Here is a 144179-nt window from a genome sequence, read left to right as displayed (position 1 = left end):
TCCAGATCTTATCAAATATGTAAATCTTCAATTTAACTCTGGAAACTGAGGTTCACATTTGAATGTTTCACAGAAATATGCACTTTGAACCATGGCTGCAGGCTAGTGTTCCCTTGTGTAAGTCATCCATTTTTAGAACTAACTGTACAATTAGGCAGTTCAAGTCATGCAGAAGATCCATGGAATTTGTGCATATTGCTCATACAAGGGTTTTTTAAAATGCTTTTTGTTTTTAAATCATTTATTTTTTCATAAATAGATCTGAAATGCAGATAAATAGCTGTGTTGAAATGATCAAGGATGGCAAGGGAGGCCATGTCAAAGGACATTTTCCTTGGGTGACTGAAAGTCAGCACGGTACATAAAGCTAAATTACAGAAGGCTTTTATTAATCAGTAAATTGCAGTATTTCTTTGGTTACCACAGCATTTGGCAAACATTTCTCACATTAGGCAGTTAAAAAGGCAATAGCACTGTTGTCAGGCAACTTTGGAAGCACATAAGTTCAAAATTACAAATAAAAACAAAGAATAGAAATAAAATAATTATGTTTTGTTGCTCTTGACTTCTAGTCTCACAATCAGAAATCAGGGATGCACAGTGCATCAAGGCTGCCTGGGGGTCACTAAGCTAAGTGATTTCAATTAACAATTGCATATGAGCAACTTCTATAAATGAAAAAGGATGCCAGAGCATTTGTTTATGAAATTGGAGGATTTAAACTGTTTAATAAATATTACAGTGTCAGGTCCTCTTTAATGATGTTTGAAGGAGCAAAGCTGTGCTGTAACCCCATGTAGAGCCCTGAAAATATTCAAACCAAATCAAATTTTCAAATGCAATGTGGACTATTCGAATATCAGTAAGAGGAGTAATCCTGTGTTAATCCTGTGTTAACCTTTGTTAATTATTGATGTCAAGTATATTCTAAATATAAATAGAGATATAAATGCACGAAAATAACTCTCTTTTTTTATACAACCTCTAACCTGAAGAGCTTTTGAAGTTCTGGCATGTCCTTCTTCCCTAAAAAGACCTTTGAAAGTCCTTGGCTTTGACAACTTTGTTTACAGAGCCCCTCATACAATAAAAAATTAATTCAATTTGGATGATACCTAGGGGTTTCTGAAATGTGTTTGAATTCCTGTAAATTATGGCAGTGTAGTTTCAGATAACTTGGAAAATTGTTTAGGATAATTGCCCTCAAGAAGCCAGACATTCAATTCAGTCTCCAAAATGGGCTTTCTTTGTTGATTTTATATGGCAACCTAATGCTAGACTCAAATTTGATTATTCAGATAATTTAATTTTAAAATCTACTCATCACTGCGACAGTACCTGGTGCTTACTTGTTTTGAAAGTAAGGACACTAGAATGCAAAAATTTAGCTTCCTGTTTTTTGCACTTAAGCCTAAAATTTATGGCACATCTCTCCTAAGAATGAGCTTTCTTGCATTTGTACTAATGTCTTCTCCTTCCTTCTGGCCTAAAAAACAAGAACAGTCACCACTCTTTGTAACTAGTACTTTTATCTATTTATTGTAAACTGAAAAATAAAAAAAACCCAACAAAACAAAACAGGAAAAAGCATCAAAAATGTTTCCATCATTCCTCTTACCTTGCTCCTAATAGCAAAACCATTCTAGGTCAAAGCTTGGGTCAAGAGTGCTGTTTCATCCAACCCAGGTTATCTTTTTTGCAAGCCAACTGAAAAAGGTGACATGCTTTGTGGTCCAGGCCACCAGAAACTCCCAGAACACATTATCATTTATGAAACAGTTGGAGAGGGCCTGATGGGGGAGTCAACCATGTCCCTGAGTCTTGTCTGCTGAACAGTGACCGAGGTTGTCACATCAAAAATCTCTCCCCTCCTGGAGCCCTTGTCTGGTTCAGGGAACACACGAGGATGGGCAGGCTTGGCAGCAAATGAGCTCAGCTCAAGCAATGCATGTAACTTATTCCACTTTTCCTCACAGCCCCTGGAGTTCTGCAGCAGCGGCAGACGCTCTTAAGAGACTCTTGAAGGATCCTCTTGAAAGATTTCAGTTTTCACTACCATATTTTCTCTGTCCTGCAATCCACAATACTTTATTTGCTTCCTATTCACACTGAGAACTCAAATTCTCTTACTCCCAATTTTTAACCTTTTTCCAGCAGGAGACTCCTGTGGATGTCTTTTCCCTGCCTAAGTGCCTCCTTCTCTTTTATTGGTTAACTCAAAGTCTGAACCTCAAGGTGAGGTTTTTTCCCTTCCATTTGCTTTTAGCCTGTGTAATCCCAACACAAGTCTAATAGGAAAATGTAAAACCGGATCTGAGCTGTTTTTAATACAGTGTTGAGAGGTAGAGTTGGCTGGAGTTCAATTTTGCGCTGAACAGCTCACTGTAGCTCAATAGACTTGTGTCTGTGTTTCTGTTTATATGGCTGGAGCAGAGCACAGAGTATGCTTTTTCATTTATAATCATATGGACACAAGACAAACACCTCTTAGCTTGCAGAAAGACAGGTCATAAAATGAACTCCCAGGAGACTAGAAACATACATTATCAGCCCTTTTACTACTGGAAGCAACCCAATCCAATGGAAGTATTGTTCATGCAAGTTTAGTTTGATATCTTAGTAGAGTCTAGGTGACCTGGGGCATACTCAGCATCATGTTTACTCAATGCAACTATTTTACACAGGAATCAGCCATGGAACATGGAAGAAAAAAAAAAAAAAAGAAAAAAAAAAGAAAAAAAGAAAAAAAGAAAAAAAGAAAAAAAGAAAAAAAGAAAAAAAGAAAAAAAGAAAAAAAACCCACAAAAACCCATAAATCAGGGGTTCTACCTTACTCCACAGCAGTGTTTTCTACACATATGCAGGGGAGGAAGGATGATTGGGACTTATAAATTCAGGCCAGCATCTATTTGAGAACCAGATTGTCATGCTTAATGCATAAGGCCCTGCATATTGCTGTGCTCAACAAACACAAAAGAACTTTTAAAGCACTTTCCATGCCTGGTTTCAATACATAACACAGAGGAGTAAGAGACACACGTAACTACATTGTAGCCTCATTTATTATGGCCCAGTGCGATCTCATGCTACCCTGCCCTATAAAAACACCTGCCCCATTCCCACTCTGAGTTGTGCCAGTCAGAGTCACTCAGAGTCACCCCTGCTGCCACAGCCAGACTGTGGCCCTGGGCAGATATTGCACCAGGAATGGGAGTGGCCTTAACAGCAGGGACAAATATGCACATTTGAGTGTATGCATACATACATATATGTATTCCATAGATTACTTATTAATATATATTTAAAACATTGTAATATATGGATTATTTTATTTTTTATTATTAATAGGCATTTTCTTCAAATCCTTCTTAAATTTTGAGCAGAAACACTGAGAAATGGTGCAATATGGCAAAATGGTTTTGCTGATTATACTTTAGGATGTTCTCCCAAAGACATGCTGGGCTGGCAGGAAAAACTGTGCCACACCTACAGAGGATTACCCAGGTCATGCCAGGCAACAAGCCCACTCAACACTTCTCAATTTGTCTTTGAAGCAGGTTTTGCAGCCCAGCCCTCTCTGCTCTCATCCATGTTAAACTCAGACTCCACTAAGAATTCCTGACACATACATATCTGTCCTGAAACTACCCACAATAGGGATTAAAGAGATGTACAATTTAACCTCAATTCATAATCCTGCTTAAATCAGGAGCAAAATAAATCACTAAGAGCAATGACAGCACTGTTCTCAGTGCTCTGTATGTGACCAGGCAGATCCCTTTGGAAGCACTGGAAAGGCCTCTTCATCCACCAAAGGAGCATGCTGAGTGTCCACAGAGCCCTGTGTGCTTTCTGTGGATCCAGGATGCAAACCATGGTATGAACGGACAGCTATCGCAGATGCATTTGACTTTCTCAAAGAAATAAAAAACTTACTAGACCAAGCTGACTTGGTATATCCCAGATATATTCCATATGCTAGATAAAGCAGGTCTCTCTGGAGATACCCTCAACTGTTTCTTACTCACAGAGCCTACCCCTCTCTCTGCTTTTTCATTATCAGTGTTAGCAGTTGTTTATTTGCAACTGATCCCCTGACTCTGGGTGCCAGCTGTGTCAGGATGCTCTACAATCAGGATGCTCCATTTACTGGGAAAATTTACAAATAGAGTGTGGCAGTCATTTTACAGCTGAGATCACTGAAAAGCTGAACTACAGGAATTCCATCCTTCTGGGAACATCTTAACACTTGCAGTTTACTGGGCATTTGTGGTCAGTTCATGTCCTTATTCAGGTCAGAGCTGACAAAGCATAGGACTTCTTTTAACAGTGAATTCCTTTTCTTCTTTTACTGAGGAGATGGGATTTCTGTAGCATTCATCCAGGCCAATACTAAGCCACAAAAGTATTCCAGCAACAGTGTTTGCCTCTAAACAAAATGAGGACCATCCTGTTGTGGAAGGCAGACACTGTGCACCACTTCCCACCATGCTGAAATGCGTTCACACTCAGATTCAGTCCTTATAGGTGCCCCCTCTTTGCTTTTATATTAAAGTGCACCGTCTCTTTGGGAGAGATAACTGGAATACAGAAAATATATGCTGCCAGAAATATATGGCTCTGAAAAAAAAAAAAAAAAAGATTTTATGGAAAAGCCTAATCCCATTACAAGGTCTGATGCAGCTGCAGGAGAGATAAACTGGACAGACATTTAAAAAATTTAGGTTGGTTATAATAGCCCAAGCTAATCTATTTCTTACTCACTGTATTTTCTAATTCCTTTCCTAACACATTGCCTACAGAATTTCATGGCAAATTATTATTTTTGAAGCAACATTGTATGTTAGCAATAACTAGGATGCTCAGATCTGCACTTTCAGAACATTTGAAGGCATGTTCAGAGATGAGGTTTTGCACCATGTGTGTTGGATGGGTATAAAGTTTATATTGATCAGATTAATTAATAAAAATAATTTCTCAGAAATTTGATACATAAGCTGATTTCTATAGTTTTTAGAAATTATTATTAAAATAAACCAAACTCACAAAATCTCTCTCATTCCCTTTCATCCACACTCAGCTGGTCTAGCCAGTAGGCTGATCCAGCCATGCTCTATTTTTACACTGAGGGGCAGTAAATGGAAAGGAGCATCTCGGCGTGCTGGCTGTGATCACACAACTGCCACTGCTTTGGCTCTCACAGGACCAGAACCAGGCTCCTCCTGGAGCACAGGGAGTGAAGAAAGGCTTTTCCAGGAGTGGTCTCAGACAGCTGTGAGGACAGCACTGGCCATCGCCCCTCGGGCTCAGCACAGCTTTGTGCCACTGGGGGAGCTCTGCTTCTGCTGGGGGTGAAGCACAGCTCTGGCTCTATCCTGCCTTTGCTGTACAGGGATCAGGGAAAAGGCCATTGAATAAGAAGTTACTTTTTCAGTGTCATCTGTAAAAGCAGGGAAAGACTTATTTTTCTTCTTTAATTCCACAATACCTCATTTTGGATTTATAAAACATTGTAGGAAAAGACAGAAAATGCAACTCCTTCTCCTGCCCAAAAATGGGAGTATTTTAAAATTTTTTTTCTAAGGAAATTTTTGGTTAATTTTGACCTAGCCTTTTAATATTTCATTTCCAAGCAGAAACAGAAGAAAATTCACAATTAAAAGAAAATTCTCATCTAAAAAAACCCATTAATTACTACTTCTACCAGACAAAACTTCTGGTTTTGATTTAAACTCCAACTTTTCTTGGCACAAGTTTTCCAGGCAAGACATTCCAGACAGCTTGAAATTTGAAGATGATTTGAGAATTATAAACATGACCACCTACCACATCTGTAAAAGCTACTTATTTAAAACTTTTAAAATGTGAATATCAATCCATGCAAGTAAATGCCCATGGGGAAGTCTTCTTTTTGTCTGACATAACGTTGAAAACAGCTTCTTAACCAAGAAATTTTGGGCTCTCAATAGTCCCACAGGGAATGCAGAGGGAGCACTTTGTGTAGGGAAGCTGGAGTCAGCCTTGCCATGCCAAGGTTTCAGAACCTCCACTGAACGGCATGGACATACCACAAACAGCCTGGAATAACACAGAGCCCCTGCCCCTTGGCACTAGGGCTGTCCTCATTTCCATGCTCAGCTCTTCCTTTTAAGCAGTCTACATACCAAGGGTTAGCAGACCAATCTTCTTTAAATATCCCTTCTACCATGCAACTTTCGGTGTTATATTTTAAATCAAAACGTATTTTCATCCAGATGTAGAACACAATTTAATGAAAACCTAAGAGTCTTCCATTTTAGTAGATGCATTTTAGTCTCCAAAAATCATAGAAAATAATTGCCAAAGTCCACCTCAGTGCAGATATGTTTCACTGTAATCCACCCCAATGCATTTAATTTCTTTCCCTTCTTTGTTCTGCCCTAGTGCCATTTAACCGTCTCCCTCTTTACACATATCCACACTGCTTTTATATATCCTTCATCTTATAAAGTGTGCTTCACCAACAGGCTAAGTAAACATTTACAGTGATATATAACACTTACTGACAACGTCAAGCCAAATAGACTGTGATCCAAGAACAGGCTTGATTTCCCTCAGTCTCTTCTCCTCAGGCAAAAGCTTGAGTGAATAGATGAACCCTGTTCTGCACCTTGAAGGTCAAAAGAATAGCTCTGACAAACCAACAGGGAAACAAATTCTGGGGCTGACAGATTTCCTCCAAGAACCGTCCGCCTCCAGCATCCCAATAACCAAACTTAAAGATTGCTAAGAAAATAATCCATTTATTAGGTGATAGCACAGCACAGAATAAGAAAAAATCACTGATGCCCAGATAGTCAGCATTCAAACTGCAGCCCCATGGCTTCTAACCAGCATTTCAAATTAGGCTACTTGCAGGCTTGGCATTTGAGAGCAGCTTCTTGCTGGTGTAACTGGGTTTTCATGCAATTGTACAGGCTTGGCTGCTCTGTCTATTATGATTTTTTAGCCCCTTCAACAATTCCAGGATATTTAAATATCAACTTGATTTAGCAAGTTGCAACAAACCATCCCCCGTGTACTATCAAGCTGCTTCCCATTTTACTTTGCTTTAACAATCACTTTTAATCTCAGATTCTTCCTTCTCTCAAAAAAGCACCACATTCTCTCTCAAGAGGTCTCACCTGACTCTTTCTGATTGATTTTACAGAACTCATGATATTTCTGCATGGACTCCACAAGCTGTACTGCGAGGCTCTCGAACAGGGAACAGCACCGAGCTGCTCCCTGGCACCGGGGCACAGGGATACACCCTGGAATGTGTCACACATCAGCTGGGTCACACGTGGAGCCCCGGTGTCACTACTGTGGCCACTCTCTGCAAGTTCAGGCTGCCTTCTGCCAGCACAGGTACTGAAGTGAGAGTGTGAGGAAGAAAAGCTGATGTAATGTCTTCCAGGAAAGTGATGAAAGAAAGAGGAAATAAATGTTTGGGATTTTGTCCTCTTTTTGTCTCAGAGTTACTCATTGATATTATTAACTCTGTTATTTAAAACTGTTTAAGAGACTGCATCTGCACTCACTTAATGGGTTTCAGAAGTAAGGGATTTGCAGGGTTTTTTGGAAAATCTAACTTAGAAACATTTAAAAATCTTTCAGAAAGATAATCCCCAGTGCCCATCTCTCTCTTCATTTGCATGCCACAATGTTAGTGTCTTATGTCACACTGGCTTGTTTTTTTTTGGTTTGTGTTTGTTTTTTTTTGTTAATGAGGTAAAATAATATAGTCCTGTACAGAGAATTAATTATTTCAAATGTTGTCATATTTTCACTTTCTCCTTAAAAAAATTGAGGACTAAATCTGAGTCTTTTCTGCAGTATAAATAAACCTGTATGTATCTTCTGCAACTCATACCTAGTCTTTTATTTACTTAATTTAGTTTATTTCTGAGCCCTCCATTTTCATGATTTTCCCTAAGGTAGTAGTATATGAGCAATAATTTTATTGCAAATGATGCTACCTATACTTCTATAAATTATTTCCACATTACCAGCAAGCCAGCACAGAACGGGAGTAGGCATGTCTGCTGTAAATTTAATGTAGCTGATTATTTTCAAGCAGATGGACAGAACAACAAATGCTGTAGCAAACATCCATCTAACATCTAACCTGTCTGTTCCAAGTATTGCATTTCTGCAGCTCAATTTTATTTAAATGTTAGAAAATTCTGCTGTTCTCAGTATGTGCCAGAATGCAAAGCACTGATCATTCCAGAACAACCATTAATCCAATCTGTGGTCAAGGAAAGAACATTGATTTTCAGCTAATAATCATTCTGGCATTACAGATAACATGTTTATAAAATGAGAAGGAACCATGTCCTTGTGTCTTGGTCAATGAATCCTGCAGTTTTATATTTATAATGGCCTTAAAAATCTATATTCAGACTCTTTTGTGAATCGCCATCCCAATTTCTCTTCTTTCTTTGCAATAAAAAAAAAAAGAAAAGCTTTATCTCCTTCAGTGACTTCTGCATTTCTTTTCCAGAAAGTCGATGAGAAAAAAAATACTTCTTCAATACACTTGGGACATCACACAGGTGATGCTATCCAAACAACTGACCCACTTCCAGATGGCTTTGCTTTTTTTTTTTTTTTTTTCTTTAAAAGAAGAGTGCAAAACAAAAGAAAAAAACGACTGAAAAAAAACCCTCCCCAAAAACCCCCAAACTAGCTTTAGTTAGGAAAATTTTCAAAGAGTTTTCCAGATAGGGTCTGAAACTTTCTGGGTTACCTTGAAAGTCCAACTGCAAATTGCTTTTCAAGTTTTGGATTTTTGATTGTCATAACAGACAGACATTTTTTGCACAGTCCCCACGTATTGTAGGGTTAAGAGCAACTCAATTTGCACCATGAAAACAATTCTGGGTTGATTGCATGGAGGTTTGAATGACATTTCCTTCAATTTCCCCTCTGTAAGGTGGATTTATTCCCTTCCAAACCCTGTTGGCAAGAGCAATACAAACTTGCCAGAATAGACTGGTACAGCACATGCGAGAAAATTACAGTAACACTTTGGTCTAGCCTGCACCCGGAAATTCTTAGGGAAGCTATATTGGTTTTTTCACAGTATTTACTGCGTTCTTTACAATAATATTAAAAAAATATATATTTTCAGGTCTCTCCATAGCAAAGATAAGTGTAAACAATATCTAAGTTCAGCCAAACTTGGGGGATTTTTAAAGTTACTTCTAAAATGCCATGCTAAAATACCACTTTAAAATACCAGCTAAAACATAGTATTCTGTCCTCATTTTTATTTAGAAGTAGTATACAATGCAATCTGCTGCTATTATAAAGCTGACAGTCAAAACCTACCTCCAGTGGTCTGAAATTTTCTGTGACATCTTTTCCCGAGTTAAAAAAAAAAAAAAAAAAAAAAAGGAAAAATAAAAAGGGTGGTGGTGGTGGTGAGAGAATGTTTGTGTCTTACTGTTGTGTTTCCTTGTTGAAGACAAGGCCCTGTGGAGCTGAAGGGGATTCAGGTGGTGCTGCTGTGTGCGCTGCAGCAGCCCAGCTGTGAGGGCCGTGCTCGCTCCTGTTCCACAGCAGACAGCTGTGAGCTGTGCACAGGTGAGCTGTGCACAGGGGATGATCTCTGCAAGTGCTGTTCCACTGCCATTGCTGGTTAGAGACAACAAACAGCCTCGCTCCTCCTCAGCTGCTTCAGCCAGCACGCTGCACTTGTGCGCTGGCCTGGGGACTGGGGGTTCTGCACATCCCCTCGGTGCCCAGATCCCCTCGGTGCCCAGATCCCCTCGGTGCCCAGATCCCCTCGCTGTCTACCGCAGCCCCCTCAGTGGCGCATGTATATATATATACACAGATATAGATATATATCTGTATACCTGCGGGAAAATGCTGTCCCTGCCTGCTGCCTGGGCTGGCACACAGCTGAGGAAACCCAGCGGCAACACGGCTGTCCCTCAAAGTGCTTCATATAATTCTTGGAATATTGGTGCTTGAAACCCAACTGGAGGGGGAACAGAACCCTCAGTATTTCTTTTCTCCTCCAGGGCTGTTTTCAGACAGCTTCACACATAAACCGAGGTGGGGAAGGGCAGCCCATCAGGAGGGATGAGCGTCCCCTCCCCGCACTGCAGCAACCCGGATCGCGCTTGTGCCGCTGCCCTCCCTCCTCGGCCTCACCTGCCCTCCCTATCCCTTCTTCCCCAGGGACAGCTTCCTCCCTCCTCGGCCTCATCTTCCCTCCCTGTCCCTTCCCCAGGGACAGCTTTCTCCCTCCTCAGCCTCATCTTCCCTCCCTGTCCCTTCTTCCCCAGGGACAGCTTCCTCCCTCCTCAGCCTCATCTTCCCTTCCCTCCCTGTCCCTTCTTCCCCAGGGACAGCTTCCTCCCTCCTCGGCCTCACCTGCCCTTCCCTCCCTGTCCCTTCTTCCCCAGGGACAGCTTCCTCCTGCAGCCCTCATGCTGCAAACAACACGTAAGAAATTGAGGGGTGGGCCTGGAGCACACTTCGGGTTTTGGTGAGAGTTTTCTAGCAGTGCTGCTTGAACACTACTGTGACAGCCATCTGACCCTCTACTTCTGCAAATTTGTGGTGGAAAAGAGATCCAGCATCTTCTGTTTCGGCTAAAAATATCCTATAATATAATACGTCTTGTACATATAATAAATATGTACAAAGTTATTCATGGTGTCAAGCATTAGTACTTGGAAGAAAACAAAATCATTGACACTGAGATAAAAAACAGTCAGAAGTATATTGTAGCATTCATAACTTTTTGGTCTCCAAAACTGTTTCTCCCCCACTGTATAGAAATACTCTCTAGTTAATTTATTGAATTATCTTAGCACTGTCCATATACCACCTATTTAATTTCTAATCTAACCAAATAACTGATAAAGCACAATACAGGGACTGAACATTTTTCAGTCAGCTTTTTGAGTTGAACACTTTAAATATTTCAAAATTAAGTACATGAAAAAATTTAGTTTTACAGTATCATAACCCTGTCACAGGAGGCTTTGCAGGTCAGTTTCCCAATGTAAGATAAAGACATACTCAGCTTATTTTCATACATTTTTTCCTTTTAATTTTATTTTAGGCCATACAAAAAAGGAGACCCCCTCATAGTCTATCATTGGGATCTGGCACATGTTCAAAACAATCATCACTCAAAATTTCAGTTTAGGGGAAATTTTACTGCATAAGCATATCTGAAAAAATGTAAAATGATAACATCATTTTAAAAGTCAAAACAAGAAATCAACATTTGAACTATGTGGTGTAAACAAAAGCCATTTGTGCCGAGGATTTGAAAGAGGTACAATTGTGATTTATTTTTATGAAATCTGCAGTGCAATAATGTCATTGACATAGAACATGGAAACTACTTATGTTAGTTCCTATATTTAGACAAGCTGTAGCCTACCAGGGGATTGCCACAAGTACGATCTAAAATATCATTATAGTTTGCCCTGTTACCACTTTTTTAATTACAGAACTTCTGCCATTTAATACTGCTATGAGTAACTGAACACATATTAAAATTGTCCTCAGTTTACTACAAAGAAAATAAATGATGAAGGTCATAGTTTCCTAATGTTATATATAAATTTAAATTTTACAGTAAAGTAAGAATCTGCAGGAACTTCTATCCATCTCCTTGAGTAATTTGTCCTATTACATTTCTTCTCCTGTTGTATAAAAAATGCATAAAGTTTCTTTCTACTAAGAGTAGCAGTAATTCTAGTGGTCCTTAGGGATCCCTGAGGCCAGTGGAAGGTGTAAAGTCCTTTTTCCCTTCCCACAGACTCTGGGGTACACCCTGCATGGATTCACATGCAGGTGAAAGCTGTACTGGCAATATTACACTTGATTTTGCACCTCAGGCTCAGGCTGGTGCTTGGGCCAAAAGGAGGAATCTCCTATTCCTGTGACCCCCACGCATGAGTTCCCCATCCTGGACTGGGGGAATCTGTAGTCCCCTACCCAGCTCTGCTGTCCACATCCCAGCAGCAGGGAATCAGCTGCCCTCCACTTCAGCTTATTTTCCTTCTAAAGCTTATGCAAGATGCAAAAAAACTTTACTCCAGATTTTAGCAATATGGCAAATACGAGCCCAAACAAAAGTATGGTTCAGGAGAAAAAGAGTAGTTACTTTAAATGACCACTGAATTAAAAAAGAAAGAGGCTAAGAAAAATATGTCAAAGTAATAGTAATTTATAGCTCCTGAGTGTTTAAAATTGCAATAAATCATATATTTTGACAGAAGAAACCAGGACTACTGTAACATGGGTAAAATATCTCAATTCATGAGACTGTTAACTTGCATTCACTCATTTTGTTGAATATTACTCATTCCACACAAGCTCACAATTTAAACTTATGTCATGCCACCAAACAAACCAACAAATCCCACAATCAAATTTTAAAAAAATTAACTCAAACCCAAATCACCAAATGAGACAATCCCCATCTGAGAGGAGCTTCACCTTTTTTGACCTGGTAAAGTAGATATAGTGAGAATGAACTGAACTTGGAAAGCAAGAAGATTGACTTTATTTCTGATCTGTAGCTTTTCCAGGACCAAGAAAGGCAGAGACAAAATACTCAGCGTTACAGATGACAAGTGACTGTGAAAAGGAATCTTTGGCATCTGAAATGATGGAAGTAGCTAAGGAAAATGGAAGCTGAGGTTGGGGAAGAACTTTGAGTAAGACAGTGCCTTTTCTTCAACACTAAAGTAAATGTTCTTCTGGAAAATGAGAAACAAGTATGTTAATTTGTCCTCTCAATGGCAGAAAATGTAATTTTATGTAATTCATTGATCTCTGATAGATCCTTATCTGAATTCCATGAGGAGGGCTCTGAATGCTTCACAGAAGATGATCTATTTACCTCCAGAATATTTTAGTGAAATAGAGCACTTAGAGAAGACAGAGAAACAAAATTACTGACACATGTGACACAAATCATCCCTGGTAAAACACAAACTGAAGCCCACAGCCTAGATTATGTTACTGACTGCTGCAAAGCCATCCTTTCAAAGCCAATTATGCCACCAATCAAATACACCATAATGAGAAATAGCAGCTTTGGAGGTTACTCGCCTCTCTCTTTGTTTTTTTAATATACCAAACATCTCCTTAGCATTCAGGACAGTTTGGGGAGAGGGTTGTGACTGGCAGGAAAAGGTACTTGCTCTGGTGAACAGCTGAGATTACAGCGCACATCTTCATACAAGGACAAGGATATACAGCTTTGGTAACACAATCTCAGGAATTAAACACCAAGTGGGAAATAAATTCTTTCCAGCAGGCATAAGCAGGCTGTATTCTTTGTCATGAAATTGGGAGTTAAGATGGTTGTCTAAAATACTTTACAACATGATCTGATCAACAGGTTTAGCCCAATACTGACAACAAACTGAATGGTCTCTCTTACCTCTCTGTAGGCCTCAAGGGCAGCTAGGAAGCGAACTGAAGAACATTTGTCCTACCAGTCCTTAAAAATTAAGGAAAAAAAATTTTAAATGTGATTCCCACCTTCCTAATCTCTTACTTAAAAAAAAAAGTCCAGGCAGTAGGAATGCACTAAATCTATCTGAAAATACAGATTAAAAAAAACCCCCAAAAACCAACAAATCACTGTCACAAAGGAAGTTTATAATGTAGTTAACATATAAATATACAAAGCAAGTCAAAAAGCTCAGACAACTGTGCATGCTGCCAACAGAAAATCTCAGCATACCATACATACATCTTCAGTATCTTCAGGACTCATATGACAAAGTCACTGTAGCCAAATGAAAAAGAACAAATGTATAATTCATGAGGAATAGCTTTTTAACACACCAGAGCTTTTGGCTGTCTAAAAATAGTTTTTTAGACAGCCAAAAGCTCTGGTGTGTTAAAGTGTTATAGTGAAATATAAAAAGCAGTATTATTGTCTCTAAGACTACAATAGTATTTTATTTTCCTAATATTGTCCTCAGTAAAACCTATGGTTTGGAGCTCATTGCTATCTTCTGTAGACTCTTCTTCTCCTGTTGATTTATGTATCTTTACTGGAAGGCTTTAGAAAGGAATATGTTTACTAGCAACATTCCTTTGAGCCACAATTTGTTTTATTATTATGGCACATATTTGACACACAAATTGTATGTCACAAAATGATCACAAATGCAGGAAAACATATCCCCCACAGCCAAATATTTCTCCTATGATACACCCTGTACATAAGATAAGGCAATGGTTGAAAACTAGTGCAGCATAAAGACTGTCCAGCCTGACCTTCAGCTGTCCTTTGGATACATTTTCAGACTTCCATCACCTTTTATTTTTTTCTCCATTCACTGTAAACATCGGGTATATAAATGAATTGCAATGTTACTATAAGAAATAATAAATTTTTCAAGTTTGTGCAAGAATTAGAGGATATAAGTGCTAAATGACTAGACAAATCTGGACAAAAGGAGCAAATACCAGAAAGGAAATACATATGCATACTCTGGTAAAATAAAAATGCAGTACTTGCAAGATCAATTATAGATGATCTCACTTTTTTTTTTTAACATAACTGGCAGGTAGCTTTGAAAATGAAAATAGATGTCATCTAGCTGACAAGGAAGCACCTCTTAGAGAAGGTTAGACACAAGTACCCTGTTAAAGTTAAATGCTAGAGACTTACATCTTCATGTTAATACACATACTCCAAACCTGCTGCAGCCCAATGGACACACAGTAGCTCAACCCCAGAACTGTCAGGCTGTATTATTTTCAATACAGTAATTATTTCAGTGACCTACTTTTTCTGTGACCAGCTTCCCACTCTAGGCAAGAATCAAAGCATAAAGCAGGAAAGTTTTACTAATATTATCAAAGATTCCTTCTCTGGTTTAGACTCTGCATTTGAGTCAACAGGAAAGAAATTTGATGTGGATATTCTTGGTGAAATTCTATTGCACACTAAAACACAGAGGTTACAGAGTCAGTGCTTTCCCCTGTAAGAAATGTGTTTTTATGTTGATTCTTCCTCTATTTTTTTCCTGGGATGTGGAGCAGTGCACATACTTTTGCCATAACATAAGAAAAATTGTGTGACTTAATCCAGCTCATTACTTTCATTTTAAAATGTACCTTCAGTTGGAGAAGAAGGGCAAATAAAAGTAGTCTCAACATTTAAATATCCTGCACTTACTAACATAGGTTTACATTTTACTGTTACCCTAGTTTCTTCCTCACTTCAGGGAAAAAAAAAAGTCCATTATTTGTGCTATGTAAGAAGCAGCTTGTCTCCCAATTGCACAGGACCTCTTGAACTAAAAATATATTTGGGCAAAAAAAGGGATATGGTTGGGAAAGGCTCTGTCATAAAAGGGGTGAGATTCCATCCTAGCAGATCAGTTTCCTACCAGCAGCTGATGAGCATCATAGGAGCAGCTGGAATATTCAAACCTTCTTCACTTTTCAGGTTGTGAAAACTAAGGACCAAACTTGTCCCTAACTTTTGCATGTATCACCAATAGAAGTATTAGTTCATTATTTGTCTTCCTCTGTGGAAAGAAGAGCTACCCAGCTGCCCAGAACCATTTCATTATCAAAACTGTCACTACTTTTAAACTTGCCAAGGGCTACTTCTCTGAGCACAATTGTCACTGACTCATCAAATCTGAAATGATGTCTCTGACCTTTGAATCAGTTGTCTTATTTCTCTTTTGACACCAATGACAACTAGAGGAAAAATGTAGATGAAACACTCAGAAAATAACAGTGAAAGCAAGCTGACAATGCCAAATCCATCTAGGAAAGCATCAGTTCTTAAAGAGGCTAAATGCTCTGTGTGAAATAAAGATGCTCTCAGCAGTTGCTGCTTCTTTGGAATTCAGTTGTTAAGCTCTAAATATTTTGACTAAAAAATTAAAAAGCAGAGGGGTACCTGCAGCCTTCTCCAGTGACTTTCAGTGCACACAGAAGTGTCAAAGACCTTGCATAAGAGCCAGTTTTACATAAGGCTCAAATCTCTCATACACAGTGAGGCCAAGGAAGGAAATCTTGTGGAACACTGAGGAACAGCCAGTCCTTTTCATCTGTCTCCCACCACCATTGTATTCACTGCACCTACTTAACTGTAACTCTCAAAAATCTAACTGTGAGGATGCTTCCCCAGGCAAAATAATTTTATCTGTCCATGTCCAATATATTTCCCCTTTTGGATCAGTTAAAATGCAACAAAAAATATTCAAGTTATATAACATAGTTCAATGTAAAATTAACTTTGCACAAAGCCCTAAGTTTTAAACTTGAATTCTGATAAATGCTAAGCTGGTAAATCCCTATTTGGGGTCATCCAGCCTGAAATGCTGTGCTGAACTCTAAACAGTCAAAATTCACCCCAGCTATTGATCTGTATGATGGATCTCCTTTAGGAATTATGGTCCCCTTTATGAATCCCTTTGAGCTCCCCCAGGCAAATGGAAGACTTGACTTTCACATATTTAATGGCTAACATTAAGCAGGAAGTAAGGCAGCTCTTACATTTGCTCACAAATCACTTCTGAATAACTCTTCCTCCAGTGTCTGTCTTTCTGATCTTTGGTGTCCTTGCAGTGTTTCTAAGATGAGGACATCAACCTTTTCTTTTTTTTTTTTTTTTCTTTTTTTTCTTGCTTTCGCTGGCAGAGATTATCAGAACACAGTAGCAAACATTTCAATAGAAAATAAAATACAAAACTCAAGGGACAGCGTTACCCCAAACTGTCAATTACAATAAAACATGTAGGTAACAAATCTCAGCAAGACAAAACCATTCTAACATACTGGTAAAAATTGAGTGCTGGAAAAAAAATGCACTTTGGTAATATGAAATGCATGAAAGAAAAATGGGAGAAATGCCAAAGGAGGAAAGAAATTTTCCTACTTCTGCGACTTCTTGAATAAATGACCCATTTCTAATTTGAAGCTGAATTCTCCCAAATAACTACTATCATTACATAGTTTTTACAAAAAGGCTTTAAACTGCAGATTAATCTGATGTTACTGGCTATTTTAGAGAGAGAAATTTCCCTTAAAATAAGCAGACATAGATATTTAGACATTGATGATTACTAAATGTCAAAAATTAATGCCAAGTTGTAAAACAATATATTAAGAAGACTGTAACTGCATGATGCTGCTTCATAATATGTAATTCATGTACAGAAATGAAGAATTTAGTACTGAATGAAATATTTGTGCTCCAAGCTAAATTGGGTACCAGTGCATTCATACAATGTGGGATAAAATCCTAAAAGATAATTACTTGCTCCAAACAGAAATTTTTCTCACTCCATTTTCTAACTAGTTTCAAATTTGTCTTTTGTGGTTTTCTGTCTGTGCTTGATTTGGGAATTATTTTAATTTCTGTTCTTTGGTGGTTTAAGATTCTCACTCACCTGCTTATAGGCATTAAATTATATTTTACATGATTTTTTTTGCTACCCTTTCAGTGACGTAGATCTGTCTAGCTGTTTCTAACAGGAGCTTTAGGATAGGTTTTAATGGAAACAACAATCTAATTATAACTCAGAGTTTCAATGCAATAAATTATATCACAATAATATTTTCACCTCATACAGAATAAAGAAAGAGTGAGAGTGAGCATAGTTTCCCAAGTTTCCCATTCAGTCTAATACAGTCTATAGTCAAAAAAAACCCAAAACCAATCACAAACCAAACTTGAAAATTTATTTAACTTGATTTCATTCTCCTCCATTTAAAAGTTGTCAATATTCAAAAAAATCATCCTGCATATGTATTTTCTCTAAATTTAATACTAGTGACTTCAGGAAATGTCCATCAGGCTATCAACCACTGTGAAATTGTAACATCACATGTTACTGAACAAAGCAAAAAGCAGCCAGCACATGTTCTGTACTCTGAGGGGATGGTACAGGTATTTGTGACGCATTACTGAATGGAGTTTACTCTTGCATTACTTTAGATTTTTAAAATATATTTTTCAAAATGTCATAGCATATAATGTGTGATTTCTGTAAGCACCATGAATTCTTCCTTTGCCCCATTTCTGACTTTTCTGACTGTTAGGCTTTAAGTACTGAGAGATCTCAGTTTGTCCAGTCACAAGAAATCCACGTCCAAAGAAATAACCATCTCAAAAAAGAAATAAACATCTCAAAAAAAAGAAAAGCTAAAGATTTGAAGATTACCTTATACTCATTTAATAATATGTTTCATCCCAGGTGAAACTGTATTACTACATAGGCAAGCTGAGATTTTCAAATCTGTTTTAAGGATGTGTACACCACAACAAGGCATTCAAAGCTCCCAAACATTAAAAATGTTATTTGCTCGAGGAACAATTGGGACAAACATTGGTTGCCAGAGATAGTTAGCACTGCATTACACTTCTTAAGGTCAGTGGCATTTTGCTTTCCAGGTGCGAAAAGAAAAATTCCTATAGGAACACTCTGTTTGTTTAAAACATCCAGATAATTCCAATTAAAAAAAATCCGTTTTAAGTTACTGAATTATTCAAAAGAAATAGCATCTACTTACCATATCACTTTGTTGGGATAGGAATCACACATTTCAGATTCAAATATTTTTGGTAAAACAGGTTTCCAAATATGTAAATAGATTCAGAGATTCTGTGGAGACAGTAGAGAGGCAACATCAGTGTTTGTGCAGGGTCTGTTGTTTAGGAGTGCTACAGAATACCGTATTCCAGTATTATTATATATTAGCTCTATGACAATTTTGAAAACCTCTTTTTATAAAAAAATTGGAATATTTGGTATTGTTTTTTTTTTTTTTTTATTTCATGTAGAGTCAATCTGTCTCTTTTAGGAACACCATGTCCTGGAAAAAAAGACTTTTTTTTTTTTTTTTAAACAAGATAACAATAATTTTCTATTCAGCTACAATAATCACTTTCCAGCTAGCATGTTCATCAAAGAATGAGCAATTCACTAGGGTAACATATGCAGGAGCTTGCTTGCATATATTCATATTGTCTTCTTCCTGAAAAGAGTTAAATAGAGCATATAAATGATGAATACAGAGCGTCTTGGGATACAAAACAACTAAAATGGGTTAATTAGTGAAAAAAAATGCATCAGACTATAAGGCTCAACTGTAAATGTTACGGCTTTTTAAACCTATTATATCTTCTGATAGTATTTGGGATTACAGATAATATATAAAAAAATGTTAATTTCTAAAAGGAGTTGAGTGGAACATATGAAATAGTAAGAAATATTCATTGTTTGAATAATGGTTCAGATGCATTCACATTAAACATACATTAGTGAATACATTTCTTTGACATGCTCATATATAAGCATAATACGTGACCTAGAAAATACAGACATTGTATAATCAATGACAAAAATATGGAGACATATAAGCCCTGAGATCTTTGATTAAATATATTCTTTGCAAACAAACAAAACGTTCTCCTGCCAAATGACATTCTTTGGAGCAGTGGCAGGGTGCCCTGCGGCAGCAGCGCCCTCCGGAGCGCTGTGCGGCGGCCGGGCAGGGAACGCAGCCCTGAACTGCAGCGCTCCTGTGCAGGGCAGGACTCGAGCTGCTCAGGCTGCTGCTTGCTGCCAGCTTCCTGATTGAGGACTGTCTCTCCCTCTGTGCTTTGTCATGTTACAGTGAGCTCACCCGGCTGCTGTCATTTTGACAAAGAAATACAGTCTCAGGTTGGTAAAAAGATGAGTTTTACCATGATGAGAGAAGAAATGATTTCATCTCTATTCAAGCGCCAGCAAGGTGTTTTAGGATTTTAAGGACTTTTTTCTCTACCTAATAGAGTCCTGCTCAGTGCTGTTGCAAATTTTGCATATACTACTCTTTCTGGCAAATCAGTGAGCAAGGAGGCTGAAGGGAATACTAACATGCCATTGGTATTTAACTGAAAATGCTCTGAGTTTTCTCCTGTGATTCCCTGCTTGGTTTGCTGTGTTTGTGTCTGTTGGCTTCTAAGAGAAAGACACCAGAATAGAAGGGATACATCTTCCCAAGGTCTGTAGTTGAAGTGACTCCTGAGAGCCTGAAATATGCTAATTCAAGATAATAATAGTCCTTTATTTAAAACAATCTTCTGGAACTTGAGAAAATTTTCGGTCATAATACTGTTTCATGGAGTCTTTGAAAACCATCATGACACAGTTGTGTGGCTCCCTGTGATGTGTCATTACCCTGTTAAATTTATCTGTACAATGTACTCATACAGAACCCTAAACAGGAGAGTGCAATGATGATAGAAAAAACATCGACTTGTGACGGAGCAATAAAGGTTGCTCCAATTAAAATAAATTAATTAGTGAAGCATTTAAGAAATACTTGTGGCTTTTAACATCAGCATTAAAGTGAAACTGTAAAGTCTTCTTTTTAAGTTATGCATTTTTTAAGTAAAAACGACATAATTCCAAACATGTAGACAAAGTCTTTTCATATATGGATGTTCTCAATTTGGGTTAGGCAATTGACATGTTAAATATGGGTTGGAAGAGGATATACATCAGAGTATGCAGATAGAAATGTTAAAATACATATTTTATTTTGACAAGTAAAAGCTCTGTCAGAAGGTCTTTGATTCACAAAGCTGGAATACATTCATAGTTTTGAAATATGATCCTTTATCATATTCACTTCTTAGACAAGTTAATGTCTTAAATACAAACAAATGCACATCAGACAGAATCCGAGCCTGACTTGCTTGAGGGGCTGAAAGAATAATAATAAAAAAAAAAACTATTATTAAGTAAATTTAGCATGAAAGGGAATAATTTTTTTCAATCTTTTCTTATTTGTCTGAAAAATAGATTCTACCATTATAGTGTGTAATACATGAGGTATCTATTAATAACCACATTCAAATTAACAAGTTTTTCATTCTAAGGTGTTGCCTACATATTTCCTATTGTCCAAATATTACTGAACAGTGGTATTCCAAACAAATAAATTTCAGTAAAATGCAAATAAATTTGTCTGACAAAGAAAATAATTTGGTTTATGCTAAAATATTTCCATTGGAGAAACCAGATTGCAGCTGATGCTCAATAAGAGGCTTTATAAAAACCACTAAATCTCTCCATCTTCTGGAAATACCACCTTTTCAGCACTCACAGTATTTCAAGCCCTTTATAAATGCTGGAGTTGCAGACTAATTTTTTTTTTTTTTTTTTTTTTTTTATTCCTTATTTTCACCCATCTTTAATATCATCCTGATAGATCCAATATAGCATTGAGGCTGGACATTAGGAAGAAATTTTTCATGGAAAGGGTGATTTGGCATTGGAAAAGGCTACCAGGGAGGTGGTGGAGTCACTGTCCCTGCAGATGTTTAAGGGAAGACTTAGGATGTGGCACTCAGTGCCATGGTCTCGTTGACAAGGTAGTGTGAGGTCACAGGTTGGGCTCCATGATCTAAAAGGTCTTTCCCAACCTAGCTGATTCTGTGATCTATAAGGATGTATAAAATCCATAGAAACTAGGAATGTACCAGAAGTCCGACTTTTTTCTCCTTCTCTGTGAGTAAACACCTTTCATTTCAAATGATTGAGTATCTTCTGCCCCCAAACATAGCCTGCAGTTCCTTATTACACCCCAAGTCACTTTATGTGGAGTACCGATGGTGTGAGCTTTGTACCATCAGCACTGGCTAGGAGCCCTTCAGGGCCTTTAAATTTAAATTGTTGTATTCATTCTTGGTGCCTCTGGATGTAATTTGCTGTATTCACTAAAGAGTAACAAAATCACATAAAAAGTACTTAAAAGTTTCTTGCAAAATGGGGCAGATATGTTTATAATAGGATATCAAAGTTACAAATTGGATGAACAACACACTGAAACCGGGGGTGAAGCTGCAAAGTTCCTGTGGCTCTGATGTCTGAACAAGATGCAGCAGTACAATATTTTGTGATGACAGTGTGTAATAAAAATGGATACAACACAGCAGAAATCTATCCATGGAATTTGCATTCCCCGAGCATAGACAAAGTCACCAGATACCACAGTACCTGTGGTACTGTCAACATCATCTTGCTAAATACCAACATTCTCACTTACCTATGACAATCTTTGAACCAAACAGATAAGTAATAGCCAGAGAATCCACCCATGAAAAATTTCCAGTACAGTTTTCTGTATCAAACTTTGAAAAAATAATTATTAAATAAATAAATTATTTTTATTAATTATTAAACTAATAATTTATTCTGTCAAAAATATTTTTGTTTCCAACCTTTAACATGACCTGTCTTGAGGCAAGATATGTTTCATTACAGTATAAGCAAACAGGCACCCAAACTGCCAACACATAAACTGGTGAAAGCTATCCCTCCTTCTGTGCTGTGTCCTTGTGTAGTCAGTTGTGGCCTGAAATAAAGTACCAAGATTCCCCAAAAACAGAGCAATGAAAAGGCTTTCTCATCTCTCATTTTGAAGGAGAAGGTAAGTTTGATCTCTCTTTAAATCAAAATTAAAGTCTTTTAAGAGCAAATATATTTTAAAACCACAAACAGAATAGAAAGGTTATGCATAGACCCAGTAGCAATATCTCCTTTTTCTCTGTTTTCTACTGCAATATTTTATACGGACTAGAGCTTCCATGAAGCTTATGTAAAGACTTCATTAATCTGATAAAAATGTCAGCAGGTGTAGGAATGAAATCAGACAAAACACGAGGTGGTGTGCAGAGAGGTTCCTGAGGGTTTATCTCCAGTGGCAGGGAGACAGAAGGCATGTGGGCTCAGGCTGGCTCAAGCCCTTGTTGACGTGCCAGAGTGGCGGGGGCCATTTGCCAGAGGGGGTGTTTTAGGGAGGGCTGATATCCTCAGGGTGGCTGCTTGACTGGAAACATCAGTTATCACCTCGATACCACTGCCTTATAGAAGTCAAAATAGGCAGCCAGAGCAGGAGGAGGATCTGAAGTGTGAATATATAGAAGGTTCTCTGCTGGTAGATGGGATGGTAACAGGTTATTTCTGCAGCCACTGGAGGAAGGAAAATTTCTGTGTGCTTTCAGGAGGATTTTTGGATGAAGAGTCCTATTAAGACCTTGAAGCTAAATCCTGTGCCCGCAGTGGTTCTTCAGTGTTATTTCTCAGGCAATTCCCATACTAAATACAGAGTAAGCTGAAAATTTCCCAGAGTTATTGTGGTCAATGAGCAGTTTGGTTTGCTGTGTAGTTGCACAGGAGCTGAGATGTGCCCTGGTGTACATTAGAGCTCCTCCCTGCACTGCAGCACATCCAAACACTGACAGCAGTATTGCCAGTGTATCTCTCACTAGATGGTCAGGTAAACTCAGAAAGGGCCCTTTTTGAATCAATGTTTTAGCGTTTTGCTGTCTAACACTCCGCATAGTCATCATCTCTGTCTCTTAGGGTATGCTTCTTCACTTTCTTGGTCCAGTAGAACTAGCTTAAATTATTAACCTGATCCTCATCTAACAGTTCTGTTCAAACTGAAACAGCTCCCTGCCTTTCTCCTTTGGTGACCCAGCTTTATGAAGAGGCCACTGAGAATGCCAAAGAACAGGATAGCCCTCTGCCAAAGCTCTTGGTCATCATATAGGCATTACAAGAAATTTTTGTATCTCAGAGAGGCCCCAGATATCACCAGAAACAGACCCATTCACACACGAACTGCTTCTTTAGGAGACAACTAAGTCCTTCTGGAATGGATTAAAGCTATCGCAGAATAAAAGACCTAAAGGACAATAGCTTTATCTTATTCTTGGCTAGAGACTGCCTTCAAGTGTCTGTTCTTACATTTACCATTCTAAATGGAGGAAGAAAACATAGCAGCCTACATAAATTGTCAACTAGTAACTCTGCAATTAAAAATATGACCAGGAATAACCCTACATTATAAAAATAACTGTGAAGTTTGCCTTATTGGAATCAAATGTCTTTGCCACAACCACAAAGAAAGATCCTGCATTTTCACAGTAAAACTTCTGCTCCATTAAGAAAATAGTTTCCATATTAAAAATTACTGACTTGCTGCAAACAAGTTTCACTAGGTTTCTTAATAAAAGAAAATGCAAGAATCAATTAATTGTTAAAAAAAAATAAAAGAGACGAATACGAAGCCATGATGAAATATTACCAGGTACACACTCTGGAGTTTAGACTGTTCTTGTAGATAATTAATATGGTCACATTATTTAAATGAAACATCCTGCCCCATGTCATTCCTTAACCAGTCAACACATATGAACTATGCTTACAGGATAGAAAATGATTGAGAATCATGGATTTTGTAGTGAGATGAGAATTGACAGATGCCTTTTTGAAGAACAGAATATAGGACTGTGGAATTTGCAATGGTCACATAAATTAAAAGGATGGCCATATGATGTGTTTACATTGCACAGGAGTATTATTAAACATACTTAGATAAATGTCTGTGTTCTCACTTTTTATGCTTTGTCAGACTGCATATAAACTGTAATTCAAATAAAAGATGTAAAACCTTGCAACCACTACGTCAAATAGCCTTGTAAGCAGCTGAGTTATTCCATCATCTCTCAGATTTAACTTTCCCACTAGTGGTCGTGCAACCTGACAAATTAGGGGGGCAAGGTAGGTAAAACAGTTCAGCTTAGTCTAAATATAGTGTTAATCAGGGTTAAAAAAATAATAAAATCCCAGGATTAATTCCAGTAATTATCATGTCTGAAGAAAAAACCCTGTTGTTTATTTACTTCATAACACTTGCTACTAATTACAGTAGGTTTTCTTCATTTATATATCAGAAATATGGACACTTGTCTAGGTAAACAGCTACCTCAACGCTGCTAACATATATCCAGTGTCACTGAATCACAGAACGGGGCAGGCTGGAAGGGAGCACAGCAAATCATCCAGTCCCACCTCCCGCTCAAGCAGGGTCATTCCAGAGCACACAGCACAGGATTGCAGCCAGACAGATCTGGAATCTCTCCAGTGAGGGAGACTCCACACCCTCTCCGAGCAATATCTGTTCCTTTACGTGGTCACCTGCACAGTAAAGTTCTTCCTCGTGTTCAGCTGGAACTTCCTGTGCATCAGTTCCTGCCCATTGCCTCCTGTCCCACTGCCTGGCACCACTGAGCAGAGCCTGGCCCGTGCTCTGAGCCCTCCCTACAGACACTGACAGACCCCGACAAGGTCCCCTCTCAGTTATCTCTTCTCAAGGCTAAGCATCTCCCTCAGCCTTCCCTCATAACAGAGATGCTCCAGTCCCCTCATCACCCTCTGCTGGAGCCCCTTCAAGAGCTATGTGTCTCATGCTGAGGAGCCCAGAATGGGGCATAGCACCCCAGATGTGCCTCTCCAGGGCTGAGAATAGGCACTGTGGGATGTCAATGCTCTTCCCAATACACCCCAGGATCCCATAGGCCTCCTTGGCCACAAGGACACATTGCTGGCTCATGGACAGCCTGTTACCCACCAGGACCCCCAGGTCCTTCTCTGTGAAACTGATTTCCAGCAGGATGATGCAGTAGTATGACTTGAACCTGCATGCTCAGGAAGAGGACTAAAGAGGCATCTTCTCTACTTCTCCTCATATGCCTTGGGCATGAAACTGCATTTCACAGTGGTGGGATCTGTGCATACTCTTCCAAGTGAGACAATGTATATCTGCCTTTGTTTTCCAGACAATACAGCCTGTTTACTAAATACTGTTTAATGATAAAGCATCTTTCAGAAAGCTCTATTATGTTCACCCTGTGAAGGCACTTTTGAATAAATGCAAATACAATAAATGCAATGATCACATTTTAACTTTACAAGAGAAGGACTTGCTGTTTGCTGCTAAATTTACTACAGATAAACAGTGGTCTATTTTCTTTCTCTCTTTAGAAAAATTTCTGATTGTCTAGACATGCTAAGAATTTCTCTGTCTAAGTACCACCTTCTGTAATTGTGAACGAACTACTCCCACAGGAAATAACCTCTGAAAATATGTTTAACATTTCATTGGTACCTGACCGATGAAAAGCCAGAAAACTCTGTATTGACCTGAAATAGCTCAGTAAAGAAGATGTGAGAGTCAGAGAGAGGATGCAAAGAAGAAAAGCAGAATTTAGCAGAAAGGAACATACTTTGGGTTTACCTAAAAGCAACAAACCAGAGAATGAAATCCTGTTGACCTGCAATTTTATTATGCTTGGAGAGCACCACTTTTGGAGAAGGGAGGCCCTAGATTTGCTTGTAACAAACACTATTTTAATAGTAGGAATCAGGGACAGTTAAACACACTTGGCAAATTTGAAAGGATACAAGTATGTCCTGAGGGTTTCCAATTTGGCCTAATAATTTTTTAATAAACTGTAGAGAACCTTTTATCTGTGCTCTGTGTTCAGTGATGTCACATCAAAGGAAAGAATGGATCATTTACATCCATTTGGAAGTCACCGTATGCCTGGGAAAAAGGTACTACAGCACTGCTTTAACACTATTTCCCTAACCCCTGTCATCAAGATGAAACTTGTACATCTAAAATATCAAGCTCCAGAAAATTCACAGGCTGCCTATGCTCCCCTTTTTTCATCTCTGTTCAAAGCCTGCAGCCTCTAGAAGCCGTCACACCAATCTTCATGATTTTTGCTCCCAAGCATCTGCCCAGCCATTTCAGCACTGGGATATGACAGGGTCTTTACATGAAAGCAATGAAATGCAACTGTGAAACTGAAACCTTTGATAAGATGACTGATAGTCTTTGTACTGGACTCACCAAGAGGTCATAAATCTTACAAGAATCTTCTTGAGTCCACATGCAACTCCTAGGAGAGAAGAATTAAAGTTTTGGTAGAAATCTTTATTAGGAAGAAGTTTAAATTAAGCTTGTTCATAGAAAGCTTTTGTTAAACCAAAACTGAAACTTCAAATAAAGACCTGAAGCTTTTAATTCCCTTAATTGTGAAGGTTACATTCAAAGTTTCAAAGATAGTGTTTAGAGAGACAGATTGTGGAAGTGATAGCTCTGAGTCATTAATTTTGTCCATTCACCAGAGGGAAGAATTAGCTTCAAATCCACTTGACCCTCTTAAATAGTGATACTAAAACTAAAGAAACTTGGAGATTATGCTGCTCACAAAATCTGCATGAATTTTTGTTGTTATCATTTTGTAATGTACTGAGAAGGTTTGGAGACATTCCAACATAATTTTCATTTTTCAAGACAATTCTGGAATAAAACTGAAGAACTATAATGCTCAGCACTTGAGGACTAATATCAAATAGATCACTCTGGGGACAACAGAGAAAAGATGATGTTTGAAATGATTAAATGTTTGTCGGTGGGTAACTTCAGCACATTCTCTAAAGAGACATGCACAGAATCTAGGCATTGCAAGCCACAATTGTCTTTTCTAGGACTAAGTGGGAAGGGAAACAAAATATTCTTGGTGCATCTTTCAAAATCCTCTAATTGCAGACACTGCTGAATCACTGACACCAGTACAAAGCAGAGACATAATTCTATGTGAACATAGATGTATCCTCAGAATCCAAAACAAATCTCATTAAAAACAGACAAACAAACCAAAAACACCTCAAACCAAAAAACAACCCAAAATAAACTAAACTAAAAGTGTTTTCCTTACTACAAGCTTATCATTCTTTGCCTGGAATCCCTTCTATACCTACAGTCATGACTTTAAGAGTCCATTTTTCTATTCAGGTTCCTTGGTGGTTTTCATATGCAAATTATTAATAAACATTGGTCTTTTTTAGCCTGTGACTGGTAGATTAGATGTAATTTAAGTTTCACAGTCTATTTCGTATCTCTTCTAGTTATACTTCTTTACAGCCCATAATATTTTGATAGGTAATAGTCTTTCATGAGCTACAGCAAGGGTTGGAGACTTCCAGTGACAGAGGATATTTCATATACCTGTAAGTAAAATCATCCAAGGCTTCATAATAAAAGTGAGGTAAGGTCAATTTCTGATGTAGGAACATGTATCAGAATATAGGAATCTAAAGAATCAAAGGCTAAAATTTATATTTAGCTATAAAATAAGCATTTGTGTAACTTTAAAAAAGTAAATAGATATTATGCTAAAGCTGATTAAAATAAAATAAACCAAAATAAATCTTGATAACTATTACTATAATCAACTGTGACTTCCCTGAGATTCTTTCTTTGAATATAAAAATATAAATTGAAGGTTTTGAGAATTAAGAATAAACTATGGCCAGAAGTATTTTTTAAATATTTCAAGACATTTTAGAAAATGGTATGACATTTCCCCTAAATGCCAAATAAAATCAAGTATGACTACATTTATCCATAAAGTAAGGCACGTAGTCTTAAAATCCAACTGTAATTAAAAAATGAGCTCCTCTAAAATAGCAACAATTTAAACTGTGAGCTTATTTGTCACTGAACACAGGAGAAAAAATAAATCTCCAGCCATGCCAGCAGTGTTAAATTTTCACAATTTGGAAATGCAGTCATCAGCTTTGCTGAAAAACAGCCACCAAATCAGGCTCTACAGAATGGTGCCTTTGTTGCACTTGGTATGTACTGACAAAAGATTAATTCTTTGCATTGTTAGAAGGACTGACTGCTTCAGAACAAACCACCGCTATTCAAACTTGTCAGAACAAGCTTGAAGAAAACTAGATAAGAGCACTTGAGGGATCTGTACGCAGAGACAGTTGAACTGGAAGTGAAGTTACATACACGAATTAACTGCTGTGTGGTGCAGCTTTAATTACCTCAAACCATTCCTCTGTCTTTGTAGCAATGATATTCCATTTTCCAAAGTTCTTGTTTCATGTATGTTTCAAGACACACAGGTCGCATGCTTTTGGTCTTCAACAAAAGCTATGCTGCTATCATGTAGTGATAGGTACTTCACATGGAAATATGAATTTCCAAGTTTGTTCAGATTCAGTTTCATTTTAAATGCAGTAATTTATGATTTTCAATAACTGTGCCACACCATAATCCTGTACAACACGTGACATTCAGGAATGGCTACAGATGGAGCTTTCCCATAGAAAAAAAATTGATGATTATGAACTGCACCTGTTTCTACCAGCCAGACTATCTTGCACTGTAACTCTTACATTGTGCTAATAATTATCAGATTAGTATTTAACTGTTCTGAGCCAACAGCTGGTATAAACTGGGGCACACACATCCCTTGAGATTTGAGCCTGCATCAACCTATGCACATGTGTCACCACAGGCATACTCTCAGTCGCACTGGGCTGTCAAACAAGCTCTGAGCATAGAGAGGAAGGTAAATTCATATGATGAGGAGCCACCTTTGAATCGCTGAAGCTCTGGCTGAAGAAGCTTTCAGGAAAAGTTTCTTCTCAAAGAATGGGCTAAGGGTGGAGATGGTTATTCAAGTGACACAGAAAGAAGAAAACCAGGGGAACTGCATTCATGTTGATGCTCTGAATCTAGATTAGAAATTAAGATTTAGACATAAAGCATAATGACATTCACACAGTTAAAAGTACTATGCCAGAGAAGCCCAAGTGAAAATGAACATACAAGATGAGATGAATGAAAATGGTCTTTTAAGGAACAATTTTTGCAATAAGAGAGCTAAAAAAATCCAAAATCATAGATACTAATAAACATGCTTCTTGTGGCATTTTCTGGAATTTATTTACATCAGTAAAAATAATGGCTGTCTTATCCTGTACATTTTTTTTGTATCAAATCATTGTAAGTTTTTACTCTTCACCAAGTAGTAGATTAATTAGTTATATGTCACACATATATACTTAACCCTGGTTCATATTGATTTGAGTAATACATACATTTTTCTACTATCTGCGTATTAACCCATCAATTGGGTCCAATAATAGCTTTCAAAATACTTCAGTGCATCAGCACTTCCATAAAATTGGTACTACATGCTTATTTTCACACTTAGAAAAAGACTAGAAATGTCATTTGACCATCTGAAATGTTATGTCAGTAAACTTCTGTAAATAAATGAATAACGCTGTATTATAGCCAAATGGGAAGAGTCCTTTTCACAGAAGGATGACATAATTAAATCTGCTACTAAGTACATTCTGTGTTGGATGCTTCTATCCCAGCCTTAGAAGACAACATCAGACCCTTTCAGAAAGGATTATTTGGTTTCTTAAGTTTTTGACGAACCCTGATCTTAGCTATGAAAGGGTAACTAACTTCCTTATATAGTGTTTCTTAGTATGTCTTACATGCAGATTGCTGGCAAATACAGCGACAACAGCATGATTAGGTGACTGTATTGATTTTACCATTATAGCTATTTAAACAGCACTAAACTATAGCTATTTAAACACGGTAAATGAATGATTATATTTTTAAGGGTAAATAATATTATTCAAGTGTTCAAAATTCTAGATTCATATGTGAAGTGTGCTTATAATGATCAAAATGCAATAATACAAATTGAGGCAGAGGTAGGAACACTAATTTTTCAAGGCAAATCTGTGTCCAAATTTAATACTAATGGGATTAATTTTTTGTTCCACTCTTATGTTTTATACCAATTTCCTCTTGTGATTGTAATTTGTTTTTATTTTGGGATTATAGTAACTGACAGCTTATTCATGAATTAGGTCCTACATACTGTTTGCGACAGCTGTAGACTTGAATCATCCCCTGTGTGAACAAAACACAAATTTCATAGACGTGCATCAAACTGTGTTCAACCAAAATGTGAGATGACTGTTAAAACCACAGCCCCCAAGCCTTCAGCAAATGTAAAGCCTGTCATGTGAAATTCAATGTGGATCTTAATGTGTGGTGTTCTATTGAGCTACTGTACTTGATTCAGAACTAAATATAGGTGTTAGAGAATAAAATTATAATCACAAGGCCTTAAGGGGGAAAGAAAAAAAAAAAAGAATAAAGCAATTTATTAGCATAGTGGTACTGAAGAACCTTTCCATATAAAGATAAGTCTTTTTTGTTGTTCTTGTAAAAGTCTGTGACCAAATTTATTTAACTGATATTATTTAACTGATCTTGTTTTTGCTGTTCCTACTGTCTGAACTGACACTGCTAGCATCTACAACCTTTGGAAAAAATGGTATCTTGGTTCACATATGAAATGAATTGACTTAGACATGAAAGAAAAAAAAAGTACATAATTTTAGTAATGGTGGACAAAAAATCTCAGCAGTCAGAAAGTGTACTGTAAAGCAGACTGGAAAAGTGCGCATGCACAAGAAACCCAAGTCAATTTTCTGAAAAAGCTTGAGGGCTTCCAGAATATCACTTGAATCTGAGATACAGTATACAAACTTAGGATGTGGTATAAACTTCCATTGTTTTGTGGCTATATTAAAGCTCACAAAAGCTTTGTAAAAGTTTACTGAGGCTGAAAAAGTATCAGCACTTTTATATCAAAGCTTCCTCATTCCTTTCAATGAAGGAGAAGTTAAATGCTTTAATACCACCCCAACCAAGCAGATAGACATTTTCTCTCAATCAGCCATTGCTGTTAGGTGCTGCAGAGAACTATTTGCTGCTTAGTTTTCCAATATTATCAGATTTCACAACTCTGATTAATTTACTCAGAGCTGCTATAACCTAAGATCTGGATGCACTGCAACCACCTCAAAGATTGTGGGGGAAAAGGCAATTGAAAACCTGACAAAAATTTTAGTGTACTTCAGTTTTTCTGGTGTTTGCATTAAATTTTTAGAGCTGAAAACCTGCACTATCATTTACATTGCACTCACAGCTACCAAATATACTAATAATTCAGTAAAATTATTTTCAGCCCAGCAAGGTGAAGAGATGTGGGGATACCTGGCAGCATAGCAAAGGGACTAGGGACTAAGAAGCAGGAAAAGTGAAAGAAAACAAAATATAAGGGCAGAAGGAGTTTAATGATGCAGGATGTAAATCCATTTGATTTACAGGCACTCTGGTGTTTGTAGAAAAGCTTGTTTGGGTAAGCCACATACTGGATGGCACAGCTTCCAATAAGGCAATTCTTTACAATGCCCTGAGCCACACTGGATTGATGCTAGTTATAGATGTGCTCCAGAGTTATTTCCATCAAAGCTCAAGAATCACTATCATTAGAACTGGAAAGCAGTCACAGACTATTAAACATTAACCAGCTCCAGTTGTACAAGCCCAATCCCTCTCAAATCGTAGCATTTGAGTCATTTATTTTATTACTTTATTTCTAGAGTAGGTGGAGCTGAAATCCAAGGAGAGAGCTTCTCACGCTGGGAAAAGTCTGGATTCAGGGCTGACCCTCTGGGGTCCTGGCCTTACATAATTTGTGAACTAGTGTGGAGAGGACACAACATTACCGAAGACAAGTGTCGCTAAAGGACACAAAATGATTCACACAAACACTTCTCAGTGTTTCAACAGCTACCACCTTCCCAAGCACGCTGGTCATGCTAAATGTCCATCAAAAGACATTTCTTAGAAGGAATGTGATAAACAACTTATGTTTACAGAACCTTTATGGGAAAGTAACTAAAACTATGAAATCATTATCAGAAGGTTTTAGTTTTCAGGGTGACAGACAAAGATCACAGTACTAGTGTTCTTTTTCTGCAGCACTGAAAAGGTAATTCTTTAAGATAATGATAAAAACATTCCTGTCTGAATGTAAACCCATGGAGTTATACAGCAATTCATACAGGAAGCGAGAAGATTAAGGCCCGGACTCTGCCATACTGAAAGCCAGGCCTGAATGGACTGGAGTAACAGAATAACTGATTTATCCAGCAGCTCCATCACCCTCTGTCAGAAAGTGCACAAGAAATGTTTCCTCTGTACCTGTCCCAAGGAACAATACTAATTTCTGATTCAAAGTTTTCAGGCTGCCTAAGACATTCACTGTCTGAGTGTACACACAGAAACTCCCGTCTCTATCTCTGCTTAGTAATACACCAGTGTGGGGTTTATATAAGGTTGGGATTAAGAGAGTTGGATAAAACAGCAACACATCCATCAGAAACTGAAATTAAGCCTCTTTGAACATCTTAAGCAGAAAAGAAGTGGGTCACTCAATTATCTATGCTTAAAATTAGGCATTTAACTTATTTCAGCTTATACCAAATTCTTTAAATCATTTATGGGAATTGACCGATCATTCAAGTTAAATATCTGAAGTAATGAGAACCAGGCATCTAGAGACAGACACATATCAAACCCACACTGCTTAATAAACAGGTTTTTATTTAACAATAAAAGAGGCATCAAACTTTTTAAGGGTAAATTCAAATTACCAGTGTTTTGGTGAGAAAGACATAAAAATTAGTAGGCTGTTGATTTCTCAGGCCTGTGCAGAGAGCCTGGCTGTGTTGCTCTGTCACAGTCTTGTTACCACATGCCAAGGTAATAACAGCGAAATAGGAATGCAAAGTGTCAGGTATAAAAAGGTGCTTGGGTTTAGTCTTAATGCTACAAAGGTGTTGTTAAATAAAGAGCTAATATATGACCTTATCATCTGTTTTCTTAAAGTTCAGAGCAGCTTAGAAAGACCAAAGCCATGCAAAGAAGTACTAGTTTCAATGAAGTATCAATTAAAACAAGCCAATATTAACATGTTAACATATGCATGATTAACAATCACCTTAAAAACTGATTTGGTCAAGCATTATTTATTCCAAAACAGGCCTCTCTCAAAAATATTCACAAAGCAAAATACTTAATACTTAAATATCTCAAATTTGCAGTTAACATTTATTTTTAGCTTTTTATTACATGAGTATTTTGGGAAGTGTTTAATGAGGAGACTATCCTAATGATACAAGTGTTCTTGAATTCTGTTTTTGTTTCATTCAACCATAACAGAAGCCAGATGCTGGTGTTAGATGTGGATTGGCTTTGATGTTCAGCAAACATAGAAAATCCCTTTTCTACGTCTCTTTCTAGTCCCATAGTTTATGGCCACAGTGACCAAAATCCAGAGAGCCTCGTATGTCTGACCTAACTGCTTGGTGGGGAGGGGTATGGAGCAAGAGGAACCTCTCTGCAGACAGAGCATTTTTCTAAAACCACACAGTTTGTTAGTATGTCCTGCGAGGGTGGTGATAAAATGGTTCAATAGGACCTTTGTATTAAGCTTGTATTAGCCCTTGCTTCAGCACTCTTACTGGTTGCTGCAGGACCTAGCAGCTTTTCTTTCCATCATATATTCTCCCAGCGCTTTCCCCAGGGTGACACATTAGCTAACTCTTGGGGTATTTTTCTGAAGAAATGTAGCTGTAGCTAGAAATAGGAACAGAACTGTTTGACTGATAAAAAAATCCCTGAAGTTTGTGTGATGCTTGGCTCAAGCACTTACAGATTGCCAGACTGCAGGCAGGAAGGCATTTCCCCACGGGGCTGCCTGGCAGAAGTGGGTCCGCAGGACTCCCCTGCTCACACAGACCCAGCCTGGCATGTCAGGCTCACCTGGAAATTTCACTCAGCAAGTCCCTGCTACTGCCATGTCCTGTGACAGCAATAAAGCTGCTGAGTGTCCTGCCTTCTCCCTGTGGCACACTGTAATTGTGACCACAGATCTTTTATCATGGGCTTAAGCTTGTTACAGGGTATTAGAAGTGTTCTGCAGTCTCTGAGAGGAGGAGCAGATGATGTCCCCCGGGCCCGCCTGGATTAACTGCTTGTTACACAATTGTCAGTCTGACAGCCCAGTTGGTCCTTCTCTTGCTCGATTTTCTAACTTGTAAATTGTGAACCCAGCCTCTTTACAAGAAAAATATATCTTCTCAATTTTTTTTATGATTTCTTTCGTGTTCCTGTTTTTTTGTTTTCTCTTGGCAGTACCTTCTATAGATCCATATACCTTCTATAGATTATCCCGCACAGTAGTTCTCTTTTCAGAGATAAGGCAAAAGCAAAATCAAGCTTAAAAATTCCCAACCCTCAAACACTTAATTCTATTTAAATAGATAGCTTAAAAACAATTGTGAAAATGCCTTATTATCCAATGTGAAACAACCTCTTTAAAAGGAAGAGCTACATTTCCTAACATCACACATATAATTTGCAGAAGCACAGAATTTGAACATGGAATCCCATCACATAAATTATTCATTCGTTGCCAAGGCAGTTCCCTGCAATGTAAGTTTTGAATAGTTGCAAAGTTAAAAAGGCTTTAAAGTTTGAAAAGTTTAAAAGTTAGAAGGGTTTTAAATACTTGTAAATGGATGTAAGGAATCAAGCTTCCTCTAGCTTCTCAGCAAGATAAACCATATGGATGTTAAAGCATGTTTATGTTTCTGTCTGGAACTGTTTTCTTTTGCTAAAACACCATCTTAGCTCAGAATAACTAAGACTAATTTTTTGTTGTTTTTCTCATAACAATATAAATGAAATATTTATATGGGGTAGATTCATGCTGACTTCTAAAATACAGGGGTAGTTTGGATATAGAACCCAAATACAGGTGATGGATAAAATACTGACTGAAATGCAGACTTTCCTATTTGTGATAAGAAGACACATCGTCAAAGGACCTGACATGCAGTTTTCAGTTTGATTCATTTCAGAGAACAAAGAGATTGAAAAACATATTTGTATAAATAATAACACAAGCTTAGCCATCCATCATTAAATGTTTTCAAGTCACATGACAATACATTGGCAAAAAATTAAGCTTGTACATTGTAATAGTCAGTCAGAAGAAATGATAATATCTTTCCTTGCTACCCACTTCCTTTGTACACAAATCCATAAATTTTGGTCCAATTTCAGAACATGCATTTCTGCACTGGAAAACCCACTTGCTAAATAAAATTCAAACATTTGTCCAGTGAATAATAAAACTGTATGTTCATACTTTATACAATACAGCGGCCAAAGAAATTAAATTTGGGTAGCACTACTACAAAAGATTAATTGTGAATTTCTGTATCTGAAGAATGTTTCTATAAGATTTCTGAATGTAGATTTAGAGACTGTGCTGCAAAGAACCCATTCCTCTGGCTGAGCAGTAACAGTCTGTAGTAGTTTAGATTCACCAATTTGAGTTTCCCAGCCAACGCACCAAATAGTGTGGTGGGTTTTAGCACGGGCTAAAATCACCAGTGCTCTTACTCATTTCTTGCTGTGAGATATGGATTAGGAGAAGGGCAAAACAGGCTTAAAACTTCAAAGGTATAAAGAAACTTTATTAACAGGACTACAAGAATACAAACCATCAGAATAAAACTTCCAGAATACCTTTCCTTCCCCTGCCCAACTTCTTTCCTTTCCCAACTGACAACGTAGAGACAAAACCTGGGATGTTAAAGTAGTACTAACTATACAATACTCTTTCATCATTTCTTGTAGGGAGAGGAGTTTTCTCTTGCCATGCCATGGAGACTTCTCCACAAGAATCAGTTCTTTTGTGGCTTTTCATTTCCATGAATAGCAGCTGCCTGGGAAAAGTTCTGTATTGTGAAATTACTCGTATTTTCATAGCCCTCCTAGAGGTGTGTCCATAGGCCATGAACTCATGGGGTAATATTTTAATGATAAGTTGTTCAATGGCAAAGGTTTTCTTCATCTGTCTCTGTGATCATCTCTGGGAACAGAGGTTTTCTTCTTCTCTCCCTGGGCCAAAGGGTCTTCATCAGCTCTCACCTCTCTCTCTCTGTTCAAGCTTCTCATGGGGTCACAGCTACTCCAACATCTGCTTGGCTTCATCAATGGGTGCCTCTGCTCACATCTGCAGTTTGAATGCTTCATCCCCCCATACTCTCATGAATTAAAGGGGATATTTCAGTATATCACTGCCCATCTCCATGGCCCTACCAAAAGGGCTTTCAGCCCCATTAGGGCATCTCCTCATTCTCCTTCCATCTGAGGCTTGACTCCTTCTTTACTGACCTTGGTGTCTTCACGTTGTCATTCTATGTGTCATCACGCTTTTTCTCTCAGCCAAGGGGAGAGTTGTGGTCTGCAGGTCTCATCTGTGCACTGAAAGGGTTAATACCTCGCCCAGGCCTGGAGATGGTGCTGGGCAGTGGGTGCAGCAGTCATGGTGCTGGATTTCAAGCCATGCTGGGTTTCTGTGTCTCCCTCTGCCCAGCAGTCACTGGGATGGGGGGGACTCAGCCTGGGGTCCAGCAGATGCCGGCTCAGCGCAGGTTGGGGTGGAGGAGCTAAGTGTTGGCAAGATGTCAGCAGCCGTGGCCCAGCCCAGCCTGGGGCCTGGCCCCCCTGCCCAGGAGCCACTGGGGTCCAGCCCAGCTCCCCCTAGCCTGCACAGGCCGCGGGGGAGTGGGGTCGGCCCCACCAGAGCTCTGCTACCTTTCGAGGCTGGAAGCAAAGAGAGACATTTCCCAGGATAGCTGTTTTTAAAATGTGGATCTTACAGAGGCAGATCTAATTTCTAAATGATGCAAAATGTTGTCAGTTCTCAGAACTAACCAGCTATTGGCCTTTGCCAGGCACAGCAGAAGCTCCCAGCAGCCTCACTCAAAGAAATCACTTCCATAGGTGGTTTCTTACTTCTTTCCCAAATGCCAATCAATGCAAAACCAGCACGCAGTCTAAGACCATAATGCAAATCACTTTTATTTGGAAAATTTGGCCACTTAGCGGTGTCATCTCAGACCAGCCAAATTGATCACTGTATATTGCTGGTAAACAATGTGCAATGTGCAACTTATGTACTATTCTTTCCCCAGAGGCCATGCTGCACTGCAGGCTGCATAAGGATTTTCATTTTAGGTGCAGAAAAGCTTCAGAAAATAATGTTCTTGAGGCCAATCTAGGCTAGACTTTTCTAACTTGATCTACACAAGTACAACTCAACCCCCTGAAATGATACCCTGTAAAACCTGGGGAATAAACAAAGAAAAGAGCTGGCACTGGTGCACATTCCTCCCATTATACATTTCACATTCTGGTGAAGGTGTGGCTGCTTAGCTGCTCCTCTGCCTCACTATGTGTTTGGTCAATACTCAGCAACAAAGCTCAGCCCCTCAGGAAGCACACAGGTGACCACCTAATTGTCTGCCTAGAGGTATTGAAATTTTTCCTCTACTCAATTTGTGCAGGATGATATCAGGGACTTATTAATTTTATTTTCCAACTCTTTCCATTTAGAGTATCAACATAGAGACTCTATGTTCAGCATTAATTATACAGCAGAATTTAATGGTCTTCCCACACTTGTTACATGCCTGTTATAATAAAAGAGGATTTTATGTTTGCAGTCTTATGAAGAGTAAAGAAAGCTGTAGGTTAGATCAAATAGGAGGTTTTGTTTAGAAAACCTCTGCCATTACTTCCTAACAGCAGTGAGCATGCTCAAATAAATCCAATGAATTCCCCAGAATTCCCATGAGGGTAAAGAGGAGTTTCCATGCAAATGTAATGGTTCAAGCACATGAAAGATGTTTGACTCCTTTTGGAAAAAACAGCAAATCTCTTTTCTGGATTTTGCTTTACAGACTATTTATAGTTCAAATGTACTTTCCATATTCACTTATTTAAAAGCAGAGGTTCTAGCAAAAGGAAACACCACATTGGGGAGAGGCACTGTGCTAGATAATGAGTTTTCAGCTGAGACTACATTTACCGTACTGAACTAGTTTAAGACAGTAAGACAACCTTATGACCAAAGAAGACAAAATCCCTTGTGGGTATGTAGCACTGATCAAGGGAGCTTCTTTTGCCAGAAAAGACAGTTTCAGCATGGTTGTTAGGGGGTTTCTGACTAGAAAGAAAATTGTGTTGGACAAACAATTCTGCTAGAATTGCATATACCACATTGTTACGACAGAGAATTAATTTATTTTGTACTATACTCTAGTGCAGCCCTACATAACAAAAGAATATATTATGGGATAGACTTATATTTTAATATCGAAAGGAAATGACATATTTACATGAAATGCTTTTTAAGTTTTATTTATTTATTTATTCCACTTTGATAAACTAATGCTATAAATCATCATTTTATTTAAAAAAAAAATCTTTCAGTCCTTTGTCTTAAAATGCTAGATTTAAATAGATCCAGACACAAAGACCCACAAAAATCTAAGTGATCCCAAGCTTTGTGACAGAATCCTCCTTTACAGCATTCCCATGGTAGAAGACAGACACATGTTCAGGGTTTATCATTTCTGGCTATTTCAACCTTCGCTGGAAATTTTAATAAATGTTCAGCTAAATAACTAAAGTATTTTTTGGGAATAGGACATACATATTCACAATTAGAATGATCAACAGGGGGAACTTTCCTTTCTAATCTTAATAGAAATGCCATCTGTACCACAAAATAAACCCATAAAGGAGAACATACGCATTTTCTTGTAGGTCCCATATTGTTTCTGTAGCTGTATCACAACAATTCTTTCTGTATTTCTCTCATCACAACATATTATCATGCTGATCCTAGCTCTTGGAAAAAGGGAAACGCTGAACACATATGTGAAATGAAAGAAAACACATATGTTATAGATTAAGCCAATCTCAGGATGTTAAATCTCAGACCTGCACCACAGAAGAGTGAAATGGGTATTAGCGTATGATAACTATTCGCTTCAGGACTAGACTGTAAATTGTAATGTGTTTTTCCAAATAACGTGTCCGCATTTGGTTCCGTCTGACTTCTGAGATACTGTCTTATCAACGTTTGTTCAGAGCTACAGTCACAGCACCAGTAAGAATTGCAGCTATTTTTCTGGCAGCCTGCTGCTCCCTCATTTTATCCAATGCTGAGCGAGATCATGGCTCTCATTTGTTGAGAGCCAAGCAGTGAGCTACTTAGTCTCTTGACCTCAAAAATTGATTGGGCTACAGAAGAAGTTGTTTTCATAGACATCTTTGGTTTGGGCATTCAAATAAGGATGTGGAAGACTTAAACATTTGACTCTTCCCTAGAAAAAAATTTGTTATAAATTTACTTTGCAATATCTATCTGCCCGTTCTCTAATTTACTACAGCTGAAGAATGAAACATATGAGATTTTCATACCTATTCTTACCCTATGTCTATCTACCCACAGAAAATAAAAATATTTATGCTTTTTATTTAAATTCTTGTGACAGTATTTTATATTTTTGGTACAGACTTTTAAACTGGCTAGATCACCATATATTCCTTATAAGCACTTTGTACTGTCACCCTCTCAGCCTAATTTTGAGTGGAATATAATAATAATTTTCATAAAATATTTGTGAAACCATACATACGTATGTATATCTTGAGAACATATGTTGAAGTAATTAATAGACAATTCTAATTAGAATGATATAATTTGAAAGAAATATCATTAAGCAATTCTCTAGTATAGTCGGGAGAGGATAGGAAATAATAGCACAACATAAAGTCGAAGGTCCAGTTGAGTATGTCTAGCAAGAAACCAGGAATTGCCTGGTTTACAGCTTTTTTTTGATGTTCCAAAATTTTTTGTTGTTACATATCAAAAACAAATGGACCTTTCACAATCAATCATAAATAAAGGAAGATTAAGAGAAGCAGGTTACTCATTTTCTGAATCAAAGTTCAGACCTTCATTTGTGTTACCACCTGTCAGGTAATTAACCCAACTACCGGGGTCTTCTAGGCACCTCTATTCCCCCTCTCCTTAATTCCAGCATAACTCACCAAAGGAAAGAGCTTCCCCACCAGAAGTTTGTTGTTCAAGTAACCAAGACTAGTGGTCAGGGTAATGTTTAGTTAAACTACATCTCATATACAATGGTTTAATTTGGAAAGTGGTTCTGAAGATCATCTGGTCCAACTTCCTGGTCAAAATTGCATTTTCCTATGCTTGGTTGAAACACAGATATCAATGACATTTTTACTGACTTTTCCCATCCTATGTTTGATAATTGTGCTCACCTCCTCACCACTGTAATTATCAGAAATCACAGTTACAGAATGGGTAAGGTTGAAAGGGACCACTGGGGCTTCTCTAGTCCAAACTCCCTGCTTAAGCAGGAATACTTTGGTGACTAACAGTAAGTAATTTCAAGCCAGCACCTGTGTAATTCTGATTTTTATATCAAACACAGGATTCATTTTATTACCTAAAACATATTAGCTGAAAGGGAACTGTCCGTAGACAGACACACAAAAACAAACTCATTAGCTAACGCTTTACTAAGATCACGTCTAGGTTATGTGATTTCCACAAAAATCAAACTCTTTTTGTGCCAGTCACAAAAATCAATAGAAACTATAAAGATACTATTTTTCCAGTAACATTTTATCACAAGTTTCCTCACCAAGTTTATAAGAATTACTAATGTAAGCCAGCACTTTTCAGTCACTCAACAACTCTCCAACTGCTCCATCAGGGGGTACTGTGAGGAACAGCTTGTACTGTGTTCAGAGGGGTCTCTGTAAAGAGGAAACATTGGTGAAATTACTTTTAGCCCTGTGTTCTTATCTTCTAGCTCAGAGCTGGCCCAATGCTTAGTCAAGTGCTTTACAACTTTATAACTCCATAATATTTATATAGTATTAAAATATATCAAATGTTTCCAAATTTCACCATTTGTGCTGGAAAAATTCAGAATTTTAGCTAGGTATTTTCAGATAGATTTAAGTGCCAACAGGGAAAAACTACAAAACAAATTTAACTGCACAGAATTTATGAGCAGTTTGCAAACAATACAAGGAAACTCTCTATCCTACCCATTCAGTGAAATTAAGGAATAATAAATACATGTGCAAAACCCAGAGTACTTTCCAAAGAAAGCCTGTTGATGATATTTTGTTTAATATTGGGTGGGTTTCTTTTTTGTTTTGATTTTACAAGTAATTAACCAGTCCTTTATAGTATCTATGAAATTTTAACTAATATGTGTCAGCAGTTCAAAATGAAGAGTCTTTCTTATAGCCCAGCTACCCAGGCTTTGAGATTTAAATATGACCCACACAGAATTAAAAAAAAAAAAAAAAGAAAAGAACTTCAAATACTAAAGTGTTGTCATTGTTGTTTTAAATGACAATTTAGTGGGATGGAATTCAAGACACTTTATTATCACATTAGTTAGACAGATGGTTTATTTGAAATCCCAGCAGGCAAGTATCTGAATTTTGCTTTAAGTTGGGCTCAGTGAGTTAGCAAAGGCAAAGGACAGCAAGAATACACAACTCTCTTTCTCTTGCTTTAACAACTAAAATTTTGTCTGCCTATCCCCTTGAGCAGTTTCAAAGGGAATTTATAGAAAAAGTGGCAGCCAAAGGAATATGAGTTTTCCCCAACCCTTCAGATATCTGTGGTCATTTAATCGTGTTAGTCCCCTGACACTAAATGTCCACCAGTTTTTTCAAAGAAAGGTGTTTGAAAGCAAACTTCCATAAAAAACAGAGACTTTTCTCTAAACTACAAAAAAAGTGGTTTAAATAGTATGCACCATCTTTTTTTTCTCCGTTAAATATTTTGGCAACAAATAAGATTCCTTGTTGGATGACTTTATGCGTGGTGGGGAGAGGAGTTGTGCATCAACAACCCCAGAGTAAGAGCTGATGGTATGACTTGGCTGAGCTGTGCTCTTTCAGCAGTCAGCTCTCAAGTGGCTCCTTCAAATGGTCTCAACACTTTTACAGGAGTTTCCATTAGTGTCTGCTCCAGACGTGACAAGAATCCATCAATTTCATTTTCAAAATGTCATAGCATGTAATAACTGTCTTTGCTCAAACATTTTCTCTTAATACAGAATGTTGAATTCTGTCTGGTAACTGCATCCTGAATAAGTTTGTCTTGGGGAACAAGTCATTATTCTTGGAAGATTTTCAGAAGTTTTTTGGCTTTCACAGGCTGCCTGAGCTATGGACAGATACCATCTGCTCGTATAAGCATGTACATCTCTAGTGTGTCGTTGTACTTGTGTATGAAGTATACAGACACAGAAGAGCATCACCTCCCATCCCACCCCCACTGTGGAAGGGACAAAAGTCTTGGTACTCCTTTTCTTTTGGGGATTGAATTAGAAGAGTTAAAATGATAACGACACAGAATTTCATTGTCTTTAAAATATTTCTCAGACCCTTTGAGAACAGAATTATACCCACCAAGGTGCAGACCTCAGCAGGACTTTCTTCTCTAAAGTTACAATACTAGAAACTACTGGATTGTTGGGAAAACAAGATATTTGACATGCAAGCATAAATACAGGGGCCTCTGAAAGGTAGTATTTCCAAGCAGAGAACTACCACAATTTTCCTTTCATTACTGGAGATGTGAGGAACAGAAATATTAAATGGTTTGTTCAAAATGACATTGGTATCTCTGGCAGAGAAGAGAGTCATGCCTTGCTTCCTATATTTCAGACCACATACCTTTAAGATATCTTCCCAAAGATATCTAAAATCCCTGGTTAAATCCCTTGTTTTATGTACTGCTCTGATGTAGCAATTGGTGAAACTTGAAACAAAACATAATAACCAACCTCAAAAATTCAAATCCCAATGATTTTCAAAAAGACTAAAATTTTTTAGTAATGAAACACATGTACTTTGAGGTGTTGCCCAAGAGGATCAGCATATGGAAATATTAACACAAGCAAAACATTAACTAGGATTTCCAGTAAAGACAGCATAGTTGATTTGGTTCTTGGTATCAAATAGCAACATCTGCACCATGGTAGGTATGTACTAGCCCCATTACTCTTCTCCTTCACATAAAAACCAGATTGTCAGTATGAGAGAGAGTGTTTCTGGGTCACGACACTAAAGTCAAGTTAAAGCATACCAAATGCATCATCATCTATGTATTTTTATAGTTCTTGGGTTGTCTGCACTGTAGAAAATTTGCTTTTTCTAAGAGTATTCTTGCAGAGGCTAAATATAATAAAGAACTGAAGACTATTCAATGTTTTACCATATCCTGGGTCCTTCTCTTCAGCTGACATACAAGTGCTTAGATTTGTCCAGTCATGACAAAGCTTTTTGGGTCACTATTGCCATTCAGGAGCCTTTTTCTAAACAATTGTACCATGGTGTCGTGGTTTTAAACTAGTAACTAAAAAAATTACTTATTTCTTGCTGTGAGATATGGACTAGAACAAGAGCAAAACAGGCTTAAAACTTAAAAGGAATAAAGGAAGTTTATTAACAAACTATAATAATAAGAACACCAGAATAAACTTCCAGAAAACTCTTTTTATCCCCTACTACCCACCATTCCCTTGTTCACATGACAACAGAGACAAAAACTTTGGAACTTTGGTGTTTATAACAGTCCCAATTCTTGCTAGAGTCTTTTCATCAGTTTTTGTAGAGAAACAGAGGTCTCTTTCTGCTAACCTATAGAGTTTCTCACAAGAAAACTATTTCTGCTATAGTTTTCTATTGCCCTGATGTCAGCTGCCCTGAAATCTGTCATCAGAGTTTACTCCTCCCATTTCACCTCACTCTGAGGTGTGTATGGGCCATGGGTCTAGGGATGTCATTTTAAGGATGAGTTATTCAAAGGCAAAAGTTCTCTTCATCTGTCTCTGTGAGCTCTACTAGAAAACAGTTTTCTCATTGCCTCTCAAGGCTTCAAATCTTCCAGCACTTCACTGTATCACAATTACTCTACTTTTTACTCAAAATCCACACTTTGAACACTCCATTCCTCCCTACATACTCTATCATGAATTAAAGGAGTTCTTTCAGGACGTTATTGTCCATCTCCATAGCTTTAACAGAAAGATATTTTAGCTTATAAAAGCATCTCCTTATTCTCTACCTTTCCTGAAGCTTCTTTTCTTTCCTGTCACTGGTAGTTTATAAAGTCTCTTTTCATGTTGATTACTCTCTTTTTCTTTCTCTGGATAAAAAAAAATTAATCTGCAAGTCTCATCTGGATAATGAAAGGGTTAAAATCTTGCCCAGGCTTTTGTAGATGGTTCTGTGATCTCTGCCGGAGCAGCGGCTGGAGTTGTATGCGATAGAAGATTCTTCATGGCTGTTCTGGAAAGTGTAGTTGCCGCCTCAGCCCGCCACAGGTTCAGAGCCCTTTTCTTTCTTCACTCAACAGTCTCTGATGAATTCAGGCACAGCAAAAACTGCAGCCGAGTCAGGGACCGGCCTGGCCCGGCCAGAGCCCGGGGCAAGCCCCGCAGGCCCCATCTCCCGGCCGGGAGCCGCTGGGCCCAGCCCAGCCCCCGCCCGGCCGCATGGGCTGGGCAGGGAACGGGAGGCCAGCCGGAGCTCTGTTACCTTTCACAGCCAGGAAACAAAGAGAACAAGAGAACTCTGGCTTTACATCTTAAGGTGGTGTTCACAAGTTGATCCCACTTTTCAATGGTCAAAACTGCTGTCAATTCCCAGTAATGACCGATAATTGGTCAGGAGAAAAGACTCCCATCAGTCACCAGCAACTTCAACTTCCTTAGCTCTCAAAACCACCTTAAAGGTAAAGTCACCCCATGACACATGGCCTCCCCCTTCCAAAGAACTGTGCCAAAACAATGTCATCTAAAACCCACGTGTGCCTCATTTCCTATGACTGTAAGCAGGAATGACCTACAAAAGTAGAAAAGTAATCTACAGTAGAAGTACAGATTATTTTGCAAACAAAATTACCTATAAGTTCCTGTCTATTACTGCCTTGAAATCCTGAATACTAAAGATTATCAAAATAATCCTGTCTGGCATCATTAGGTTTCCCTTTCTCAGTTAGGCCCCCCAACTTCTCACTGTAGCACAGTTTGCCAGTTTGTGCCTCTCAATACGTGTGAACTATCACATCTCTACCTTCTCCTTCATCCTTTGCATGCAAAAATATGCAGATTGCTCCTAGATAAAATGTATACCTCTTAAATTAGAAATGTTTATCAATGCAGGATGTCACAAGCAGCTTAAACCTAACTATTATAAATTAAGTTATAGAAATACATAGCACATAGAGAAACATGATGTTTGCACTACAGAGGGAGCATGAAAAAAATGCTTGAATATTTGAACTTTTATAGGCTTAGAGGGTATTTAGTTTTTGGAGAATATTTTTGGGACATGTTTTTGCTTCAGAATGTGTCTAAAAACACACCACGCCAAGTGCAGCTTGGTTTTTCTGTCACTGAGGAGGAGAAGCTCCTGTGTACTGGAGACCTGGGTTAGGATGTCTCTGAGAACAATGGGACATGGCTTCTACTTGGGGTTTGTTTGGGGACAGGCTGGTTTCTATAGACAAATGTCACTCTAAGGTGTTGTAAAAGAACCCCCTAAATTCTGCAAAATTATAATGAAAGATACGACTGCAAGACTTGACATCACACTTGGACACACATTCACTACACAAGACAGAATTTACTAAATGTTGCTTCAAAATATACATATAAAAAAATAAAAAATAAAAATAGCGACCACCCTTGCCTTGGAAAGGACAAAAGCAGAAATGAAATATTTTGCCTACGGTGATGTAACAGGTCAGTAACAGAAGTGGAACTATAAAATGTGCCATCAGTTAAGTGAATCATGTACTACTCCTATAAACTATAATATTGCTTCCCTTAAATCTCACTTGAAAGAAAAATATTGGCTTAAAGCACATTCTGGTCTGTTTTGTCTCCAAATACATACTTCAAAGAAAAGCTGCAAATATTTATTCCAAGGGTGCTAGTGGGCAATCCTTTAGAAGCGGAATAGCTACCAACAATATGTCATGGGAAGTAAGTGATGACATTACTTGATGGCAGAACACTGGACATTTACATGGGGAAAATAGTCTGTCTAGTTTTTGAGACAGAGTAAAGAAAGTGAGGGAAGGCAGAGGAACACCAAGCTGTCAGCTCACAGCTCCTGCAGATAACTGAATGACTCCATGTCACAGGGAAATTTTGCCCAGCCCTTAACTCAAAATAGCTGAAAGAATAAAGAAATTGTTTGACTGGGGGGGGCTGGGGGGGAAGGCGGAGTTAACTCAGAAATGGTTTTAAATGTAATTTTTCAGAAGTTTCACTAGCTGCTATTTATTGGCAAGCAGGTTTGTTATAAAATATGGAGCCATGCTCTGCTTCAAAAATCAAAGATACACTATTTTTTTTTATAGTTTGTGTTTCTCATTGCAAAGTTTGAAGGCCATCCTATATAAATTTGATTACACATTTGTAATTTATTGTTTCTCTACTGTTAAACCCATCTTTTCTGTGAAACTGCTGAGCCTTTCAGAGGGAGCTGTTGAAAGACTGCAGCTAATGAGTCCTTCTTCTGGAAGGACTCTCAGCTAGAAATGAGGTATAAGATCTGCGGCTTTCAAGTTCTACTGTCTAAATTGTTCTTCCGCAACAGCTGGAGAAAATGCTTTCAAGAGTTTTGTGCTTTTTCCTGTGTGGTGATGCAGCTTTCCTCCAACGACTATTTCCCATCAATACCCACAGACACCTACCTTCTTAACCACTGCTTTAACGGTTTCTCACCACTTCCATCTTTCCGGAAAAAAAAAAAAAAAAGAAAAAAGAAAAAAGAAAAAAAATAAATACTCATATGGGAGAAGGTTTACAAATATCTGCATGCCAGGCTGCTGAAGGAGATAATATTTCAAAGAATTAAAAAATTGTATAGAGAAAAAAAAAACAAAATAAAACGGTCCTGAGTGTGTGGAGGCAGCAGATGTGACCAAAAACTTCACTATATAGCCTTTCCCATGCTAAAATTAAAGTGATCTTTACTGCAAACTTCACACCATAGAAAAAAATAAGTGTTACTTTTCCATGAAGTATAAGATGAATAGGTAATAAAGTTATATACAGTCCATTTTTCTGAATAATCCCATGTTCTTTGAATTACAAGAAAGTTTAAAAAGTATTTCTCAAAACCTCCAAAACACATGAAAGCTCTTTTTTCCAAGAGCCACTATCTGCTGACTTTTCTAGGCAATTTAATGTTTCTTTTACTTTCCAGAGGACTCTGGCAAGCCACTGAAATGTCAGCTTAAACTCACATTGCATTAACAACAACATATTTTAACCTTACTAGGGTAATTACTCACCTAATTCAATTTATTCAAAATTGCAGTAAAATATTTAATTAATAAGTGTTTCTTTAGATAGTAACTGAGAGTATGAGAACAGCCCAGAAAATCAGTGTGTATTAATAGCAACATATTCTGTATTATAAATATTGTACACTCTCTCATCTGGTTTAATTATTTGTTAGAAAGCTGCAGCAGAAGAACCTGTACACAACACAGTCTGGTAACATAGACCATTATTTCATGGAATATTCCCAAAATTCATTTGGGGTAAAAGATGATTACATGACTCAAAAATTCTAAACTGCCACCTGTTTTTAGACCTGTCTCTAACGAAAATACAAACTAGTTTCCACACAGAATTCTAAAGGTTGCCACCCCTGTCTCTGAAAAAAGGTAAGTGCTTTTATTTAATCAAATGATAGTGATGACAAAATGTCACAGAAATGCATTTATAAAATCAGTTAATCAATAGCTAATTTTGAAAAAGAGTATCATATGAAGTCATTGCTGATATCCTCTGACCTAATAAAGCACAGGTTAACATCACTGAGAGAATGTTAAGTAGATAGCCTGCAAGGACTAAAGTTGAAAAGTGCTACAGAAATAATTACTGAGTGTAAGGACACTGTCTGCAATCAAAGGGAAAATAAACATTAAAAGACCTATTTTAAAACTATTTTTTTTTTTTTCCCCAGCTTAAAATAGAAGGCTGTTCACAACCACAGGATTCCACTCAGTCAAATTAATCATAGAGTGGAGTGGATTAAATTTAGATTAAAAAGAAAATCATTTTTACCAGAAAGGTTAGCTCTGAGGTATTCATGAACAAAACAGCAAAATGAATGTTAAGGGTTTACAGAGAATCCTCCAGGAACCTCCATCCAAACTGCCCAGTGCTCTGGCACTAAACCCATGCCCAGCCAAGGGCCTCAGCTCTGCATTGTGTGGCAGCCAGGAGCGATCTCAAGGGTGGTCTCTGTGGCTCTGACAGACTCAGATGGAAAAAAGGGCACTCTAATCAGTTCATGTTTATTAGCAGTCCTTGATTATGGAATGGTTGTGCCACTACACAAACACAACAGTCAGCATCTCCTCTCCCTCCAACAAAAACCATTACAAATACATTCATAATAAGATTGATAACACTCTTGTTATGTTGCTAAAATTACTAAGTGTGCTAATTCACATGTGGGCTTTTATGTAAAATACATTCAAACCTTTGAAGGAATATGTCTTAACCTGAGAATGAGATGCTGCAAATTCAGTTTTTATGTCTAGAGCATGGATTCAAATACATGAATAACATTTTTGTTAGAGGTTTCCCATTACAGGAGTACAGGAAAAATAAAATATGGAATTTTTAAAGAAATAGGACAATATCAAGTTAGGTGAACAGTTAAAATCTAAGTGGAAACTCGTAGTGAATTCTAATATTAAAAAGCTTTTTGTGGTGTAAGAATAAGAACCATTTGGGCTTACTTGACTGCTACAGCAGTTCAGAAAGGTGTTTTGGATGCTGATTTGGAAGAGACAGTAAGAGACAAAAGACTGAAGAACTTAGTGTAGGAGGGAAAAAGGAACAGTATCCAGAACCACTCACAAAAAGATGCAACAAAGATGATAAGTAAGTAGGTGACTATTTTTATTTCCTCTACTTATTTAGGAGATTATCTCAAAGAAAATTTCTGAAATCCCAGGTTTCTATTTTTTCATTAGACTTTTTATCAAGTAAAAATCAGAAGAGGATTATCACCAATGGTTTTGTAGAACTTAGTGAAAATAGCGTTATTTCTACTTCCACTGCATAATTATAGGTTTTTTAGTTTGATTTCAATGCTTTTCAGCTACTTAATGTTTGTGTTTAAACATCAGACAAGTTAATCCTATGGTTTATGTTTTCTTTTCACTTTTGTAATTCATAAAACATCTCCTTTTTTATGCAAGAAATTCAAATGAGATAAACATTCAAATATAGAACATGTACAAAATTTTTTTATTGAAAAAGCTGATTTTCAGGTTACGTATTTTTTTCCAGTTACTTTTACATCAACTAAAGCTATGGATATGACTTAAATTCAATTAAAAATTTTAATTTAGACATTAAGAACCTATTTAAACATTTTTGTTTAATTAAAAATTTTACTTGATAATCTTTTTCCTTTAATGAGTACATTCACCAATTATAAAATACTTTAAAGACTATTTTTCTTGTAAAAAAACCTTAAAATTATCACATTGAAATTAAACTCTTTATGCAAATAGCCCTGTAAAAAAACAACCACATTTTAGTTTAATTTTTACAAAAATGATCATTATTAGAAATTATTAGAAATAGCTCACTGCTGGTAACAAAACAAGAATCAGATTCCAACATGCTTGTTCTATCCAAATCAAAAGTAAATACATGCCCTTATCAGACCGTAAGCATTTGATTTTTAATTTTTATGCATCCCTAAGAGCTTGTTTGGAAATTTCACATCCATAGATATACTGTCAGTGTGAACACCAAACTCCAACTTGTCAGCTATCACACTTTGCTTCTCTCCCTCCATGAGAAAATGTGCACTAAAACAAATGTCCCTGTCCTGTCCCCAGCTCACCAGTGACACACCACAACGTGCTGCATGTCACAGCTTTCATCCTGCACTTCCAGACTTTGTGCAAACCCATTCTGCAACATTAAGACTGTCTGGAGTTTGTAACCAATATTAGTATAAAAGCATTAAGATTATAAACCAAACTTTTCTCATTTATGTGCCAGCAAGTGCAGTAAGATGAAGAGCTTTCACTGATGCTCCTTTCAGGACTCACTCACTGCTCCCATGGACTGCCGTATTCAAAATTTATCCCTGCTTTCATGGGTAACAATAGCATCAGCTGATAATATGCCAAACCAATGGAGTCTTATTTCATTCACTTCAGAGTAGCTTAAAGTCTTAACTTGTGGGTGTTTTGGTCTTGGGCTGGGAAAGCAGGGTGAAGACTGAATTTTACTATTCACACACTTTCTTTTGTATATGTGACGGAGCATTAGCAGAGACAGAGACACACACATTTTTTGAATGTAAAAAATTAACATACATAATCCAGGGAGACAACACAGTAACTTGAATAGAATCCATTCAAACACAACTGAGTAAAAATAATCTGTCCATATTGCAGCTATTCTGTGCCACCATCTGTATCTGATCTTTATATAGATGGATGATACATTGACTCCTGCAGCACTGTTCCAGCATCTCATGGCAGAGAGAAAACTTGAGTTTGTCTTTCAGCTGTCTCATCAAAACAGCTTTCAGCCAGCTCCACACCTCCAGCACCACTGGAAGATGCCTGCCAACACCGCTGCAGTTTTAGGGTGATTTATCCAAATGGTACCAAAAGAAACGTCCACAAACAAAGTGTGCAACTGCCCGAGGTACAGGTGGTAGTGCATCTCACAAGGCTAGGATATAAATGTGGCAATTTCCAAAATAACTTGCTGTTAAGCTTCCTTTGAATGCATAATTTGCAGTGGACGAATTCATCACTCGATCTTTCACACGGGCAGCTGCCACTTTCAGCCCTCACTGTGTGAATCAAGCCATGCCAGAAGTGTCTCATGTTTCTGCCTGCCACCACAAGAACTGAAAGCCAGATGCACAAAATTCCTAGCAAGGAGGGTCACAAGAGCTTCTGCTATTCTACTGTATATTTAATGTTAAATTTTCTACCTCACTTAATTTATTCATCTTTGATGAGGAAAGGGGTCACTGATAACATTTCACTAATTTCTCACTGGTTGCCAGGTTGGCATACACAGCTGAAAAAATAGATGCTTTTTTACCTTCCTTCTTTCCTTTCCACCCTTTTTAAACATAAAGTATTACCTTTGTAATACACAAGCTCTCCCTTTCCTGCACAGTTTAGATTTGTAGGCCTTCCATCAGCCTTTTTCACCACACTTTTAAAGCCACTTCAGCATTAAGGAGCTCCATAACTGCACAGCAACTGGCTGGCTGCCAACCAGCTGCAAAACAAACACCCCTTGTATTGACATTGGAGGTTCCTTGATCATATTCAATAAAGAACCTTTGATGTTAGCACTGTTGGCTAATATCATCTTACAGGGTCTTGAGGGAGAGTTTATCAAATCTATAAGACAGATCATGAAGCAAAAAAGGACCCTCTAGTGTCAGAATACAACAAAGTTTGTTTTGTGAGGTAAAAAATAGCATTTCTAGGTGGGAAAATGTCAAAATACACATATCATCTATGATTCACCCTTTCTTTAACATTTTTTTTTAACATTTGGTGAACCACAGATCTCACCTTGTCTGGAAAAACCCAGGTTGTGCTCTCTTGTTATCCAGCCTTAACAGAGAATCCTCCAAGGGACACTAAACAAACCAGCTGTACTTGGGTACCTTTCTGTCACTCCATATCGTCCCGACTGCCATCCCATATCCTCCTGACCTTCCTTTGCTATAGCCAGGCAGCTGCCTCCTTCTTTGCCTTCCTGGCAGACTTTCTGCTTTCAGAACCGTCTGTCACCCTGCCCACAATGTGGCACTTCAACACTTGGCAGGTTCAAAGAAAAGCTTCTAATGCTCTAGTAGTACTATGGGCTGTTTGGTTCAGTGAGACTTCTTTAAGTACATGAAACCGTAACAGCAGAGACTGACAGGCTGCCCAAAGGTTCTGAAACAAAAGGGACACTGGCCCAGGAGAAAAAAAAAAAAAAAAAGGTGGTGCAATACAGTGCCTTGTTACAGAGTGTTCCAAGAGGAATGACCCCTGGAAGGGTGGAAATCTTTCCACATCCTTTAGTGAAATATGGAAGGTCTACTAGGTTTTGGTGGTGGTAGTGGTTTTGGCTTTTCTTTCCTCCGTTGCTTCATCATTTTCTTTCATCTTTAGTTTTCTGTTTCACTGTGGGAAATACCACAGGAGACCCAGCTTCTTGTCCTCTTTTTCAACTACTGCAAAATTTTACCTTTCCCAGCCCTCTAGACACAGAACAGCTTCTGGCTAAATGTTCCGACCTGGAAGATTCCTTCCAGTCCTAAGCTGGAGAAAACAAGTTCCCTAACATACCAGCCATCTCCTTTTAGTCTGGGTGTTACGGGTCTGATTACAAGAAGGTAAAGTGACCCTGTTGGAGGGGTGGCATCATTGTGCTGTGGTCTCAGGCTTGCCTCCAGCACTGGTTATCAACAAATGCCAGTGAAGTATGTAAGTACCAAGCAGTCACACTTTTCTCTTATACTCTTCTAACACAGAGGTGTATTAGCTCACAGATCTCTAAAAATTTATCTCCCCTGATTTTTTAATAATAGAGGGAAAAGGCAGAAAAAGGCTATCACATATCACTTACATGAGAAAATAAGATATTCTGTTACATGTTTGTGAAAACACACAGGCACAGATGGAGATGATGATGGTGTTCACCATCTTTTGAATGCTGTATTATGCTCTCATACTGGCCTGGCTTACTCAGCAAGGCACAGTCATTCTATGTCATTACACATAGCCCATATGAAATAGTTCTTGGGCCAGCTCCTCCCTCTTTCTCGTGTTTTGTCTGCACAGCTCAAGGACTGCTGCCTCTTCACTCCCACCACCGGTCCACATTCAGGGATACTTTCACTTTAGGCTCAGCACCTCGTGCACTCTCAGCTCTGCTGCACCTCCTGCTCTGGGAATAGACTGGGCAACGCTCCCCATTTGACCACACCAGTGGGAAAACCCTTCAGCCCTGCAGGCCCTGAAAATTACTCAATCTTATGTCAAGGACAGAAACACTAGAAATGGGCTTTCGGTAATAAAAATATTTTCTTATTAATCTGCACGCTGGCTGGAACAGCTGTATGTTTATTTACCAGTTTGCTGTGCGAGATGTTCAGCCTAATTGATTTCATGCACTGAAGCCGATATTTTAAACTAATTAACAGATATATGAACTTCCTTCAGACATGAACTGTTCAGATTATCACATTACATTGAACCTATATCCAAACACCAGCTCACAATATAATCTTAGCAAGGGGAAGATTCCCAGTGCCACAGCCTCCAAAAGAAGTTACATTTCTCCTCCCTGCATTTTTGTATCACTGTGCTCCTTTTCCACTACTTTCTTCAGGTGAATGTGGCTTTGCAAGCTATTTTACATTCACTTCAATAAGCATTTCTGAAAATGTTATTTTTTCTTTGAAATAGAAAACTGAGTAATAGAACAAACTATGATCATACTTTGAAAAAAATTCACAAATGCCTAAAACTTCGAATTTGTGAATGAACTGATTAGTTACTAAACTCCTCAAAGTTAAAAGTGTAAGATCACCCAAATGTTTTATGCCATGGCTATGACTCAGTTGCCTTTTAACAGTGTGTGTTCATTACATCATTAAAAGATGTGAGTTCTTATTTAAATTCATTTGTGTGTGTATATAGATATAAAAACAAAAAGGGCCTGAGATGTAAAAAGAAGTTTCTTTAGGAAAGGAGGAAAAGCAACATTAAGAGTAGCCAGAAAATTATACAGATTAGAACAATTCGGACAGATAAGGAATTGCTGTCCAACAGCTCTAATTCCCCCCAAATAAACATTATAATTTGGTAAGCAATTTTCTGAGCATTAGAAAACACTTTCAGGATGGAGAATAACAGATATATAAAAGAAAGGAGAGAGAGTGGCAGTTAAGCTGTAGTAGAAAAAAAGATAAGGAACATGAATCCCTGAAAGTGTCATTTTCAGTGTATTTAAGAAGGGTTGTAGAGGAATAGGAAGGGAAAAATTTGATACAACAGTATCAAATTGCCTGGAACTGCTATAACCATTAATGATTTTAACTGTAAAAAAAATTCACATGTACGAAATGATGTCTCAAACAGTTGGTCCTAAGTGAAACAAGATTTAGACAGTTGTTTAAATGTTTAATTAGAACAGTTGTTCTAAATTAAATCAAGGGTGATTGTATTATGAACATTAATTACTAATTCTAATTGTCAAAGGTGATTTGAGATCCAAAGAGCTGAAAAATCTAAAGAAGCCAAAGAATAATCCTTGCAAAGAGAGACAGTTTCTAGACCAGAGAGAGAAAGGTTTTTACAGAGCTGAACTCTTGAGACTTCTGAACTTAGTAGATTTGGGCTGTGATAAAATAGAGCAAGCAGTGTGTTTTCAACACTGGATGAATAAAATTAGATCTTCTAAAATACTTTAAGGGTTTCCTGCATTTTTTCCCATTTCCAAATACGATTTTTCTTGTATACTATTTTCATAACTCTGTCTTTACATATATGAACTCCACTGCTGCAAGGACAGAAAGAAAAAAAATGATCCTCATCATGTTAGGTATTACTTGGATAAAGCATTAGGAACAGAAAATTCTAAAAAAGGTTAACAAAATGAGATAACCACATTTTAAGCATAATCCAGAGGAGTCTCTAAGTTTTATGAGACTTGCCTTTATTACAGGTATTTCATACTGAGAATAAGATGCCTACTTTCATTTTCCTCTTCAAATCTGTACATCTTTTTTCTTTCATTTTCTTTCAATAACCCTATAAAATCAAAAGGTCACTAGTGATTTGCACATTTCACATATCTGCAAAACATTGATACTAAAAAACCACAGAATTTTTTTAGAAAACTGGATGCATAAGAGATTTTAAAAACAGGAAATGTTTGCTGTATGGACATTTAGCTCTTCATATTCTTGTGAACCTGTGAATTTTCATTTTATAGTTGCAAATTAATATGACAGTCAAATTTATGTCCACAAATTATGCTTAAGTATTAAATGCTAGATAATGTTATTAATGGAATTTTAAAAGATGGCACAGTTCTGTTTATTGACACAACAGTATTAAAGATATTTTTGCTTCTTCAGTGTGTGATATGATGGTTTGATTTCACATAATAAAAAACTGAAGCCAAACAACCTGGCTTTTCTTTTCAAACCTACCCTATGTTTTTCTAAAATAACAAATTTAACCTTCAAAGATGTTTGTGGCAAAAAAGAGGCAGTCAACTGGTAGTTTACTTTGCTTTTTATAGCCACGTTACTCTCTATTTTCACTGAAAAAGGCCACACATGCTATTTTAAAGTCTGATGACTCCAGCCTTTTTTGTGTAAAGCCTCAGCCCCTTCCCGCTTCCTCCTCAAATCCTCAGACTGTCCAGTGACTTGAACAAGTATTGCTTTTTCTGCACAAGCATCTCCCTCCTAAATCAATATACCAGGGTGAAGGCAGCTTGTCATTTCCTGGCACAGGATACCCTTCTAAATTACTCTTTTCTTTTTAAGAGTTCAGCAAATCATGTTTCAAAAAATCACCATTTTTATTTCCTTTCTGATTTAACATGTTAAAAATAAACACTAGCCATACTGCTCATGAAGTCCAGAGCCAGATGAGAGAATTCTAGATCTAAAATAAACATCAAATTATTTCTTCTCCCATCTAAAACAAGTTATATTTTAAGTCAAAAAAGAAAGCAGTCTTTAGGTGGGTATTTTTAAAGATATTTACAAAAGTAGAAAAGGGATCTGAAGAAACTACAGCAAATTCTTTCCCCTGCTTCTAAGATTTTATGTTGGAGCATGCATTCTTGATTGATAGAAAACAAATGTCCACAAAACTGCTTAATATACTTCAGATTTAAGCTGTAATAATCTGAAAGGTATTGAAATTAAAACCAGTTAAAGTTACAGGCTTTCACACCATGTTTTATCTTAGAGTTCATGTTTGAGATGAGGAATTACCACACATGCTGTACTGCTAGCACAGTTGTCAGCCCAAAAGTAACAGCCACAAATTCCATGCAATGATTTTAAGAATGAAACTCTGAAAAATGGGAGTCTTACTTGAGTGGCCTAACTAAAACCTCTTAATAAATAATAGGCTTAAATCAAATGATAATAGAATATTTTATTTGATTTGCAAACTAACATTTATTAAAACTTCATTTTGATTATGAATAGTTTAAAGCTATAAATGTCTGGTTTTAAGCCTGGGATAGGGGCTGGCCCACGCCATGGGGTCGGTGTGGAAACACTGACTTAGGATACACAGAATCATAGAATGCTTTGGTTTGAAAGGCACCTTAAATACCATCTAATTTCAACCCCCCTGCCATGGGCAGGGACACTTTCCACTAGCCCAGACTGCAGACAGAAAAGACATTTCATGGAATCCTAAAAACCTTGGCATGACAAATTGAGGGCTCCAGTGCAACTTCCCTATCTCTGTAACTCCACTCATGCCAACACATGTTTAGCTGGTTATATGTGAGCAATTTCGTTTCACTCATTTCCATACACTGTTAATTTTATGTCTGTTGAGATAATTTTAGAAATATCTAAGGTTTAAATCAAAGAAAGTCATTAGTAATCATCCACCCAAAATTACAGCTTTTAAATGTTTGTTCTGAGGCTAAAATAAAAACACAGGGTGTTCAAAGTTCTCCCATTTCTTAAATCTAACCAATGCTGAAAAAAGAAAATTAAAAAGTCCTTTTTTCGTCTACTAGAATTCCTTAATTTCTTAACTTCATTATTTTACATCTGTTTTATAGCAACGTTTCACTGCACTTGAGACTCAAATGTGGTGGGACTAAACCAATAGTCATTCTTCTACTTGAAATCATATGGCAAAAGTTTTGACTCTGCATATCTTCTTCTATACTCTTTACTCTCTTTTGGAGAAGATGGACAATAAAGCTTAAAAACCCCTCTACAGTCTACTTCAGCATAACAGCATCAATGTAAAAAGCAAAATGACACATGCCAGTAAAAAAACGGCATACATTTAAACCAGGGATGTTCTGCACAGTCCCTAATGTACCTCATTAGCTCAACCAACTTTCACTGTTAAGTTGCTTTAGTGCTCTAGTCAGTTTCTGAGGCCTCTAACCAGATCCCCCATCACAAGAAGGAGGGGTTTTTTTTCTTACGTATGTTGGAGATTGTTGAACATTAACTTAAGTGTAGAAGATTACCAGTTTTAGAGAAGCACACAGACATTTTTCAGAAAGTAAGGAAAAGCCTGGCTTTGCCACATGCTGATTAAGGTTAAGAAAACCTGCAAATGTCCTAAAATTAGCCCATGACTACCACTGTGTTTTCCACCTTTACTGAGTTTGTCTAGGTCTCAGGCATGACAGATCTTCATTACATTGGCTATTCCTTCATTATTAATGAACACTCTGATTTTATCCCCTTTCTTGTATAAAGAGCCTCATGAAGTTGCAGAGTCTGCTTTTCTTCTCTGAGGCACCCAAGGTCATTATTAGCACACAGGAGGGAGTAAATGCAGTGCCATGTGTGTTGTTGCTTATGTTTGGTAGTGTTGAGATTTCAGTAAAAGCATTACTGCTGCAGCAGTGAACTCAGCATAGGGAAATGTGATCATTGGTGTTTCTTTTCCTTATGAAGCAAAAGAAGAGCTTTAGGCTAAAATATAGATTTTCCATTAAGCTCCTTTCTCAGCTATACAAAATGCTATAAAAGCGGCGGTGCTTTTACTTATTTGGTGGTTGTTAATTTACAATCAGATCAAAAGGTATGATTAGGTGTTTGAACTTTCTCTTTCCCTACTGCTGTATTTTAACTAATTCCACCACCAAAAAAGTCAACCTTACTTTCTTTAAATAAAACTACTACTTTGCTAATAAGAAAAAAAAAATTAAAAAAGTTATATTGTTTTCTATTTGCATCCAAAGTACAATGAGGCCAGTAAAAATACTCTCATTAAGTTTCAACAGGCTCTGGCTCAGACATTTGTATGGTAATAACCAGACAACCAAGAAATATGGATGTCTTTCACAAGTTTTACATCAGATTTTGCCATTTATCATGTTAACATATGGATATCAATGACTTGGAATACAAACAAGAGGCATTACAGTATTTCACTGAAGGGACTAATAGATATGGAATAATAGATATCTATTCTATCAATAGATATGGAAGAACTTCAATAGATATTGAAGTTCTTAATTGATTTGATTAGGGGCCTGCACTTCAAAAAGGAAACCTAAAGAGATGAAAATCCCATTGTAATGTATATGGATGACTATGGACCCTAACTCAGAATAATCACAAGCAGAAACATTCAGAGACACTTTGTATTTCATCTCTATCTTTACCTCCGGAAATCTCAAATGTTTTGCCTGTTGTTTCTGCCCTTCCCTGTCCTTCCCCTTCCATGTTCTTAGCCTTTCCTCTACACCAGTCAAACATTAATTCCAATAGGGGTTAACAACTGAAAAGTCCTAACTTTGGGGTTTTTTGAAAATGGATATCAAAGAAAATAAATTTGGATTATAGTCAGTTTTTAAATATCAGAAGATTTTAGATTTGATTATGAACCTGTATTAGCTTTAATTTTTAATTTCTTCTGGTGAGAATTTTGTAAGAATGTTTTTTAGTCAAGTAAAAAACTTCATATGGCCCTTAATTTTAGATACTGAAAAATGCCTTTGGTTTTAATGAGATCCCACATACAGTTAAGACGATTAATGTGCACTGCACATCCTAGACACTTTATGACAAAACTTCATCCTAGTACTGTGTCCACAGTAAGCCACTTCCCCACATTGGCATGTCAGGTTACTGTTGCTTATTTTTTGTTGCTCACCCATGCAAGTACATAATCAGCATGTTTGAATCATCACAATCCTTTGTCACAAACATGCAACATTTGCCATACTTATTTTAAAGCCAAAGAAGCTGCCAACGCAATATTAGTGGATTCCTTCTAGCATGGCTACAACAATTTCTGAAAACAGCTTTTGTATCAATGGGTATCTCTGGCATAAGATAGCTACAGGTAGAGTGAGCAGGGGCTTGGACTGCAACAACAGCTGCATTTGCTATAGACCAGTTCACCTGCTGCTAGCCACACACCAACAAAAATCACTAACACAGTAGCCAGACTTCCAAATCCGTAGTAGCCATTTCCAAATCCAAATTATTTTGCTTGCTGCAGTGCCAGCAGCAAGCAAAATAAATAAATACAAAGCTTATTCTGCTTAATGCTAGCTGGATGAAAAAATTATGCAAAGGCTTGGTAGGCCAGAATCAAAGGGGTTTAGACTTTGGGGTGTTACCTACAATTTGAAAAATGAAATTTTTATTTCAATTGTGTTTTTAAATTACTGTTAAGGAAAAAGGACTATCTGCCAGTGTGTTCCTCTTTGAAGGGGTACCATAAACCACATAAACACTCAAAACCTTTACTCACTGTTGTCCACATTTCCATTTCCTGTCCTGTTCATTTTGTAGCTTTCCTCCATTTTTCAGACCTCCTACTTTTCCTCTTTTATATATATACTATAGATACAAACAGTATATATATATACTGTAAACACTCAGTGTCCTGACATTTTCTTCCTAGTCACCACCCTTTCCTACTGAGAGGTTTCTCATTACCTCTGAGGCTTACTGTGCACAGACAGCTTCCATGCTGCCCTCCCCACACCAGTGCCAGTCAGCTGTGCTAAATCCAGACATTCCAGATGCCACAGATACTTGTCCATTACATTATCTCCCTTCAGCCCATCTGCTAAAATCAAATTTGCTGGATCGGGGACTAAACAAATGCTTCCCCTTCCCTGGCCTCTGGTAGCACTAAGCCAGCTTAGGGTCAGTAAAAACAACAAAACTTTGAACTCAGGACTTTTGGTTTTTCGTGAAGATACCCAACTCAACAAATTAAATTTAAATGAACAACTGAGCTCTCCTGTAATATTAAACCCTATTACAGATTTGAAAAGTATTTAGAGAAAGTAATCTTTCCAATGTTTTAGGACCTGAAAGACCTAATGTTCGAGCCCTAAAATAGAATCAGAACTTGTTAACAAATACATAGTAGCAGTATTTATCAATGCAGTTATCTTTGTAGTCCCCAATAACCACACTGCTATTTTGTATACACATGTACTGCATACCATCTGCTGATGTTTATTTTAATTCACCAGGAAAGGCCTGTGTTTAAGTTAGAATTTAAGTGACAGAATCAGAACAAAAGAAAAAGGGCAGCAGAATAAACTGAATAAATTCCAAGTCTGACTTGTAAAGGCAGACAATATAAAAGCTATAATCTTAGTTTAATCCCCACACTTTTTAAACATAGTAATTACTAGACATCTGCTGGTAACACAGCCTTGCTATTGGATAACCTTAATTACCCTGTAATATTTCCTGACACTCCCCAAAATATGCCCTATGGATAATAATTCATTCATGGTTCAGCCCCATTATTAGCTACTAATTCAAACAATCAAGACAAAGACAACGAACAGATGACCTTGAACAATTACCCACTCACTGAACAGAATTTATTTCATGCTTTTCAAAGACTTTACTGCTTTCCTGGCTTCATGAGCAGCACTCAAAAATTAACAAAACTCAAGCAAGAAAAGAGCTGCAGAATAAAAGGAGATTTGCTGGAGTACCCCAGCTCCCTTAAACATCATTTGCTTGCATTAACAACATAATGGCTTCTCCAATACAGTTCATTTTCTAGGATTAAATAGGGACCCAGAGACTGGGTGCAAAATTCTATACAATTGTTTTAATAGACTGGATTTGTAAGCTGTTCAATTATCTGCAAGAAATGTATTGGGAAACCTGGAATGAAACAATCTAAATACATACAAGTATAATGAACGGAATTCATGCAACAGTTGCAGAAGCAGAGGAAGTATCAGTGACTTAGGAGCTGAAGTAGATGGTTGCGAATATCTGAGGCTTTTCTTTGGGCTGCCCAGGAAACATTTCAAGTCACAAATCATGCTTTGTCCTCTTTTGAGCTGCCATAACCTGGCACCTCTTTTTCTGATACTACAGGTAAAATCAAGTGCAAAAGATGGACCATTATTGCCAAATAAACCTAATCTGTACTACTTTGGGTGATTTTTTATGTTGTTCGTTTAGAGAAATTATTGTTGCAATGAACATGAAAGGGGATATGGCTTTTTAAATTATTATTATTATCATAGTCAAATTTTAGACATTTTGTCTTCAGATTAAGGTAAGAAGAAGGTACACCAAGGAGTGTGAAAAGCTATTGCTCTCTTCCCTGTAATTCAGGTCATTACCTCTTTGAGAGTCTAGGAGGTCCTTTGCAATCCATCTGAAAGTCAAAGCATTCAGGTTGAGCTGGAAATGGGACTAGAATTACTGAACTGCTAGGGAAATAAGCTTGAAGGAAAAGAGGAAAAAAAGACTGTTAATGAAAATTCAAAGTCAAAATTAAATCTGTCTTTTATGAGATGGTTCTGAAAAAGACATTATCATTGTAGGAATATAATTAAATTCCTTAAATACCTGTGGAAGTGAATGGCAGAAATAAGATATTGTGAATAAAATCAAAACATAGAGATGCTACAAAATTTCTCCCTGCCAAAATCAGAACTACAATAAAAAATAACTTCTAAACAAAATCTATTTATATGCCCTCATTACAATGACTTTAATGATAAGATTTTTATTAATATAAGGTACATAAGAATGAATAACCTTGCAAAGTTTAGAGCAGGATGTTTTGCCCTAAGTCCAGACAAATAATAAGAAAGCAAGAGATAAATGAACGACTTCAGCTTTCCTTGACCTTAAAAGGTATGCAGTCTGCAAATATAAAGCACTTCATGAAAGGTGGAGAGGGAAAATGAGTTTTTTCCTCCAATGGAAAGCATGAGATTGCAATATCTTAAAAAAAAAATAAAAAATAAAAAATAAAAACTTGTGTCAACACGGCTTTACAGACTACTTGAGGTTTCTTATTGAAGCTATGCCAAATAATACCTAATAAAACTTCTTAGATTTTAAAGTCCACATTCCAGAAATGAGGTACACATGATGAAATTTCTTGTTCTGAGCATATTTTTCCTACTTTTGCACTACCCATCACAATTTCCTCTTTGAGGATGGCATTGAAGTGCACATGTCCCTGTAACAGTGCACTTTTTCAGTGTAGTCACTGTAAGAGGGAGTTCATTGGGAAATCCTCACATTGAGACATTTATCCAAGTAGTTTTGGAAGAAGTTTCAAAAGGAATATACTGAACTAACTTTGGTATGGTCTCTTCTGGTTTCAAAAACCTATAAATTACATCAACATTCCTCCTTTTTTTCCTTGGATCATTACATAACCCACAACCCAACATTTGGGATTTTTATAAGGGAGTATGCTATTTCTGTCTAGAACTTTTGTAGAAATTAACACTGGACATTTAAGATCAAGATTAGCCTCTCAGGTCATAATCAAACCTCTCCAAAACAAATTTGTGATGAAGGCTTTGTAAGAACCGTGTACTCTGTTTCTGTTTAAAATATCACTCATGTAATGGATTGTCAACATAAAATATTTTCTTGGGGATAAACCAACAAAATAATCTCTTGGCCAAGGGTCAGGAATGGCCTTTTCTTATGCATAAATAAATTTTGCATAAAAGTATTATTTTTGAAGGGAAAGTTTTAAGTACACTTGTTATTAATTTCTATACAGACCAAATTAATGCAACTTGCCTGAAGCTCATGTCCCTGTTCATTCAGGAACTGAAATGTCATCTAGAGCAAGATAGTCTTTTCTTCTAATTAATGTGGTCATGAAACAAATGAAACACAATATGCAAATAAGAACTATGATGACTAAATAAAATGCTGTCCCTCCAGGAACAAAACACTCAAAATGAACTAGTTTTATATAGTTGGTTTTGAAGGGCCCATCTGTTAAAACTGAAAGTATTTTGCTTCAATTACATCTGGTTACTAAGAGGTGCTGTGTTTCACTTATTTCAGGGAAACTTAGGAGACAGATGTTTTTGCTAGAGTTCAGGTCCAGAATGAACTGGGTTATCATATGTTAATCTTAGATATTGGGCCAAGATCAAAATTAAATTCACATTTATATTCACACCTGAAAAACCTCCAGTGTGAATCTATGAATGTTATACAGCCAAAAGACATATTAAAGATTACAGATTTAACCTCTTAATCTTATGATTGCTACAAAATGCCATAAAGCCAATACAAAGAAACCAAACTTACTTACAAAGTGAAGGTGTCTTACACAAATGTAATTCTAAGAAAAACTACTGTTTTAATTCAGTGGTCCCATTTTCATGCAACATATTTAACCTAATCTCCTGGAACACACAACAGTATCTGGCATGATTACTTTAGAAAATACATTTATTAAATAAACATTAGAAAAGGAAGAAAAGTGAGAGGATTCACTAAGAGGAATTCTGTTTCAAGCATTTCCTTGGCCAACTCGTTTTAACAGAGGATGTCCGTTTTGGACTGAAGAGGATGACCCGGTTAGTGACACCTTGATAGCAGAAATTAAACCTGGGATTTTTGAAATGGATCTATATTTTGAAAATGGAGTTTTATCTGCTGGACCCTTCTGGTGCCTAGAGTCTGTGAAAGCCTAGATTCATTTCCTCTTCACAGTGTGTGTCCTCTTTAACCTGTGACATTGAAAGTTCTTATGTTTTTTTTAAAAAATATTGTGTTCCAGATATCCTGGACAAGGTGAAAACAAGATAAGGAAAAAGTGACCATTCCCTCCAGAAAATCTAGAGACCAGCCCATTTGTCTGACATGAAGGAAATCAGTATTTCCTAGAATGAATCAGGTTCAAGACCTGGCATGCAACTTTCTCCATCATAAGCAATTATTCTGACCACCAAATTATGTTCTTAATTAGTTTTGTCCATCTGGACACAAATCTTTTCCAATAAAATCTCTATCAAAACTCTTAGACTCCTGCGAGAAGTCTTAATGTCAAGCTCTTGCTATTTTTCAGTAACACAAAATCTGCTTAATTTGATTTTTCAAATGAGAATTTAAAGCCCCTAGAAAAGTTACAGATACAGAAGGCAGTTTTACTAAAGCAATAAAGAAATCACCATCTGTATAGGCAAAGATGACATTCTGACAGAGTAGACCTTCTAGCTACAAGAGAGCTGGCCAGAACCAGAAAGAAATTAAGAGAAGCAGATTTTTATTTTTTTTCCCCCTCAGTAACACTGTTCAGGAATCAAGGCTTCAGAGCTTCTCAGGCCTAATCCTCACAGTGAATGGAAGTGCTGAACTTCAATTGCAACCACCTGCTTTTAATTTCTTGGGTTTTTTTTTCCCCCAGGTCCCCTACACATGAAAGTTTATTTTTCTTTCTTAGACTGAATGCTTTTTTCCCGCTTATGTTTTCCCTCTCCCTCCTGAAGTCATGAAGGAGAAGTTTTTATGTTCATGTTTTTATCTTCAATGTAGTCAAATTCCAAGTCTAAACAAAAGACTTTGTGTACAATGTACTTTTAAAAATTGATATAAACAAATCTACCTGCTTTTTTCACTTCTCCCTACTTCTGATACCTTCTTGTTGCTGCCTGATTCCTACTTTGACTTTTCTCAGCTTAACCTCTACTTTTATACTCTGCAAAATGCATCTGCTATATCATGCATCCATTTATTCCTTACTCTTTCTTTTCCTACCTTTATTTTCAAGCACTATCTTCAAAATCCAAATTTGTTCTCAATCACAACGATTTAAGGATTTTTTTTCCCCAGAATAATACTTTCATTCCTTAGCTTTAGTATGAAGCAAAATATGTTTGGGTGTTTGAAAGAGCAAGGATCATCCCACCTCCTACATAGTGAATACTAACTTGAGTCATAGGATCTTCTCTCTCTGAAGCCGAGTGCTAAATCTCTGAAGCATTTTTAGAACTCCCATCTTTAGTTTTGCCACAGATGTGTTACATCAGTCTGTTTTGTAGTTTCCTACTTGATGGGAAATCTCCTGCATACTGTACATTTGTACTGCAGTCTGACTTGGAACAGTTCTCCGGGATGATTTTTACATCTGCTCACTGCAGCATAACCCGTATCTCTGCAAGGGACACAATTCATCATTTCCACATTTTTTACTTCATAGATTTTCTACGTGAAGTAGAAACTATAACTATGTAAGATGCCATTGTTGGTATAAGGAGGCAGTTTTAGCAAAGCAAAGGTGGTTTTTCCATTGCTATGTTGCCCATGGAAGCTCAAACACTGTCTGGCAACTATCCTCAAGGGCAACTGTCTGGCCAGCTTCGCAGTGGGCCCCCTGCCATCCTAACAGATGGGCACCAAATGTAAGTAGCCATAAGACCAAATAAGTGCATTTAGTGTGAAACTTGGGGCATAATTCCCAGCCTTGATCACCATATGGCTTTTCCATACAGAGTTGTGATAAATGGGATGTGCAGTGCTAATATAACTTTGAACACGAACAGCATTAAGGAAAATAATAACGAGAATAGGTCCCACCATCTGATAAGCAGCAGGTAAGTTTGGAATTAGCAGGAGCAGTAGAAGAGTAGGATTATTGTGTATCAGCATCTTCCCCACACTTTTATTTCTGTTGATTCAGTAAGCTTTCCATTACTCTACTTCTGAAAAACAAGGAAATGGGCTCCTTCCCTCTCACTCCTCTACAGGGAAGGAGAATGCAAAATAGTGAAAGCTTGTGCCTTCAAGAAAAAACCTTGGACTGATTCACAGTCTCATAACTGAACTGAGCTTACATTTCACAGTCACTTCAATACTGAATTCTGTAGGGCTATTTTAGAAGAGAGGCTTAGGATTTTTATTGGACATGGAAAGCATTTCACCTCCCCTCACCACACAGTATTTCAGACATACCTGATCTAGTGCTCAAGGTAAAAGGGAAGCCAGTAGAACCTATGAGTATATTTGTGGCCACCATCTTTATTGTAACTAATTCTAAGTAATGCATGCCTCACTGCCCATGGATTTTAGTTATTGCAGCAAACTGTGTTTATGTATGCTAACATAAAGGATTGTAAACAAACAGTAAGTACTGAAATATGGGCTTAGGTAAAAGAATGTGGATCTTAAAAAGTCATACATTGGTTTAGAGTATTTTTAGATAGTACTTATGAGTTTTAGTTATTGTCAGCAAAAGATGTTGCTTATGATCTTTGAACAGTAAGAAGTCCTGAAAGTATGAGAACTTTGAAGAAATACTTCATTTAATTTTAAGATTTCAAGTGGAAGGAAATCATATGAAATAGAATTTACCTGGTTATGTTTCTTCCTTTTCTATCATACTCTAGGGTAGAATTCATGGTTGATTTACACTAATCTAAAATGATACTAGTGAAAGAAAAGGAAAATCCCACCTCTCTCATCCACAGTTACATATTTCTACTGGAAAGGGTAGTGCTGCCTCTCAGTGAGGCAGGGATTGAATAGTTTGAGATATTTACAGAACCACCGTCTTAGATAAAAAAGAGGAAATTTTAATGCAGTATAAACCAATACAGATTTTGCTGGAAATAGTTCCAGCTGTGCAGGTGAAAGTCCAACACAATACAGCTCTGTACTCTTGACTCCTAAATCTGGAAGAGGAACACCTTTCATTAATAGATACTTGAATTTGCTTGCTTTCCAACTGTATTCAAATAATCAGCTCTGCTAGCATGAACACTTGCAGAAAGCAAATGTCAAAAGTTGCTTATGTGAACATTTCTGGAAACACAATTTAGGTTTGGCCCTCCAAGAATTTCAGTTGAAACATTTATCTAATTAGGAAAAGAGATAACTGACAGGCAGTATTTAATCAGAATCCTGAAGTAAGCATAATAGAGAATCAATAGAGAATCACATGGTCATGCTTTTGGCTGAGATATATGATCCCTTTCTGAATTCACTTCCTACTTACCTGGAATAAGAAGAGTTAAATTAGTGCCTATTTATACATTCATTATTTAGGCTACCAATAGCTTGTCTATACACTTAGGTATGATTAGAGATCATTACACTGATTTCCTCTTAAGAAGATTGGATCTTTTAATTTTAACTGTTAATATCAAAAGTTTGAAGTTTCAAAAATCAGGGAGTTAACTGGTCAGTATAGTATATTCTGGCAGACCTATGCACTCACAGGAGGTTCCAGTTTATTCACTAGTTGAACAGGTGAGTGACACATTCCAAACATACAAAGAGAACATGTCCTAGTCAGCATCAGAGTATAATTAAGACTGAAAAATCCCCTTGGAGATACAGAATCTACCACAACTATTGGGAGATCAAGTTCACAATAGAGAGAAAGCCTTTGTGCTCCAATTGTGCCTCAGTTAAGAAAGGAGTCCAAAAGTTCCACAGCTTCCTGTTTATGACCTTTCAAAAACTTCCAGGTCCGATTCACTCGATTCACTCAATCTATTTGAAAAGTGTTTTTCTCAGTTGTCAGCCCTGTGACACCGACCTTAAGTACAAGTCAAGGCATGGGCTCCTTTTGATGCCTTAAGTTTTAGCTTTTATATTTTTCAGATCAGTACTGCTTTAGTGCATAACTCTAAAACTCTATAGCCTGTCAGTTACTGTTCTCCAATTTTATTCACACAAAACAATTTCTCTCTAGGTCTGAAACTCAACAACACCTTTTTGTCTCAGGGCCGCAAAAATATAAACAAAAAGTGAATTGGGGGGAGCAAACTGGGGGAATGTGATTGCATTACCTGAAGCTATAATCGGACAATTAACTTCTGATATGCATACAGACCAAACTTTTATCTGCCTGAAAAGCTTGTGTCTGTTGTTCATCTTGGATGTAGTCTCTGTGAGACTCCTGCATTGCCCAAGGTTTTCCCTTTGAAGGCCTTTCAACAGATACCTACCCTTTAACTCTGTCTAGCCTCTGTTCTAGGTAGCCTCTCCAGGTGTCACTTGTGCAACTATGAACACACCACTGAAAATGGCAGATGGAATCATCATTACTCTCGTGATACAATTCACTCCATAACCTAACCATTGTGAAGACTTAAATATGCCAAATCTGTCACATGGAAAGAACAAAAGAAAAGGGACTTGAATAAGATGAAACTAGACATGGGTGAAGTAAATACAACCAGCAAAAACTGTCTAATGGGAATTTATCACCCTATAAAAGCAGAAATACTCATTTAGATAAAAGAAGTTACGAAAGTACTCCTCAAAAGTACAAATAAAGAGATACATTTCCACAACAAAACTAACCTGCAGAACTCACTACCTGCAAGTGATTAGACAAACCAAGAGTTTCATTTGCTTAGTGACCCAGATATTTGTCTGGATACTGAAATTAGAGAGGGTCTTAATGACAAGAGGAAAGTGCTTATCCAGCCCACTGCTTCCTGCTGTAAATCACAAGCTTGTGTGAAGGCAGGGCTGTGCATAAATTTCCCCGATGGCCAGCTGACTCGCAGAAGTTTCTGATGCTGGCAATTCTAGGAGGAGTGAGAGCCAAACAATTCTTGGCTAAATATAGGGTTTACTGCACTGTCCACTTGACTGAGGTGTGCACTCCACTCTGCACAGGCAGATGTGATGCAGAACAAGCCGGCAGGGACACAGCCCTCCCTCTGCACCCTGTTGGTCACTGGCAAACTGGCACAGCACACAGATGACACCCCAATACCCCTCGAGGCCTCAGGGCCCCACTCAGAGCAAAAGTTAACCTGTTAGAGAAGTAAATTATGAAGTATTGGTGCATCTTGAAAGGAAGTCAATTCTATTTAGCAGCAGGTGCATTCACAATATTAGCCACATTTTAAGTATTAAGAAGCAACCAACTTGTAGAGAAAAGCTTTCTCTTTTAGAAAAGGTTCTGGCTTTGTTTGCTTGTTCTACAGTACTCATACTATGTTGTGGATTTAAAGCCCTTTTGAAAAATTAATTTAAAAATAAAATTACTTTCTTTCTACCTAGAATAAACTGGTAATATTTTAAAATGAGTTAAGATTTTTCTCTAATAACTCTTGTTTAAAATCTTTAAAGGACACAAAATTGAGAAATGAATGCAATAGAAATAATTTTTCTGTATAAAAATTCTGTATAAAAATCTGTTTTAAGTCTTCTTCTTCCCAAAATATTTTACTTTCTAAGGTCAATACTTTCTAGTGTCAATAATTCATTCAAAATTGCAAACTGGACAGTGTAGTGACCCTTTCAGATTCCACTTTCATAATCCACAGAATCTTTATATTTAATCTTTTGTTAGAAGACCCCGAAATTCTTTGATGCATGCACATTATTTTCTAGTGATTGCCACCACATGAAAAGGGTGTTAATCCTCTGCTAATTAACAACTTGTTGAGGTCAAAGGGGGTCAGTACTTCACATTTTTGGATTGGGTGAATTTTTTGTTCATTGAACTTCCTGTTCTCATCAGTTCAGGTATTCTGAAATTCTGTTCCCTGTCAGTGACAGCATCCTCTGGCCCTCTTAGCCCAGTAAAGAAAATACTAAAAGGAGATTCATGAGATTCAGTTTGCATGTATTTTTCTACTCTGCAAGTCCTTTTATTACACACACTGTTGCTTCATGCAGTTTAGGTGGTTTATCTAGACAGGACATAGAGTTCCACTGCTTTTGATAGTCCTACTTCATGCTAATAAACATAACACAATACTTATAAAAATAGTTGAAATATTATAAAAGGTATTAAACCCAATCCTTATTGATGGGGGAGAAGGCTGAAAATCATCTTGCCACTTTTATTTATTCATTACTTTAATATATACATATACACATACTTATTTATATAAGTAGTTCTTTTTTGCCTTATTAATTTGAAAAGTAGCTTCATGAACTCCAGAAAATTTTAACTTCTCTCACTGAAATACAGTTATGCTGCCTGATCTGTGTATGTTCTTAAAAAGGTTCTGCAACTTGAAGAAAAGTAGAAACAAGACAGTAGATGCTTTGTTTTGCATTTAGTTCCCACAAACTGGAAAAGGTACATGAGAAAAGGCACTGTAGAAACAGACAAACAAAACTTGATGGGATTTGAAGAGACTATGAAGAAAAAATGCAAAGGGACCAAACCAGTTGATATTCATACAGTAATTAAGACAGGTCTAAGCTTATTAATCCTGACAGTGAGTTCCACAATTTTATGACACATTGTATGAAAAGGCACTTCCTCTCATAAGTAATGAATCTGCTCTATCTTTTTCTAATCTCTCCAGATCAAGCTGAATCGTCCCTTGTGAGAGTTAAGGAATGCAGACACTTCCAAACTCTCTTCTACAGGCTTCAGTACTTATAATTTCTTAAAAAATCATAATCTTTGCAGTTTCCTTTGCCCAAACAAATGCTCTGCATTTACTTGACAGTTTTCATCACCATTTGAACAACCGATATTTTAAAAATACCTTAAAAAGGATGAGTAAATTCTCTTTGGTAACACTGTTTCTTAGTCTAGTTTAAAATGAAATGAAACTGCTTAGAAAAAAAAAAAAAAACACCACCACAGTATAATTTTAATTATAATTTCATCAAAAATTCTTTTAAAAAGTACAAAACCATCTAAACTGAAGTGCAGACTTAGGCATGCCTGTGTAGACCCTGTCACTTATTCCCCTTTATGTAAACAGTATCTCACAGACAGCACTGTAAAGATGAGAGACCATTAGCACATTTCACAAAGGGAAGCAAGTGATTTTATCCTTTTGAATCTTGATTAAGGGAAAAAAAATTATTGAATGGGTTGCTTGGTCCAAAATGATTTTTTTTATCTGGAGCTCAGTAGAACCTCAGCACAACAGAGATGATTCATGATGTGCCTATTGTTTTTTTTTGACAAACGAAATCCCTCCAGGGTGCTGAAGTTGTGCAGCTCTTCCTCAGCCATGTGAAGGCTGAGGCTTTCCCTGCGGTACCCTCACCCAGTGCATACCTTCGGCTCCTGTTACAAGGCACTGCCAGAATCATTTCTGAATGGTTTTGACTGTTGAAATGAAGCAACTTCTGACATTTCATTTATGCATATATTATGTTAAAGTGAAAATAGCTGAAGAAAGAACACTTTTCTTTCTTTTAATGAATCTCTTTTCAGAACTTGATTAAAGAATTTTCCCTTTTTATGAAATTATTAAAACTATTTTTCATTCATTCTGATATTAATTTGTAGTAATAGATTTCTATGTAGTTAAATGAGTAATTCACTTGAAATTCTATTCTTTCCTTAACATATTAACCAAGTAAGGAATGTGAGTGTAAATATTGGCATTAAAACAGTGCCGGTTTCAGCATTAAAAGCAGTTTCATTATTTGAGGAATTGGAGTATTTAGATGAAGTTAAATTAGGCCACAAGAAAATATATTTTTTAAAAAGATGATGACCTAAATGGTGAATTGTGACAGCAGCCAAGTAAATAACTTAACAAGAAAAAGCTTTGCAGAATATTGATTTAATGCATCACTTAAGCAACAGAATATCTCAAACCCACATTATCCATGCTCTATTTCTCTGTACCTTGGACAGTTTATCTATTCACCTCTCTCAAAGGAACAAGCACATATTTCTACATGGATTGTTTGTCTATGATGTACAGTTTTTAGCGCTATGATAAAATTAATCTTCAGAATAATTCTACTTTTGTGAAAGATACTAGTTGGTAGTAATTTTAGAAACTTACTGGAATTAAAGTTACAGAAATTTAACCAAGATACCTAATTATCCTCTTTACTCTGGGAAAATCCATCACTGCAAAAAAAAAAGATTTTCACTATTTTAAAGGACTGCAAACTGCATTTCAGCTTCATTGGAGAGTTTCTAAAAGAGCATTAAAAATACCAAAAATATGATACAAAATTAAACTGATTTTAAATTATGGCTTGAGATGCTACATTTAAGAGAGACTATAACGGTAGTGCTTTCTTTAAGAAAGAGGGCAAAAAGGCAAGAAAAAGTAATGGGGTTTTGGTTTTTGTTTTGTTTTATTTTCTTTTGAAGAAATGAGTAAAAGAATCTAATTTTTAAATTAACATTCTGTTTTATTACCCAAAGTAAAATCTGGTGTTGTAAAGACTATTTTAGCTAAAATTAGACTTTATCAGTGTTATGCCATTTAATATGCATGAATGACATCTTGATGGATAGAGGCATTGGATCTGAATTCTCTGATTTCCTCTCTGAGGCTGCAAAGCTGGAGCTGCTGCCTGACTCCATGTGCCCCAGCTGCCACGGCAGGTTCTGCACGTAGACTGCCCTGTTCCTGCAGCACACGCTCAGAACAGTTCTACCAGGGTCCTACAAGAATTATGAATATTATGAATGAGGTCCTTCCCTACATACCTGTCCTCAGGAAATACTCAAACAATTTTTTCTCCAATATTTTTTTGATTTTTCCTCATTAAGAACTCAATTTTATGAGAAACAGGCTGAGTACCTGTGCCAATCACCAGGGTAACAGAAGCTCAAACAAAATTATGATTTCATGGCATTTTTCAAGAATATGGACAGTCAGAATACTGTCCCAGCATAGGGTTTCAATCACTTTTTATTCGTATCTCATCACAGCCCAGCAAAAGATACGGAGGTAAATTCAATACCGGGGAAATGAACCAGAGCTAAACTCCTTTTTAGCAACACCTATTTCACCAGTCAAAAAGAACTGGTTTTAATTTCCAGGTCTCTTCTCAGTCTTGGAGGGGCTGGCCACAAGCTCTCACTGATTTCCCTGCCTCCCTCCATGCTGTGGTAAAAAGGAACCAAGCTATTTGCAGTCTACACTTTGTAGTATCTGCAAAGCAGATTTAAGGAATTACAGAAGTTACCTCCTGGCCAGTTTTATTTATCTTTTACAGCTAAAGGAGGTTATAAGAGCATTTTTGGAGCCTATTTGACCACCCTTTGTAATCTCTCCAGCTGAGCAAGGCAGGGAATAAGAGTCATCTGTTCACCTCATGTTGATTTGTCATTTGACATCCATGTTAGAGCAACACCCCATAAGAGCAGACACTTTGATGCCACTGCAGCTTTATCTCTGTCAGGACTAGATCTGGGTGCACTATTTACTGAGTATAATTTATTCAGCAGATTTCACCCTTTCTTCAGTTAAAGAGTTCCCTATGCATGTTCTAATTAGAAGAGCTAATTGGCTTAATACTCAAGCACTTCATTCTTACTTGTTCCCTTTGTCCAGAGGTGTCCTGAATAAAGGCAGGGTGAAATCCTGGTGCCACTTAAGACACTGAAACCCACTCTTCTCCCTGATTTCACTAAGGTCAGGATCTCAGTCAAGGTCCCTCAAGCAAGAAACTTCTAGTTCAGACTGTGATAATACCATAAATGAGGTCCATAATTAAGCAATGGGAAGGAACAAACAATACAGAGCAAGGGACCGAGTAATAAGATATTTAGATATCATCATGATGGCTCTATTAAAAAAAAATAAAACGGGTAAAAAACACAACAGAGATTATTTCAAGTAGGTTGACATGCAGGAGGGCTCAGGGTAGGATTTTATTCCCCTAGAAGAATCAGACAAATATGCAAACATACTTTTGCAGCTGGAAATATTTGAACAAGTGCAGTTTGCATTGACTTGCTCCGTCTGCCCCACCACTTTTGTCCCCTCTGTCTACACCTTGTTCGTTAACCAAGGTCAAAACCATCCTGGTAAATGAATTCCTTGCTCTGTAGTGTATAAGAAATTAATCAATCAATACCAAGTATATAATTATATATTAAATGTCATTCCTGGAGTAGCAGTTCTATTCAACTATACAATAATCTATTTCTGAAAGAATCTGTACCCTGCATGCACCTAACAAGGATCAGTGCCTGAAGGCAGTTTAGAACTATATTCTCTGAAATGCCTCATGTTTTGCTAGCAATTTCAAACTCCTCTGTTCTTCAACACTCAGTCACTAAACTATGCTGCTTAAATTATTAAATCCTTTTAATTTAAATTTTCATAAGCTACCAGATGAAAAATGCGCCTCCTTAAAGTAACAGGTCTGACTTCTTGTAAGGAAAACTATGGAATTGTTAGTGCTTTTATGCAGTATTAACATCCTTTAAGGAAACAACAAAATAAATTATTTCATTAAGGAGTAAAATGTGGAAGGCAGATGGTTTAAAAAAACAATTCCTTTTGAAACTGTGCTGGTTTAGGACCACCCAAAACTGGAACAGAAATGGGGCAAACTATCTGCTATTTTGATCCCTAAAAGACTGAGATATCAGACAAGAACTACAAATTAAAAATGAAAAATATCATTACATCAAAATTATTGACAAAGAAAAATAATCTCCAAGATTTATTATCCTGGTCCACAAACAATATATTAATTTTTTAAAAATTGAATATATACTTTACATTAATATATTTTTACTGAAAAAGATGTTGCAGCCACTATAGGCTTGTGTCCTAGTGATGCTTTAATCTCCCCTAGAATACAACAGTTCTGTGCAGCCAGTGCTGTAGGAGTGGGACAGTGCAGGGAATACATTACTTAGTTCAGGGAATTCATATAGTTTGAAATACTTCAACATTTATCTATTTTCTCTGTGAAGAGACAGCTGATTTATCCCAGGGAATAATAGATTCAATAAAAAATATTCAATAGAACATGCAGGATTTTTTTCAATGAATACACTTCTACATTTGATACTGCTAAATATTATCATTCTTTACCAAATACTGGATTGCACATAATTTGATAAGTTCTAGATTTTAAAAGCAATCTTACTTTACAAGGAAATTAAAATAGGAAGTGCCAGTTGCAGACATCTATAAGGAAACAACAGTTTGAGAAATAATTTATAAAATACATATATTTATATATTACTATGGGTTAATTGGGTATGAAAGAACTTGCATCTGAAACCAGAAAAAGCTGCATAACCTTGTAAGAGCAGTTAGAGGGAAAAATTCCTGTTATGGTCACCAAGTTTGTCTGTCCCTATAAAGCCTTCACTTTTTTATGATTAAAACTGAGCCAGCTGAGTAACAGGCAAGTGTCTTTTAGGGAAAATAATTTTTTTTTTATTCTGAAAGGACTTAAAAGAACAAATAATTAAAGAAAAGGGACAAAAATGGAAGAATTTTTTTAAATTAAGGAAATCACCCTGGAAAGAAAAAAGCATTATTCAAAAGAAATTACAAGACTTTCTGGAATACACAGATGTGATATAGAAACTGTTTACCTAACTTTCATTTTTACATTTATCTGATCAAAAGCATGGTTGATTCTAGGTTTATTGATCAAGTTTTTCTGGATAGCCTAATTTTATGGTGACCTCATTTGTAGCCAAGCTTTAAAAGACTCATGTCACTCAATTTTATTTGAAGTATACTGCAGTAACCAACCCACTGTTTAAATAACATTTCATTTTATCTAGAATTTTTATTTTACAAATACTATTTTAATTTTCACTTGAATAAATTAGTAAAAATTCTAGGATCAATTAGTTAATCATCCTGGACTTTTTCCCATTGTATTAAGTTTACCTGAATGAGATCTGAATTCCTCACTAACAGTCCTGCAACCAAAATTAGGTTTATAAATATACAACAACTACAAGCTCAACATATGTATGAATTCCACTATGTAGATCAAGATATCAAGATCATTTTTTTTAATAGTGGTTAAATTACAGCCATATTATCTAAGCTACCCACCAAAAGCTGTTCCTAAGCAAACAGAAAACCTGCAGAGGAAAGAGGAGAAAATCATTCTGACTTTTCACAGAGAGGAAGCAGGGAATCCCAGCTTCCTCTCTGACTGTTGAAAATCTTCCTAGTATCTCATGGTGGTTTCATTCACTACTACAGAAATAAAAGAAACCAAGGAATAAGACTCAGTTGGAAAAAACCAAAAGCAAAACATACACCCCCTCAAAGTTTCACAAAATCCATTATGATATTAACAGCTAAACCCATAGTTTTTCTTTGTGGCAATGGCAGATACTGCAGCCTAGCCTGTCCATCTGGGTCATATACAGCAGAGATGATTTGCTCAGACATTTCAGCTATTTGCACCCCTCCTAGTACAGGAGATGAGAACAAACCTTCGCTGACAACCCTCTTGTACCAGACACATTTGAAAAACTCCTTGTGTTAGCTTTGGGCTGTTCTTAACCAGGGTACAGAACCATTTCCAGAATATGTGCACACACTGCATGTGCATATTTCCAGGCCCTGGTAATTCCTCTCCATGGGCTTTTGAGTGCCCTTCATCCACTTGCTCTCCCTCGACTATTTTCAATGACTTTGCTTCTTCTCTGTCTTTTTCTGGCTTCTCCAGTATCTCCTGGGATTTATTTTTGTCTGATGCTTCTTTGTTTATGCACTACCAATCTCAAGGGATTTTACTAGCAGTGACTAATATAAGCTTGAAACTTTAGCAAATATCACCTACTGCTGAATTATAAAAAACAAAGGTGTATAGAACAGCAAAAATTCTCTGGTAAAGTTGTAAGCAAATACATAGTCTATGAAGTTCAATTCCTTTCCATTGAAAGAAAAATGGAAAGGCTTAAAAATGCTGGGCAACATGAGATCTGCATCATACACATGACAGGACTGCATTTGATTGACTGTCTCAAGGAACAGTTAAAATACGTATTTACAGAAGTATTCATGCAACACATCAACATGCAAACTGCATTAGTGCCTTTATTCTGTTTCTCAAAGAAATTTATCTCAATTTTTGACTTTTGTCTTTCTAAATGCTGTATGCCTTAATAAGAAGAAGACAAGGGACAAATTTGCTGCTCCTCCCAAATAGACATTGAGCTTATATATCCACATGAAAAAAATCAATATCTGTTTTTAAAAGTTATTTGTGAATGCACCGTGTACAAGATGTTCAAGGCCATCCTACTTTTCCTCACCCTTAACCCAACCATCTGCTCTCTAATGCTTCCAGATATTGGAAATGCTCCTTTAGCAACTATAATTTCTAGCTTCAGTCATGTTTTTTCCTTTCTAGTTTTCCTGGCCAGGGAAGCTTAGAAATTCTAAGGAATAGGATCTCTATTAGACAGGAGTTAAGCATCTCTACAAGTCTTTGCTAGATCGGGGAAAAAACTGCAACACCAAAAACTGTAACCCAAACCCAGAAATGGAGATCTCTGGTGTTAAAGGATGAAGTCACAGAGGACCACAGAGCAGTGGGATCTCCAGACTCTGACAGCCCAGTTTCATCCAGCATCTTATCTCTTGTGTTAGACTTCATCACAATGACAGAATTTGCAAAGTAACTTTATTTTCCACACTATGATAATTTCATGATGCTCTTATTCTTTGACTCTTACAATGATTAATTTGTCTTTACTAACAATAGTGGCAAAAGAAGCAGTTTATTATTCAGGGAGAGTGAATATGATTGTAGCCTAAATCTTCATTTTTTTTCTTTTCAATGGACGTGACAGGGAGAATAAAATGCCCATTTAGATGCACAAATACATATAAAGATGCACTTCTCTCTCTGGAGACAGCAGTGATGCAACAGTATTAATTTGGTCTCCAAAATACTATGTGTCACAAAAATGTCTGCTTGTATCATCTAGGTCTTTGATTCACGGCTCAAGAAATGCACATAAATAATCATTGCTCCAGAGTCCTAGATTTTCCTAAAATCCACTCGAGTTGTTTGAGGAAAAAGCTAAACAATTATAAATGAACTCAGATGTTTATTCCCTCTCTGTAAAGAGCTTTTCAGCATTTTAAAATCAGAAATGACATTCATGAAAAAGATGTATTTAAGACAAGACCATGCATTGCTCTTAAAACCAAAGAGTTTACTGCTCTCTAGAGTAAGGTTTCTTTTATTAGTATTTCTTCCACTCTTTAATTGAATTAAACAACAACAAGAAAAAGCAACCAAAATTATGAAGACCACCAGCGCAGTGAAGAAAAGAAAATGTCTCCCAGGGTTTTCTGTTCTCTTCCCTCAGTGTTCTGGAGTCCAGATGTGAAAAGCCTAGTGGAGCTGAAAACATTTTTGGTGGGTGGAGAGAAAGTTTTGATGCTACTGCTGTAGCCTTATTTTATCCAAACCAGACAATTATCTTTCTTCATGAAGATTAAAAAGCCAAACAACACCACCAAACAAACCACACCTTTTATATATTGCTATTAAACAGTATTTACAAGTAAGCCTTCCGGAAAAAAAACAAAACACTGCATCTTAGCACTTAGAAGCAAAGAAGGCCTAACTCAAAGTAGAATATTTACTGTCTTCATCTTCTTTAAAATCCTCTTTGTCAGGTGTGTCAGTTTATTTTTAAGAGATGTAATTTTCCTGCTCACATATCAAGCAAACACATATTGATTTGCTGCAGCCATACCAGGTCACAGGATATGGAGGAATGTTCCCATATCTTATGCAGCTACACCTGGAATATGGTGTTCAGCTAAGTGATGACAAGGGTGGTCAGTGAGGTGATGATAAAAGTCTATAAATAGCTTAAGAGGGTGAACTCTGAGGAGGGAGAAGCATTGGTTTAAGGTGGACTGAACAAGCTTGACTGGAAGAACCAAAATGATGCCCTGACAGCCCGGGCCAGGCATAAGCTGCTAAATAGGATCCCATACACACTACAATTGACAGCAGAGCAGTCTGGGCTTGGTCTTGTGTACACCACAGACATATAATGAATTTACTATTCCAGATCAATTATTCAGGGAAATTTCCAAGCATATTTAAGCACTTCAACTGTTAAACTGGGCCCCAAGTTCAACAGTCCACCAACAGGAGTCACACGCTGGGTGTATTTGGAACTACACGTGACATAGCACTGGAAACACATAAGAGGAAATAAATCTGCCTAGAGAGGAAGATGGAGACAAACCCTGAAAATGTGCCATACCTCTGTTTTCTGGAGTTCTAGGAAAACCTGCATGTGGGATTTGGGAAAGGTCTTTTTAATAAGGGTTAATTGGAGAAGTATGTCACACATGACTGAGTACCGTTTCAAATTACTGCTCACGCTGGCATAACTAAATCAGACAAATGACAGAATACCAAAATAGGGAATAGTCAATCTTCTTCCCTCCTACTTAATCTTAATATCTTCATTATTCTCAGAGATCAGCAATTACAGATTTTCTGGAATTTGTTGCTTCTTTCAAAATATTACTAAAACCATATAATAATAATCCCAGAGATCCAGTAATTCTGTAAAATCTTTATTCTGTTGTCAAATTATTGGTCTAGGCTTTCAAACTGCTGGATTCATTTATCTGGCTTTATGTGATACAAAAGTTCAGGATAAATGAGCCTGATATAGCCCTTTCTGAGCTTAAAAAAAAAAAATCTGAAAAAGGGAAAAATAACAAGTTTGGTAAAACAGATTAGTTACTCACATGAAAATCATTGTACTGTCTGTAACACTGTGTTACTCTGAAAGTCAGGTCCCTAACCCCGAACCTGAAAAAGTCACTTCAGTTTCTCTCTGCTGGCCAAGTTAACTGCAAGCATTTCCTGACGCTGAGAATGCAGGCAGAAAAAGGAAAAACGTCGACTTGAGAAAAGCACAGCTTCCAATCCCCACCCACCAGCTTCAGTCAAAGGGATGACTTCAGTCCCTTTCTTAACTAATCCTGTCACTGTAAAATCCTACAGTCATTCTTCCAACATAAAGGGAAAACGGACTCACTAGGAGGACCTAGACTCTTTCAGCTTGAACTGTTAACCAATGGTGGAAATGCAAGAATGCTGAAGTTGTGCCTTCAGAGCCAATAGAGTGGATTTGTGTGTCCCACATGACTGTGTTTCCCCTGTCTTTCACATGGGCAGTATTTAGTTCAATTCAGAACTGCAGATAGTATAGCGTGCAGAGCAGCAATGGGATGTCTGAGCACAAGTGGCTGACTTCCAGGCGACTTCAGGAAGCACATTTATACATTTCTCCTGAATTAAACTGGGATTCTGCACCCTTGACATTCTCCAACCCTCCTTGTCGATGCAGAAGGAGACAACGACCTGCACAGCACAACAAAACTGTGAGTATGGGCTCTATTTATTTTTATTTTCACACGGAAAAAAAATCTCTTAAAAATGTCAAAATGCTACGTGCCCAGATCTGTGATTACTTTTCTTATAAGATAAACAAGTATCTAAAGTGTTATTTAAATTCAGAAATATTTCTTGCACGCTTCAATAAAAGAAAGAGGGGGGAAAAAAAAAAAAAAAAGCAAAAGCGAGTTATCCTCCAGGGCAGTGCCTGCATGCATGCAGCATGACACACTGCTTCCTGACATAGCCAGCGTGCTGCTTTGTTCATAAAGAAAAACAAAGACAAAAAGCCCTACACACGTATGTTGTTCACTTTTATTTGTACTCTGTGTCTAATCAGGCCTGATCTGTCCCCAAGGGGAAAACATAAAGGCAAACTTTAACTCCGCCAGCAAGGGCAGCCCAGACTTTGCAGACATCTGACAGTTATTATAATTAGCTATGAAAGACAGCGAAGACACTTTGGGGCAAATAGCTCTTACATTTGGAACAATGAAGTCGAGCAAGGTTCCCATCCCACCCCTTCCACGGGGGGAGGGGGAGAGGCAGGGCAACGGGGGGAGTGTTAGGAAAGGCTTATGGCTGGACTGAAAACACACAACTAGTATAATATCTGCTCAGCATGAGGAGAGGCTTTTTGATAAGCAACTTTACCTCTTGATTGCAGCTTGCATTCACTCAGATTCCCGGTGGGGTGGGAAAGGGTGTGGGGCTCTCCACGGTATAACGTCAGAAGGTCGGGTGGAGGGGGCAGCGGGGACCAAGGGGCCAGAAAGAAGAGAATATCCATAGCAGGAGACATTGAAATTGTTTCCCAGAGCTTTACTGGCCACATCTCCTTAAGCCCAAGTTGCTTTCTGGGCAAGATTTATGAGAGTTCTCAAACAGAAGCAACAGACAAAGCAGCGCTTTTTTTTTTTTTTTTCAATTTCCTTGGAAAAGAAATTGAACCCAAATGAATAACCGTATAATAAACAGCACTGATTTGTATTTTTGCTCCTTCCCCCACCCCCCCACCCCCCCACTTGCTCATAAGACCTTTAATAAGGTCTTTCCCTCCTGCCTGCATGATCCTTCCCACCCCCCTTCCCTACCAAAAGTTAGATTCTGAAAACTACGATCAGGAGGGGAAAAGCAAAGACAATAGAAATCCGATTCGGTCCTGGCTGGGCTGGATCTCTAATAATGCATGAAGTGAAAACAGTTTCTAAGTGAAAGATGAGCGGACTTCTTTACAAAAAATAAAAAAAAATAAAAAAAATACATGCAATAAGGAGAAATTGTTGAAAGACTCCAGACGCTACTAATTATGGCTTAAATAAATCTTTCTGGACAGATGTTTGCTTGCTCCCACTGCAGGGAGAGGAACGTTAAAAGAAGCATTTTTTAAAAAAGGATTTGACGTGAATCTCCTACATATGAATTTTTTTTTTCTTTGTAAATACACTGTTTTATTCTTTGTCTGCCCTCCTGTTATCTCCCCCTCCCCCACCCGCCGCCCACTGTGAGCTGAGACACCTGAAGGCTAGACACAATGATCAACAGAGCACTGCGCTCGCCTGTCTGGATTCCAGCCAGATTTTTTTTCCCTTCCACAATCAAGGAGCCTGCACGCAATGCACGGCAAGCCCCTTGCTCTGCTATGTGCAGATCAGACAGAAGTCTGAACTGTGCTGCAGAGAAGATTAAAGACAAACACAAGCCTTTCCTCCTTATGTCGGCCAGGCTCAGTTTCAACTTGTTATGATTTGCAAAAAAAAATACCAAATAAGAAACTTTGTAAACATATATACACATTATCGTACAAAACATATGCACACGCACACACTTTCCAGCACAGTGTAACTAGGGACATGCAGTGTTTCCCATTTTACTGTGATTTCTACTCTAGCTTTACAGTTAATGCAGTATTTTATGTTAAGTTCATGCATCACTTACATAATTGCTGTGTGGCTCTCAAATATGTGTGAAGGTTTTGTATGCGCATTTGATCTGTTACATAAAGGCAAGAAACTACTGTACAGCTACCCATTCCTGAATGCCCATCGAACTGAAATCTGACAAGATATTTGTGTTTAGAGGGATTAGCAAGAGCTCCTAGACAGTTTTATGATAGTTTCAAACGAGGCAGTAGCGAAATGCTTTGTGAATAGGTTGTCTTCAAACCGAAGGGGCGCATGGAGGGGACTGGGCTGGCCCTGCGAGCCACAGCCCAGAGAAATGCCGAGTGGCCCAGTGTCATCGTGCCACCAAGTTGGGCTTGGGAATGCAGTACACCCAAAAATAGTTGCTCTCCGTTTGGTGTGGCTATGGGTGGGGTTAGCAGAGACATACAGGGGAAAGGCAGATTCAAAGCCTGTATTCTATTTAATTTTTAAACGAATGCTGTGCAGACCAACCTATTTTCTAAATTCTCTGGAATTTCATTGTCTTGTGGTACAAATTATGGTGTGATAAACATGATGACTAATATTTGCTTTTCATTGTGAACTTTATATGAGAAAGACCTAAAAGAAAATACATTTTTAAACATACAACCACGTGCACACACGTACAATGCTTTTAATTTACTCCCTGAAAATGTTTAAACTATATTTTAATTACTCTAACAGGTATCCTAATGGAAAGATAATAAATTTTTTAGCTTTTTTTCTCTAATATTGCTTATAAAGACTGTGAGAAAAGGAACCCAACATAAGTATCCCACGTTTATCTTTAAAAAAAACTTCCTTTCCAAATAGCAATGGAGACATGCAAACAAAAGATTGCACGTAGTGGCAGCAATATCCACAGCAAAGTAAAAATTCCTGAATAGAGATTTCAGAAAAATTAAGTGAATTAATCAAGAGCTGTGGTCAAATTTGTATTCCTGCATTTTATATTTTTTTGTAAATACGGAATTGAATGCATTTCTAAAGGAACAATTTACACACTTTATACGAAATACACTAGCAAACTCTACACAATGAGGAGTATATATTTGTAAATTATATGTATGTACACATGTTCAGTAGTATTAAAGTGATAATTTCCTTTCTACTTATCCTTGCATATTATGTTTTAAAACAAAATTTGTCATTTCTTTCAAAAAATGTGTTTCGAAATAATGCCTGCAGCTAAATTATGAAGTGCTCACTTTCATTTTCTTAAGGTAATGACAAGGCAGTCATATTTTTATCCTTTCCTAAAGGCTGAAATACTACGCAAATCAATTCCTTTAAACTTCAGAAGTGATTTACACGCTACCTTGCCTTAGAAGAGTATTTCAACTGGCAATTCATGCAGTGTTTGTTAGTGTAAAAGTAATATCTAATCACATAAGAAATAAGCATTAAGCCAGAGTATATGAGTACAGGGCCTTTGCCTCCATGTTTAGTTCAACATTCTCCCCTTCTTCCAGTAAGGTCTCTTGGGTTTTGTGAGTGCTGGGTACAACAGCTCTGACTAGAGTAGGAAGGACCTGACCAGTGTTGCTTTAAAGATGGCATTATCCTCTCCTGCTGTTGTTGTCCACACACCTGAGATTTAGAGCTGTGTGGTTTAGTTTTTTGCAAGAAGAATTTATTTACCTTGTGTGAAAATTGCTCACCTCTGGTTTTTTTACTGACTTCTTGAAACTTTTTAATAGTTGATGCTGAAATAATGCAATCATGGAAGCTCATGCATATTTATGACTCCATTCCTTAAAATTTTGATATCTATTACAGCTTGTCTCTTAGCCTGTGGCCTACATTTGGTTGTGCAAATTCCATGGTGCTACTCACACAGACTTCAAGTTCCAATTTCCTTTTTTAAACTCTCCTCTCCCCTCTTCCCCCCATGCTTCCTGTTGCATCGGCTTGTTTGAGCCTTTCCTAGTTCAAATAGAAGTGTGACTTTTAGTCCTAGGAATAAAGTGCTCAGAATTATCTCCAAAACTTTAAAAAGATTGGTAGTTTCACTTATACCTCTACAGAGCTGAAGTAACTTGAGAACCTACCAGAAACATAGACAGCCTCAATAAGGTAACAGGGTCAAATGAGCTCATACTTTACAGATAGGAAGAGAACTGCACATAGCAATTTTACAGATGAAAAGCACGGAGTGTTTAAAGGTAAACATATTTCTGTTTGATATTTTAGCAAACTGTTGCAAAGCTCAAACTAGAGTAGAGTCAAAACTACTTTCAGCATGGTACAGTGTAGACCAGATGGCCACGTGTTCTTTTCTTATTTAGATGAGACTTTTCCTTTCAATAACATCTTTCTTCCTGACCTGCTTAAAAATTCCAGCGAATGAAATCAGCACAGGATTTTCAATTCTAATTGACCATGTGCAGAGGAAAGGCCAGTAGAGAAATCAGTAGGACCATTGTAAGGCACACTGCATCAATCTCTCCTTTGTCCTGAATCTTTTCTAGTATGAGCTAAAATAATTAAGAATATTTAATTTGTATTATTTGTACAGCAGCAAATCTAGCAGCATTCAGGCAGAACTCATAGTGAGTTCCTCTTTTAGAAGTGCATGTAACAAGGCAGATGAATGTCTGACACCAGAAAAGCAGGTACTTGACATCATTTAATGGCCAAATATTAAAAAAAAAAAAAAAAAAACCAAAACAAAACCCCATAAAACTGGAAACAAACCTCCCAAAAGAAACTGAAGGAAAGAATGACCAAAAAAGACTGAAAGATGTGGCTGAATTAAAACATGAACTGCTTTACCTTTTCTAATGAAGGCAGATTTGAAGGATATGGTACTTAAATTTTTGAAAAGCACCATTTAGAAGAGTCTGAAAAATATAATTTTCCACTATCCAAAATATTGACCCTTAAATATCTGTAATCTTCAAATACTTCAAATTTGCCTACATAGATTTCACCCACATGCATCCCACCCACACTGCATTGGTTGTGATCAGCCTCGATTGTGTCTGTGTGATCTACATGCGAGGTACAGACTGTGTGTATCACACACAAACATTACCTACAGAAATACACACCCAGAGGACATCACTGCAGCCTTACCTACTATTTTATTTGCATTTAGTGAGATGTGTGTGAAGCAATATAACAATATTTGAGATTTAACGAGTATGCAAAGGATGCACTAAGTCCTACATACATGTTTACATAGCTAATGGATAAGGAAAGTGGGTAAAAGGAATTCTTCAGAAGAAAAGGGATTAGGAAAAAAGACTATTTGAGAGCAATATAGAGCAAGTTTGGTTAGTTAAAAAAAAGTAGCAACAGACTTCTCTCTGTACTGTTTTGGACTAATTCACTCTACTCCTCACAGTTTAGTTTAACATTATGCTTGAATGGTTGGTGGTTTCATATCATCACTATAAGCTTAAATCAATAAACAACACCTGTAGAATATAAATTCTGAAAAATAGTTATGAAAATGGTTTCATTAAGATAACCTGAAGAAAGAAGGTTTTCATTAAAATCCCAATAATTTTTAAAGATAAGGTGAAAAACAATCCAGGAGAAAATTCAGTGGGCAGTATGGCCTTTGCTATATGTCAAGCATGCAGTCCAAATAACATTTGCATGAAGAAACATGCCTGACAACATAAAACAAAGCCCAGACCTTGGGTCTGGCCAGGCAGACGTGGTAAAAGGTCTGATTTCAGCTCTCCAGCAAGATGTTTCATAGCCTTGGGCAAGTCATTTAACTGCCTGGCTTCTCATCTACGTCACATTAGCAGAATTTAAGTTTTGAATGTGTGATTATAATTACGAGGTCAGTAATGAGATACCACAGAAAAGGATTCAGGAGAGACCTCAGATGCTTGAAAACAACATAAAATGCTAGACAGAACAATGGTCTTTTGTTTATGTTATTAAATGAGATCATTTTTGGTGTGGTATTTCTACAACAAGAAAGATACAAAAAGACAAGATACAAAGCCTCTTTTTCAAGAGATCAATGACATTCAGTTCTAGCTTAATATCCTAAAGTTCTTCATGTACTTGAACATTCATTTCTTCTTTTTTACTAAGTTGCAACAAAATATCAGAATATAGGATAAATGGAAGATCCTGCTCCATCTGTAAAGATGTTGTACATCATCAACACTCACGCAAGGCCTACCACTAAAACACTGACTCCAGTCCAGTAATGGCTTATTTAACAGACTGTCCCAGGGTACCAGTGAGACAGAGCAGGTTAAATGCTGCACTGCATGACCAGAGTTAAATGCGGGGCACTCTGCACCAAGGAGCTGATCTTGGAATGGCGTCGAGCGTACACTTCCTTCTAAAGCCTGTTGGCCACCTAGAGAACCACTTCCACCCTCGACGTTCAGCACGTGCTGAAACAGGTCTTTCATTTCTACACAGAACATTGCCCTGAAAAGTAAATACAAAGTAAATACCTCTGCTGGGCTCTGCCCGCATTCAGTTGTGCTCCCACGTTCACCTTTCTGTTCCTATTTCTTTTTGATTTCCACCACTGAACAGACCGAGTTAGAATCCCTTCAGCAGCACCGCTGAAAATCACTGCACAGAATACAGAAATCAGTGAGCTGCACTGGCCAAGAGACTTGACAGGAGACCTTTTGAGGCCACCATTTTGTGACTGAGTAATGACCCTGACACAGACATGAACTGGAAACTTTGTTATCTGACCCTGAGGAAATATGAGGGATCTCCATGCAAAACAAAAAAAACCACCTGAACCATTTTCTTATTAATATTGTTATTAATCAATATTCATGCACGCTATGAAAGAAATACTCAGACTTTCAGCTATCTTGCATCAGTGTTGTTCACAAGATGTAAAAATTAATGAAAAAGCAATGTAACAGAGCTGCTGAACATCTCAGCAGCTTTGCAGGAAGGGTAGGGTAGTGAAAAGTGGATAAGAAGAAAATATCCTGGGTGGAAGTACAGCCTCGTGCAGTGCTCAGAACAAGGAGAGGAAGTGAGCAAAATGTGCATGGTTCCATGCAACTGATGGGCTGTATTTCACCAGCCTATTTTTACTGTCAAGGCTCCAGACTATATTAGGAGTCTATCCAGTCTCTTAAGCCATGGGATGTGGATAATGGGATCAGATAAAATGATTAAAATCAGTTTGGTCTCATGCGTTCATCTACTAAGCGTAATAGACGCAAAACTGAAAGACTTAATTGTATAATAAAAGTACAAACACCTCTTTGTTTTACCTCTGCATTTTTCCAGTTTAGAGAAATTGATGAGGTTTTTCTCTGTTTGTGTGACTGAAAAAAACAACAAAGGCAAACAAGACAATTCTTCTCTTGCAGCATCCCAGCTGAAACTAGTTTCATCTATCCAAACAAATAAGCTCAGAAGTAGTTGCAGAAAAAAATTTATACTACATCCCATGAGATATTTTACATGGAGTGTCTAGTTAATAAGCTTCAGAAACAAAGACTGCTTTTAAGTAGATAACAGAGTTTAATAACTGCCTTTTTTAGAAGTAAAAATCTGATAAGTTTCCCAGAATGTCCGATCCATACATACTAGTAGTAGTTTGTACTACTGTTTTCAAGAACTATTTTTTTTTTTAGTATATTTGAAACAATTTTTCTAAGAGAAAAATTTGCAAAGGAAAGGATTTAAAAAGATAAGTCTAGCAAATGAAGTGAAGAACAGTGAAGAAAAGCAGTTCCCAAGGTTGATTAAAAGACTTGGAAAGGGTTAAAAATTCAGATCTTTATGTAAGAATTATAAATGAAAGGAGAGTTAAAAAGGGGGAGAAGCGGGGGAAGAGCTAAGCTGCCGGTGACTAGAGTGTATTTATGGATTACTATGTCCTGAAAAGAAGAAAACCAGAGTTGTAAGATGACACTGCAGGGGTTGTCTGGACTTTTCACCGAGTGTAAAGTCTGTTTAGTCAGTGTCTTAATGCCTAATGCTGACCTTTGCCCTCTTCACTCCTCCCTTCTCCAGGTGCAACATTTTTGCAAGTGCTTTACTGGAAAGTTTCTGCAGGTTTCACACACTGCAAAGTGCACAGAGCACTTTACACACCCATTACGCCCACCCAATATCAAGAGTTAGCAGATTTTTTTATCCTAAGTACACACAATGATTTGTTGTATACATTTTCCCTTATTAGTATTACTGCATTAAATTAATAAAAACAAAAGCTTCTTTGTAGGGCTATTTAATTTACATAATTCTATACAACAAGATACAAGATCAAGTATAAACTCATCTCATGCTCCCCAGCACTGTGCAACATATGCCGGCAATGCTATTGATCTCTCTTAAATTAATTCTCTTTGCTATGGAAATGGAAGAGAAAAACAAAACCCATTGCTACAAAATAGTCAAGGCAATACAGCTTATGTTCCTCTGGAAAAGAAAAGATTTCTTGTACAGTTATTAATTAGATTTGGACTGATAAAATTTTTAAAGAAAAACAGCAGTTTTAAAAACTAATAATAAAACGAGCTAAACTGCATAAGGTCTATACAATATCAATTTTGATTTACAAAAATGGTGTATTAAATCTATAAATTCTACAGTTTTTAGTAATGAATATATATAAAAGTACACAAATAATTATTTCTCTATGCTTTATGTTTAGTAGATGGTTGCTAAGATTTTTGAGGTCTGCAATTTAACTTTTCTGAGGAGAAAGTATATTCTGGGTACCATCATCTTCAAGACCACTAGAAATGTTGCGTTGTTTCTGGAAAGGTTTCTGTAGACATTTCTTGCCACTGTGGGCAAGGAGCCCATTTTCCCCTGTGTACACAATGCTGCTGGACTTCTGGCTCCTTTGGGTTTCACCTGGCATTGAAGATGATTTTCACTGTGTAATACCAGCTACTAAAACTCATCCTTCTCCAGTGGCATAAAGCTTACTGCAAATCCAAGACTGTTCAGTCATGGTTCTTGCACTTTGTTATCCGTACTAGCTAACTATGCCCCCTCCAAAGATTAAAAATTACTATTTAGAAATTTAAAACTTTCAAATAACTGAATTCTCCACATTGCTTCATCAGTGAGCTATGCTGAGGAGTGTTCATTACACTGAAGGAAAAGAAAGGAGGAAAAGGATTGGTTTAAAAGAGGTGAATAGCAGCAGGTAGGCTTCATGGAAAACCCTACTAGTCTAGCCAGAATAACCCAGGATAACACATCTTCAATGCACAGCATTACTTCAAGGTAAGACTTAGATAAAAAGAGTTCAGATGAGGGTTTATATTTAGGGAATTTCTATGACAGAGATGTGTTTGCATCTGGACTACAACATTTATTTTACTGGATTACCTTTCAGATATGCTAAGCAGCTGTACCTCTCTGAAAGAATATTTTGGTGTTTTCCCATGACATTGCTAAATAAAAAATAGCTTAGGCCATCTTTATTACCTAAATAGTTTAAGGGGTCTGATTTTGAGGGAGATTTTTCTTTAAAACAAAATGTGGATCTTAATATAGTAGTTTATTCCAGGAGTGGCTACTGGTCAAGAGGTCAAAATATTCTGGGAAGTGTGTCCTGAAACAGTTTTCTTATGTTTTTCAATTTAACTTAAACACTGGAACTCTAAGAGAATAGTGGAAAAAAAAATAAAAAAAATGTTTGTTTGAAATGACAGACTATTTCTAGAGCTGGGCAGCTTTATCTCAGCACAAAAAGTGCTCCTGTCCACAGTGCAGCTGCTAAAAACTCATCAACACTCCTTGTTTAAGAGTAGGGTACAATTAGAAGTCAAAACTTTAAAAACCTGAAAAGTTATTACTGCAGTAAGACATGCAACTGGATTTGATTTCTGGATTTGTTTATGAGACATATTTAGTGCAGGTGGTATTCTCCTTAATTTCACTGAAGGTCAAGTGTACTTGTCATAATTGTATTTTTTGCACAGCTGAGAATTCAACTACTTGTGCAGACTGAAAACAGACATTGTTTCTGTAAAGGAAACACAGAGCACTGAAGAGTTGGACTTGAAATAAACAATGAAGTAAATTCTCACCGTTTTCAGCTACCATCTCGTCAAGATCATCACTTTTGAGTCTGCTGTGTATCAGTGGAAGCAGCGATTTGGGTCCTTCACTCCCAGAACTTCAGAATCCTTTGTCTGGAAAAGTGGTTTCATCTATCTTGCTTTAGGTGGCTAGTTAAAATTTTTTTCAGGACTACAAACTAAGATGAAGGTTTTGTAGTATTTTCAAATGACTGACATTACAATGATTTACAAGTATAAAAATTAACAAAACGGAAATAATCAAGATTCTAATTTAAGTAAATAAAAACTAGATTACAAAAAATATAAATTCATTTTCTGCTATTTTGGAAGGTCAAAATTATGGCTTTCAGAGGAGACTGTCTTATTCTCTGTAAATTTTAAACTGACTTGTTACAATTGTCAGATAGCAAACTAACTTTGCTGAAAAAAACAACATGGCAGAAATAGGATACTATTCTTGTGCTTTGATTCATTTACTCTTATGAATTATCAGTCTCTCCCACGTGCAATATGTGCATCTAAAATACAAAGTTGTCCACTGAACCTTCTTTTTCTCATGAATATGTTTCCCTCATCCTCTACCTTACAATCATTGCTAGTGCCTTCACTATGCATTTTACCTGAAGAAGGAAATTACGGCAAAACATCTCTGAATTGTGTTTAATTATATTTTTTTTTCATGTCAGTTGAAAAAAGCCATAACAAAAAAACCCCAAACAACCAGGTGTCTCCTTCTGTTATTCTTATGTAATAGTTAAGTCTTGCATAATGCTTAAAAAATCCTCCAGTTTTCTTCAAGTAAATTATTTCCTAATATATCAGAGACAAGGAAGAGAAATCATCCTTCTTTCCAGATTCTCTTCATGTCAGGTCCAGAGCTCAGGTTTGCTTCAGAGCATCAGTTCACCAAATTTTAAAATGAGAGACAAATTTCTTTTGTGAAATCCATTTGCTGATTAGCAGCTTCTTACCCATCTCCTCTACCCCCATCCAATCTGCTTCTCTAAACAGCTCTGCCCTGAATCGCTGTATTCCTCTGCAAACAGCAAAATGTAAAGATGTAAAAATTGGAACTAGTTACATAAATACACAACATTACATACGATGACAGTTTTAAAATTTTTACTTAAAAACATAAATGCAAGTGAAATAGTGCCTTTTTATGGAGCAGTTCAAAGACACAGAAATACTTTCATTAAATTGACACAAGAAAGATCATGACTTCAGATCTACATTTTCATTTATTGTGGAAACCTCAAAAAATAACCAGGTTGCAATCTGATTAGTTTCTGTTATTTCCTTAAAATACAAAATAGTACAGGAAAGCAGGCAGTAGTCTCATGAAATTTCACTAGGTCAACTTAGAGGACTTTGGTATTTCAATCTGTGGGATTCATCTGACATTTTGTCTGTAAATCCAAGCTTCCTCTTTCCTCACCTCATTGGCAAACTTATTTTTAATTTGTATTTATTTATAATTATAAAGTTTTACTGCCTTATTGCATGGTCAAATCCACAAAAAATATTGATTTGTGGGTTTTTGGGGTTTTTTTGGTGTTTTGTTTTGTTTTAAAGAGGAAAAAATATCCTTCTAACCACTATCCTGTGACAGTTTTGTACTTATATTCAGGGAATAAATTTTACACAACTTCAACTTTACAACTTCATTTAGATAATCAATAATCAGGACTATTCTTTCCGTATCAGTATTCTAGCTGAGTTTTTCAGACTCAGTATTAAATTTGGGGTAATTTAAGATCTTCTCCACAAAAAAAAAATTTAAAGCTATTGTCCTGTTAATGAAGGAAGTGAAACCTAAGTTACTTAAAAAGCTGATGAGGTTCCTGTCCTTTCTGAGGAGGAATCAAGATGTTTTTTGCTGAAATACTGGTTTAAATTTATACCACAAAAAAAAAAAAAAAAAAAATTAAAAAATCCTGTACTTTAAGAAATAGTTCAAAGGGAACAGGGACTAACACTGAATATGTATCAGGTTCATTAATCTACTTCTTAGATACACATCTGCTTGTTTCTCTGAGGAGATGGCAACACACCTGTACCTTTGTAGCAGCCAGCACAGGGAATCACATTTAGCCCCAGCAGTGGTGTAGGCCTCCATCATGTTGCCAACACACTCCTGGAGAAAGGAGAATGCTGCCTTGCATGCACAGGTTGTGAGAACACCAAGGCCATTGAAAGGACCAGTGGGACTTGGCTGAAGTCCCAAATTTTATTGTATTAAGAAAAGGTCTCTATCCTGTAATGCTTCTCTGATGAGTAACTCACTATGTAGTGCCTATATCCTGTCCTTTTCTTCCCTTCTCTGGATTTACACAGAACAGACAGCAATGATTTCCTGCTGGATGCCCTCAGGATTCACTGTGTGTTTTGGATGTTGCAAAGGAAGAGGAGACAGTCAAGAAAATTTGAGACTTTTATGGGAGAGGGGTTTGTGGCCTTTGGCTATAAGATCTTAATGAGCTTCCTGCTCCTTTTTTCCTCATCTCTCTACAACAGGAGGCAGCAAGCACAACGAAGACTAGAATTGTGCACCTCCTTGCCAAAGATTTGTCATCCAGTAGCTTTAAATTTAGAAACTTAAATTGGCTGTCATTTCTTTTACTGCACAAATGTAAAATAAGTGATGTTAAGATAGCATTAAAGAGAAATGTGGGGGAGACGGCTTCTCAATTGTTCTGTTTGAAAACTTGTACTTTAATTCATGACAAGCAGCAAGATTCACTGGAAAAGGCATTCTGCACTGAAAGATGCTGGGCATACTTCATTATATGAGAACATTTCCAAATGAAGACCTTCTTTGCCATTTCCTTAAAGATGGCCTCAGACTATACCACCTGTGCAAACATATTTACAGTCTCTCCATACGGCCGCAAGCTCACTGTAGTGGAATTTTTCTAAGGGTCAAAGGTAGCACAAGTGAAGAGATTTTGGTTTGGTTTGTTTTTTAAGATACAAGGAGATATCCATGAATTTTCTGCAAATCTAGCTACAGATATAACTGGCTTATAATAGAAACATTTGTTAATCTAATCTAGAGATACAAACTCTCTCAGTGGCTGCTAACCATTTGATAAACTTTTTTAAAATTTAGTTAGTACTACATTATGCAGTTTGCATTTGACTTACCTACTTTGTTCTCTGCTGCCCTCTTTTTCCACTTTTTTTTTTGTTTGTAAGATGTTAGTTGAGCCACAGAAGCAACCCCTGTATATCCCAGCATACTTGCCAAGTTAATTTTACTTTTACTTCCTCATTTAAGGGGAAAAGGGGGACTAGGGACGAACATTTTGGGTGAGGTGATACATCCATATCTAAAGACAGGAGCAAAGATGAGAGATCAAACTTGCCTAAAAAAAAAGATAAGAAATTACTAAATCACAAATATAACATATTTATCACTTGAATAAATTGCTCAAAATTTGACAGTTGCCATCTTCTGAAATTTCAATTTGGAGGATCCCTCCCCCATTCTCCAGGAAAGACATCTGGCTGCCACTGAATGGAGTTTACTGTTTGAACATCCCATCTGGTTTCATCATGTTAACACATGATTCCAAGTCATTCAAGAAGTATGAACAATGGATATTGTATTCCATATAGTGTCATGTGGATTTAATCTTTAAAAGATGGTGGCACTGTAGAACTCAATCTTTTAACTAAAAGTCAAAACATTTCTTGTACTGAAAACTCATTTCCCACAGCCTCAGAAGCCTCAGATTTTATCCCGCTCTAAGAACGACAAGGAGACAATGTCTCCCTCATATAATGCCATTCCTATTGTTACCTACCAGAATACCTATCTTGATAAATCAAGAACACATTTCCTAAACACAGCAGTTAAAAGCAGCATTAAAACAGATTTTTCATGAGAATACTAATTATTTTCATAGTCAAATTACTTCCAGATTGATTAAAATCAGAAGCAGAAGTTTGTTGAGGCAAACGGAAGTTGGGCACTTTTGCCTTCCAGAGCTGGTAATTCTACCTTTCAATGACATTAGAAAAATCTAAAAAAGTCTCTCCAAGACAAACTGTAAGTGCTTTTGTCAACATACCAGCACTACTTTATCTCAGTGATGCTGAAAGAACATCTCATTTCTCTATATACTCTTGAATTAAAACTCAATTTTCAGTTAATAACATTTCTTATCCAAACAGCTCTTTCACATTTATTTCTTCATAAGGATAATTGACTCGTGGTCCTGTAACACTGATCCTAATATATTTTTTGTATTTCTTAAAGGATGCCTAGTAGGAACAAATGTTCAATAAGTGGCTTATTATGAAAACTTAATAAAAACTTATTTCAGACTAAAAGAGAATTATATAAACTTCAAGAGTAAGTAGGTATTTAAATATTTTCTGGCTGTCTTTTAAGCCACCTAATGAAATGATATTGCTTCATTAGAGCACTTGGGAAAGTGACTGGTTTATCTGCAAGGGTGAAAAGATGAGGAAAAATACAGATATTGTGAAGGGAAACACCTTTTTAGTGGAATGAAGCAGGGCAAGCATCCTTTACGTCTCTGGATCTGGATCATGAAGACTGACTAGTTTATTCTCAAAACTGTAAGGCCAGAGTCAGAGTTGTGCAACAAGATATTACAGATGTGCTGATGAGAGAAGACAATTCTGTAAAGATTAATAAAGGCAATTACACAATAACACCACCCAGCTTTTTCTGAACTCTGTTGAAGTGTATGTTTTATTTAGTATCGCCATTTTACCAGCCAGCTCAAAGGCTGAAGCTAGTTATATGTGTGGACATCAGGATTTTCACAGAAACACCTAAATCAAAAATATTTAAGAGGCTACTGTTGGTGGTTAAAAAATCACTTTGTGTTGTCTGGAAAATTACTTTGCCTGGTTTACCCACTGTGTTTCAGTTGACAAAAGCTGTCTAGAGGATAGGGGCTACTACATTTAATAAACAGAAAGGGCAAAGAAAGAAAAGATGTGCTCAAATTTATGGAAGTCAATGAATTCCTGTGTGACAAACTGGGTAAGCTCCCAGCAAAGCAGGGTTGAAGGCTGGCTCCATCAGTTGGAAATTCTTTTAAAATCTGTGGAGATCATACAGACTGCTAAAACAGTGGATAATATGCATTGAACAGAGTCACTTCTAACTGATTACATCAGGGAAGCTACTGAATTCCCTAAATTCAGGATAAGAACAATAAAATACAGGATTGGAATAGAGACGGAAAACTTTGTTGATTTTAACTGTGTTCCACTGTTCCTATCACCACTAATAACTAAATCATTAATATAGTAGTGACTATGTTCATTGATAACCACCTTAGTTTTACAGAACTAAGAGAATTGTTTGTTTCATTTGGCAGTACTTCTATTGACTCTTTCCAAGTAATTCTAGTTAAGTATTCATTCAGCACAGATTTATGCAAGCTATAGCAGACAGCTTGTGTCAGAAAGTCTTCAGAGTCTGTTTGTCTAATTCAAGTACTCTGTCTAGAAAGGCATTGCTTTTGAGTACTCAAAACCTATTAATTCAGTTCCTTATGTTGGCAGGCACAAAACACACAATACTTTTCAGCTTGTAATCCATCTGCAACACCTGAATTACTACAAGCACTTGTCATACACTGAAGAGAAAAAGGGACACTGACAAAAGGAATTTAAGGAAATGGAAGTCCTAAACTGAGTCTCCCTGAAAGCATTTTAAAAATTCATTTTATTTCTTTGCCCTTAAGCCATGAATGTCTTAAAACATGCTTAAAAAGAACTAAAATCCTGTCTTCTAGAATTTAGGTATTTAGTCATAACTCGTTGGTTTTATGTAAGTATTTTGTACTAGTGAAAAGTTTGACTTCTCGGACAGGATCCAGAATCAGAGTTGGCTCTACTCACTATCAATTTCAGTTAACATGTAGCAAGAGAATTTTGAAGACACAGCAAGACTTTTCCAGGGAAGATGAACTTTATTTTAATGCTTTACTTCAAGATAGAGTGTGCTGGCCTAGATAGACCACATGAAATTGGTGCCAAGTGATCCTCAATCAGATTAGCAATACATCCATTTAAAAGGGCAGTGATACAGTCCCTGATAAAGTACTTGTTGTTACATCAGTTCTCTAATTCAAAAAAATGTGTGGGATATTAATGCTAATTTTTTAGTTCTTGTATGGAGTGAGGAGCATTTATTTCCTGGAACATTGTATTCAGTCATCTTGTTCCTACCTGTGATGTTTAACTTCCAAAACCAAAGCAGAATGCCTTTACAATTCCATCCTTCATTAGGGGAGAAAAGTATCTTAGTAGTTTGACATAAGTTTCAGTATTAAGAGAAAACTTGAGTGGGTTTATTGAGTCAATCTACTCTTTCTGGATATCTATACAGATTCCACATTAACATTAAATGAAAGTAATGGGTGTTAAAATGAAAGCTCACAGTGGCAGTCTGAGTTCTAACTTGGACTTTGGCTATTTGTAACTCATGTTTAACCTTACAGAAAATCTAAGTGCATTATGATCCAAATTAACTAAATTCAAACTTAAATATCTTCTCCTTGTAGTAATCTAGCTCAGATATTTGTGCACTGCAGACATTTGATATTTAACTCTCTCCCTCTTGCTAACACAATCTTGTTTTCCACATATAAATGGCAAGCTGCCAATTAGGGAAGTACACATGCTGCAATGCAAAGGAAAATAAGTAGATATGTCTGTATGTATTAAATACAAGTCAGAGTATTGTCTAGTGCAGCTGGAGTGAAAAACACTCCAAAAAAGCTAATTACAACTCTAGTCTTTATTATTATAAGCAAAAGCTTTTGTGAGCTAGGGTTACAGTCCTCACTGCATTTCTTGTTTTTAAGTCTTTGTTATTCTTTTTCCACTGATTCAAACTCTTGAAAATAAAATTGTCTCAAAGCCATTAAAACAAGAAAAATCTTAAAGCAATTTATCAAACTATAGTGCAAAGAATAAAATTCTCTTCATTCATTCCATCACCTCTATGGCCTTATAGTTGCTTTTATCCATATGTAGAACACAATTCCAATGTAAATGCCAGAATGACAATTAAATAAAACCTATTACTGTAGATTGAAACTTTTTTATAAGCTTCCTTAAGGAAAAACCAAGCTACTGGTGAAGCCAGCAGGACACCCAGGTTCATCTGGGCTCTTGTTCCAGATTCAGAATATAATACGAGAAATTCCACTTTGTTTATTCTCTGATTCCCAAGCTGTGAAAAGCTGTGTTAGGATTATTCCCATTATTCATCCTACTATAAACCAAAGCAGATAATCTTTTGGACACTGCTGTAGAGTAGCAGAGAAATCTAGGTAGTTCTGTATGGTATATGATACACAGAGCTGTGTATCACCCTCAAACCCTAGCAGCAGTAATTTAGATCAGGATACTGAAGTTAACAAACCTAAAAACCCCCATATTATCTCTTTCTTCTGTGTACTTAACTGTACAAGTTCTGTAAGTATATTGATCATCTATAAGCCTGCTAAAAAGCATAACTAATTAAATTTATTCATTCTCCTCTCTATTTAAGAAAAAGAGACTTAGCAAAACTAAATTTTGTGGGCTCTGTAATTTCAGTGTGACTGTGCTGCATTCTCTGGTCATGAAATGCCTGGCATCTTCTTGTGCCACACTACTCAGCGTAAGCTGCTTTTCTGTAATTCATAGGCCACTTCTGTACAGGGCCGTTGCCATTTTTCATTTCCAAAAGCAAGTACATGAAGTGATAGAACTCTCAGAAATGGAAAAAACGTCCTACTTTTAACTTAACAGAAAATGGCATTTCATCTTATAGCCCTGCCAGTGCACTTGCTCGTAATGTGATGTGTCATATAGGTTGAAGTGAATTTCTTTGCCTTAAGGATCAAGTGCCACTTCTCACCAAAAACATAAGAAGATTTCACTTCATGTTTGACGCCTAATTCAGAAGTACTGCAGTCTTTGAATGTCGGCTTTTCTGTCAAGCTGGAGGATGGTGATTCATAAAGTTAAACTTCATGTGGAGTGGTACCATTTTTAAAGAAAAGTGCTTCAGAAAACATTTCCAGGGATTAAAAGAGAATTTATAGTCAAAAAACAGACACACTGACTCCAAAATAGCTGTTTCACATTTAGCAGTAAATCAACTATTGCAGACAGATCTCTTCATTCGTCCTAAATTTTACTGAAATTCAAAGTAGAACAGCACTGGTTTTGAACTCAAAGTTTTCTGGGCTGGAAAAACTGAGTTTACTGCTTACCTGTGGTCATGAAATATTTATCAGTTTGTCAGTTAAAAAAAGTAGCAATGAATGGTATACAGTGATTCATTTCTTTATGTGAAGGACTTTGTATAAATTAGCAATCTGGCATTCAGTGGTCACATGTATTAAACACACTGAGTAATGCTACTTTATCTCACCCTCATACAAGCACAACAACATGGCCTCCCACTGAGCTACTTAGTGCTTAATGCAGTGGGCCAGAAGTACCTCAAAGTTGTTTGGCATAATTAACAGCTCAAGATAGAACAAAATACAAAATTTGTGGGGAAATTTGCAAGCAATCTTATGTGCAACAATATCAACTTCAATAATTTCTAGAAAAAGTTCTTAGTCCATTTGGGACAAGTGAAACTACTCAGCCCAGATTTTCCAATAAAATATCCAGTTAAATCATTTAATAAAATATAGAAATGCCCTAATACCAGTCCTACAGATAAGGTATATTTATCACAATCCCAGATCCAAATCTATTTTTCAGGTGTTTTAATAGATTGCAATTTCTATGAGTTATGCAAATTTATTCAGGGGAGGGGAAGGATGACTTTTGGACTTTGATTAGTGCAATCTGGGGGGGAAGAGGAAAATAAATGAGATTCAGCTCTGTTTTAAAAATAATTCTGCTGCCAGATCATTCCACCATCACAAAATAAGTGATACATGTAACAAGCCAGAGAAGATAAATATCTTCTCAGCCTCTGCTTTATGACCAAAGCTAAGCAAATATGCTGCTGACAGAGGTACCTGAGACCCTTTCGCTGGCCTTCAAAACCTCCATCTTGGTATTGTAGGTAAGAATGTTAAAGAGATGCTTCTCTTCTTGAGAAACATCTTCAGCCTTTATCAAAGTTAATTCAGGCTGGCATTTTCCAAGCCATACTAGTGTGGTATTTGGTACTGATTGCAGGGGACTTAGCATGGAATAAACTCCATATTTCACAGGAATTCAGCTGAAGGGCCTTTTACCACAGCCTTCATCTTCCATTTTAAAGCTCTGAAGAGGGAAAGGTATACACTTAAAAAAATTAAAAAAGGAGGGGAAATGTTTCAGAGGCTCTTCAAAGATTTGTCTGAGTTGTGGAATTAATAAGAAATACAAGTTCAAAACCTTCAAGTATTTTGAGCTACCATCAAATTTAGGGCAAATCCTTTACAAGAAATTTCTCACTGTGAATCATGTGCTGGACTTGTTTTTGTTGGTTTTAACACCAGGAAGTTGCCTACCATGTTAAAATGCTGGTTTGTTTATTGCAGTATCATAAAAAACATACTATCCAACAAAAGATGTAGTTATTTCTTTACAAAGACACAATACCATTTAATTAGAAAGGTTTATATGATTAAAAGAGAGATACACAAATATTTAACAAATATGTATCTTCCTTTATCAAGTGGAAGCCAAGTACATGGCAGCATACTTGGGATTAGAAGGTGGAGGATAACTAAAATTTCTTCTTTCAATGGAGTCCCATCAAGGTCAGAGATCTCCAGATTAAAAACAACTACAACCCCCACAAAAGGCTCTCCAAAAACCAAAGCCAAATACCACTACAACTTTAATGCACACTATTTATACACTTCAAATAATTCTGGTACTTTAGTCTGTTCATTTTTTTTCTTTACATGAATTTTTACAGAAGACTCTCTTCACATTTTAAGGCAGAAAAGTCTTAACAATTTTTAAGAAATGAGTATGCAATTCTGCATCGTTTAGTAATTAGGAGGAAAAATGGTTTTAACAGTCAATCAAAAAGAGTAACAAAAGGAACACAAAGGAGTTCTCAGTTCACTAAATAGTGCTTGTCTTTTCAGAGAGAAATTTTGTCTAGAAGCATTCAAAATGCAGAGTCCAAGCACTCTTCTGCAATGTCAGAACTCAGCGTCATGAGGCAAAATGTTTTTGCTGGATAGAGAGTGATTTAAAAGCTTTCTTCCTAGTTGAAAAGAATTGAAATGCACTGCTGAAACCTCTTCAATGAACCAACCCCACTGGCCAGGCTGTAGTACCTGCACAGCAGCAATGCTGCCCAGGCCACGCTCCACTCTGCTGCCTTTATCGGTACAACTCCTGGTGGAGGAACAGATGAAAGGCCAAATTGTTTCAGCCAGCCAGAACCACCCCCAGTGTCCCGGCTATAGCCTTACTGCAGGTGAGAAGCAGATCGAAACTCTGAAAGTGAAATAAGAGGGAGAATATACTTTCATAAGTATGACCTGCCCTAACCTGAAGGCAAGAAGCATTTAAATGTTAATGTCTGTATATGCTAACTTAATTAGTAAAATGAGGTATTTTATGCCATACTACTTAAAAAAATTGAGAATCACTGCATACTTCAAAATATTGTATGACATATTACATACTTATAAAACAAGTTTGCCATATCTGTCACTTCCTATAATGACTTCAGGGAGAAAGTACTGTACAGAGCCTGGCAAAAAAAGGCTAAAAGTTGTTTAACAAAACTCCCTTCCTGTACCATAAATGAAGGCTTCTACTACACCTACGTCAATAATATAGTCTAGTAATAAATGAGAACATTAAAAAAGTAAAAAAGAAAAGCACTTGATACTTACAAAAGAGAATAGTACTTGTTATTTATGAGAATAGAAAATTATCTCCTTTCAGGGGAAAAGCAGTGGAAGAGGAAAATATCACTGTCTTTTGTTCTATGTCCTTATATGTTTTATTATAAAAACCCCAAAAATCCACTTTTTTTAACCTGGTCACCCAGGAGAAATAATGCTTCTGGAAAGGTACAGACCAAGGTAGCTACATAATCCTGTATGAGAACATTTAAGTAAACAAATAAAAATCCTGTTTCATCTTCTCATATTCCTATCTCCTGGCATTTCAAAAAACACAAGTACCTGTGTTTAAAGGACTAAGAACATGAGGCACATTGATTTAGTGAACTTAAACTAGGACATCAGGAAATAATAGCGGCAGGTATTCCCTTACTCCTCTGCTGCCAAAAAAAATGATGCAATTCTACTATTTCTTCCTCTGATTACACTGGTGCGTTTAAATTTCTAATGTTTCAAGAGGGCATTACAGGAAAGTTTATTTTTTTTGGTTTGGGTTTTTTTTTTCCAATTCCTGTTTTTTGTAAAGCAAAAGTTATAACTTGCAGAATCTGCACACAAAGTATTGGAATTTTTCTCCATTTTTGACTCGCCATACTTACTGTCACAATAGTGAGAGCACAATGAGGCCTCTCAGGGCATTGCCCTCCTTCTGAAACCCTTGGAGGATGCATGACAGAAAAAGTTGGGAGAGCCAGGAGGCCTCTCCACTCTACAGCATCACTGAAATAAATGCAGCAGTAAGTGTCTGTCCCTTTCAAAGATATTTTCTAATGCTAGCACTAGAACCTTCCGTTCCCTATTTTAAAAAGAAGAAACTGAAAGTCTAAACCTCTTTTTTAATTGAATCTCTAAGATGAACACCTTTGAAAATTAAATGCCTGAACTCACATATCCTATTGGCTTATCCTTAGATTTTATTACTTGATGGCAGTTCAAAACTGTTTTTCTATTTCACTTCTGTCCTGCTCCCTGACAGCCTGGAGAGCTTTTGCAAAGAGTAGGCCAAACTTTCCAAGAGGCAGCCTACAGCAGTCATGCTAAAAGGAACTTAGGGGCAAATTCTTTAAGTCTTAATCCATCTGCTTGCTTCTACTTTAACACTTTCACAGTAATTTACAGTATTTTCACCAATAAAATCATTATTTAATTTAAAAGGAGGATGAATAGGAATGTCTTCTTAAAATTCTATGCCAAAGTATGTTTATTGCTTAAAAGAACTAAGCAGAGTTTCCCAAATTCTATGAATTAAAGAGATTTTCAAAGTCTTCCTACAGTAAATGTGAAGCACCATAAAAATAGACTCTTAACATATTTAAATAATGGTCTGGAATTTAATTAGGAACTTTAATATTTGAAGTTGAATGAAAATTATTTTTCCTTTACTTTTTTCTGGTTAGGTTTCTTATAAGGAGACTCCTGTTGAATCAGAAATAAATCTTTACCTTTAAAGTAGACAATATTTTAAATGACAGTCCAGTCACAAGCACACACACAAAGAAAAGTATGCTAAAAGTAATTAAAAATCCTAGAGGACAAAAGGAAATATTGTATTAAAAGTTGAGGTTTAATCGGGGTTCCTACAGTTACTTTGAACCTTGTAACTTTAACGAAGTAGGGTTTAGATAATACCCTATTAAAATAGAGTCTTCGTTCTTCTGGAAAAAGGCACAAGATGATCCTTACAATACCACATAAAATAAACAGGAAATCTAGATAATATTCTGGAAACTGCTAGTTATCAAGAGTTCCACTTGGAAACCATGTACTTACTATAAGGTTAAAGATAGCAAAATGTTGCCACAAATACCTACTCCTATTAGAACCGTAGCTTTTCATATAAGCATCTTTTAGATTAAACAGAAGTTATGTCAGGAATCTTACTCTACATTAGTCTAGTATTTACTATAGTCATTAATCTCTCTGAAACATGCATTTAAACATGACCAGTGCACTGGTAATATATAATCTGACAATTCAAAGAATTCAAACTGTTCACTGATGGATCACCTTTCTTTCTAAAAGAAGCACCCTAAACATGGAAATTTTCAGCTTTTTTATGCTAAACCACATCAAAAACTGAATACAAAGATCAGGTTCAATATAAGAATATTTTCTGGGACATGACATTGAAGATACTCGAGTTTGGTATTAAAGAGACTTGTATATTGTTTCCTTTTTAATTAGAAAAAATTTCTGTTCCTATATGCTGCACATAATAGATCAAGACACATGATTTCCAAAGGTCCAAAATAAATGAAAAAGTAATCCAGTTTTATTCACAGCTTTGCTGTGTGGAGTAACTTTTTTGTGTTAAAGAAAATGTTTCCACAATAGACTTCATTGGGAACTCATGAGTTCACACAGCTCTGAGCTAGGGAAAAAACTTGATAAAATACCTTATAAGTGCCTGGAAAGTGCACCTTCAACAGTTGTCTCTGACTTTTCTCTGTTACAGTAGGCATTTGAAGTGACATCTGAGCTATTTATTTTCAGTAAGAAGCCAAGCACTTGTGTCAAGTAGCACCACATTCCACAGGTTGTCTCATTTAAAAGCTGTAAGTCTAGCTAGATATTGGCATGCATGATTCAAGGGGACAGAACTCAGTACTTAGCAGGGGAGGGAAAGGCATTTAGAAGATAACAGAAGTACAATTATGAACTGTGAAAATATGGAAACTCATTGAGGAAAATGGGAGAAGCCTGTGCTTAAGGTTAGATTCGTGTGCTCAAATATCTAGCTTAAATCAGTCAACAATAAGAGGATAACTACCAGGAAACATTTTAACCTGACAAGGTATTGTAAACAGTGTGGTCCTCTTTTGGGATATAGTCTGTTGCTTTCATGGTACAAGCTACAGTCAATGGAAAAAGTTATGGAATACAATGTTGGGGTGTCTTTGAATTTACTGAATTCCTTCCAAAATGCCTTATGGTGGACTATTTAGTATTCATCACCATGCTTCTGTGGAGTAACGGCTGTTAATCCTCTAAAATATACAGAAAAGGGAAAAACATCAGCTCTACAAACAAGCTTATTTTGTCCTATCTTGTCATTTTTAGCAGAAAGCCCAACAGCTCACCTTCAGGGGGAAAGAATTTAATAGTTTACTGTAAATTAAATAGCTAAAGCAGGAATTTACTGTCCAGTGTATCTAAGAATCAGTGAAACAAATTTATTTTCTTCTCTTTTCAAGGTCAGCACCAAGATGACAAACAGTCTGTATTACGCAGCTGTACCGTATAGTCAGCATGCCAGATGATGAACCCATAATTCAAGCCCAGACTTAAGGTCCAGCACAAACACAGAGTTAAATGTACTTCCCAGTACTTGTGAATATTGCATTCAGTCATTGCTGCTCCCTAGGAAAACAACCAATCTCCCACAACTACACAGACAGAAACCTCCTCCAACCTCCCCCTCCAGTGTAACCCAAAAAACCAAAGAAATCAGAAGTGTGGCAAGGGCAAGGCTGAATTTTTGCCTGTACAGTGTGGAGTTACTGAAATGAACTTAACAGCTCAGTGAGATAAATAGCACTGCTCTGGTTTTACGCTGGTACAGAAGAGGTGAGGGTCTAACTACCCTTTTGTTGTTTAACTGATTTTAACTCTAAAAGTTTCCAACCACTTTCTGAAAATGTATCTTTGAAAGGAAAATGCAGTCTTCAAAAAGGAAGAAATTTAAAGCTTTTCCTCAAGTTTCCTTTCATTTCTTATCTTCCTAAAATACATATATACAGTTTGTTCCAGGAAATGTCTGAAATGCCTTCTGGTAGCTTTTAAATAAACATGAAAATCTCCTTTTGAGTTCAAAGAATTTCCATTAATGACAGGGGAAGAGTTCTTGGACTGTAACACAAATGTAAACAAAGGTCACAAATCACTCTCAATAATTAAAATGCATTATCATTACTTTTTGACTATTAGTCTGCTATCACATAACTGAATTAGACATGAGCAAAGCTCTAATGTGCCTCCACAGCAATCTTATCCTGTACACTAAAACCGGCAGACCTCAGCTACATTTCTCAGCCAGGAGCTAATGTTTCTGGGTACATGTTACTGTTTCATTTGTCAGTAAAGCTTTATTTACTGGCTTCCTGTTATTAATTATGGGAAACAGGATCTCTTCAAACTGTAGGAGAGGCTCTTTTAACTCCTGTCTAGACTTTTCAAGACAAAATATTGATGAGCCCTTTAATGTTTGTGCAGTGACACAATCTGAGCAAAAAAACCCCATCGTTACCTCAAACAGCTTAAGGCGCCTTATCACACTTTCAGAAAAAAAAAAAAATCCTTTAAATCACTCGGGCTCACATCCTTATTGTTAGTCACTGAAGTAAGGTTTTCTTTCATAGTTGGATACTTTCTTCATCTGTCACACTGATTAATTAACAGCTCACAGTATGAGCCCTGAGCTTAAATAGCCTACTCAAACGAGGAGGACAGATCAGTGTTAATATTCCATAAAAAGCTGAAGAGGAAAAATGCCTTCCTGAGTATGAAGGGATCTGTCTTATAATAATCAAAAAATTAACTAATTTCTGTTTGATTACATTACCTGAGGAGATAAAAGCACCCAGCTTGTGAAGGGAGATTGGAGGAAAGGATTAGGACGAAAGTTAGAGAAGACTTAAGCATTTTTAATTAAACTGTTGGTTGGAAACAACCAAGTCTTGAACACCAGTGAAATTATTTTCATCATCATTAAGAAAAGCCAGTTTATCAACACATAATGAGCAAATCTATAAAAACACAGTACCATTGCCTGTAAAGATCTATGGGGAAAAGGCATGCAATTACATGAAATGGAGAGTTGCTAAAACCTTAAAACTAAAGCTGGTTTCAGCCAAAGCATTTGTTGTTTCTCTCACACACACCTCTTTCCCAAACTGTTACAGTCTGGCAATTATTTCAGGAGTTTGACTTCCAACAACTGCAAGTTCTCCCCCTTTTTTAAGCCCCTCCAGTACTGCTGAGTGGGCAAAAATTACAGATGCAAGAAAAGCTGACAAATGAGTGCAAGGCCCCTCCTCTCCAGTGCCTCGACAGTCAGAGCCCCTGCCAAAACATGCCTGAAAGCTAGTGAGGAGACAAAGACACAAAGATTCCATTTTTTCAGGGAAAATAGATTTCATGTAGAGACTGCTAGGGAGAAGAAATGCACAATGGCACGTGTGTAATCTCAAAAGCAGAGCAGGAATAAACGTTTCAAGAAAAAGTGAAATTATATTTGCTTATTGAATAAGCTCAACAAATGCTATTTAACATATGGCTATTTTAAACTGCAAAGTTTAAAACTTACCCTCCAGGGGGTAGGAGAGGGAAAGCTCCCATAAAGTCAGAAAAACATTTTCAGTCATGGAGAACCTTCAGTTTAACACGATCCAAGCTAAGAGTTCACGGCTATTGCTCTAAATCATTTCCTGATAATGCCTCAGTACACAACCAAAACAAAGTAAATCCAGCTTTTTAGCTCAAATCTGTGACTATGTTTATTACTAAAAGATGCTTCCCCCAGGGTGCCATTAATAAAGTTGCAATGAGTTTAAAAGCCTAGCACCTAGGTACATCCATGTTTTCAGGCTTTTCATAACAAGTTTAATACTTTCATGACTGACAGTCCTCAATGAGCTGGAACAGGTCTGCCTCTGAGCAGGACGAGCAGCAGCAAGGTGAATGTAGGCAGGCAAAACTTTGAAAAAGCAACATGATTTGTCCTTGAAACTAGTCAATGTTGGGGGAAGGTCCAATTTATGGTGGGAAGATTTGGGACAACTCAAGATTCTCACTAATTTAAAAATAAAAAGGATATTCAGAATAGCATCTAAGATTAGAGACTATTGTTTTAAGTGTGATTCCAGGCCTTTAGGACTCAATGGCGAAAGACCTTATTGTTAAAAATAATGTAAGCTCCCACCAGACTGGCAGTTTAGGAAGCAGAGGTGTAAAAAGGAGTTTTAGTCATCAGAAAGGTTTTCAAAATTCTTCCAGCTCTGATAATGAGTGCTCATCAACATGTAGCATTCTTAAAAACTCTCTGCTTGTAATATACCTTTTCTTTGTCGTATGGGAGACTGCTTCTACAGAGGCACTCAAATTCAGCCAAAGTCTTCCAGTCTTTCAGCAGAACACAAATGCAGTATAAACAGAACATAGAAAATGTTATATAATAAACATTGTAAAAATGTGATAAATGCCCTGAATATAGAGGTTTGTGATTGAGGATAAACTGCTGAGAGCACTCTAAGAAGACCCCCAAGGGCCCTCTGCCTTACAGGAAGAACAATGGGCAGAGAGCTCAGCTCTCTGCTGGGCTCACCCTCTCCTAATCCTCATGTTCCTCTTCCTTCAGCCCATGAGGATGTGGCACATTTCTGACTCTGAACCCAGGTGCTACCTACCTCTCTTCCCTTCTGTCTGCTCTTGAAGACTGCTCTGCCAAAAGACTTCAGAAAGAAAGGACTGGTAATCCTTTGACTAACTAATAAATCCCCTTCAGGATATCAGCACTGATTGTTACACAGGGATTTGGGATAGTCCAGAACTATTTATTAAAAAAATAAAAACCAAACCGAAACCCAATGCTATTCTCCACATCACACCTGAGGTGAAGTACAAAGAACATCAGAAAACTTGAACACTGCCCATTTAATTACAAATCCAGATTTATTTTTCATGAAATTTCCTTGCATTCCTTTGGCTGATCCCACTATCCTCCCACTTGCTAAGTCTAGGCATATTCTAACATTTCATAGCCAGTATCTAAATTGTTTTGGGGTTTTTTTATGCATTTTACCATCTAACCATCACTCAGCTCCTCCTAAATGCATAGCTGTGTCCATTCGTTCTCCGTTCTCAACCAGACCAGATCACCATTACATTTTCATTTTGTTAGTACAAAGAGAACTTGGATGTTTTCTTAACTGCAGAGATGAAAAAAAGTCTGCATCTCCTGGACTGATACACCTACTGACACATTCTCCTTACTTCAAATTTCCTAAACTGAATCCCAAACTCTTCCTCTACCCCACCCACCATGAAAGTAGAACTGCTTGTAGTACTTGTACACATAGATCAAGAGTAATATGACTGCCTGATTTCAATGAATATTCCAAGGCAAAAGGAGATTTAGTTCTGAGGTCAAATTCTAGAACTGCTAACAGCAGAGATATATGAAATTTAAAAAAAACAAAAAAAACAAAAAAAAAAAAGCTGCAGTTAATGACTAGGTAAGAGAAACAGCAGAGAATGAAATAAGATTTATGAACAGTTACAAACATGCTTTATCTTATACAGTTGGTAAATTCATTCTTCTGAGTATCATTACAAAGTAATCTTTACAGAGAAAACTCAAGTTAGATTACAGAAAAAGTGCAGCAGTAGAAAATATTATCACTCGATTTCACATATGTTCTGTCACTCACCTAACACTATTCCTATCTAAATACTTTTAAAGATTACTTGAAAATCAAGTGTTAGCATTATTTCAACCTGTGGAAGCTGTTGAAAGTCAACATGAAATCTTGCATCTGTGTCTAATGTCTGTCGTTGCAACTGAGCTCATTTTAATGGCTGCATGTCCAGGCAGTGTGTGGCACAGGGCTTGAAAAGGAAGGAGACTTATGTTTTACTTGGCACTGGTACAGCATAGGTCTTTAGCATGAAATTTATTAGCATTAATGGGCATTGTGTAATTAAAGCACTGTGCTTTAATGCCCTGAGGGATGATGGGGCTTTTTTCATGTCCTATAAAATAGACAAAGAAAAAAATGTGAGACTTTCAAAGCTAGTCAAAGAATTCAAATGTGCATGTTCCTCTATTAATCATAATAGAGAAGGCATAGCTGAACAAGATGGATCCCAAATTCTCAAAATGTCTTCCATGAAACCACAAGATGGTTAATACTAGACACCAGGCTTTTTGAGAAGATGCTAGGTAATGACAGTATTTTGCAAGGCCGCAAGTTCTTCAAAAAGTAACCATTATACCACTGAAAAGTATAGATTTGAAAAAAATATTTTTAGATCTAATGTACCACACTTACTTGGGACTAAACTTGTTTAAAGGAGTCCAATTTAATAAAGTGGCTTTGAGAAACTATTCAAATATTTGTTACTTGAGCTCTTGCATTTTCTTTCCTGAATGCGAAGAATTTAGAAGGCTTTGAAAATGCCATCACCTAACCCACTGCACTTCAGGGACGGGGGGAGGCGTTTATGTATTTCCTCAAGTGCTTTTGAATATCACAGGCTGAAACTGGAATAATATTCAGAGCTACTGAGAAAGTGCAGTGGTGGTGCAGGTTTCATTAGGATTGGTGCATGTCAGCAGTAAAGATCAGACTATTACTTAGACCTGCATTTCAGTAGTTAAGGAGGAATAATTTTCTGTAAGAAAAAAATAATTCAGAATTACACTATGGAAAAAAACCAACATACACAGGTCTAGTATTTGATTTTCCAGAAACTGATCTTGCCAACACTTATCTGTAGGACTGAAAAATAATCCTGGAGTTCATTTTCTGGCAATCTTTTATTGTTTTATATGTTTGAATGAGCCTATATGAACAGCAAGTCAGAACAGCATGGAAATAATACCACTGATGTAACTATGATGTTTAAACTATTGAAAATATAAGACATATTGACAGTATTGTGTCACATCTTAATATTATGAATAATCTAATTTCACTTAGAGCTAGATTGAAGCAAAACTTATCTGAAAATCTGAAGAAAAAGTTAGTACAGATTGTACAAAACCACTAAGACCTTTACACTGACACTAGGAATTTTTCCCTGGGGAATGTCAAGATCAATTACTGGCTGATCTATTGGACATATCCTAAAGTATCAAACAAAATTCTTTATTTCTTTGTCTTCTAGACAAATCACCACAGTGCTGCAGACCAGCAATGAAGGGAGCTGAGGGCAATTTGACCAACATCATCTGTGTCGGTTCCCCAGATGTCAATGAAACACGTAATCGGGTCTCCAAGGTACATCCCAGAGATTAGCTGCTGTGCCATTCAATAAGTAAATGATTAAAACAAGATGTTTTCTCTGATTACATTAAGATACTGGCAGCAGGGAGGGCTATTACCTTCCATCGAAGAGTCTACCTTCCCAAATTACGTTGTTTATTAACACATCATTAACAATGTGCCACCTCAGCCAAATGATCAGTGGTCTCGAGTACAAAGTAAAGATCATTACAGAACTCCACCACCTGCCTCATTTGAGCAAATCAAGTAAGTACATCTGAATCACCAATTGCACAAAAATATTCAAATGCTAGTTTTTATCTTCAGCTTTGTGCCTTTTTTGCTGAGCCCATAAGCCTTCTTTTGAGGAATCAACAAAACCATGTAGAGATGAACAGAAAAGTTCTTGAAATGAATTTTTTTTTTTTTTTTTTCAAAAGAACAGGACCTCAGGTAAATGATGCCTTTTAATACAGCACATGAAAATTTCAATTATGGAAATCATTATTCTAGGCACTATGTGCCATTTTATATTCCCAGCAGGATGTTTTTCATCTCATCAAGAGTTTCCAAGGCTGTTTAGTGCTCCTGTATATGCAAAACACATTTAAGGGCCCCTAAGAAGATCTGTTAATTAAAAAGCCCAGTCAAGTGGTCAGACAGACTGGAACTTGAGGATTATAGGTAAAGAGGGATGAAATGAAGGCTTGGAAATTATAATTTTTCTTTCTGTGGTAGCAGCCAAAGCAGCTGTTATAAACTGGGAAAATTAAAGATGTGGCTGACTAAGCCAGCAGTCTGGAAACAAGACATTGCAAAAGCATAACAGCAAGTCATCAGCACCCCACTTTTAAAAAGCCAAAAGTGCTGACCATTTCTTTTTTACTCTCTCTCTTCCTGTTATTCTGATCTGTCACAAATATCCTCCAGCTGTTACCCTTCCAGCCCCTGTTCACCAGTTCTAGTTTCCCACCCCCATCTTAGGGAGTTAGTAGTAATTCCCAAGACTGTGGACAAGTGCTCCATAGTGGGAGTAGTCAGCAAACAAGAAAGGACGTGTTTAAAAGAAGAGCAGGTGAAATAACAGAGTTGAAGTTCTTTTTTTTTTTTTTTCCATATATGAGAGTTGTTCATGTGAAAACAATCTTCTCATGCTGAACAATATTTATCATTCCTTGAGAGCTGTTTCATCTGCCCAGTAAAGTCAGCATCTAGGTACAGAAAGGTCTCCAATTAAAAAAGCCAGATTGCCACCTCACTTTCCAGACACATTTATTAAGTGTCTTGTAATTGACTATTTTCAGGGGAAAAACCCCAAACGATCCAATCATTTTTCTTTCTACATTTTCTAGTCTGTTTTCACAAATACTTGTAAAAGGGCTAAAAATAGTTTTACCACGAACTAATGAGGGTATACATGTTTTTTTCATATCAGAACATAATGAAGGATTTATGAATTACTGCATAAATAAGTTACTTAAAGACCCTGAAAACCATCCCAGAACAACCCTTTGTCTTTTCTCAACAGCAGATATGGACTTCCTTTTAGAAGCAGAAGAAACATTAGTTGCTTTGTATAGACAGCTTTTAGGTCAGTTTTGCCAAGCTAGAATTTGTCTCAATTTATATTAACGTAAACCTGTGGCCTATTTTTGATCTCATTTTAGACATCATGAATTAATACCTCCCAATCTATTTCCTCTATGTTTATTTGTATTCAAGACAAACTCATCATTTCAGATTTGTGGTAGATGAATTTTTAAGTGTTGCCATTTCAATACTACACTAACGATGCTGTTAATAATACTACTGCATTGAAATACTGCATCTGATTTGAGGCACACTCAAGCCCTTTGCAAACAATTATTCATTAAATACATTTGAAAACTGTTCATGAGATTCATACCATAAATCTTGAACAGACACAAAATTGATACAGGCAAGCTGAGTACTCCATTCTTTATCAGAAATTAGTTTTAGGTGGCATGGGGCCTTTGTCTGATGCCTTTACCTGAAAAAAAATCAATTGCCATTTTGCATTTTCATACAAGTCTAAGAGCATGAGAGAACAGAAAAAGAATTCTAAAGGTTAAACCCCATATTCAGTACAGTCTCTCCCCCGCCCCTCTGTTACAGCGGGTATTTGAGGAGGTTCTTTACATCTCCTCCCACACAGTTTCTCTGCTTCATAAGCAGAAAGCAGCTGCTGGTTCTTTCAAGTCTAGCGGTTAGTTGACATTTACCAATAGTTTATGGTTTTCATTCTACCTTAGCAAGGAAAAGAGCTAGAATACCAGTTTTAAAGAGTGAGTATTAAATTTTTATATTTCTAATTTCCTCACACCCCACACCCCCCACCCCCAAACTGGAAGGGCCTGCAGCCAAGGGTTTTGGTGGGACTTAAGGAAGGGACAAAAACAATGCTGTGAACCAGCACAGAGAATAGGAGCATGGGTTTACAGTTAAAATTCTTGCCCCTGGAAAACCACCTCAATGCAACTCTTGGCCAGTAGTGATGGTTTAATTATTTTCCTTTCAACCCCACTTTCTAAAAAACTGCTGTGCACAGTTGTTCACATATCTGACTTGACAAACTTGGCAGCATTATTTAGAAACTGCCATAAAAAGAAAGAAAAAAATATTGCATATATACCTATGATATGATGCTTTGATGGTAGAGATGGGAGGAATGAGAAAGGTCTAGGATACATCACACAAAACACTATTTTCCAGAGCAGGGAGAAAAAAACCCAGCTGAAACATACAAAGAAAAATGTTATGTCCTGCAAACACTGCCTACCTAGCACACTCATGTGAAAGGTTACCTCCCACAGTTTCACTCCCTTGTCCAGGCACAAACAGACACAGGCTATGTGTCCTTACGTCTGACTTCATTCCCAGATAAATGCACTGATATGACTCTGTTTAATGTTTGTCTTCCTGAAATTTATCTTGAAAATTATGAAAATTATAATATGTTAAATACATGAAATCATTATATCAAAATACAGATGAAAAATAGCACTGTCCTGGCCACTATTTCAACAGTGGGATACTCTTGCTAAAATTATTTTCAGATTTGCAGGTATTTTGAAATAGTAATAAAACGTAGTCAGAGATGTCTCTTTTAGGGCAAGTTTATTCACATGGGAATCAGGAAAACAGAGGTGATCTGATAAGCAAAATTCCCCCCAAATCAGGAGGTAAAAAAAATGCCATACTTGTAGTTGTTAACAGCCTGCTAAAACCTCCAGTAAACCTAAACTCAGGAGTCAGCTGGTCATACTGTGTTTATTTCATGGACTTTTTCAGAGTCCATCTGTATCCAGAGTACAAAAGCCTTTTATCTGATGATATTTACTAACAAAGAGTTTTAAAGAGGTAGCATTAACAGGATTGCTGTAGATACAAAAAGGAACATGGAACTTGCAATTACTGGATGGCTCCAAACTTTTCCTGATGTGTTTAAAACACTTTACAAAAGTAAACCATCCCAGACAGCTCAGCACAAAGACAGTGTAAGAAAATGCCATACTGTTTTTCTCCAGGTGCAGGTCAGGACATTTGAAGATATCTATGACTGAACATTGTTTCTTCATCCTGAATCAAGGCTTCCGTGACTGAACATCATAGAGGCAGCTACAAAAATCATACTGGTGCTCAACATCTGCAGGAACTCAATAGTGCAGCAGTTTGCTGCACACATGTTAAACACGCAGCACTAAAAATTATAAAAACGGGTCAAAGCAAAATGAAAAAGTACTTGCAATTAAGAATTTCACATCAGTAACAGGAAGAAAACGTGGAGACCACCTTTTCTGCAGGCCAGCAAAAAAGCATTACTTTCTTTTATCATGTATTGCACGTACATGATTACTTAGATTTTTCTAAACAGCAACCAAAGCATACTTTCAAGTCCTCCCAACAAACATCTGAATGACACAGCAGACTGAAATATTTCAAAGAGATCAAACATACACCAATGACTACCTCTTGTTCCCTTGAATTAAAAGTGAAGAGCAGCTTATCTGGAAAGCAGAATCTAATTAAAAATTATCTTTTCTTTAAAGAATAAAGGAGAAAAACACCAGTCTTTAAGCAAGGTGGAAACTCAGCTGGAGATGGACTGCAGTGTCCGTTTCTTTTTGCAAAGTAAAGATTCAGAAGCACATTCAAAACCACATATAAGTGGTAAACATAAAAACATGAAGTACTAAAAATGAGGACCACCTTTCCCCCAGTGATTGTAGCTTTAGGGAAAATCAGATATACCTGTATTCTAGTACATAAAAAAAAGATCTGTAGTATCTTATCACATATGCTTTTAGACAGACATTTGACTGATTTCAATTAGCATTAGTACTTCAAAAGAGATGATGTAATAGTCAGAACAGCTAAGATTTTTTTCATGTTTTTGTATGAATGGAAAAGGGATCCAGACACATCAAACTGATTATTTTATATTCTTCCATAGTCACTGTGGCTTTATGAAGAGGGCTTTTTCCCCTCAAACTTGTTTACTTCTGTGTGGTTTTGAATTTTTTAAAGAAGCCGTCATATTTTCAATATTAGTTCTAGTTTGTCACTGTGTATAAATAAAGTAAAATAAGTACACATGCAAGTGCACAGACAGCAAGGGGTTTCTTTGCAATACTCAGTGGAAGAAACACAAGATTTTTTCAGGGCTCCAGAGCTCTTCAGCCACAGCATCATCTTTACATATGCATACAGTTGTTTTAATTTCATTAGTAAGAACAAACTATATAATTATTATACTTTTTTCTTTACTAGACAACATGAACAATGTATCTATGCATTACTGTTAAGACTGAGCAGAAAATAATCCTTTCTCAGAGAGATAAAAAGATTTTTGAATTTTTATTATTAGACTAAAAAGAGGTATGTCTAAGTTATTTTAATTTTATTTTGGGAAAAGGAGCTTATCATAAAAGAAAGAGGAGGAGAAAAAGTAGGCAGACCGAAGATAGTCTGATCATTAAGACTTTCACACAAAGTATCAGAAACCCAGGTTTCCAGGCCCTTCTCCAACAACAACAGAGCTCTGACATTCCAAAGGCACACCAAGACACCAGGCCATCAACCCTTCTATGGCAGCAAGGGGGATTTTTTTCCTTTCCTCACACAAAAAGCCTTCCCAGAAAAGCTTCCATTGAAATACGCATTTCTTCAAAACCTCCTGCATTTTCCCCACAGAGGAAAAAAAAGATTCAGTTTTCAACTAGATGCAGTTACAATTTTTCATAGAACTGCAATTGCAGGGAAAAACTAACAGAATGAGGAAAAAAAGCCAACTTCTTCTATAAAGTTCTAGTAATACCTTTAATCATATTACAAGCTTAATGCATTACATTATTTTTTTTAATTAACACAGTTGGACTTTTAGATCAAACAGAGAAGAGAAAAAAGATTGTGATCCAACAAAAGCATGTTATAAAAACACTGCTGTTCAAAACAGGTCAAGTATTTTCTTGTGCTTGAAGACTAACAAAGGGGTTTTTCCTTAAGGCAGTCATTAGGTGTTTTGTCTTTATTTTTGTTACTTTTTTTTTAATGGTAAGATATACTTTCTACCCCTCTATTAAATACACTCCATTCTGTATTCCTGTGAATAGCAATTTTCTTAAGACACTTTTTTTTTTGCGATTAGGTGTGATAGGATTGCTTTCTCTCATGTTTGCATTTTGCAGACCACAAGCCTCGGAAGATCACTGTGCAAGAAACACACTGGGCCAACCCATCCTGTTGATATGACACAAAGTGCAGCCCAGTTTGGTATTCTTTCCACTCTGAAGGAGTCTCACACCAGGTAGTAGAAGCTCACTTCTTTCTTTGCTGTTGAATGACTACCTATTTTTTCACCAGAATTCCCCCCACCTTAGGCAAAATTTATATTTTAATATTCTGGAAAACCTTTAAATTGCTGCTGTCCAAGGACCACAATAAAATGTGGGGCTGGTTCTTGTGACCCCCACACCTCCCTTTCTCACAGGGCCAAGGAAAGCCCATTAGAAATGACAAGGCATGCAGAATGCAGGAGAGGGCTAATTGAGTTTAAAAGCTGTGTAGCTGCAGCATCATTTAGGAAATGCCTCCAGGCTTGCTCAAGAGTTTAGTAGTAAACCTAGACCACAAAGCAAACTGAATGTTCAACTCTACATGCCCAGAAGGTAGAGAAGATCCTTTTCTCCATACTCTTAAGCCCACGTTCTTAGGCCCTCCAATCTTTCTCCCACAAAGTAGGATTTCAGGAATCATCTTCATTTTTCTTATCCTGAAGGCAGAACTGCATACTGTTAACAGTTTCCATAATCTTGATTACAAATTTTTATTACAATAAAACATTGGTATCATCATGTGAAATCAAGAATCTGTCTTGCTAAATCTTGTTGAAAAAAGTAATTTTCAGTCCAAGCCAATTAGGAAAATAGAAATGGCCACAGAGAGTTTCAGAACAGAAAAAAATTCACATTTGATCTTTTCTACTACAAGTGGCAACCATAGTTGGCATGTGAGATTTCTGACCTAACCAACTGATCACTAAGGCGTTTAAATTATCTGTAAAGATGATTTAAAATGGGATAACCCACAGTCAGAATATCCACAGTATTTAATGGAGCAATTAAGTGTGCAAGGAACCTGGGATCAGCACCCAACCCAGTCACAAACACATTCAAGAAATTTGAACAGATGCACATTCGACCATAGTAGGACATATTCTGAAATAATAACAAAAATATGGGCACAATCACAACTAAAGTTGTTCTCACATGCTTTGTTTTTACTGACTCCAAGCTTTATTAAGCTTTTAGTATCCAATAGAAACAGCTCCATGAAACAGTGGGAGAAACACTGAAACTGAACATCTAGAAACTCTTACATAGATAAGTTTATACACAAACTGCAGTCATGACTAAAGTAGTGATTGACTAAATCATGATTAAAGTGGAGAGTCCGGAGCCCAAGTCTATCCAGGAACAACTGAGGGAACTGGGATTATGAAGTCTGGATGCTCAGGGGAGAATTTATCACTCTCTATAACTACCCCACAGGAAGCTGCAGCAGAGCATGTCTGAGTGCCAAGTGTACTTTTTTTCCCAAGTTACAAGTGCTAGGATAAGAGAAAATGGCCTCAAGTTGCACCAGGGGCCATTTAGATTTTATATTAGGAAAAAATTCTCCACCAAAAAGCCTGTCAAGCATTGGAAAAGGGCTCCCAGAGAAGTTATGAAGTCACCATCCCTGGAGGTGCTTAAAAGACGTACACACGGTGCTCTGAGACAAGATTTAAGTAGTGTACATGGCAGTGTTAGGCTTGCTGTTGGACACAATGATCTCACATGCCTTTTCCAACCTGAACTATTAAATGAATGACAGGTTCAAATCACTGGCTATGTTACCATGTATGCTGCTTTAGATGATGGCTAATTCCTTCCTTACATGACTCTTGAAGAAATGTCATCATTATAGTCTCAAATCCAAGTGATTCTTGCAATCACCTGAGCCATATGAATGAATTTAAAGACTGAAATCCATAAGTTTCCTTCCTAATGTATACACACATTCCTACAGCCACAATGAAAGCATTTCTACAGATAAAGCATTATCAGAAAGCCAAATTTTATCCTTGCTGTCCAACAATCACAGCACCACTCCATACAGCCAAACAGGAACATCTGGAATTCTGCTCTTGTGAGGGCAGCTGGGACTGCACTGCTACATCAGGAAATGAACTGTGCTCAGGTTATAAAATATACTTGGGACTGTTCACAGAAAACTATCCCAGTACTGAAGAAATTACTTGTGTACAAGGCACTTATTAGGAAAAATTTGTCAAAGTGCATTGTATGTTTTTTCTGACACAGAAAAATTGTGCAGATTCACTCTATATTTAAATCCCATTGAGCATGAATAGCTCCCTTTCATTTCAGAAATTACTTCCCAAGTAGAAAAATTGTGTGATAACTAAAACTGATTTTACCAAACCTGCCTCCTTAAGGAGGAGTTTTTTCACTAACTCATATTTTGATCTAACTAAAAACAAGTTTGGGTAAATGCTAGCTTTTACTGCTCTCAAATTCTGCTTTGGTTTCATGTTACTCCTCAGAGTTTGTGGCAACAAGTGTGAGACAAATTTTTAACTTCTCTTCAGACAAAATTGAAGAGTACTGATTGCAGTAGCCAGGAATAGTGGCCTACTTAAAACCTTTCTTTACTAATATTATTGAGTGGGGTGGTTTGAAGTGGCTTGGTTTTTGGTTAAGGGAAAATCCAAGCAGGCCAGGCCAGCGCACAACCTACTACATTGAGAAAGAAATAAAGACAATTGCTTTCAGTTGGCCAATCATATCATTTTTTACTGATTGTTCTGATTTTATTGATTGTTCTGATCAAGATTCCTTCCAAGATCAAAACATTCATTAAATTCCTTTTTTGCACATATTGGCATCAGTATTTTGGAAGAACCAGGCTTGTTCTATGAATGCACAGGTTTAGTAGAAAGCCATTTTGATGATGGCAGATTTGAAAGACCCTGTTTCTATACACTTAAGACACCAGGAAAAAAAAAAGCTTAATAAACTGCTATTGCTAAGATCCAAAGTTTCTAAGTTAATACAAAATGAAGAAGAATAAATTCATTATTCTTCTTCAATTCTATTTACCTTCAGTATTAAGTAGATCCATGCCTACTTCATACACTTTGAATTTTAGGTAGGATTTGTTTTTAAGTGAGAAAAGAAAGGCATACCTAAATACCCATATTTACCACTCTTCAAATTTGAGACTTGTACTCTAAAGAGAAACAACTTTCCTAAAACTCTGTACCTCTCCCTTTAGCAACTTTTAACATTTCATTATAGTTCATGGAGTGTAAGTTGGTTTTAAGTTTTGTTAACCCTGCATGAATATTTTGACAAGAGTCCATCCACTTAGTCAAAATTGGAAACAACTAAGTATTTACATGGTATAGTACCAGACCTACACACAGTGAACCAGTTTAAAGGGGGGAAAAAAAGCCTAAATGAAATTTACAAAGGCATTCAATCAGGATAAAGAAACAATGCAACTATTTTAAGAGTCTCCTGCCAGAAGTGGTGGAGCACTTTAAACAAGTTTCACTTACACAGCATTTTTTCTCCTCCTTTGAAATATGTTCTAAAAAAAAAGTGTCACAATTAACATATTGTATACATTTTTCAAGGTTTTCAAAGATTAAGAACTGCTTCTGGAAAGACACATTCCAATTTGGCAAATAATTAGAGCACACGTTACACCAAGGTGCATTAATGTTTGACATCTGTGAGGGTACAGAAACATGTACTTACACAGAGTTATCAACAAGCAAAACAAAGTCACATATAATTTTAAATGAGGGCAAGAAAGAAAAAAGAAAAAAGAAAGCAAGGGGAAGGACAAGAAGTGGCAGAAAACATTACAACAGCCAAGTGGAAACAAATGAGATATTATAGCTGGGGTGCAGTCACAGGACTGTGTGTAACTCTGTTACAGCTAAACACCAAGAGCTTCTGGTGAAACTAGTTCTGTGTGTCACTTTAGGGAAAGTATAAAGAAGCATATTCAAAAGACAACCAGCACAAAGAAAACATAGTCATGACTGTTGACAATAGCGAATTCTGTACTGAATGTGTGAAGGAGACATGAGTGAGACAAAATAGAATCAGCCCCCCTTTGCCTGGGATTTTTGTAGTGACACAAGCCAAGCAATCTAAACAGAAAATGTCTGTGCTAGGAAAGGAAGATATAAAACACCACAGAAACAAACTGCCTTCCTCATGGAAGAATGGTAACTTTGGACAACATTTGGCACTGCAAGTTCAAAGGGCTATTTCATCTGCATTGTAAGTACAGACCCAGAGATTTTACAGTATTCCTGTCTCCATGCTATTGTTTTCTGTGCCATTAATGGCATTTAAATTATAGACCTGCTGCAGCCATGTAGTCAAAACACCACATCACCCGATGAGACACTGTATTATAATGTCACTGTGTCTGTGTTCTAGCTGTGCTTTCATATACTCAACTTCTCTTCAATCACCCTTTTTCTCTGCCAAAGAATAGGTATAAGAGACGAGTCTATCTTTAGCGCCACAAAAATTTCTTACTCAGGCAGCTGCAACACTTCATTCATCACATATCCAAGTCTCCTGTTTACAGCAATAAAATTTTTAGATGTACAAATAGTATGGAGGCGGAAAAAAAGTCATAGAGAATTTAAAATTAAAATACAGGATATGGCTAGGGAGTTAGAAATAATATGCTTCAAAGCAAAGTATTTTCTAAACTACATCAGGTGGGATTTCTTGTTTCTTTTGGGTAATTTTGAGTATTAGGTATTTTTTGTATTTACTTTTAGTAAAGTATTCCATATTTACTGACATACGGTTTCTCAGAAACATAATATTGTATGTACTGACCTTTACATACAGTAATTCACAATGACAAATATTGACTAAATAACAACTTATTCTTTGACGTCATCTTAAAAGAAAATATACTGACATTTCTAAACAGTTGCATGATAAATCTGAAACCTTTCTTTTTCTAAATTATACTACTAAACTGGTCATAGCAAGTCACTAAAGATCAAGGTACCAAATTCAGAATTTTCACCGGCATTTAAAACTTTTTCAGTCTCAAAAGCCTCAAGGAAGTTATTTCAAAGTCACAAAACTCTGGGGGTGTATGGTGGGACATCTGCTCCTATAAGCTGGTGTGCTGATTGTATCCCTCAAATGGACAACTCCACTTGAGATGACAGATTTATCTATGGAACAATCTTCAAGATTCCATGATTTCCTACTTTCTGCATGTGTAATTCATCATTTCAAGCATTCAGACTCTCAAAACATTCACATTAAGGAAAAAAAAATCACAATATTAAGTTAGTTCATTTCATTCTGTATTGGCTTATTTTTAGTGCCACATGCAAAACAGCAGTGGGTTTTGCTTATTAAAAGCATAGTCTCAATTCAGAAAAGCTAAATATCAGGAATTCCTAAAAACTTTTGTGCATGTTCTAAATTTGCCAAGAACATCTAGGGCAACGGAATATATTTAACAGTTCAATTAAACATTTAAAATTGTTGTCACTGAGCAGAGGAAAACAAAAAACAGTCTACAATTTTCTTTTGAAATCTTGGAAGTATTTTACTTTTTTCTAGATGGTAAAGCTTTTAATATCTTAGTAATGTAGCTTCTTTATTTCTTTGTTTTCCCCTCCAATGCCATGTGATTTATGTCCTCCCATACTCCATTTTCAACATCATCCCAAGTTACGATGATTTGGCATTGGACAGAGGACTATGGAAGCATAACAAAACTCCACCCAGCTTTTCACTCATCCTTTCTCACAGTCAAACCACAGCAAAAGGCCACCACGCTGGAGAAAGCCATGCATACATAGGAAGATCCCAAATGTTTGGAGGTTTTTTTTCAAGTGTCAATAGTCAAAAGGATGTATTTATTATTCCTGACCTTTAGAACAGAAAGCTCAGTATCATTCAGATACAGAAGTTCTTCTCAAACAGCTGACAAATATGTAAAAATAAATCTACTTTAAAGTCTTCTGCTGTCTGAACTATCAACAGAAGGGCCTCTGATGCAGTTCAATCAAAATTTATAAATCCATAGGCAGAATGACTGAAATCAGAGACACTCTGGAAATAAGTGAGGTTGGAATGGACCTCAGGCTCTCACCTAGTCCAGTGTGCTACTCAAACAAGAGAAAAACCTGGCATTACCCTGTGCTGGAAGACTTGTCCAAATTTTAAGTATCAGCTAGACAGAAGACACCAACCTCCCCTCACATGTCAGTAATAATACAAGGCAAAATTTTATATATTTATTTGATAAAAATTGTACGTAGAAGCTTATATTAGCTGATGACTGAATTGGAAGAAATGTACATTTTAGCTGTGGCATTTAACTATTCTTCATGACATGTGTTCTCCTTTGTAGAAATAAACAGCTGTGGTATATCAGATACTACCCATGGTAACTACTGCTAAATGTACTCAATTTAGACTAGACCACTAGATAAGGGTGCATCAGGTGACTTGGTACGATCACCACATCATGATATGGACGATCCTTTGCAAATACATTCAGTTTTTGAATCGTTTTAACCTGACCGTATTTATCAATGCCTCACTAATATTTCTTATCAATTAATGTCATTCACTACAACCGCCTCAAAGGCTCTTAAGGAGTTGGTGAAGTCAGCCTGGACTAGATTCATTACAAGTACCGATGGTTTGTTCTTACAATTCAAACAGAAAATCCTCGTTGCACAGAAGTAATCACCCTTTCCTAAACTCAACTTTAAAAGTCAGCACAAAAATTTCCATTTAGCTTCACTAAGAGGAAAGTAAAGTAACATCAGGCCCTTTTCAAAATCTACTTTGAAGACATACTGTTTAGCCCAGAGCTAGCCCTTGAACAACTCACTGTTTCTAAGTGAGTGTGACAATCCCCCCCAAAAGATCTATTAAAAGATACTTGGCTTGAATTCTCAGAAACCAGAGATCTTCTGCATAGAGTTTGCCTCCTTTAGCTGATTAAGTAAACGTGATCTCTGACCATTAAATAAGGGTTTAAATACCAGATACTCTCCTCAGACATCTTGAAAAGATGTGGTATTGCCTCACAGACATTTCATTCATACTCAAAATCAGCTGGCTGTAACCTATGTTTCAGGTATAGAATGAAAGAGCTTTCTCGGGAAAAAGCAGAATACCTTTTACTCTACCCTGGGCTCCAAAGTGGGATATCAGGTCCATTTTTAAACTTACTGATATGTCCTACTGATGAGGCAACAGGAAATTCACTGACAGAATAGGAAGGGGACTGCATTTGAACACAAACCAACTGAGAATGATCAGTACCCTCTGCATTCCCTCTTACGAATCATAGATCCCATGTTAGACTACATATTTCCAAGATTTTCAGGGATATTAATAATTGAATGCATTCCAGTTTACACCTTGTAATGTTTTAATATCTTTTTCCTTTTAAATCAAAGGAAAACACCATTTTATTATTCAATTTAGGATGTATCACAAAGAAATGGGTTGTACTACCTTTCCAATACATGTGTTCTTCAATACTTCAACACAACACAAAATTAAATGTTTAGGAGTGCTGATAGAAATAAGCCTCTACAAAAATCAATACAAAAATATTTTGGTTTTCTTCTCAACTACATAGGAAGTTTTTGCTCTGTGAAGTCCAGCAAACAAACAAAAATGTTTGTAAAATCCTTCTCCACTCATCAGAGTGACCATCAGAGAATATTATATTGTGTCTCAAAGACCGTCTTTTATTCAGAACTGTTTACACTCAGTCATGTTCTTGGTGACCAAATTTTGAATTTCCTGATAAAATATTTCTGTGTATTCATTAATTAAATTTTTTCAGACATTTCCCTAGTTTCTCCAGATAAACTCCTTCAACTACATTTTCCAATTTCAACTTGCATACAATGATAGCATGACTGTCTGGAATACTTAATTTGTACAGACAAAAATCCAGCTGCACATATTTAATCATTTCCTTGCACAGTGAAGTAGCAACCACCCTTGTTCAGGGACATGTGAAAGGACTGAAGGGCATTCAAGGAGGTAGAAACTATTCCTCTTGTCCACACTTTTCACTGCTCACAGTCACTCAAATGCATAGGGTTGTAGAGAAACTTGCAGCAGGCCTACCATATCCACAATTTTTAAATACAGTTATAGATTTAATGATATGAAAATCAAATAAATTTGAGTAAAATTTAAGCTACCACACTAGAAAGAGTTTGCATATCAGTTCAATAATTAATTACTTTTTAATCAGATTATACCCGCTGGAGTGAATATGAATTTGTATAATCTGGGAACTGTTTCACTGAGCTCATCCAGACATCTCTTTTTAGGCTGCAGGTTTGGACAAACATTTTTAATCACATACCTAGCAGATGAAGCATTATCAGTTTTCATTATTAAGTGTCTTTGTTTGAGTTGAAGAAATATGGAGAAAATACTTGAAAAGCAAAGAAACCAAAACCAATTCCAAAAGAAAAGAGACTTTCCAAACCCACAGAAGCATCTATCCCTGCATTCTGGTCCTGAAAAAACATATTATCACCTAATATAGGAAAAGCTTTCTGATCATAATTTTCCCTAACATAAGAAAAGCAGGAAACTATGTAAAGACCAGTACAATGAAAATGCCAAACCTTAACAGAATCACAAGTGAAGATCCATGAAAATTTTAACAAGAAATTATATGAATAATGCACTGAGTTATCTTCAGTTTATAATTACCAACTACTAATAAGCCACAGACACATAACCTCTTGCAATGCAACTGTCCAGCTGCCACAGTTCACAACAGAAAGAGAGCTTCCAAGGCTATTATTTCCCTTTTTCCAGTGCATTTTTGCAACATGTTTTTGAGTTTTATCTTTAGAGTCCAGCTGGAAGCACACTTCTGTTGCCAGCCAGTTTTCCCCTATAAACTCCCTCTGTCATGAAGGGAAAATGAAGAACAGTGGTGCAGTGGTGGGAGAAGCAGGAAAGTAGAGGGGAAAAATACAATCAGAAGCAGTAGGAGCAGTGCTACCAGCAGCAGAACAGTTCTACCGGACCTGTGTATTAGGCAGCATCTTTTTAGTCATAATAACTCTTCAAATGCACCTCATCATAAACTATTACACACCACACCTCTCACAAGAACAGGCATGTTTGCCATGTTTCTGTGCTCTCATTTTACATAAGCAACCTTTGTTCTACTTGTCTCAAAGTAACAAATTAAAGTGAGCAAGATTCATACTATAGCACATTTATACAAGTAGTTTTTCCAAGTATGCCCAAAAGGCATTTAAAGAGTAACTAACCTGATCTTCTGAACAATAAACAAAAATCAGCATAAAGTTTCAGTCATAAAGCAGTCAAACATGAGTAAGGAAGCTCAAAACTCAGTTCACTTCTTCCAGAGTCAATTTAAAAGGAAAATACCATAGGAAATACCCACCTAAATAGGAAAGTATTGTTTTATTAGGCCAGCTTGAGTAGGCATACATAGCATAGAAGAAAACTGCATAGCACTTTTTAAGGTGCAGCTTTGCAAATAGGAAAGGCTAAAACTCTCTTATACTGAAGGTAAATCATAGCATCCAAAATAAAGGTTACCAAAGGAAAAAACTGCCTAAAAGGTTATAGGTTGCTCCCACTAGTAATTCTCCATATTAATAATCTTTAAACAAGAAATTTCTCTCAGAGCTGTTTTCCAACATTTTATCTCCAGGAAAGAGCTTATAAGATATAATGAGATTTCTGGTTTTGTCTGTCTTGTTGACAAGAGTAATAAACCCTACAGTTTGCTACATATTATTTTATTTTATATTCTCATGTTTAAATTTAAGTGTAAGATTTAGCAAAAAGTTAATTTGCATTCTAAAAATCCTTTTCAGACCCTCAAATTCATATGCTAACATTTTTAGATATCGATGTCATATGCATAAATATTGGGTTCATACATTTATATTTCTAGAATTAGCAGTCGAAGCTAAGCTTTTTGATAATGGAAACAGACTTTGGGACTCTGGTTTACCTGCTAAACCTCTTCCTAGAAAACTATGGAGCTGGAGAAAACACATTCTGCATGCAGATTTCTTGGCTGTGCAGTATCTATCACACATCACCCAGGAGCTGTCACTTCAGCAGAAGGAGCAATATCAACTTAGACCTATGAGGAAAGCAGAACATCCAGCAAAGAATACATTAGCTTCTTAGTTAAGGACAAGAGGAGTCAACTATAACCCACAATCATTACAGCCATTTCCTAATTAGAAGGCAAAGGGGAAGAGTCCTGAAAATAGGTTAGAGCAAATAGAGGTCTGAACTTACAGTTCAGCTAAATGCTGCAGTTATCTTCCAAGCATTGATATCCAAAATATCCATAGAGAGATATATCTGGGAAATACATAGAGCTGCCTAAAGAACTGCACACATAAAAATACTCTCAGAAGTCTGCAGGTTGAAGATAGTCCTCCTAAACTATATGTGGGGAATAATGAGAGCCACAGAGCTAGAACTGCAGCCTTTAAATTTTGCTGGTCATATAACAATACGGCTAGAATCTCTCTCCTGGAATTTGGCCTTGAAAACTCTTCTCTGCCGACTGGCCAAGGAGCAGGCACTTGTACTGCCTCTCTCTGAAGAAACTGCTTACCCACCCAGGGCACAGACCTTGGATTTCAAACCTAAACCTGCCCCCAGCTACAAGAAGACGTTGTGATTGAGGGATACTCCCAAATGTTTCCTGAAGAAGCAAAGAGCAATTTAAACATTGATTTGACAATAGAGAATACACACAGTAATTGAGACACCATCTTCCCTCATTTCAGGATTTGCTCTGATGCCTGCTCAGAGGAGCAGAAAGCAGAGGGAAAGGGACCTGTACACACTGTCAGCCTGCTGTGCAAGACACGCTAAAATGATGCCAGCGAGGCATTTCTGCAGAGGGGGTCTCAGCTCCAGCCTGGCTGAAGCAACAGAGAAGTTGTCTGGGAGATATTCTGTGGCCAGTGGCTTTGGGCTTCTCCATGGTGAGACAAGCACTGAACAGGCTGTTATGAGAATTCAGATTTTGTATTTTAGTACTGTGTGCTAATTAAGCACCTTAACCTAGCTGTGGAACACATTTAACAGAAATACAGTAGCTTGATCAGTCTTACACTAGGGAAATTTTGTTATTATTGTTTTAAATGCCTACTGCATTTATCTGCATATTTGAAGTATGATTGAAAAATTAATTCTATTTCTTCTTATATAAACAATTTACTCTGAGCATTTTTAGAAAGGTGCCTGGATTCTACAGAAACTGGAAATGCCATGAAGATACATATGCAATTATGAATTAATTTGTTTGCATGTTCACCATCAGCATTACTTTTTCAAAATTTAATTTTAATATTGCACTATTTCAATTCTCAGCATGGCAAGTGTGCACAAACATCATCTGAGTGGTGGATGCTGGGGGTAGTTGAACTGCTTTATAGGAACTCTGCTGGGGAGTGTTCTGTGCACATGCAAGGCTGTGTGATATTGGTGCTTAGACTTGACTGCAAGCAAACTAGTTTTTTAAAACAGAGAAATTTCTAAATTCACAGAGCAAAAGGTCTGGCAAGTGAAGAACTAAATGACAAATACCATATCAGCTAAGCACAGAAGCATTCCATGTAATAGAAGATACCCACACTTTGAGACCAGAGACCAATTTAACTCCTTAACCATGCAGGATGGCAAAACATTTGTTACATAACAGCAACTTCACATGGCATTTTTACATCCTGCCATCTTTTCACTGAAGAACAGAAGATTAGACTTCTACCGACTCTGAGAGACGGGGAGTGGAGCCAGCAGCAATATTTAGCACAGAGTGACTGATTTCTGGCACCATCTAGCTTCTCTGCAAGAGGAATCTGGCAGCCTGGTAAGTGCTTTTCAAAGCCACTGATTGAATGGTTGATACTAGTGCTATACAAAGGCTCAAGACAGCACAGGAAAGAATAAGAAATAAAGTAGTTCTGGGGCTTAAGACCTACTATTTTTATTTTATTTTTTCCTCCAAATAAAGATCGTGAGGTAAAAATCCTGGGCTGAATATCACAGCCAAGAGAATGCAGGCTCTTTTCATCATTCAGCTTCTGACTATTCAACTCTGCCAAATATCTATAATATATATGAAAGTATTAGACACAAGCCATAATGCAAGTAAGACTATTAATTGTTCATTTACATGAAACATGGTATAATCTGGAAAGAACAGATTTGTTTTGACCAGTGGAACTCTTCATAATTCCACTCAAGAACTGCAAAATTCCAATTTGTAACTATAAAGATAGCGGATTTATACTCATTCACTGCACTTAAGGGGTTTTGAATGCTAGAAACTTCAATCCACCTACATCAGCTCTGTATGGAGAACTGCTGCCCATTTGAGAAAAGCAGCCATGTTTTGCACTGAATGTCAAAATTCATTAACTGATGAGATGTACAGACTTTGGATGCTCGTGCTCTGTAAAATTTTGCAGAAACTTATTTACTTGTTGACATGAGGATATGTTAACAGACTCATATGTTGGTAAACCAGAAAGGAAGACAAATAGGTTGGTTTGTATCCTCACTAGAGGAAAAAATGGCAAAGAAAAAGAAGGTAAAAAGAAAAAAAAAAAATCTTTCTGGACTACACCAGACAAGAAAGCACAGTCTCTTCAATTCAGAACTTTTTTCCAATTCCCACAGTATAACTTTCTTTCCATTTGCCTGAAATCACCTGTAATGAGCATTAGGAGCTAATCCCTACACATTTGGTTTATTCGGCATAGGCCCAATGAAAGCAAGGATTCTCAAATGCATGACAAACCCAACCCACTTTCTCACTTCGTCTTTTCAACTGCATGTGACCACAGCTACTGAAAATAGAAAATTAGCTGCATTTACACACAAGTAATACATAGAAGTCTCTTAGATGGAAAAAGTGGAACACAGTTACATGCTTTTTCCTATAATCCACTTAAAGTAATATTTCTTTTCCTCAGGGTCGTAGCGAATTTCGTTAAGGCAGTTTCTCAATAAAGAGGTCTAGGGCTATTCTGCTGTTGATTCATTCATGTTGATCAGCTCTGGTTTTGTGATATCATCCAATAACTAAAGTGTAAATGCAAAGCAGGCATAGCTACCTATGTGTTTTAATGTATTTCATTTACATTTTAATGTATTTAATTTAATTTTTATTTATTGTAGTGTCTTATGTTCTCTTCTCCCTAGATATGCAGGTTTTTACACTCCACATTTTCCAATACTTTTGATTACACAAGACTAAGAAGGACCATATATTTTCCATGACATAGGGACATGTGATGACAGAAGATTAGTAAGTCAGTATTTGTTGTGGCATGAATAAGAATATCCTAGTGGGAAGGAATTTCAAGATTTAGATCTAAGAACTCAAATGCATCCAATCTGAACCACAGGCAGAAGTGTAAACCAAAATTTGAAACTACCCTCAAAGTCAGCACCTGTTATTTGAAGACGCTTTATACTCACTGAACAGTTACAGATCAAAATGAAAGAGCAAGCAAAGCAAAATGAGGTAATGAGAACAAAGCAGAGAACATGTTCAAAGAGGAAAAAGGGAAATTGAGACATCTGTCATTAACATCTGACTTGGATCTCTCTTAATGGGTTTATATTCAGTTCTATGTTATTCAACTGTAATTAATACAAAGAATGAGTTTTTACATCTCAGAATATTCTGGGTTGGAAGGGATCATCAAGTCCCACTTGAGTGAACAACTGATAGCAGACTGAACCCACAGCCTTGTTGTTAGCACCACACTCTCACTATGTCTAGAACTAAAGTATCATGGGCTATTGCACAGTATTCACTTGAGAGACAAACTGTGCAAGAAATTTAACAGATTTCTGTGATGTCCTTACACTCAGATTTCAATCTTCAGTGATGCACAGAAGAAAAGCACTGGGATTTTCAGCAGCAATTCCCCTGAGTATCAAGGAAAGAGAATTTTTTAAATCCCTTGGTCCTTTTGAAATTCGCTGCATGCAATTTCAGGTTAATGTATTGTTTTAAAAAGCCTGGTAGGGAATTCTCTAGAAAGCAAAAAGTTAGATTTCCTGATATGCACATATGCAAACTTCTGTCTCATGCATTCTCATGTACCAAAAGTTTCAAATATAGAAAAAAAAAAAAAAAAAAGTCAAACCCATATCCACCAGAATGTACTGTGTTTATGTAATTATTTTCAGAAGACACATTATGCAGGTAACCCAATATAATCATAAAGACCTGAATGAGATTCTGATCCTGACATTCAGGTACCCAAAATAGGTGCTTAAGGATTGGAAAGACGGCAAAGAACAGAGGAGACAGTAAAAGTGCTAAAAGCATTATAGGAACCTTTATATTTTATATTCAGGTGGAGTTTGTCATGAGCAGCCCACTCCCTTTTTGCGCTGAATAATTCCCAGCATTTTCATATCACATCTCAGATACACATATCAAAGACAACTTTCTAATCTTGCAAGTGTGCTTAGAGAGAAGGAAGAGGAGAGCAAAAAATACCAATAAACTCCCCCCTTCCTCCTTATCCTCACCTTACTGCCCAATACTTCTTGTTTTTATCAAATACCTGATGAATTCTCCTCCTAAACAGAGAAGACTGAAAGGAGAAAACTGATTTCTATGTGCATCCTATAGTGCTCTTATTTTATAATTTAAAATAAATTATATATATATATATATTTCTCCAATAAGAACTGCAAAATTGGAGCTCTAGACAAAAAAAAGTGTCTAGGATCTGCTACATTTAATTGGCTTGTTAAATGAATTTTATATTAGAGAAGAATCTAGATGTCAGAAATCATTTGTCTTCAAATTCCTCCCAGTTTTTACTTCATAACTATGGTAAACCACTAACTATATGAGTTGTTTGTTCTCCTTCCTCACCTCACTGTACTGAAATTAGATTACCAGTGCTGTCACCATGTGACAATAATACTGAGCTCAAGATGAGACCCTCATGTGCCAAGAAAAAAAGAATCTACATTTCACAACAAGAAAATTAAGTTTCAGAAACATGAGACTGGTTATATCCTTTCTTTGGCAATATTCTATTCTTCCTTCCATCCTCTTCACTAATTTATTTCTTCCTCAGTCTTGTACTGCAAGCCTTCAGTGACAGCTTTTGGAGTCTTAAACCAGTCTCAATCAATAGGTTGAGGTCATCTGTCAGACCCATGGGATCAGAAAGATCAGAACACATTTATCCAAAGTCCAAGTGGAGTGCCCTATTCAGACAGCTATGCTGCCTGCTAGTTATCAGGTGGAACTGAAAACAAAACTTATATTAAAAGACAGCAGGATCATTATTTCTCCTTTCTGCCCCACCTCCTCAAATGCCTGAGGTCATTTTCCGCAACAAAAATGAATGCCCTTCTTGAAAGTGTTTTTGTGCTAAACAGCAGTGGTTAATTTCTTGCAACTAATTAGTTATTCAAGTGAAAGTATAATGATCCTCTAAAATGATTGAAAGTGCTTCAACTGAGTTTCCTGCTAACAGCATACTTCTAGAAAAGATGCAATAAATCAGCAGGGTTATGAAAATCTTTAAACAAAAGCAAGCCTATGACAGGAACCCATTAAAGATATAGCCATGTAATATTTATGCACCTAGCTGGCTTGTGCTTTTAACCCAGCACTTTCAGCTGTATCTTTGTAGCGCCTGCATCATATTCCATAAAAATGAGATTCACCCTACCTGCGAAGAGCCAGCACAATGTCTCAGCTTTAGGTGTTCAGAGTATAAAGTTACTATAGGGCTTAAGGGATGGAACTTCCCTCCAAATGGAATTTCTTCCAGATATTTCTAAATCAAAATACAAATAGAACACCTTTGAACAGCACAGAAAATGTAATTTGTGAGCCTCAAGCTCCTTGATTACCTTTGGCAAGAAAAGAGGCAGGTGCTGACAAAAGAATGGTTTATAAATTCAGAGAGGTATTGATGCAGAAACAAAACTCCTCAGAATAGCCAGTATCACCTATGATTGTTCAGATTATGATTTGTGATTAGGAGTGGTTATGGAGATAGTAACAGGGGATCTCTTGAGACTTTTACAGAAAGTCCTGACTGCGTAAAATGCCATTCACTTACTCCTAAACCTACTAATTCATTACAGGGTTTGCATTTAAATGTATTGGGTATTGCAGAAAAGCAAGACCCTGTAGTAGAAAAATGCATTTTGATAATGCTTGAGGCTTCCGGGTGCTACAGATGTACCAATCTGTTTAAATTTCCAAAAAAAAGAGATATTTCCCTTTCTTTTTTCACATCAAACGGTCTGCATATGTGCTTGCTTGTATTTTTAAGCAACACGTAAGTGCAGAGAAGCAAAATAGGAAGCAAAGAGAATGATTCCATTTATTAACTTGGTTGTGCATGCTTTCCCTCATCCCATTCACTCATTTACTTCATTGCAAATCACGGTCTTCCCACAGTTTTAAAAGACAGAATTTGGATTCACAAACCAATTTGAGTTGGGGACTCAAATACAATTTCCTGGCCTACCTTTCCTTGCTGCAGCAAATGGCTGCCAAACAGGGAAACCTTGCTGCTGTGAGGCTGGAAAAGGGAAATTTCAGGGAAGGATGTAGGAACTGCAGTTTACTTGGGACTGGGAGGTGGCAATTGAAGGACAGAGAAAAGGAAACCAGACATCACTCCCCCTTCCCATAAAATCAACTTCGCCTTCAAGAAAGGTTTTTGGGCCAATGACCACTTTCAACTCACACCTTCTGTTGGAAAAATAAATTAGGAGTCCAGCTTTATTTTGTCAATAGAAAGTTTAAAGTGGTCACTGGAGCACAAAGCTTTTCAAAGGGTAGCTGAGCTCAACAAGGACAAGGAGGAGGATGTTGAGAAAGCCACAAAAACAGAGGCAGATTACAAACCATTAAAGGCCATGCCGTTTTTCAATAATAAAGAAAAGGCCTTTAGAACAGTTCTGGTAATTTGTATCTACTTATTGTGGGCTATTTTTCTTTAGAAGAATATGTATTACTTAAAAAAACCTCTGTCAGAGCAGGAAAAGGTATTTTGTGTTTGTGTGTGTTGGTCTCGATAAAATAGAGCCACCAGGAAACAGTAAACTAACTAGGCATTTGCTCCCTGAATACATGGGATTATGCTTCTCATTTGTGCTGTAAATCACTGGATCCTCTACAAGTAATTGTACTGCAATGGGTTTTGCTATGCTAAATATTTAAAGCTGTGTGCCCAGTCCTTCAAAGTCTGAGCTTATTCTGTGTTCAGAGCTTTTTAGAGTTGAGTCCAATAGCATATTTGTTTTGAATGGCTGTTCTTAGATAACAGTAACAAAAATCCAAAACTTGTTTACACCATTTAACCTGCCTAAGAGCTTAGCTTGAGACATTAAAAAAGCCACACAACAAGCAAGCAGAAAAATGCAGTCCTTTAGAATAGTCTCTACTGGTGAGAAGTTACACCATCAAAAAGCAAAAAGAATGTTTTGCCAGCTCTGGATCAAGAATTGCTTTGTTTTTAAACTGGAGCAATGACTGGCATAAAAAGACTTCAAGGAATTTCCTCTTCTCCCTGAGGATAATCGTGAGTCCTTCCACTGCCCCAGACTTCATGTTATGGTGATTGCAAGGATAGGTACGCCTTGTGGGACCTAAGCAGAAGCCCTTGTTTATCAGAGTGTGCAAAATGTGAAAAAGAGTCAAAACAAAGCAAATCAGGCAATTCCATCAATCCTAGGAAAACTGTTCCCAGCTGAGCAGTACCTTCAGCTCTAACAGGCAGTTACATCAGCTGTGTAGCAGATGCACATGGCCTATTCTCTTAACTGTATTGCTACCTTAAGAACAAGACTTCACCATTTACACACAGACACTCATGGAGTGTTCTACACATTCTCAAATTGCATTTGTGGTCTAAGTTCTGTAAAGTATGGTGATATTTTTGGGAACAAAGATGAAGCATAATTTCTCATCTGTTCCAAATTACACATGAAAAAAAAAAGTGAGGATGTTAGTAACAAATAGATTTGCGTACAGAAATTTCAAAAAGGAAAAGAATGCAGAAATGCCAAAATACAATTACAGCAAAGGAAATAATGCAACCAGGCAATGATTTACCATCCACACATTTTCAGAACTGCAGTTCTACTCATTAGAATCCAGTGCAATGTAGTAGACACAGTATCTGAAAAAACAAGTCTTTCATATTTCTGTGCTACCTCAAGAGCTCCTGATACCTAATCTGGAAGCAGACAGAACTCAAAAAGGTGCCTCTTTTCCAGTGAGGACGTGACTTCCCCTCCAAGGGCCTGGGGCACTGTGCCTCAAATGCTAATAGCTTGAGTTTTGTGCAATAGCCCTATACTGTTTATATAGCACTTCACATGTTCAAAGCACTATGAGATACCAGCCATCACTACACTTTTATGAGGCTGTAAGTATTACCCACTAAACATCAGGGTTCAAATGACTTGCTCTTGATCAAAAGAAACTTTGTGCAGCAGGACCATAATTATTTGAATTTGGTAATTCTCGCAGACCATTCCTATGGCAACACAGAACGAAGAGGGGGATGGGATATTAAAGCCAATTGCTATTGCACTCTGCTCTGGCAGTGAGATGGACACATGGAGGCTGTCTTAAGCAAACCTATACTCACAGCACCTTTTATAGAAAATTCTAGAAAATTATTTTTAAAATCAGGAGCAAAAATTAAACAAAAGGTTTTGAAAACCCACAAGCATGTTTTTCTAAATGTATCTATTTCACATATTCACTGTGAAGAACATAAAAGACAACATGCAAATGGTACTGAAGTATTCCAGAAATCCTAAAAGGGGGTTCTGAATTCATTCCAAAGCAGCTTGAGAGTTTTTATACCAAGAAGATTAGTAGGCAACTTAAAAGCAAGTCCATTTTCTGCAGAAAAAGAACTAGTCTCATGTCTTATGGCTGACTACAGTAGGACTCAACTTTTAAAAATATAGAATGTTTTTGCTCTCCCTTTTTATACATACGTTCTTCCTATGAAAATTCAACTATGCTGACATTTATATCTTTAGTCTCAAAGCATCAAAGCTCTGTTCTTGAAAAAGAATACAAACACAAAGGAGATGTTGAAAAACAATCAATGTACACACAGTACGTATTACAACCAAATAAAGGCTTGACATAAATGCTAAACAGGATAGATGCTGAAGATTCTTCTCTTTACAACTGAAATCACTTTATCCAAAAATCCTGACACTGAGATTGAAGACAGAATACGGAAACTCATCCTCTGCCTTTCCATCCTGTGTCCATCCTATCCTACGATATTGTCTTTCCCACCTCTTACATTTTGCCTTGTACACAGCCCCAGTTGCCGCACACACCATATGTTTTCAGAGCACAGTTACACAATTATTGGCCTTAGAACCTTGCCTGCAGAATCATGTGGGAAATAGATCATACTACTAAGACAAAAATGTAGACCACTACACACAGTCCAGATTCATCAAATAAGAAAAGGATGCCTTTTTAAAGCTATAACATGGGAAGGGGGAGGGAAAGAAATTCTCTTCAAAGGCAGCAATGAGTGCAGAGAGAATTACTAATAGAACCTTTTGTGTTTTAGCCAGGTTGATCCTGTTGCTATGAATATTTACCCTCTATCTTACAACTTTCACTTGGCATTTTTCAGGTACAGGCCACACAGAACTAACTCTATGCTTAACTACGCTTGCAATTTCTACTGTTTTGACTTGAAAAGTTAAATTACTGAAATATTTGCTAAAATATTACAGTTTAAGTATAACATCAATAGGTGAGAATTACTTCATGGATATCAATGTAAGAACTAGTTACCATACTCCATCTACTGATCTGAAGAACAGATGTTTGCATATAATTTATGGACACCGAAATATGTGCATATCTTCCATAAATAGTAATGTGTTCTAGTAACAAAGAGTGAAGAATTGTGATCCAAAATACTGGGAAATTTCAGGCAGTGTTAGAATTTATTTACCAATTTCTTGGCTTTAAATAAAAAGCAGATCTCATAGAGCCACAGCCTTAATCCCATATGCTGGAAAAGTACTTGCAATTTCAAACAGGACTAACAACACAAAGTAATAAACTGCAGTCAGACTCAAAAGGGCAGATATAAAAGTCTGTTTAGAATATGAGTACAACTATGATTTGTTAAATAAGAGTAACAATTTATATTGATTGAGACACAGCAAGTTAAACTTTTGCTGAAGTAAGCAAAAAGACAATATTACTGTGTGTACTTTCACATTAAATTTGGGCTTGGAAGTTTCTTTAGTGTCAAGATATAACAAAATACTAATCAGGTAAAATTCTAATGGGCAAAGCATAGTTTTGAGTTCTGCAATTAAATTATTTCTGGAAGCGCAATCAAATATTTGATTGAACTAATATCACTGCTGCTCCTCACATTTGTTCTGTTCCTAAATTAGCTTGGCTAATCAGTATCCCACCTCACAGCCTGTGTTGTAAACATGTAATATTAGCTGTTGGGTTTAATTTCAAGAGCACAGTCAATTTTTGGACAGCAAACTTACTCAAAAACTTAGTCAAAGCCTACAAACGTATGAAGCAACATGTTTGGAGATGTCAGTTTCTAGGCCATCAGAACTCTGATAAGACAGAGTGAACTTCAGATCACTCTGTGATGGCTATGCATGTCAAACAAGTTATGATTGAGTTTTATAACCAGTTTTGTGAACAATATTTCACTTCAAAGTGTTTTCTGGTTTTCCGCCCTCCTATTCTATGAGCAAGAACCAGGATTGTAAAAAAAAGCAACTTTGTAGAGTGCAGAATTTAAACAAGGCAATCACAGTTTTTTGCTCCGGTCTCAGGCTGGCATGCACTAGTGCTTCAAGATGTTATGCAGCTGCTACTTTTCCCTGGAGATGGCTGTACTCCAGTAAATGGTGAAATACTCCATCAAACTTTTTTTTTTTTTTTTTTTTTTTTCCAGCAGAGGTTAACAGAGATGTTTCCATAGGTCTAAGAGAACATGAAAACATGGTGATTGTGTGGCTGGATTTCTTGAAAAACATTAGCCTTAGATTTACTGCATCAGTAATTAGGAGCTGCTGCTACATTCCAACACACTGCAGAAACAACTGCAGTTAGTATCTGTAGAGTACACTGAGAGTCTTAGATTACAGTGATTGTTATTTGATTCTGTTCTTGCAGCTTTTAAGATCATAGAAGAAACAAATACTTTTCATTTTGTCCTTTTGATAGGTGCACAGATTTTTTCCTTTCAGCATATAACTCAAAGTCATCTAAGAACAAATTGAATTTCTAATAACTACAGTCAACTGGATTTAATTCCTTTTGGTGGAAGCACAGCAGTGTCAATACTTACAGAGATTTAGTATTACTGCTGATTTATTGAAAGTAAAATGTCAGTACAACATGAAAATTTGTCATTTTAGAAAGGTTTAATAAAAAAGATGAACACAACACAAAATATTGAAAATATAAGAACTAATAACTGATCATTCTAATTCACTTTTTTCCAGATGAGCATCCAGGTATCAGCTGGTGTAAACGCAAATGCCAGTGACGTCAATGGAGCTGTGTCAGTTTACTCTAGCTGAGAATCTGATCCCAAGTGTGCTACTGCCATTTTTAGACTCTGCCACTGGAATTCACTTTTGCAAGACAATTAAAAAAACACATCCACTCATTGCATTTCTTCCTGTCCCCAAGTGTATAACTGGAAGTCTGTTGACAGACTGTGGGAGAGGGCAAGTGGGAGGTGGAAGTAGCCAACAACTGCATCCATGAGATAACTTTGCAGTATCAGTATGAATACTGCTCTGTTGTCTTCCTTTTATACAAATGAATGTTTGGCTTCAGAAAGTTTTAACTCCACCTTCCACTAACAAACAATTCCATGTCAGCAGAAGAAAAATGATGCTGTAAACCACATGGAGTATCTACCTTATAAATTTGTTAACATGGTATTTTAACCAGTATACAAACTCAACAGACTATTTTATTGCACTATTAGAAAAAGTACCTTAAGCTACAAGAGCCCCATGGCTGAGTTCTCTGTATTCACCTAAGCAATCTCCCTGCTGTAAGGGAGACCAGCAATAAGATTGGGAACAGTTCTAAGGCAGCTGTTTGACGTGGCCTGCAAGCCAGACTTCTATCTGGCTAACATCTTTCATATCTCATCTAGCATTTGTGTGAGCAAGAGAGAAGAAAGGAAAAGGTGGGGCAGTAAGCAGGGCAGAGTAGTACTTGACAGCGCCACCATTTTAAGCAGAGAGAGGGAGGTTTTGTCTGTTTTACATAAGGCAGTTATTAACATGAGTGCACTGTATAACAGCTCCCCGGTATTAACGTACAATGAAGTTGGAATGTTGGTATTTGACTCAACATAGCAAGGTCAAAATGGAAAAGGTAATTAATTAGAACTGAAGATGCAGTCCACATGGTATTGAACTAATTTTCTATTTGTGCAACACAACAACCATATCTTCAATTTAGGTCAGGCCATCAAGAGGAGGAAAAGGACTGAAGATGAGATGCTCTACTTCACACAGTTGCCCTCTGGAAGGACTTGCAAAGGCAGTCACTTAAATTAAGTACAGGTCATCAGACAAGATATCTAATCTATTCCTAAGACAGGCAGCTCTAGCAGTCCAAATCCCTATGGCCTTTGTAGCGACATGATGAACTACTTCCTCATGTACCTCTGTCAATTCACATTAGGTTCCAGTTTTCTTAAAGCGATATTTCATGTACATCATGACCCTATTGCTCAAAGCAAGGAAAGTGCTTTGGTTTATTTATGACCTACTAACCTTAAATAAAATAAAAAAAATACATTCAATCTGAATGTTCACATAAGCATGCAGATCTGAAATAAAATTTAAAATAAACCTGGCATTTGTAATAGCTAGCTAAGCCTGGTAAGGGATTTTTAAAAAAATGAAACGAGATGAAAGAAGATGAAAGCATATTTACCCTGCATAACCTGCACATATCATGAATCAGGGCTGGAACCCAGAAATACCTTTTGTACTTAGAAGTTTCAGCCCATTTCAGAGGCTAGGTGACCAAGGAAATACTGAGGTTTTCCATGATAGGGGGTGGGGAAGCATTAATAACAACCTGTGAAAGTAATTCCTTCTAAAATGTAATCCACCTGGCCACAAGCTCTACACAGCTCCTCTCCTTCCCCTGCACCCCATCCCAGTTGCCAGATATCAACCAGGCAAGCCCCCATATGGAAATATGAAGTGACAGATGGAAACAGGCAATAAGGGCATAGGAATGAGTACTGAAAGAAACGACATACAGAGAACAAGCTTATAACAGGGCAGACCTTAAACAAATAAAAATGCACGTAAGACTGAGCTGGAGAGCCTTATTCTTTCATCACTCATGCTAGTGCACAGAGGTATTCTCCCAACATCCATGGAATTAAACCTTTGAAATTTCAGTACAAATAGATGGAGAAATAAAAATAATCAAAGCTAAAGTATTGGCAGCAAATATACTGTGCTGCTGTATTGGGAAAGAAAGTTGGGCTGCCACATTTAATTAAAATGTATTTGATTTATCTATATTCATAATCACAGTGGCCTTCATAACACATCTAATCTACCATAAAGAAGAAAATGAGTTGATTCTATTCTTGTCTGGTTTTCCAGCAAGCTATATTAATGACTTTTTCTTTTAGTTATAATAGATGGAAAATACAGTTGAGTTAAATGATGTAATAAATACCTCTACATGCAGAGCAACTACTTGAAAAAACCAGTTAGGACCAAGTCCTTGTCATAGCATTTGTTTACAAAATGGGCACGGGGCAGCACACTGATGAACTCCAGTCCTTTAGTGTGGGCTCCCTTACCACAAGTACAGACAAAACTCCAAACATTTATAAAGTCTTATAAATAATGATGGAATCATAAGAGAGAAAAAGTAAGGGGCATCTTTAGTCAAAGGATAAAGTAAACAAACAAACAGCAATTCATGTAAGTCAATGAATCAGTCACTTAATTTCAGTACAGTTAAGAGTGGACCTAGCAGAAATGTGACAAGCTGAGCTTCAAGAACACCTCCTGCATAAGAATTCTGCTCACAAATGGAAATAAGGTAAAATTTCTGGATTACCATGTTTTGCCTTCATATCCAGCTTCTAAAACTCTTCTACAAAACAAAAACTAAAAAAAAAATTTTTACAAAATTATTCTTTATTTTTATTAATAATTAGGAAAATTGAGTTGGAAAGTGCAGACAACTAGGAAAAAGTGCTGTGTTACTGTGGAAATTTTTTAATAATAGGGACTTTACTGTGTGATGATCAGCTGGATGTGCACAGCATGCTGACACAAAAAAAAAAAAGAAAATAAATATAGGTCAAGCCTTGATATAAACTGACATTTTTTCCTCCTGAAAACTATCACAACAGGTTCTGCATGTGTGAAAATTTGTAAGGAAATAAAGGCCTTCTGTCTCAGATGTTTTTTGAAAAATAAAGCCTTCTTTAAAGAAAATGTATTTTTCACCAATCCTAAACAAGTTTAATCCAATTGAACCATGTCAGTAGAAGAAATTTTGCTCAGTAGAGCAATCTCTAATTGGCAACACTAATTTTTAAAACTCTTAGCCAGCTCTGTTCATTTATGAGATCTCATGTTTTTGTTTTACTGTGAAGTTCAGTGTTGTGAAATAACAGACATTAACTCGTGCCTGGATCTCTAACCTTTATTTTTTAAAGCCTGAATAACTGAAACATATTTTCTTTTCACAGAAAGAAGTCTGGGAAACTACCAGCTCCTTGCAGAAAGACTGAAACATGATGGGCAGAGAAGGGTGTTGGTGTCGGTAAGAGAAAAATGATTGAAGTTGCATCATCTGTATGATTGAAATCACTGTGTGAATTTTGATTTTTCCCCCCCCTACTTTCAGACATTTGAGGATGCAGTCAAGTCAATGGAGTTCTGTTGTAGTGGTTGCTTCAGTGAACATTCAACGCTGTCGGTGAGTTTGGAATTAAAGTGAAAACCATCGACCGTTGATTGTACCCTCCAGCTAACCATCCTCCTCCTTACTTCATGCTTTCAGGCCTTAACACCGAAGATAGCAACCTAACCATCATATGATGTTTCTCCCTCACCCTGCCAAGCTTTACAAAAAGGTCACAATCAACATTCATTGCTGTCGGTGGGTTTAACTATGTGGACAAGCTCACTGAACAATGAATGCAACTGTGGCCTCACATTGTACAGTTGCCGTTGAGAGGAGTAGCAGCTCTGAAGGCAATAGTGAGAAGCAAACACTTCTTTTGAGCTACAGTATTCTGGTCAGAAAAATAGTTGGGGGTATCCAGATTTTGCTTGTTTGGTTCTGAGTGTGTTTAACTTAGCTGACTGGAAAAGAAAACCCACTGCGTTTTTCTGGGGTATTGTCCTCACAGGCTTCAGTACCACTGAAAATACGAAAGTTCTTATTTAGTATGTGTGCAGAAAAAATAACAGGACAGGACACTCAGTATATCCACTCCTAAGGACTCTAACATAAGAGGAAAGAATATTTAGTTGTCATTTAACTAGGCACTGTTGAAGGGTTCAAAAGTTTATTCTATATTTGTCATGACATATACAGCTGGGAACAAATGGGATTTAAGAGTTATGGATAAAAATATTATGTCAAAAATATTAATTAATTTTATATGAAACTGATTTTAAGAACACAAATACTACTGCATTTGCTATTTTTAGGGGTCTGAAAGATGACAGAGAAATGTATATCCAGAAATAATAATGGAAAAGCAGTTAAATTGTAAAGTTGTTAAATTGCAAACTGAGTACCTATGTCATGCTCTGAGTTTTGCAATAAGAAAATAAAATGTAAATAAGCTCACAGTTGTGTCCTTATTTCTTTATAACCCTAAATTAACGTGGTCAGACACACAGAAGGACCAGTCTACATTTCTCACTTCACACAGTCATCCAAGGTAAGTTCAGCCTGTAGACTCAGTGCAACTCAACTACTCTGCAATAGGAATTGCTTAAAAAAAATCAGGAAAACTCACAGTATATCATCGTATCACTCATATAATTCTTGTTATGGGAGTGCTTATAAACAGGACTTTAAGCTAATTATTTACAAAGTTTCCTCAGCACATCAGTCACACAAGTTATCTTTTGTATTGAGCTTGCTTGGTTTATCCATGTTTCACAGTAGGAACTGAACACCATAAAAGTGTCAAGGCTATCATGGGACAATACATCTATAGTCATTTCTTTAACTGTTATCAGTATAATTAAATGGTAGAAATGTATTTCAATCATGAAAGAGATCAGTCCTCTGTCACATGTGAAACTAGTATTTATAGACCACCCCCCATGCCTCACCCCACAGTTCCTCAAGAAACAACCACACTAACAAAATAAATCCTGAAATTATTTGGACATGATTTAAAATTGGCATTTGGGAAAATTATCTCTTTTCATTCCAGTATTTACTAGAAAACCCCCCACGTGGTCTGTTGCTCACTGAATAATATCATGGTCAGAGACAGAAGAGTAAAGTATTAAAAGGAAGATCTGCCATGGATAAATGATTTCTCAGCAACACTGTTCAGAGATAAGCCTGTATCTTTAGGTTTACCCATTTCTACAAAAATGGGAATTTGAATTACTACAGACTTAAATATTGCAGGGAGATAAAGATCATATTAAAAGCAAGACTCAAAGGTATATGTTCTGTCTAGAAGGAGAAAAATTTCAAATTAAGCTGTAGTTAGTGTGTTATTGGTACAAAACAAATTTCTTTACTGAAACTTAAAAACCAGTTCTTACTTTCACAAAACACTTACTAATGCTAGTTATAGATGTGTTACGTGTTTTTAATAGAGAAAATACTTAGCAAAACAGAAGAATCTGGAATTTCTCATCACTGGAGAGAACGTCCTGGAACATGAGTGGTTTCTGTATATATGTTTTCTCTACTAAATGATAATGCCTCAATAATTAACATTGAGGAGGGACAGACTTCAAGAAAAAGAAAGTTACATCCTTTTCTAATGCAGTACTTTACCTCAAAAAACACATCTCTCTTGCTTTCAATCATCATTTTATTCCATACACTTGCTAATGGAAGAACAGCTATTCATACCCTACTAGGCCAGGGTGCAGGAATCTCAGCCAGCATTGACCTAGGCACAGATAGACCACTCTCATTACAAATATAAAACAAATATTTCTACCTGGACTGCAAGTTTTTACTGGTTTCTGAAGAGGAGAATCTTCAGAAGTTGTCTTTTTAATGATGCCTAGAATGGGAATCTATCAGTGACTTGAGTTTCACCGTGTTTTCATATAGAAATTGAAAAATTACTCCTTAGTGCACAGATATATAGTGCTTCATACAACTTGAAATCAACCTCTACAGACTAGTTATTTAATAATATTCATTGGAAAATGACACTATTATTCCAAACCCACAAGAAATGCTGGCTTGCACATATGTTTCCTTATGCTGTAAAGCCACAGAACAATCCCAATTTGGTGATGATAACTGTGATATACTGTGGAAAGGTTTCATAGTAATTTTCATGTTTTTTGTTAATATCATACATATGTACTCAGTACAATGCCCACAGGCCATAGAAACATTCTAAAAAATTGCTCCTCAGTGCCATTGTAAATAATTCACTCACAGCAATATTTTTAGGTCAAGCATATCAAAGTTGCAGTAAATGCGATGGACCTTGACATAATAGGAGCACTGCTTTTACAGCAGTGGAGGAAGAGGAGAGGGAACGCACTTCCCATCCATGTGAGATCAGTTGCTGTTCCCCAGTGTGCAGATCACCATGTCTGAGGACAGCAGAGGTGGTACTAAGGGCTTGTTATGAAGTTTGGAATTGTTGAGTTTTTTAATTACCTCTAAGTTCATTCTTTTCTCCCTGGCTTCTGGCATAAGATGATTTTAAATATCCAGACCAACAGCTTCTGTATTAGTTCTATAATTTCTCCTTAGCAAGTACAGAAAGGTTTTTATCTCTAAAACTACAAGTCAAAGAGTTTC

General features: G+C 36.9%; 1 long non-coding RNA gene across 2 annotated transcripts; it reads left to right on the top strand.

Moving 5' to 3' along the window:
• The first annotated feature begins 80269 nt into the window (after positions 1 to 80269).
• LOC131580725 (uncharacterized) lies at positions 80270 to 142007 on the top strand. Of its 2 annotated transcripts, XR_009277944.1 has the most exons (8): positions 80270 to 80657; positions 110353 to 110465; positions 116159 to 116277; positions 126880 to 127080; positions 127645 to 127967; positions 137642 to 140969; positions 141054 to 141125; positions 141210 to 142007. It is a non-coding gene; the product is annotated as an uncharacterized LOC131580725 (long non-coding RNA). The 2 variants fall into 2 exon arrangements; XR_009277943.1 differs by lacking the exon at positions 126880 to 127080 and having other exon boundaries at positions 137642 to 142007.
• The last annotated feature ends 2172 nt before the right edge of the window (positions 142008 to 144179 follow it).

Source organism: Poecile atricapillus, chromosome 7 (genome assembly GCF_030490865.1).
Source record: "Poecile atricapillus isolate bPoeAtr1 chromosome 7, bPoeAtr1.hap1, whole genome shotgun sequence".
NCBI classification, from domain to species: Eukaryota; Metazoa; Chordata; class Aves; order Passeriformes; family Paridae; genus Poecile; species Poecile atricapillus.
Note: the sequence above shows the minus strand (reverse complement) of the source record. Positions and strands in the feature narration are given on the sequence as shown.